At 42.4% G+C, this 124,209-nt stretch overlaps 5 protein-coding genes and 1 pseudogene across 7 annotated transcripts; 3 read left to right on the forward strand and 3 right to left on the reverse strand.

Moving 5' to 3' along the window:
- Window positions 1-4,183: 4,183 nt before the first annotated feature.
- evx1 (even-skipped homeobox 1) lies at window positions 4,184-7,883 on the forward strand. Its single transcript, XM_030741528.1, has 3 exons — window positions 4,184-4,795; window positions 5,658-5,893; window positions 6,368-7,883. The coding sequence occupies exons 1-3, from the start codon at window positions 4,432-4,434 to the stop codon at window positions 6,893-6,895; spliced, it is 1,128 nt and encodes a 375-aa protein (XP_030597388.1). The 5' UTR covers window positions 4,184-4,431; the 3' UTR covers window positions 6,896-7,883.
- Window positions 7,884-24,761: 16,878 nt separating this feature from the next.
- On the reverse strand, window positions 24,762-48,138 carry hibadha (3-hydroxyisobutyrate dehydrogenase a). Of its 3 annotated transcripts, none has more exons than XM_030740587.1 (8): window positions 47,968-48,138; window positions 45,627-45,787; window positions 45,357-45,466; window positions 45,110-45,231; window positions 33,174-33,307; window positions 31,157-31,233; window positions 26,447-26,603; window positions 24,762-26,122 (listed from the first exon to the last, which is right to left on the reverse strand). In XM_030740587.1, exons 2-8 carry the CDS (start codon window positions 45,780-45,782, stop codon window positions 25,964-25,966), a joined length of 915 nt encoding a protein of 304 aa, XP_030596447.1. In that variant the 5' UTR covers window positions 45,783-45,787; window positions 47,968-48,138; the 3' UTR covers window positions 24,762-25,963. The 3 variants fall into 3 exon arrangements, with proteins under 3 accessions (XP_030596447.1, XP_030596448.1, XP_030596446.1); XM_030740588.1 differs by lacking the exon at window positions 47,968-48,138 and adding an exon at window positions 47,502-47,647 and having other exon boundaries at window positions 24,762-25,990; XM_030740586.1 differs by lacking the exon at window positions 47,968-48,138 and adding an exon at window positions 47,502-47,647.
- Window positions 48,038-73,690, forward strand: tax1bp1a (Tax1 (human T-cell leukemia virus type I) binding protein 1a). The gene is made up of 17 exons (XM_030740585.1): window positions 48,038-48,193; window positions 50,837-51,051; window positions 54,438-54,540; window positions 55,380-55,570; window positions 55,879-56,034; window positions 60,466-60,614; window positions 61,031-61,121; window positions 61,235-61,420; window positions 61,549-61,800; window positions 62,149-62,340; window positions 62,451-62,523; window positions 63,911-64,431; window positions 66,666-66,752; window positions 68,630-68,816; window positions 69,049-69,257; window positions 69,963-70,045; window positions 72,278-73,690. Exons 2-17 carry the CDS (start codon window positions 50,863-50,865, stop codon window positions 72,486-72,488), a joined length of 2,880 nt encoding a protein of 959 aa, XP_030596445.1. The 5' UTR covers window positions 48,038-48,193; window positions 50,837-50,862; the 3' UTR covers window positions 72,489-73,690.
- Window positions 73,691-75,881: 2,191 nt separating this feature from the next.
- On the reverse strand, window positions 75,882-89,961 carry jazf1a (JAZF zinc finger 1a). The gene is given in 6 exon segments (XM_030741286.1): window positions 75,882-76,443; window positions 77,845-78,014; window positions 79,245-79,441; window positions 82,213-82,285; window positions 89,674-89,740; window positions 89,742-89,961. Coding segments are annotated over 6 exon segments (732 nt in total). The 5' UTR covers window positions 89,790-89,961; the 3' UTR covers window positions 75,882-76,266.
- Window positions 89,962-95,306: 5,345 nt separating this feature from the next.
- LOC115787571 (cyclic AMP-responsive element-binding protein 5-like) lies at window positions 95,307-111,752 on the forward strand (annotated as a pseudogene).
- A 710-nt stretch (window positions 111,753-112,462) lies between these two features.
- Window positions 112,463-116,048, reverse strand: tril (TLR4 interactor with leucine-rich repeats). Its single transcript, XM_030741326.1, is given in 6 exon segments — window positions 112,463-113,500; window positions 113,503-113,539; window positions 113,541-113,830; window positions 113,833-114,151; window positions 114,153-114,434; window positions 114,436-116,048. Coding segments are annotated over 6 exon segments (2,478 nt in total). The 5' UTR covers window positions 115,729-116,048; the 3' UTR covers window positions 112,463-113,243.
- Between the last annotated feature and the right edge of the window lie 8,161 nt (window positions 116,049-124,209).

Consider the following 124,209-nt stretch of genomic DNA (forward strand, 5'->3'; position numbering starts at 1 on the left):
GAAACTGCAGCCGTCCATCCTTTAAAGCGTTTCTGTTTTCTTTTTGGAACTTGAAGGCGTTTTTAAAAGAAAAAAAAAAAAGGAATGAAGCAGGTCATCTGTTTTAAAATGTTGCCTGAATGTAGAGCTGCTGCAATTGAATTGTTCCATTTCGTTACTTCAGAAATCAAATAAATCTCATGCTTTTAAACGCACCTAATAATTCTCTGTTGTGATTTTCTACCTGATAATAAAGGTTTAAAAAAAATGATTATTATTAAATTTCCGTTTATTGAAGGCATTAGCAGGAAACTGGTCTGTAAAATGTGACGTTCATGATTTAGATGTGCAGTTGCAATAATTTTATTGTTATTATTATTATTATTATTATTTGTTAAAGACCCTTAGACGTGTAATTTATTGGGCAAACACTTTTATAATAGAAATTAAAAACATTACTTCACAGGATGAAGCCAAACAACTACACAAAAAAGTACAATCGTTGATTCAAACTACTAGCGCCCGCTAGTTATGTACGCCTATTTTTATTAGTTAACTGAGGTGCGGTAAAGGCCGCAACTTAACCATACAAGTCTATACTGACATTGGAAAAACTACAATTCTAAAACACTGAGCTTAGTCACTGTGGAAGCTGTCACACGCCTTCAATTACATGTAAATCAACGGGATGCCTGTTTGAATATTACTTTGCATCCACACATCATTACGTTGAACGGCAGTTGTTGTAAAACCCCTGAAAATTGGGGGTAGAAATGAGAATAGAATTATCTGGCCAGCAGCAGCTCATGGTTCTCATTACTACTGGCTAAAATTAGTGGAGAACACAAAGAGAACAGAGGTGCATGAGCATGCAGTGGAACTGATGACAGCAGCACGCTCTAAAAATAAAAAAATAAAACATTTGCAACCAGGCAGACTTGTAAATATCACCTTTCTCAAAGATGTCAGGGACCCACATACCAGACTAAAGAATCGCATGCACTCTTGTGAAATATCGGGGCTTTGCACCTGGTGCGTCGCCCTGCTGCTACTGCTGCTGCTGCTAAACTGAAGGATAAGCCATAGCCCATCATGTTTTCCCTTTTAATTGGGTAATACAGGCCTGATCTCAGTGGCTCGCTAAGCCCTTCTTGTAATAGCGGAGGGTGTGCAGGATGGAGCAGGGAAGTGCGATAAAAGAGATTCTTACAGCGTAGAGATTTCCAGCTGTATAGTCATCAGGACTCGTTTCGCTCCGAGGTCAACGAGTTAACTCTCTGGTAGCTGCGTCATCCCGTTTCAAGGCCAAGTTGAAGCAACGGAGACGGGAGGGGCCACCATAGTGAGGAGAAGCTACATTGTTATTTTTCTTCCAGGTTCCTTGTGTGAAACTCAGTACACCTAAGCGAGCGGCATGCTGAACACCCACCAAACTAATCCCGAATTTCGATCGCACACCGAAGCACATTTTGTACTAAAAGCAAACATTCTGACAGATCTGCACTGCCAGGCCCGAGGATTGGATTACATGCATACTGCGCAGGCTCCATGGTCAAGTTCAAGTTGGGCTGGCTAGTAAAACCAAGGGGCGCATTCTGCAGTGTCTGCCGTGGGGGGCGCTCCCCACTCTTTGATCTTCCCCTGCAAAACTAGACACTCCAGTCCAGTTTTCTGCACTTCTGTTACAAGAATGTGGACCAAATGTTCATTTAAAATAAAATAACTGCATTCCATACTAAGGTAATTTCTTTATGTAAATGAGGAAACCGCGGTCCACAGTCAACAAGCTCTCCAAACCCATCCGGTGTCCTTCACTATCTCAACTACACACAATATAAGTGACACTACTGTAAACGCACAAGGTCGTTCCTGTGTTGCGCAAAAGTATATTCGAAGCGTTATCTCTGTGTGATCACAAGATCCTATCTGCCCTGGCCACGACCCATTACATAATACCCAGCAAGTAGCAGAGCAATGGGACATTTAACATCTTTTGGCGCTTAACCAACATGATGACCGGCGTTTGTGATTTCAAAAACAAAAGTAAAACTCCAAAAACTGCCTTTGCATTCTCTGTTGAACCAAAATACTATCCTCCTGTACACTTTATCTTGCAAACACATACGGGATAAACTACACGAAAAACAAAACAAAACTGCATAATAAGTACAAAAAAATAAATAAATAAGTACATAATCTTACACGCTCTAAACAAAATGAAATAATGAAATCCAATAAGTTCCTTCTGTCCTTCCCTCTATGACTCAGATTTATATTTTCACATTTTTCGGCCGACAAGTTCCTTCAGCACTCCAGTGCAATTTTGTCATTCTGTGGTTAACAACTTCAAGTTGATCTTTAACTCCGCAGCGTGATTGTACGTTTTAGGTCAGCTAAACTCGATAGATAGATAGATAGATAGATAGATAGATAGATAGATAGATAGATAGATAGATAGATAGATAGATAGATAGATAGATAGATAGATAGATAGATAGATAGATAGATAGATAGATAGATAGATAGATAGATAGATAGATAGATAGATAGATAGATAGATAGATAGATAGTCTCCCATCTCCCCCCTTTGCTACTCTTTGAAAGGGGAGGGAGGTTTCTTTTTTTTTTTTTTTCAGATGAAAGAGTCGGGCAAGAAAGCCAAAGGAATTTCCCTCACTTCTCAGACGCCGCTCTGGGGGAGGGGTGACTGCTGCTCGGGGCCTTTTCTCTCTTTCGGACAGGCGAGGGCGCACAAGGACAGCAGAGGGTGTTGGAACCCCACAGTTTGCCACTCTCCTCTGTATGAGACCACATGACACCGCCTATCTGTGACACATGATATACATCCACATATTTTCTTGGCCCTTGCAATTTAAAATTGTGAATTTCGATGTGGGCAGGTGCCTCTGTTATCACCTACCTGGACAAAGTGGAGTAAGATGTTTAACAGGAACGTGATTAAGGAAGTTACGAGCCTCGGCTCTTTAAAACATTACCTAAACAGTATGTTGACGTTTGAACGCTGTCCCCAGGTTGTATGGTTGTTTTCAGTTAAAGCACCAGAACGGAATATTTTGATAGAGCCTCGGTCAGCCTCATAAGGCTGGAGAGGCGTGGAGTTCAGAAATAATCACATTAACTTTAAAAAAACTTAATTTGGCGGAGCTGTGTAAATACTTTGGCCACGATCAGTGTCGGGAACATGTCTTTACGCCTTGGAGGCACGGAAAGATAAACTGTGACCTCTTCTAAACAGGAACTACAAGCCCTGTTTAAAGCAGGCTAGTTCTTCTTTTACCACCATTCGCTGATTTTTTACTGAAAGACTCCACGTCTTGGGACTGGGAAAAAAAAAACGGCCATTGCCTGTATAAGAGCACAAAGCATCACATCATGATATTTTTTCCTTGTTCAAATGATAGAACATTTAATTTCAATTTAATATTGATTAGAAACCAACTATACACACATGTTCATACAAATGAGCTATGGAAATCATAATGTCTGGATTTCTAACTTGTTTAGGTACAAATAAAGTGTTGAGAATGGTTTTGGTTCAACCTTTGCTGATGTTTTTCATGTCTAATTGCCTTTTTATCTAAACTCTGACCACAAGACTTGACCTTTGAAGACTTGACTTGATTTCAGTTAAGATGAGGATAGCAGTCACAAGATAGCGATAGACGAGCGAGAAGGGTGGATTAAATGAAAGTACATATTGTAACTTGGTAGTATTGGTATTAAATGACCTTGTGGTAATTAGTTATATGTGCGTAAAAACAATTTTGATGTTTATTTAAAAATTGAAAAAAACTGTATTTTAATTGGTGATTGATTTTATGGGGGGGGGGGGGGGGGGGGCACTTTAGTAAGCCTTATCAGTAATTCAAATATGCTGATATACTATGAAAAACCAAGTATTTTGCAAATGTCATATATACAAATAATAATAATAATAATAATAATAATAATAATAATGATCGATTAAAGCATATTTCAACACCACAGATAGATAAATATTTAAATTCTATATATCCTGTGTAGATAACCCTTTTTATTTCTGCTGTCTCTCGTGCCCTCTGACACCTCCCACCCCCCTCTCGCCGCTGCCGTCGCTCTTTCTGTTTACCAGTCAATGCGTGTCGTCATCAGGGGGGACCATCATGAGGACTGGGCCATTAAGAATGACAGCTCTGAAGAAAGAGAGAGAGAGAGGGTAAATGGTGATCCCTCCCAGAGCTCCCTCTCCGCACTCTGAAGCGGTCTTCTCTCAGGTTCAGACCGGATTGCATCCCCTCTTTTCCAGAAGCCTCTCCTTCTCTTTAGGACGCAATCTCCCACCCACCGCCATCCCCGCTGCACACACGCACGCACACACCCCTCCAACCTGAGAGTCATCTCCTTGGCTTTGACGGCTTGCCGCGAAGTGGAGGTTTTTAAGTCGTGCTTGTGATGGAAAGCAGAGAGGAGATGGTGATGCTGGCAGAGGGAGGCCAGCTTGGCAAGAACGGCTCTAATTTGTCGGAAGCCATAGGAAGCCCTGCGCGAGAACCGCAAGGGAAGCCGGGCCACAGGGGTTGTCTGAGCACAGGCGGTGCGCCCTACTCCCGGGACAGGAGCGACCCGGTGGTGGAGGAGAGCGCACGGAGGAATTTGTGCGCCGACGTGAGGCCAGTTGGCACGTCTTCCTCCGGAGAGAGGCACCAGACTGACCATCACCACAAAGACGGCAGCAGCTCAGACACAGAGTCGGACTTTTATGAGGAAATTGATGTCAGCTGCACGCCTGAAAGCATGGACTACCCAACAGCTAAAGGTAGGCTGTGTTTGGGTGCTGCACGATTGCAGGTTTGTGCTAAAGACGACAAAGGCAATAAATATGTCAGCACTGTAGAATGAAACAGAAAATGTAAGATTTCTGTTCCGTGAAATGCGTCCAGTGTCTGCTTCAGGTTTAAATAGTGTAGCTGCAGTCGGTGCTGCACAGCTGTTCTGTCAAGTGACCACAGTGGCTGCAAACGTTGAGGTGACACCCACAACGTAAGCAGGCATTTTCCTCAGTGACTTTGACAATAAGATGCTCGTACTGCAAATGCGCCTATAGGCTACTGCGCAAGGAAGAATGTGGGGCTTTAAGCAAAAATCTGAAGGGAACGTGATATAGGGATCTTTTATAGTGTCTTTGAAGGTGCAAACACCCACTGCTCACTTTACTGTAGAAATGAATCATCCTATATGAAATTTATATGAATAAATATTAAGATGTGAAAAATTTGGAATCGCCGTCTCAAAATAAAAAGATGACAAAATTGTAAACTAATAACAACAATACAGCTTAACGATTGATATTTTTTTAACCAACTGAAATTATTGTTCACATCAAATCAATAGAGCCAAGAAAATGCCTGCAGAAAAAAAATAGTAGCAAGTGCATAAAACTCCACGAAATGAAGAACTAAGCGAGTTGTCAGGGTGGCTCTTATTTTTCACAAGTGAAACAAATAATAGAGTTAGCCTGCTAGTCTTCAAATGCCAACTCTTGGGATAATGTCCTATTTAATATTAAACGAATGAAATAAATAAAACGCTTCAGTCTCTTTCTGCTCCGTTTATATTGTAAATGTATGTATTTTACTACTGAATCTAATTAAATATGATTATTCTCTATTTTGGTTCAGGTCGAAATGGGGATTCTCCAAGCCACCCAAATGAGAATGGTACCGAGCAGAGTAAGACTGTCCCGGGTCAGGGCTCTCTGTCTTACGCAGCAGACCAGATTCGCCGGTACCGAACAGCTTTCACGCGGGAGCAGATCGCACGCCTGGAGAAGGAATTTTACCGGGAAAACTATGTGTCCAGGCCGCGAAGATGCGAACTTGCGGCCGCCTTAAATCTACCCGAAACCACCATAAAAGTAAGATTTCATCTCAGGGAAGCAGAGCTGAATTAGGCCTCTCGACCATAATCGCACATTTTGTAAGCTTGTGTCGATGTACACCAAAGCTACGGCAGTGTAAAACGGTCAGGCTCACGTAAATAAAATAGATAGAAATATAGAAATCGTAGGGAAAATAATCGCATAAGGTAAGATCAAAATATTAAAAAAAAAAAAAAAAGCGGGAGCAGCGTTACATAAACACAGATCATATGTATTTATTTATTTATTTAAGGTTGGTATTTTTGGTTTGATTAGAGTCAAATCCCATGCAATCAACAAGAAAAATTAATTAAAGTATTTTAACGTTTCTACAACCCAAATCCAAATGTTGGCGTGCATAAAAATAAATAAATAAATAAAGTCAGACGCTATCTATGCACTTGCTTGTGTCAGTTCAGCTCACTGGAGGCTGTGGTGGTTAATGTTTGACCCAGTGTGTCTCATTCACAGGTGTGGTTTCAGAACCGCAGGATGAAAGACAAACGCCAGCGGCTGGCCATGACTTGGCCTCACCCTGCCGACCCGGCCTTCTACACCTACATGATGAGCCACGCGGCGGCCACGGGGAACCTGCCTTACCCCTTTCCATCACACCTGCCCCTGCCCTACTACTCCCACCTGGGTGTCGGGGCTGGCTCAACTCCTGCTGCCACCCCTTTTTCAAATCCCCTGCGCTCTCTCGATAGTTTCCGGGTGCTGTCGCATCCCTATCAGAGGCCGGAGCTCCTGTGCGCCTTCAGACACCCTTCGTTGTACCCAGGTCCGACTCACGGCCTAGGTCCCGGAGGAAGCCCGTGCTCCTGCTTGGCATGTCACTCCAGTCAGCCCAACGGTATCTCCTCCAGGCCCTCCGGCTCGGACTTCGCTTGCTCCCCAACAAGCAGGACTGACGCTTTTGTCACTTTCACGCCTTCAGTGCTCAGCAAATCCTCATCTGTGACATTGGACCAGAGGGAAGAAGTGCCTCTGACCAGATAAAAACAACTCTTGTTCTACATAAACCTTTACCCCAAGCTTTTTAACCCTAACATATTATATGATCAGGACTGAAACAGCATGAGGGGGCAGTCAGTATATAAACAGTGAAAGCCAGTTTAAACTTGAGGAGAATAGAAAAATCTTCAGCCATAAGACGCACGAAAGATCTCCTGTTATTGAAATATAATAATCCCATTACAGAGCCAAGAGAGTAGGCTGAAATATGACCGCATGGACACAAAATCAGATTTGATTTCTATATGGGTTGTGGACACACACACATTCACACAAACACATGTACACACACCAAGAGAAACGTTTAAATCTCCGTGACTGATGACGTTAAGGTTTTGATCATTACTTGTCGTCGCTTTACGCGTCCAAATCAGCCTACACGTATTGTTAGTTACGCGAGAATGATGCTTTCCATCTCTCTTTTTAACAAGGGGATTTGTTAACAGACCGCGGCCGTCTCATTATAGTCAACTCTCCACACCGGGGCCCTCTCGACGGCCCGGGCCGAAATGTGCAGATGCTAGTAAAATTATTATTATTAAGTGATGTATATGTAAGACCCGGTGAATTTTGAGTGTTGAATTAATGATAATACCAGGAAGGTTTCTGCCAAAAGGTAACAAGGCGCCAAGGGAACGGATTACTACAGCACGCACGGTTTGAAGAAGGGAGGGGAGAAAGGGATCAGGAAGAGGATGGAGAGAGGACAATCAAAATGAGCGAAAAAAAAGTCTGAGCATTTTTAAGGCCATCGAACACTCTTCTTTTTCTGTTTTCACCCATGACTATATAAGAGACAGTGTGATTAAATTATGCCTATGGGCCTTCTTTCAAACCTTTTTCTCGCTTTGCACTGTTACAGTGGCGCCAGTTTAGCATTTTGTGTGGGAATACGGAATAATGTGTGACTGATTTTGTTTTGTTTGTTTATTATTAATCTTTTTATTTGGTTGGTTGTTTTTGTGTTATGGTTGGGTTGTCCTTAACGTTTAATTTGCAATAAATCCTGTCAAAGCATCGAAGGAGTGATCCATACGCGTTTCTGATTTATTTAAATAGCCAAGGTCCCGAATGAAGATGTTACTTTAATTCATGGTAACCGAATAAAACTGATTCAAGCAAGTTTTGTTCTCCTCCCGGTCATTTTGCTTCGTTCGGCTCAAGCGTATTAAGAATCCTCTCTACTCACAATTGGTTCAGGTCCAGCACTCCTACCGCCTCCCCTCAATAATAACACTAATTTTGTTCTCAAGTGGTAGCTGTCAAAACACCAGAGTGAGCCCCCCTATTTCCTCCTGATGGGACCGTTAGATTGACCGTGACAGTTAAGTGGTCCCCGGGCTCCGTTAACGCCACTCATATTTTCTCTGCGACCACTTAATAGACGCGACAGAATTAGTTGTCTGCAGATATTGGAAATGCAAAAAGATCGATCATTCGGAGAGGAGCGCCAACAATCAGCGGGGTCTTAATTGGCCGCGTTTGACCGGGGCTGCGCAAATTAAAAGAGTTTTCAGAGCGTAATAGGATTGGCGAAGTGCTGCGGCCCGCGGAGAGACACACAAATCACCCTTTAAAAGGAGTTTTAGGTCGTAGATTAGAAGTTATTGCAGTGATGTGCAAGAAAATGTGTGGTATTTAGCTTGGGCCTTGAAGTAAAAAAAAAACAAAACAAAAGAAAACAAACAAAGAAAACAAAACAAAAAACACTGGCCAGTTGCGCGTTTATAGTTATAATCGAACATCAGGATTTTATTTTCAAAAATGCTTCAGTTTTAGGTGACATATCCTTCAGGCTTTATTCTAACGAATTATTCCGAAACATAGCGATCTCCGCCAGTGAACCCAGACGCTAAGAATAACAAATTAGTTACCAAATATGACTTTTGACTATAGTTTTTCTTTTCTTTTTTTTTTTCTTTTTTTTTAATCCTCTGGTGCTTCCTGAGTTAAAAGGCACATCCTAATCAGACTCTACTGCACCCACAAAAACCGCACCGTTGAGCCCTCCCTCTCCCCCTACTCCCTCCCGCACACGCGTTTGATTGATGGCCATATTAACTGGAGTTCTTGTAAGTGTGACCGAGCTGATTAAAATGCATATGTTTGGAATAATACACCGTTTAAGCCTCCCGGGTCGGGGCGAAACCACAAGGCAGATTTATGTAAACTATCAGCCGGTGTCTTTAAGCCTGATGGGGACACGGGTCACGCAGGAAAATTGCTTTAGTTGGTGCATAATAAAATCGTACCATAAACTAAAGATGAACGGGTCGGACTAACGGAACATTCAAAAGGTGCAGTCTCATAAAAAAATTAAAAAAAAGAGGGATTCTGTTTTTAACTGTCTGAGAAATTTGGAGCTGACTTTCAACAGGAGCAGCAGCACTACACGACCATCTAAACCCGAGTCACACTGTGCCAAAATGACGCATTAAAGTGAGGCAAATTACAACCACATTTACCCAACCACACATATGGACTTCCATCTCTTCGCCGCATAAACTATACGACTGAATCCTCAGTGGCCTAATCCAGCACCAACATGCCATTTAATCGCTGGAAGATTGCGTGTGACTGAGCTTAAAGATATGATGGGCTCATAGATTGTGCACATAACAGCGATTACATCAGCCTTATAAGATCCTATTAGTGCGAATTGGCCCAGGTCTCCCCAGCTCCCACAACCAGCACAGAGCATTTTGATGGGGGCGGTGCAGTGCAGCTGTCCACCAACAGCAAATTCAAAAAAAAAAAAAGATATGTGGCTGCTGTTACCGCTGTTTAAATTGGATTACATCCTAATTTACAGACCCTTGCCGTAACACAAGAGGCTGGCGGAGGCGTGGACGGACCAATCACCAAGTAATGATGATGAATGGGAGATTAATGCGCATACAAGCAAGACAATTTGAGCCTTCATCTGTTTAAATAGGCTTCCAATATCATTTGGAAACCGAGGTCACGTTAAATCAATCGGGGGACGCGGGAAAGTCGTTTTCGTCGGCGTCTTTATCAACATTATTTACGGTGCACCGGAGACAGCTATGTGCAGCAAGAAAATGGAACGGCTGCTGCGTGCTCATGTGACATAGAAGAGCAAGTAAAACAGAGCAGGACGCATCCAGTGCTATCAAAAGATCCCCTTAAATCCTCGTCGTTAGTTGGTCAAATTAAGTGGCAAAACCATTTCTCAGGTTGTCTGTGCAGATTCAAACCAGAATCGGTCCCCTGTGTAATAAACTCAGTGGTTTTTGTAGCAGCGGTTCTTTGCAGCGTCACAGCGCTCACTGTCACAAGAGAGATACCAGAACATCCACTGTAAAGGATATTAATCGGTCAAATGATATCCTTTCCTTAACATCAGATAACTGAAACTTTTTTGTTTGACCCAAAAAACATCGCGAGCGCAAAGCAGGTCTTGGCGCCTATAGTCCAACTTGTTCGGAATTCATTCATTCATATTCTTTACGGGAGGTAGCAACTTTGTTACTGAAACAACCAACAGACGCATCTATCCCTTCACAGAGGAGGTTAGAAAATCTAAAACTGTATGGGTGGAATAAAGACAATTATAGGTGTTAATAGAGGCTTAAACACAGTAGGTTTGGGCTATGGTTCAAAAGGAATAAAAAAAAAATTAGACATGAAAGTGATGCACTACACATCATCCAAACAGAATTATGATTACTGCAAAATTGCAGCACAGAAGAAATAGTGAAACCAAGCTTTGCAGGACATTTATAAAATATTACAGAGTATTATCATTCCAGGGTTTTATCCATTTATTTCAGTCAAGTACTCAAGACTTACAAAAACGTACGGTTAGGTCTATAATTTGTTGGACAAAGATACATTTTTTTTTTTTGTAGTTTTGCCTCTGTACACCACCACAGTGGATTTTAAACCAAACAATCAAGTGATTGAAGTGCAGATTTATTCATTCATGCGGTTTAACAAAAGAAAAATAAATACAAAACTGAACTGTTTAGGAATTACAGCCATTTTTATACACAGTCCTCCATTTTCAGAGGTTCAAAAATAATTGGACAGTTGACTGACAGCAGTTTCACAGCCACACGAGGCCTTTCCCAGACACAGTATCCAAAGTTGATTCAAAGTGTTGAATTTGTATTTTATAGCTTATCACTGTCATTTTGAGGTGTTACTGCAAGTGTGTTATGTTAGCAAAATGTTGAATGGATTATAGTCTTATCCATTGGGAGAACCCTCTGGAAAGCCCTACTCTTCAAGAAAAGCACAGTTTCTGCTGCAACAATCTATCCCCTGAGGCTGAAGTACTGGTAAGGTGAGGCTGATGACAAAGTTTGCTGAGGCAAATTGTAAATATGTTATTGAAAGGTTTTATTATCCACTAATTAAACTGTAATGAAAGGTTTAGAGTTGCTAAAGGATTTTAGTGTCATCTCATATCAAACAGCTGTTGTGGTGGACGAGGTGATCTTGGGATCAGTGTTTCATTTTTAATGTTTATTGGTGTTGGTGGTGGGGTTGAAGTCATTGCATTTTCCAAATGTAGAGAAGCTAAAGTTGATTACACATGGCAGAACTGTGTGGAAAACACGCATAAAGTACTGCAGTCTATGCAAGAAAACACACCTAGCAGTAACCAAGAACGTGCAGCCCTTGTACAGCATGCTCAATGAGTTAGCGTGCTTATGCTTCACAGTCTGGTTGTGTTAGCTCTAACTGAATTGTTTTCCCAGTTTTTATGTTTTTTTTTTTCTGATGCATACAAACTACGTATATTCTTAAGTCACGTCACAGGTAGTCCAGTCCAATCTTATCCAGGTACAAAAGGAATTGTGCTTTCTCCAACTGGAGCAATTTCCTCTGCATCAATTGAGCAGAAACATTCACGACTGTTGGTACTGCTGCAATCAATTTTACAAAGAAAAGAGATTTACCCTTATTTGCGGACACGAGTGGGCACGGTTACCAATTTTGATGGAGGAACAGAAAAGCCGTTATATGAGAAGAACTGAAGAAAGAAGATATTTGACTTCAAAGGCTAGAGGTTGACCAGAGCACAAAGAGTAAATGTGAGGACAGAGAGAGAACATGCACAAAAGCAGGAAATTTAAATAAATAAATGCAAATTCAAACAAACAAAAAAAAAATACAATTTTGAATTGAGCAGCTATGATTAAGACAGCAGCAGCATAACAGCCATCCTAAAATAATCTGAATATCTATCTGACTTTATTGGGCTTACCTTTCTGTCAGTGGTGATCCACTCCTTTTATAAATCATCCTTCTAGGGAAAACTGAAGTACTATAACCTGTAGATCAGGGCTCTTCAACTCCAGGCCTCGAGAGCCCCTGTCCTGCAGGTTTTAGATGTGTCTCTGCTTCAACACACCTGAGTCAAATATAGAAGTCTTTAGCAGGATTATGGAGAACTTGACTGCATACTGAGGAGGTAATTCAGCCATTTGATTCAGGTGTTTTGGATCAGGGACACATCTAAAACCTGCAGGACACTGGACCTCGAGGCCTGGAGTTGAAGAGCCCTGCTGTAGATCATTAGCTCTTATTCCTGTATTGTAGTGATTTGGATCCTTAGGGGGAACGACTGAATCTGTTTATTTTGCAGAATAGCTGCCAACCATATAAACTGAGACATTTATGTACTTTATAATAATGTAAAATGAGAGATTTTTATTTAAAAGTCTTTGCATTTGGCAAGCACAACAAATTGTTTGATATAGTTGTGCAATAATTTTTTTTAAAAAGGAAGGAAAAGACAGAAAAAGTATTTTTCCTTGAAATAATTCTGTTACAAATGTGCCCTCTCATCTTGATAAGCATATGCAACCTGGTTTGTTTTCCTGAGCTGCACCAGTTCACATCCTATCATTAGTATGCTGCACTGATCCATAAGAAAATTCTCTTTCACTGACAGAAATCACGACCCCTTTATTGTTTTTATAAGCCCTCCTCTGCACTGATGGTGGAAAAAAAAATGTTGCATTTGTCTGTTTATGGGTCACCAGTGTAGAGAAAAGTGCATTTTCTTCAGACGTGAAAATCAAATATACAACCTGCTGATTTTTGTATGTGTAAGTCTGTCACCACAGGCCTAGTCAGAAATGTAGAAAAGGCTGAAGACCTGCATCACTACTCCTCTGATGTAGGTTACAACTGTCATTTCAAGTCCAAATAATGGCCACATAATGGCCAAGTGTCATTTTATTGATGGTGCTGGTAGAAGTTGGGCTCATCGGGGGCTCCCAGAAGCCTCAGTGTGACGATGATTATCAGCCTGTTAAATTTCTTTTGATTGTTCAGCTTCTTTCCCCATGAGAGCTTTTTGTTTTGTGGAGCCGCTCACAGAGCGCACCGCATTGTGCAATATTATTTAAAATGATTTAATAAGCACTTTGTTTTACGATGGAGTGTTATTATTTTATGACCCACTCGGCAGCCAATAGCTTTGCACATCGGTCCAACTCTCTCCGCACCTCGCATTATTTTACTGCACGCTGGCTGCTTTACTGCTCGACAGTGGCGGTGACTAAAGGCGACAGGAAAAGTTGTTCCCCTTCTTTCCCAGAGAAACAACCAACTCCAGTGACAAGTATGAGGGAAAAGTGCGTTCCCACACTCGTACTGGGCTTACATCACTCAAAATGCTGAACTTTGTCCCTTATGGTGGGAATGTGCTGCAACTGAGGACTAATTGATGTCTTGTGCATAATAAGAACAATAGATATCAGTGTGATGTTGGCCTTTGTTGAGGCTTGTGCTCAGTAAGTATACAGTGTACCTGCTTGCGTGTGCCTGTCTCTTGTTGTGTGTGCCTGTGATAGAGTACCTCATTGCTGCAGTGATGTATCCTCATTATGCCCCCATCCCTTGACCGTCACACCCAGTCTACTGGTTCTCTCATGGGGGACTAGGGGAATCTGGGCTTCCCCTTCTGTCCATGTCTCCATCTCCCAATTCTCTGACCTTGTGACTCAACACACCACAACCCCCAACCTACGCTGACTGTGAAGTGCTGAGTCGTGCTGTCCTCTTACTGCTGCTGACCTGTGGTTTGGTGATTTTAACTCAACTTAAAAAGGTTAGCTTTTGAAAGTGCTGCAGGCTATGAGACCCAGTGTAATGACATCATAATAAATATGTGGATAACATGCAAAATTCCAGTCAGGCCATGAGCTTTACCTGGCAGACCTCACTCCCTTAGCATATAGTCATTAAATGGATATTTAGGATCCATTATTAGAAATATTTCTGTCTATATTTGTTGTAAAATAAGAAAGGTTTAGTTGCTGTCTAGCTACACTGTATGGACAAAAGTATTGGGCCACACCTCTCAATCCATGAATTCAGGCATTATCAGTCTGTTTGCCACAGGTGTATAAAATCAAGCACCTAGCCATGCAGTCTGCCTTTACAAACATTTGAGAAAGAGTGGATCGTTCTAAAGGGTTCACTAAACAAATGTGGTACTATAACAGGATGCCACCAGTGCAACAAGTCAGTTCCTGAAATTTCTTTTCTCCCAGATTTTCAACGCTCCCCTGTGAGTGGTATAATTGCAAAGTGGAAGCATTTGAAGCCACAGCAATTCAGCCACGATGTGGCAGACCACGTAAATTTACAGAGTGGGCTCCCTGAGTACTGAGACACACAATTCAATTCAAATCAATTCAGTTTCATTTATATAGTACCAAATCACAACAAACAGTCACCTCAAGGTGGTTTATATTTTAAGGTAAAGACCCTATAATAATTACAGAGAAAACTCAACAATCAAATGACCCCCGATGAACAAGCACTTGGTAACAGTGGGAAGGAAAAACTCCCTTTTAACAGGAGGAAACCTCCAGCAGAACCAGGCTCAGGGAGGGGCAGTCATGCCACAACCGGTTGGGGGTGAGGAGAGGGAGACAGGACAAAAGACACACTGTGGAAGAGAGACAGAGATTAACAATGATTTATGATTAAATGCAGAGTCATGTATAAAGAGAGTGAAAGAGGTGAATGAAGAAGAAATATTCAGTGCATCATGGGAACCTCCCCAGCAGAGCCCCATTGCAGCGCAACTAAGGGAACGTTCAGGGTCACCTGATCCAGCCCTAACTATAAGCTTGATCAAAAAGGAAAGTTTTAAGCCAAATCTTAAAAGCAGAGAGGGTGTCCCAAATCCAAACTGGGAGCTGGCTTCCACAGAACAGGGGCCTGAAAGCTGAAGGCTCTGCTTCCCATTCTACTCTTAAGTATCCTAGGAACCACAAGTAAGCCAGCAGTCTGAGAGCAGAGTGCTCTATTGGAGTGATATGGTACTATGAGGTCTTTCAGATAAGGTTGGGCCTGATTATTCAAGACCTTGTTTGTAAGAAGAAGGATTTTAAGGATTTAAACTTTTAAATAAGGGTTTAAAAGTTTGCATGTTCTCCCCGTGTCTGCATGGGTTTCCTCCGGGTACTCCGGTTTCCTCCCACAGTCCAAAGACATGCACTTACTGAGGTTAGGTTAACTGGAAACTCTAAATTGTCCATAGGTGTGAATGAGAGCATGAATGTGAGTGTGGATGTTGTCTGCCTCTCTGTGTTGGCCCTGCAACAGGCTGGGGACCTGTATAGGGTGTACCCTGCCTCTCGCCCTACGTCAGCTGGGACAATGAAGAGAAGCCAATATTATGTACATTACATAAAAGTCTCAAATGCTCTGCTGAGTTCCAGACCTCCTCTGGCATTAACATGAGCACAAAAACTGTGTGCTGGGAGCTTCATGGTATGGGTTTCCATGGTTGAGCAGCTCCTGTAAGTGTACTGTGTAGGTGGCCAGGTACCTTCATCCATATATAGTGTAGTTGCCACTGACTGTGAAACTTAACCCGTCTACTACCACAGCCCTGTGGTAGTGAAAGGGTTAATCAAAACATAAACTGGATGTCTGTTTGTTTTTTTTCTGAAATCTGTCTGAAAACAGTGGTTTGATTCAGTAACTAAGATGTAAGTCTTTTTTTAAAAAAAAAATATGAAGCGCTTACTGTGTCATGCAGGAAAAGAAAGCTTGACAAGTCTATCAGCAGTGGCTAGCTAAGAGCGGCTAATTCCTTTTGAATCTGGTCATAGCCTACTAAAGAAGCAGGAGAAACAGGTTGTAATCATGTTGTATGTGTGCATTAAAGCAAGTTAAGTTTGGGAGGTAAGGTTACACCATGGGAAAGGGAGCAGGGGAGATGGTGGTACCAGATAGTGAGGGTATCAGAAGAGGAGCTAAGAGCCTGTGCTTAGTGCCTTAATGGATCATTTCAAAGAACACTCACACTGTTTGGCAGGGAGCAGACCTCCTTAAAACTATAAAACTCTGGTGATTGACAGTGTAGATGTGGGGTTAGCTGTCTGACTACATTCAGTGCTTTAAATGTCCCCACCAAAAAGCTTGGTGGGCATTTATCGCCTGGATTAAAATAGGCCTGTGCAATGAAGACGGTAAAGAACTTGTTGGCTTTAACTCTACGGCTGCAGAATTAGGGCTGAAATTATCATCTTGACTGGTTGCACACAATATCATCAATCTTAATGATAGCCAATTATCTAATTTATTATGATTGCGTTTTACTAGCTCTGTTAGGCAGGTTTAAGTAAATCGTATTATATTACAACAGTAGTAAAGTGCAAATTATGTTTAAAAAAATCATGGAAAAAATGGGCAATCTGTTGCCCAAAAATACTGTTGCATTTATGTATAGGTCTTTATTCTATTCACGCAGTCACTAAAATGAACAATAACTGTTAGAATGACTAAATTAAACTGATGCACTGCAGCTAAAGTGATCCCTTTACAATCATTACTTCCATATATCGTTATATAACAGTGGATTCCTGATTAATCTGCTCATCCTTATCAATTAAATTTTTACATTGGCTACATTGTTCTGAAAAGTCAGTGTGACTTGGTTTGGTTAGAATCAACAAAGAGCTGCTTATTTAGCATTGGAATTAAGGAAAGACTGCAAAGGGAGGAGTATTTTTACAGTAATCCCTTTGGAAGATGCAAAACTGAACTCAGTACCAAAGAGACTTGAAACAGTGCAATCTGAGATTACTATTTAATTCATCAGAATGTGTTCTGTGTGGCATTTTTTAAAATAAATCAACAGCATGCATGGTTAATTTCCTGTTAAGCAAATTTTGAAGGGAACGTCTCTTTGAAGCGGTCAAAATGAAAGCCGTTAATGAATGAATAGCGAAGTGGTTTAATAAGACAGACAGACTGACGCTGACAGATAGACCTGTGGCGTCTTCAGGTTGTGACTCACAGACCAGGAACCCAGATTAAGCAGGGAACGGACTTAACAAGGGAATCTTGTTTTGGTCATCTGTGTGGGAGGAAGGGAGGTGAAAATGCACTGGGAATCCTCGCTTTAAAGAGTTTTTTTTTTCCTGTTTTTCTTTCTTTCTTTTTTTGTCTTTTATATCAGTGCACATTCACTGTGAAGGAGGAAGAACAAATGGGTAAAATATAAAAACAGGACAGGAAGAATGGAAGAGAATGAGGCAAAGTGTGTGTACAAGCTCTGGAGATCAAGAAAAAGATGAAGGTAAGGAGGGAAGGTTTATGGTGATGCTCTGTTTGTGACGGCTGTCTGCTGAATGAAAACAGGTCCTCTTTAACTCCTCACGGGTTAATGGAACTTTTATGAGTTTGTTCTGCAATCATGTAACCCCTGGCGTCTCCGTTCTTCTGTTTCTCTCTCTCTGCATCCTTGTCTCTCATTCTGTCTCTTTTTCCACCCCCTTATTGCAGGGCAGATCAGAGGTGAGCCGCTCCTATGTTTCTGTAAACACTGCTCTCTCTCTCTCTCTCTGCATTGGGTTTATGAGAACAGAACTGGTTTGGAGGAGGTCTCCAGTGTATGACTCACAGCTCTGGCTTAGCTAACATTAGGTGAAGACTTGTTTAGGTAGTGGTTACCATTGTCAGTTGGGCAGTATGGACAGCAGCCGTCTAATAGCTGAGAAGTATGTAAAGGTCCAGGGGTTTCTCTTGTCCAACCATTACTTCTGTAGTGTGGGAAATAATTGGTCCCACTTTCCAGAGGGTGGCAATGGGTCTTTAATTGTACATAAAAAGTAGAACTAGAAGCTCATTTGTTTTATTATAGCGAACCACATTTGCAAACCCCGACACCAATCCTTCTGACACCTCTCACAAAAACGCTCCCCACCAGGGCAAAAAGAGTAGATGCCTGGCAATACAAGGTGCATTAAATATGAAGAAAGAGATATGGGTTACAGCATGTGTGGTGGATTGATGGAGATTGGCGCAGAAAGGCGACGGGAACCCGACCAGGTCTCCTATCATAAAGCACAGCTGAGGAATGGATGACTGCGGGCCAGACGCAACTTTTAATGGTCACCCATGACTCATGCTGACTGTCAGTAATGAGTTTTATTCACTTCCATCATTTGAGTGTCGATTGTAATCATGGGGCTATCTGAGAGGGATGATTGACGGGATGAAAGCAAAGATGTGGGGTGGGAGGTGTGGGCTAAAGGACAGCAGAAAGGAGATGGACTGTGATCCAGATGCTTGTATGTACCTGTCTTTAGTGGCAAATCAGAGGCAGTCAGCTACTGACTAGTTCAGAGCTATGTGGAGAGAAAATGCACGTGTGATTAAAGCCTCATTTTACATACAAAAAGACTAAATTTGCATCTCATGTCCAAATCTTGCTATCGCTCTTTGATTCTTTGTTTGTCTTTCACATCCTCTGTTTCCCACTTCCCCATTTAAGTCACAAAATCTAAAATGACACCCCCACCCCCCCAAAAAGAGTCACTCCCGCCTCTTTTTTTTTTTTGTTTCCTCAAACATCCACAAACTCTTTTGGCTATATTGGAGCAGCTCTACATAGAAGCACATGGTCAAAAACAGGCAGTTTAAGGATGATAATCAATATTGATCCTAGTTACAGAGTGAGTGCAGAGTGATGCAAAAGGGAGAGGGCTCCTTACTCTGTCTAGATGTTGATGGGATCAATGAGCTTTGGAGGCTCAAGAATGAATAGATCCTTGTGGGCACGCTCTGTTAGTGGTGACAGGACCAGCAAATTTTATACAGTCTCCACATCTCTCCCATCACCTTTCTATTCCTACTTTTTCCTCCCTTTAACAATACATTCTAACAGCAAACGAACCTGTGTGTGCAAATGCATACTGTGTCTGTGAGTGTGTTCATGGTGGTGACATGAGATGAAACATCAGCCTTGTTTTTCACCCCTGAGGCTATTGATTTGAAGGCAATGCGGTAATTCTACTGGGCAGTTACATTAGAGAGACATGTCACACGTGCTCTTGTTCTTATTTTTTATGAACCAAGATTGCAGTCGATCACAGAGGATGCACAATAAAAAAGAACTAAATAAAAAACAAAAGGAAATATAATCTACAAAAAAGGCCCAACCCAGATCTGTAGAAATTCTTTAGAATAAAGTAGGTTGACTGTTGAGGTGGACATTGAGGTAAGATCCGTCCCAATTGGTCATGTTCACGCTGACAGTAACAGAGCCTTTTCTATTCTAATAAAACCTGTCCTCGCTATATTTACCTGCTTAGCACAGTCCAGTGCTCTGGGGCCACTGTGACCTGCCCGCCCGGGTGTGTCCGTGCAGGCTTGGAGGGAGACATAATGGTGACTTAGCACCTGGATGTGTCAACGATATGTAGATTCAGCGATGTTGATGCAGAATTCTGAACTGGCAGCGAATGCAAATTTATTTGTGGCCCTACCTTGTGTGGAGATGGAGAACCAGGGTTGAGTGTGTATGTGTGCAGGTGCACAACATAAGGGTGAGAGAGAGAGAGAGACGATTCAGCTGTGTGGGTGAGAGCGGTGGATTAGAGATGACAGGCAAGACTGAGGAATCCCATCATTCCACATCCAGGGAGCACTCCATTCACCCACTGACATGGCCCTCTGGGGTGGGGATAGGAGGGTGCTAGTTACACCCTGTCAGGGGGTCTTATGACCTGATGGATGCGGTGCTACGGGACTCAGAGAACACCCTGAATATTGCCTCTCATACACACTGTTAACTCATAAGCTCACTGATTTCAGTGATGCAGGATGCACACATGCACTTGCTTTTGGATCTAATTTCTTAGTGTCCTTTCACTTTTCTACAAATTTTATTTTACTTCACATTTGAGCTGCACAAAATAAGTTGATGAGCATAGATGAGTACATATACTCCCAGGGTCTCATATGAACAGTCCTAAACAGCCTACCACAACTATCATTGAACTGAAAAGCCCCTAAGTTGCATCTTCTTTTATTAGAATGACATAATAACTATCCATCAACTCAGCCAGCCAACCGTATCTCTCCCTCCTGACGGCCACAGCCAATCGGCTACCTCAATATTTGAGAGCTAATTTGTCACAGTCAGCAGCGTCCCTCCCATTTCTTCCTCTCCCTGAAGTGAGTGCTATTGTCATCCCAAAGTCTCTGAGGATGGTTTATCATTCCTGCTTTGTACAGCACAGGGACTTATGAGACACACACAAATATTTTCAGGCCATCTTTCCACCCATACCAACCACACAGCACCTTTTTGTTTATGAGCATTTAATTTTGCTCCTCTTTTCTCTCTGTATTCCTCACACACATATGCAGACAGTGATGGCTGTGTTTGTGTGTGTGTGCTGTTTTCCCTCCACTCTGCTCTAAACGAACCAATTATGGGTGTTTATGTAGCTTTAATGCGTGTAAGTGTCAGGAGAGAAACATTGCACCGCTCACCACCTAATCAATGAGGCCTTGCATGCTACACCACCACTTGCTTTTCTCCCTTCTTCCTTGTCCTCTATCACATCACTCCTTCCTCCTCAGTCCCCCTGATTTTCTTTTCTCCTTTCTCTCTTTCTCTGCTTCTCTCTCCCATTCTTTCTCTGTTCAATTAGCAAGAGGATGAGAATGAGGTTTCTGGCCAATTGGCCATGAAGAGAGCTTTAAATGGAGCAAGATGAGGCCATCAGAAAGTTGCTATGCTCAGGACAATGAGTGTAAGTCTTTCACAAAGATTGGTTATGGTATATTTAGAGTTAGTTCCAACCATAAATTTGGTGGGGGTCCATATTTTCTTTGTCTCTTCAGAGCGTTATTACCCCTCAGAATGTGTTTTTCCACTCTGATTGCTGAGTCTGGATCAGCCTGCATTTACATTGCTCTCAGCCACCCTTACCCAATAACGGGTCTGAAGTAGCACTTCTGGATCAGGTGTTGGAGATACTTTCTCCCCTAGTTGGTGGCAGAGATGAATGTAGCTCAGTGGGAGCTGTATCCCCCCTGAGGTTTGGGGGCCCACCATGGTGGGTCCGACGGGAATGGCAGGGCCAGAGCCCTTTTACCGACACTAGTGATTATTTACCGGGCCCGGGCCTCTGTGGGAACCGGCGTGATGGATTCTGACGGGGTTGATGATCACTCTTCCAATGAGAGTAATTAATATAATGAAGAGCTACTGAGCATTGCAGTAGCATGTGATGAATAGCACAACGCTGCTGTCGTTACTCACAGGTGACAGAGGGTGTGTGGGAGGTAATGTGAAGAGGGAAGTATACAGTATAAGAGGAGGAAAGGATAGAAAAAGAAAGCCAGGACAGATAGAGAAGCATGAATCTATATGCTGAAGAAAGCCAGGGAAACTGATTAAATTATTAGAAGGCCTAAATTCCAATGGCAGAAATAGTGGAGGAAAAGACAGAAAACAAGTTAGCATGACAGGGCAGGCAGGGACAATTTTTTAAGGGGCCCACTTTCCCTCACGTATTTACTCATATTGTTGAGATGCAACCTTTTAACCAGGTAGTGGCTCTATGTTTCATTCCAACCCATTACACCCCCATAAATATTCTAATGAGGACTTCACAGTTATAATTAGTTGTTGTTATGGCGCCTTGCTTTCCACAAGACGTGTAATGTGCTGACCTGCTGTCTGAAATGGAATTATCTTCACTAATGAACCTAAACGGAGTCAGTGACTCAAAATGGAGGAATGATGTCTACAAAACAGGAAAAAGACGTGTGGGTGTTGAGCTGATGTGCAGACACTGTGGGTGTGGATATGAACTAGGGCTAATGGCCTGAATATTATTGGTGGGTTCATGTAAAAGATATCAAGACCACATTACTACGCAGCGAGACAGTGGCTGGCTTGTTACACACCACTGGGCGAGCAGTAATACCTGCTAGATTTCAGCTACTAATTTAGCCACATGCCACTTAACGTGCGTTTGATATGAATCACAGGGTGCTTAGAGGAGCCTTGCAGCCCCCCCCTCGGCCCTTTCCCTCCCTGCCCCGTGACCCCACCACTCTTACTTCCTTAAAGAGCAAGTCATTAAACAGCAGAGAGGATCCACCAGCAGTTATAATGGGGAAATAATGAATGCTGTTGCCTCAGGTATTTATCACAAGCAGCAACTCTCAGAGCTGAGGCTGTTTTAATCTCTAAATGGCAGGGGGTGTGTGTGTTCTGTGGGGGGGGGGGGGGGGTAACCAGGTGGGAAATTAACCAGAAGCAGATACTAGAGTGAGGCAAACAAATTAATCATCTGCGTATAACATGCACAAATTTAATTTCAAGATTAGATTAGCTCAGGTTGATTTAGGTTTCCTGGTAGAATAGAAAAATAAAATGACTCAAGTTCAGTGTTATAAGACTGAGATGTCTGAATCCCTCAGTGCAGTCGCAACCCATGCATCAAACACTGAACTCTTGTTGACACTTTAGTGTTGTATGCTGGTGTCGACACAGTCTGTGTGGTGTGTCTGGTGTCCCACCACTGGCTGCCCAGCCGAGAGGGTGAGGCCCTCCGGCTCAGACCGGCTGGCTCGAGACTTTGTCGTCCCTCAGTCGCTCGCGTCCCCTTCAGACGTCAGCACAGGCCGGTCTCCACCACGGCTCCTTTACCTGCCTGCTTTCATGTGTCCTTTAATGAGGAAACCGCCGGCTCCGCAGCCTTCCTATAAAACACAGGCAAATTAAAACACCAATATGAATCAGCTACACTGCCTAATTCAGCAGGCCAAGCCAGAGGCGTAGCTCTACTTTAGGAAGAACTCAGGAAGACCAGATCCTATTGTCTGCAAAGGCCAAAGTGCCAAATCCTGCCTGAGAAAAGACCTGGAAAAAAAAAAGAATATTACAATAGAAGAGATAACAATGGATTCTTAATCTAAGCCTCAGAGTACGTCCACTCTATTACAATCAGATGAAGATCAGCTTCAAAGCACACAGCTGAGGCAAGTGCATAACTTCCCAAGGAACAATAACAGAGTAGTCACAAGCCCACCACAACTCCTGCCACCAAGGGCTCGCCACAGTCTGCTAGAACTGCGGCTGCCACTTAGACAACAGCACTCCATAAAATGTCGAAGAAACATCAGCCCTCAGAAAAAAAAGGGAGAAATAAAACAAAACCACACTTGTTTTTTTCCCTCTCATTTCATTGTAATGATGGAAATAAGGGCATCATTCTGAGATTAGTGCTGCTATTTCTCCCCGAGAGGCAATACGCATTATACAAGAGCCTGCTGAAGAGTTTTGAAGGAACAATGGAACAACAGCCCACTGAGGAGAAGGATGGCAGGATCATATGCTGATTTTCCAACATTAAGAGGCATAAAACCAGTGTAACAGCATCTAAGACATGAAACCAGAAGGCTGATGATGCATGTTATTGTCTATGACCTTTCCTGTTACATAATCTTCGGCTGATCTGGGATGTTTTTTTTTAATAATAAATGCTTGAATTACAAGTGTGGCCCAGAAGGCTTTAGGATATATACAACATATGACACCAAAAGCAACCTAGAAGCACAAATGAACACTTTCGTTGAAACACTGAGAGGCTGTGTATGATGTCATAAGTAACAGCGGCATATATAAGCAAACGTGAGCCAACAAGTTCTCAGACCTGGCTCATTTTCAAATGCTGTGATTTTCACGTCAGCATCATACAGTACCTGCAAAGTTTTGTGACAGACATGTGCTGACAGACATACAGACATTTTTTAAGTGCTCAAAATTGCCACTATGGTACTTCCTGCTGCAGTAGGTGTCTCCAGGGCCACATATCAGCATGATGACACAAACACACTTGGAAGGATTTCACAAGGTGATAACTTTAATGATAATGCTGCCCAGGCTGGTAAATTATTTCTCAATTTATTAATATTATCGCAGCAATTTTAGGACAGACGGTCATTAAATAATGTACCAAACATTGGTGTGACCGTCGGGATAAACTACAGTAACCTTTGTGTTAATTATTGAATAACTACATATATTTACATTATCCTCAGGAAATTGTAGTCAATTAAGTTTAGAACTATTTAGAAAATGCTACTAAGATAATATACTCCATGCATACTGTCTGTACTGTCAACATTCTGGTCAGCCTCACTGTGTCAGCATTATCACACACCTGGGTTCATTTTAAGCATTTGGCCAACATGAATTGACGATATGCACATTAATATGTTTTATGTTAGTGGGACACTTAAGAATTTTCTGAGCAATTTCTGATTAGTTATCAGATAAGATTACCACTGAGCCCCTCTCTTACTGCAGGAAACTATATATTCACTAAAATGATACTAATTATACTTTTATTAATATCTGGAATGTCTATTTTCATAGGTTTGTACATATGCCAGTCATTTAAAAATGGAGCTGAGAGTTAAAGTTTGATAAGTTGCAAATATTCTATAAAATACAGCAAAGTTAACTTACAAGAAAATACAAACACTGAATACATGGAACATCTTTTATTTTAGGCTACACTGTGACTGAGGCAAAGACAAACTGCAGACTATTCATGAACTTTACTACCCAAAAAAAAAAAAAAAAAAGTGAGAGTAAATTTAGATTCCTCTTCATTGCTACATAATAATATGAAACATACATACAGCAGGGAGGAACCATTCCTCTCTGACTTTACACAGATTGTCATACACGCATAGAAGGAGCGACAGAGGAGAAACATGAACTTAAGAAGGTGCTTGACAGCATATTTTGTAGTGATTAGAAAACGTTTAAACAGCATTGGTCACAAAATAATACTTCAGTGGCTCAATAAGCAGATAGACAGTAGAGAAAAGAAGTTCAAAGAGGTTCTGTAACTATCAAAACGGCCCAGCACGTCGCACTGCGATGCACATGGTGCAAAAATATCCAGATATTTATTTCACAGTACAGTAGAGCAGAACCTGTCAATAAACTGAGTAAATACTTAAATGGTGTAGCACAGAAGCAAAATTACTGTACCTTTAAAGTACTCATGAGGTAAAAACAAAAAAAAATTATTAATTAACTACTGAGTAATGAAATGAGGAAATGAAAGTATGTGTGCTGACAGGAAGACCGAATGGTACCAACTTCCAGTCAAAAAACAAACAAAAAAAATGTAACAAACTCAGCAAATAGTGAGCCAAAAAGGTGGGTACATTTTGTAACCTTAGGTGTAGTACTGGTATGTGGGCACTGTAAGTATGAAGCAACCTCTGCATTCTCTGAGAATTACATTTCCATCATTATGTGAATCCTTACTGTTTCTTCTGACCTCTGTAGTTTAATATAAACAGGCTGAGGTAATCTGGGTAACAGGGTAACACGCAAACAGCACAAATCCCCCTGCAAAAGAAAAAAGGAACTAACCAAACATAAAAACAGAATTAAACTTCTACATAATGTAGTTATCACTTATCACCCTGAAAACCACATATTGTTTTCAATGTTACATGTAAACCTGATCAGAGTCAGTTTTATGATTTCCTCCATGTAGACAGAGGAGCATAAATTGAAAATATGGTTCAGCTAATGTAATGAGGGGACATGGGTTGAAATGTTATGCAAACTGGGCCGCAAATCTGTGATTGAGTGCAAGGCCCTAGTATCTCCTGAGCATAGTGGGATAAGGGGCACAGGGGTGTGTGTGTGTGTGTGTGTGCATCTTATGTGTGTTTGTGTGCATTGTAACAGCAGAGTCAGCTGTGCTCTTCCATTCATTGTCCTTCCTCCTCACGGAGAAACTGGAACACAGATGAGAAATCCTTATTAGCGTAGCCACGAGAGCACATGACTCGGTAGATCTGGTGGGCGAGGGAACCCAGAGGGATGGGTGTCTTAGTGTTGGTGGCAGTGTTTTGTGCCAAACCAAGATCCTTTAAGCAGAGACATGAAAAAAGAGGGAGATAGTCACAAAAGAGAGAGACAGGCACAAATGGATCCTGTGAGTAGCTCTAGGAAAACTGGTTTTCAGAAACCTCTTCATTTTAGTGTTTAGGATGTGTGGAGCACACACCAGATTTACAGAGAAAATAATTACGGAGGTCGCTTCCTGTTAAAAGGGAGTTCTTCATCCACACTGTCACCAACAACCTAAGAATCCTCACAGGGAATTCTTGGATTTTAGACTGATTAGTTTCAGATGAACTGATTATGATAAAACCAAAACATGACACAAAACCAGAAAACAGGTTTAGTACCTTAGCCATTAATGTGGTTCCAAAGCCACCCTGGTAGTTGTTGGCAGAGGGGACTCCGTCCATTACTCCAGGGACGGGGTTGTACTTGTCGCTGGACCAGCAACACCCTGAGGACATATTTAGGATTTTTGCCAACAGCTTGGGATCTAAACCCAGTCTGAGAAAAGAAAGAAAAGATAGAGCTCAGTAAGTCCTTTGGACTTTGATCTTTTGACACATGAAATGGTTTTCCTTGTCTGAAGCTGGCAACTACAACATTTTTTTTTTTAGAAAATTCAAGAACACTAAATATGAATGTAATTTTAAAGAAAAATACTGTAATAGGGCTATTGGAATATGTTTCAGAAAAAAACAGTGTGAGAAAATGACTTTTCTTTTTTGCTTTTAAATTTTTACCATCTTAGTATGAGGTGAAAACTTTAAAAGAGGAGAGGAGTTATGCAAGAGACAGGGAGGAAATGGGGCAGAAGGCTGGGATGAAGAGGACCACCGGGATATAAGAAATGTGGCAAAAGCTGGGTGTGGGGGTGTCTGATGATTGTAGTGACCCCCAATGAACCTTATGCCTCACTGTGACCATTCCTCAGTGTTAATGGCCGAAGGCTTTGTAATGCTGGGTAATGCAGTATTGATGTTTACCACTACATCTATCCTTCATCATCCCTCTTTCAAGAAAGTGGAGGAGGAGAAGTGGTTAAGCAGCACAGGGGAGCCATAAACCTCCCTGTCACACACACAGGCACATTCTTAGTTCTGCTGCCCCATTTTGCAGCAACCTACTTTCATATGCAAGAGGACAAACCTCCAGGCTATGATAAGAAGTAACCAAAGGCAAATGAGACAAAGAAAGAGACAGAGGGTAGACAGACAGAAGCAAGGAGTGAAACCGAGTAGGGAGGGTGTAACGACAGAGTCTGTGTCGGCCATTCAACATGCCATATTAATGGTTTTAAGGCCAGTATAAAGCTGACCACATCAAGTCCTGGCTGCCTCAGTTTACTGTTACTTACAGGCCTGTAACTCTATTCTGCTCTCAATATGACTATTAAACTATCATAGGTCCTTAAGGCCAGCACCCTCCCTTCTTCCCTCTCTCCACCTGGCTCTCATTCTGCCATTACTGCTGCAGTTTTATTAGGTGTCTACTAACTAATTAAGAAAAGGAATTGCATTTACACTCTCTCCATGTCTCTCCCTCCCTCTTCCCCCTTCCCTTCATCTCTTATGTGTCCGCTCAGACTCCCTAATTTTTTAACAAACAGTTTTGGAAGTGTGGTATAAGTGGTTCTGCACGCGCGGGGTTTTTTTTTAATGGCAGTCTTGCTCATGATGGCTTTTTTAGTTTATGTCTGCAAGCATCCCTCGCCATCCTGTTTCCTCTCTACCCTTCCTCCCTCTTACATGCTGCCACCTCCCTGTCTAAGGACTCATGGGGACATATGTTTGACATCGCACAAGCTGCCCCCCCCAAACTCTCTCCACACATACACAAGCAAGCAGCCCCTCCCTGCGTTCTGGGTCAGCAGCTGAAAAGGTTACTGGCTGAGCTACAATAAAGCGCGTCCGAGCGCGCAGATCGTTTGTTACAGCGACCATAGACGCTGACGGGGAGCTGTTGTCCTCTGTTAACGATAAATCAATGAAGTTCCCCTCTTGCTCCCATCACACAGACACACATGACAAACCGCTCACACGCACACATGCACTCAGCTGTGGTTATTAGCTGACGCAGTGATGTTGTTCATCGCCTGCGGTAATTTGCGTGGAGAAGAGGACATGTCACGCTTTAACAAGATTGACATGGATAAACAGACACAAACGGTGAAATGCTGCTGTGTAATGCTGCTGCAGATTAAAAAGAAAAAAAGAAAAATGGTATGAGAGACGGAGCTGGAGATGAAAACAAGAGGGGAGGGTGTTTATGTGCGGGGAGCTCTAGCAGGTGGAGTTCATTTGGAGCGCTGATATTAACTGTCTCTTTCATTATGATTAGCTTTTCGATCTCATCTGACGCCACAAGAGAGGAAGCCCGGCCCGTTCCCCTTTAATATGTCATTAAAGAACTAACGAGCACATATACACACACAGCAGTTACTATCCATTTATAGAGGCACAAGCGCGTTTATCACCCGAGTTTAATCTTCATCTGAACATATGCTCACAATTCATCTGACTACTACGGAGAAGGAGGGGAGAGATGTGTGTTGTGTTCATATATGTTGTGGTGACCTATTTCTGTCTCTCTGTTCTAAGGGTCTTGTTATAAACTCTGATTTGCCTGTTATTCTCCCCATAAAAAGAACAAAGGAGCAAATACGCGTTCCTACTTGTGCATCGGTGACTGCATGTTTGCACGCATGAATGGGTGCGGGCATACAGGTTTGCAAGGTGAACTGTAAAAGCGTCATATGAGGGTCCTATGGGCCAGTCTCCTCTCTCCTCTTAGCTTCACATGTATCATTAAAATCATTGCTGCTCCACCACTATTCTATGCTGTTCTTTGCAGCTTCTCATCCCTCTTTACTGACTGCTTGGCTGCTTTCAGAAATTACAGCTGGCAACAAAAAAAAAAAATAAAAAACCCACAGAAAAAAAATTAAAGGATTAGAATAATAAATAAAGAATATAAAGCAAATATGGATGGGAAAGAAAAGCCAAAAGCAGGGAATGAAAATACACAGAAGCACTGTCTGCATGTGTAGATGGGAGTGTGTGTGTGTATGCTGATAATTGTCATGCGTGGCCATTCCTTGCACTAAGAGAACGTCACGCTCTGCTGGAGACGGCCCGAGACTCCATCTGAGATCAACAAATTAGCTCCATGAAAAGAATTCTGTGTGTGTGCGCGTGTGTGTGTGTGCGTGTGTTTGTGTGTTGTGTGTGTGGTGTGTGTGTGTGTGGCGCGCACGTGTGTATGTGAGTCTGTCTCCGTGTACAGGTAAGGAAACACACGCACACACACCATATTAAAGAAAGAGGGCAGCTCTATCAGGCCGAAGTCCAACATGATAAAATGTTATTGCCGTTTTCCTGTAAATTGCCTGTGAGTGCTTAGTCTCCTTTGTCTTGGACTGTATCAGTGTGTGTGTGTCTGCACACGTGCGCCAAAGAGAGCGCTCTTTCTGCATAAGAGGCTGGGCCGCAATGCAGCATGGGAGATTTACGGGTGTGGGCTCCCTCTAAACGATGACAGTCTTTGTCAAGCCCTCTAATAAAAGCCCCAGAGATTGGCTAGTAGAAGAGGGGGAAACATTGGAACACACACACACACACACACACATACACACCATGCAATCAAGTCTGAATATGGGTCAGTCCTTGCAAAGATATGAAAATAATTCACAGTCAAAGTGAGGAGATGCAGTAGTTAGTATTCCTGTTTTTTATAGGAATACATTATGATGATGTGAATTGTGAGAAGTTCTAGTGGTAGAAAACTGCTGCCTTCAGTGGATCTGGATGTAAATCTGTGCGTCTGTGCATGCGCTTCGGAGAAGTGTGGCAATGTGTAAATCTGTGTTGCTCCCTTAATGCCTCCATATTTCAGGGGCCTAGTGAGGGGATTTATGTTCGACTGCTCATGCCAATTTTCCTCCTCTGTCTCAGCACAGATAAATCAGTCGCACTAACACAGCTGCACTGTGCGAAGAGCAATTCATGGACACTCATGTACACCCGTACACAAAACAACGATGCAAATACCATTTTACACTGTAAAAGCCATAAAATCCCATTATAGCCAGACAGTAAACAGAAGAAACAGTCTATTATTGACAAGGAATATGCATAAACAGTACAGAATATAAATTCCCATATCACTCATCTGATAAACATACAGGCTTCCTGTATGCAAGCTACACTCAAATGCACCAAGGCAAACCAGACTTTGGTTTGGTCTGGGATGATCATAGTTCAGCATTGTAGAATTTTTAAGTCCTCAGATGATTTCCAGTCCTATGAGGCTGCAGTGCAATTTAGAAGTCTTCAAATCCCATCATCCGCAGCTTCCTGGCCAAAAAATTAGCTTTGTGCCATGAGGAGGAATGATGAATGATGGGTATTCTAGGTGGTGCTCAGTGACAGGGGTGTGGCAGGATTCTGATGAGAGCTCAATCAGCAAATGTAAATCAGGCACTGTGGCTCCACCCCCTCATCCATCTCGCTTCAGAAGAGGCGGCTCTGACTTGGGGCAGGGCTGACCCCTTTGCACTCCCATAAACTACACACACACATGCACACGCATGCACGCGCACACACTTCCAAACCTGTATTGTAGTAGTAAATTACAGTTACAGCCATATCGCTGGTGTAGTAATTGCTATTATTGTGACAGCTATATCTAAGGGCTATGTGTGGCTAAAAGGTAGTAGCTTCAAAATATGCTGCCTGTAATTCCTTCGTACTTGTTCTTTGACTTTCTCAAATCCTTCAACAATAAAAAGAAAACCTGGATCTGGACATACTGAATCCCTGTTTATTTACACATATATTTGACCTCACAGAGGATTCAGCTGCATGAAAACAACTAAATCCAGCTCTAGCTGGGCTAAATTATTTATATCTACTTTTGATAGTGCACTCTTATGCATCCCCGTGTTAGTGCAAACCACAGATATTTACCTCTACTCTAACCTCTCCCATGTAAATGAAGCCATTGATTGCACTGTTCCTTCTTATTTTATCTTTTAGCACAGAAGTTGCTTACAATACCTGATACCAAGGTTCATGGTCTCTGCGGTCCCAATCATCCCAATTGCCAGCAGCATATTGTTGCAGATTTTAGCTGCCTAGAAGGGTGTTAAAAGAAAGACTTATTAAAAACAAGCAATTCTTGTGTAAATGGTAAGGTCTGCAAAAACAACACACAGCAGTAAATCTCAAGACTAGTGAAGACACCTCTATGGCCACTGATCTTTAAATGTTACATTTTTAATGGTCATTCTTGGATTAATTATATATATATATTCTTTTCAAGAGCATGCAACATCTTCCATCATTTCAGATAGTTTTGTTTTTTTTTTTTGGCTAGATCTAACGTAGCCTTTCTATTGTTAAGGCCGATGAGCCCGCTGAATTTGCTCCGGTAACGTCTTGTCTTTTGTATACTTGGATAATAATAATGCAGTCTTCTTCACTTGGATGGATATTGTGAAGGCAATCAACCACCACTGTTGCCCTCAGTGGATGTCCAGACTGTTTTATGCTGCTGAGGTCACTAGTGTGTTCTTTTTTTTTCCCCTCAGAATGTACCAAGCTGTTGATCTGACCACTCCTATTGTTCTTGCTATCTCTCTAGAGGATTTCTTTTTGCAGCTTAAAGATGCCTATTTCACTTGCAGTGAGAGCTCCTAAAACCACATGTTTTGGATTGAACAGCTTTCAAATGCAAACGCCACATTTAGAATCATCTCAATCCTCCAAATAGCCCACCTCTATCCACAAAACAGCTTTAAAGTTAAAATCGATGACTATATACGGAACGCCTGTAATTCCACAATAGTTAATGTAAGAGTTCTGATCAATCCACCGATTAAAGAATCAAAGAGTCAAAAGTTGTATGAGAGTCCAAAAATATATTTAAGGCCAACAAATGACACGTGCATGTGATCTTCTTGGAGATGTCCTCTTAAAGTTTTTCTGCACTCTGCACTTCCAATCCAACATATCAATTACCTTTTAAAATGTAAATAATAATGTCTATCCACAATAGATGGGCTTAGTATCTTCAGACTCCATTCTGACATTTTTTTAATTTAATTTTAAGTTTTAGTAAAGTTCTTTATTTTTCATGAACTCCTCTGGATAAATCATTATTAAAAATAAATCAATAGCGATTTGGTAGTAGCTTTGGGTTGCAATCAGTTGGAAGAGGTTATGTGCTTGTTTAACAAATGTTTTATTAATGCTGTAACATTTACGGGGCCAGATTTACTAAACAGGGCAAATCAGTGTTAGGATACACTCAGTAAAAAAAAAAAAAAAGTGAAAAGTTCTGGCAAAAATAATGTAATTGTAGCTTCTGCATTTACATTATGGAAATGTAAGAAGGAATGTAAGAATTTCAGCAAAATATTTGAAAATTATTTATTCTACTTATAAGGTTGATAGGATTTGTTCTTTTGTTTTTCTTTACGTCAGAAATCTGGATTAAACGTTGTTTGCTGTCCATGGTCCTGAAATGTGAAACAATTGGAAAAATGAATGTTGTTAAGGTGTTCAGGTAAGGTTTTGTGGGAGCTTGTGACACTTATGTGAAATTAAGTTTAGTAAAGTCTTGTTTGACTTATGGAAAAGAACCCAAAGCCAAAGGGTTGCAAAACGTTTTGGTTCAGCTATTATGTAATGAGTTCTAGTCAGAGGTTCTAAGCAGTCTTTGATTTCCTCCAGCAATTATGATATGTACTGATAACTACGTATTTTGGCAAAGATCACAACAGGACACACACACACACGCACACACACGCACACACGCACACCACACGCCAAATTTGAGTAAATCTCAATATATAGGTCTTACCTCAAATTTTGGAAGATAATGTAAACACAAATGTCTACGCATTTCTGTTGCTAATTCTTTGCCTTGCTGTCTTGTAACCTTGGCCATTGCATTGTATTGGGCATCAAACTTAAAAAAAAAAAAAAAACCTAGCAAACTGAAAACAATTTGTCATCCCCATGCCTATGTTGTCCCTGTGGGAAATGTTTGTGTTTATGCATCCCTCTTTACCTGTCCAGTGCCGACCTGTCCACAGTAGATAACATTGGCTCCCATGCAGGTGAGCAGCTCCTTCGCTGCATTGTACTCCTCAACCACTCCGCCTACCATGAAAGTCAGTTTGGCCATGCTGGCAGCCCCAACACCTAAACACACCACATGTTCAAATTAAGATTACCTGAGGTAGTGAACACATAATTGATAAGGCACACACACAACATGTTGATCTCTGGTCTTTAAAACAGTACAATGCAAATGTGCAGACATGCACAAAACATGAAATACTTAATATAAAGTGGAATAGAAATTCTAACTTTAGGTATGGATACATGTTGAACTAAAATATGTGAATCTGCCACACATGAGACATAATATATCAGCCACATGACTCTTTCAACACTACCAACTGTGTCTGAAAGGTCAGCTGTGCACTGTTTGGTGCGTGTGTATGCGAAACCCTTAGTGGGACAGACGTGTTAAGTAGCTGTGCACCAGAGGGACGGAGGTATCTTTAAAAGCCGATTGTTGCCATCATCCACTGCACAACCCTCATGGGATCCCTTGCCTTTGTCTTGTCACCCCTTCTCTTTCATGTACACACATACATACACACACAGACACACATGCACACCAGCAGCTGTGCCTGAGGCTAGCCTCCCTCATGGGGGTATCACTGACAGGCGTGAGGGGTAATTAACTTTACACTTTATCATGTTCAATTAGGCGTCCCTCCCTGTGCCTGATGGCTTAAGGAGCGTGCCATGTTGTAGGAGGCAACCTCACCCCCCCCTGAGTCACACCCACCCTCTACACAGGGTCCTTAATGCTGAAATAACCTCTTTTCAGAGTAGGCTGAACCCAGTCGGTCTGAGTCTCTTATGCAATGGCACCATTCCCTGTATATTTCAGTGACTAGCATGGGTCACACTGAGTGGCGGGATAACATATACACAAACACACACACAAAGCAGAAAAAAAAAAAAAAATCAGGTAGCACTATAACAACCATTCTTAATATATGCAAATAGATAGTCAATTCAAATTTAGTCAAGAGGCTTTCACTTTTAACAAAAATTAAATGAAAAATAATAATGTTAACTCACTGGCTAGGGCCTGAGCACTGAGTGCAAAGGCCCTATTATATCTGCTCATCTTATTTTTTTGCACAAATGAATCACCTTTTTGAGGGCCCGAACATGCCCAAAAACTCTTACTATTTTAATGGTGTCAGACATGGCCCTTCAAAAATGGCTCTATATATTCGAGCCCCTCCACTGTGTTTCACATGCATGTATGAAATTTGGTACATATATGTAACATGTCAAGATGCACAAAAGAAATCCTCTCGGAGCGATGCCCTACACCCAACATGAAGTCCGACATTTTGTATTCATTAGGCGATTATTGCAATTTCCAGCCCTCATACTTTTATAACTACTCCTAGGTTTTTGACGGGCTCAACTTCATATTTGGTCAGCGTAAACTACAGACATGGTAGTGGCGAATAGCAGTGGCGGTGGCAGTATGGCGAATTTCGATCATTCACCATGAAAGTTTGATTTCCATAATGTATGTGTCATTCACACATACATTAGGGAAACTGGCCCAAACTTCTCACATGTGATAATCATCCGCCCCTGAAAACATCCATATGGCATTATTTAGTGATAGTTGCAGCGCCACCTAGTGGGAATAGGAAATGTCATGTTTTACACTTTGAGGCACAGCTCCAAGTTGGTTGAGCAGAATCATCTCAAATTTAGCCAGGAAAGCCTTAAAGAGTTGGTGTTACATTGTGTTCAAAACTGAGTTTTTGTCAAAGGGCATGGCGAATTTCGATGTTTCATCACATTTCGTCAGGCAGTAACTTAAAGCCACATTGTCCATTCTGCACCAAACTTCAGTGGTTTGATAAGACTCCTGCCCTGAACACACTGATTTGCATATAGTCTGTAATAGTTAGAGTGCTACCTAGTGGGAACTGGAAATATTATGAAATATCATGTTTTATACTTTGATGTACTGCTCCTCCCGACTTTACCCAATCTCAAAAGTGGTCTGAATGAATGTGAGACCTTGATGATGATTCAGTGCAAAAATTGTGAATGAAATTTTACACACACTGTTGTCATGATGGAGGCATTCAGGTTTGATTGCTCTGATCACTGAATATGGTGCCACAGCATCACCTAGAACATTTATTTAAAAAAAATAAATAAAAATCAGCACCGGAACAACATTTCATCTGTGTGCCTGAAATTTTGCAGACTCATGTGATATCCTCCTCATGTGCAAAAAAGTCTCTTGGAGCCACACCCGAAACCCAACAGGAAATCAGCCATTTTGAATTGAAGTGGGATTTTTGCAACATTTTCAACATTTTCAGGCCTCACATTTGAACAAACTCATCCTAGTGTTCAATCCACTGTGACCAAAATCACTCATCATCTAGACCAGTGGGCCGTCAAAAGTTGTTCAAGGTTTTATAGAAATTAAATGGTGTTGCCTTAGCAACACACCAATTTTGGCCTTTATTCAATGGAAAACCACAGAAAATTTCAACACATCAGCCCCGGGGCTACGTTTCATCTGTGTGTCTGAAATTTTGCAGGCTTGTGTAACATGAGATGAGCAAAAAAGTCTCTTGTACTCATACCCAAACCCAACAGGCAGTCAGCCATTTTGAATTTAAGTTGTCATTTTCAGGCCTCGTATTTTAACAACTCGTTCTAGACAAGTGGGCCCTCAAAATTGTCAAAATTTTTGTAGAATATTGCTGTAGCAATGCTCTGATTTGGGGTTTCTTTTCAGTGAGGCAGTTATCTCAATTTTCAGGCCTTATACTTTAAATAACTCCTACAGATTTGGATTCAATCTAAAGAACCTGACAAAGTTAAATTGTGAAGCTTTTGGTTTTCCGTCAAAAGGCGCGTTTGTGGCGGCATGACGAATTTCAATCATTCATCACAGGACACCAAATTGTTACATCTCAAATATACACTGTCCAATCCCAAAGTTGGATGTGAGACCCACTTCGTTGTGACGTCGTCAATGGACCGATGCTAAAGGACATCTTGGGTGTATATCTGAGATAACAGTGACTTTAACAACCCAGACAGTTTAAATTATGAAACCTGTACCATAAAAAGAAAACAAGCTCTAGCAGTATAGATTAAAAAAAAAAAAAAAAGATGAGAATGGTGCAGCATGAAAAAAAATCTTTTTTTTTTTTCTGTAAGAAGGAAAGAAGCTAAGCCGAAAGAGAAGAGTGGGGATATGTAGTTCAAATCTCTTTATGGGTGCCATCCACCTTTAATGAAAGGCCACTTAACAGTGAAAGCCTAATAATGTCGGTGTTAATAATTAAAAGGGAATTACTGGGGACAAAACAGCTGAAATCTCATTGTAAGATATCATTGCAGAGGCAAGGAAAGGAAAGGAGAGGAGATTTATTGTAAATTTCCATTGCCCAAATAGCTTTTCCCTTCTCCTTCTTCTTTAATTGGCTGTGCTGTTGTCACATATATGATCATGCCACTACATTGTATGTGTGTGTCTGTGCATGTGTATGTCAGTGATGAGCTGTCAGAAGGTCATTAGGGCCACATAATGAAGCCCAAAGCCCACGCTGCAGCAGCTGCATAAGGACCACGGCTAACATGCGCTCAACATACGGCCGCCACACACACCAATCATACACACATATGGTCCACAGACATGATAGATTTATTTTCCGTCTTGCTATTTTATGTCACCTTATTTATTTCAGTTATTTTCAGGATAGTTGACTGAAGTTGATGTAACTAAGTGTATATATATTTAATGGCAGAACAGCTCCGTTTTTTTAGTCTCAAAGAGCAAATCGAATTTTACTCCAGTGCCACACCGTGAACAGTGTGGAGTGCAGTCTAGTACAGAACACATAACTTACTTCACATTTTCATTAAACTGATGAAAAAAAACAAAAACAAAACACAAGTATAATTATAGTTGTGAAAATTCAAATGATTTTCTCTTTTAATATTTTTTCATTCCATTTTACAGTTTTTAAGTTGCAGGTTGAGTCTAATAAATACACACATGTGCGCACACACACACACACACACACGCACACGCACACACACACAAACACGAAGAGAAAGAGCAGCATGACAACTGTGCTGGTTCATTAGTGGAGATCACTGTTTGCAGACGACTAAAGAGGACATTATTGATAACACAGTCAACGCGCTGATCAATATATCTCACTAAGGAAAGAAAGAAAGCAAGTGAACCAAAAGAGTGCAAGAGAGAGGGATAAAGAGAAAAGCAGGAGCAGAGAGTGATGTAGAAATGACAGCAAAGAAGGAAAATGATCTTTCTCTTTTTACCTCCCAGCATCCCTCCCTCAAATTAACTAATCACCCATAATAAGCTCTTATGATGTGTAGTGGATTTCTATAAGGAGTGACACCAGGATGATCGAAGATCCTTGTTGGTGGAAGAATAACACATCATTAGCATAATAGTGTGTGTGCGTGCGTGTTACTGTGTGTATAAATTGTGTAGATATCAGTGCGTCTTTTCTTTGTGCATGGGCTGAAGTGTGTGTGTGTGTGTGTGTGTGTGTGTGTGTTTCCAATATTGTGTCTATGTGTTGAATATACTTTCATAGGGTATTTATTGTGTGTGGGTGTGTATGTGTGAGAGGACGTCCCGTTCTCGGGCCGGTCCTGTCAGAGACGGATTAAAGAAGAATCCTAATGAGGCTTCCTGAGCGCCGGGTATGCCGGCTCATCCATCCCAGCGGGAGTGACAGTCCTGGATCATTAGCACTGCACAACTACACAACGCCCCCTAGGGGGAGGGAGAGAAGGTGTGTGTATGTGTGGGGGTGTGTGGGGGGCACCTATGATAGAAGATACAGGGTAGAGGCAGTAAAAGGAAGGATGAGGATGCTAGGAAGATATCCACAAGGAAGAGTTTATTATGATACACTATAATAAATATATATTGAATAATAAATGAAGGAAAGTATAATTACACCAGAGTGCTACAAACAGTACAGACTGCCAACTCTTCACATACTCCAAAGATTGAGAATAAAGACAAACATGCCACTCTGCAAACTAGTAAGTAATCCTTTCCTGGGAAATAATTCCCTTGGAGCAGAACCACCTCCTTCCTCGGTCACTTTCTCTTATCCGCATCCAGGGGACATGTTTTGGTTGACAGAGCAGTGAGTGCCTGCCACCACTCCCCAATTTCAACCAAAGTAAATATTCTCAGACTACGCTGAAGCTTGCTGGACTATTCACTTTGAGTTTAACATAAAAGGGTGAATGAAATGAGAATGAAAGTGTCTCTTAAAGCATTGTGGAAAGGATGGAAGAGCAAGACATTTAATGTGCTTTTTTGAGTGTGTGTGGGGGGCCTATGCAAGCCCCTTTATCTCAAATCCTCCATTACCAAAATCCAACTTAATAAGCAAGCAATCAAACGCCATTAGGGCAGATGCTCAACAGCAGGCTTCGACGACAGCATTAACCATCAACATGAGAGACTGCAACTGGTTGTGTGAGGGCAAAAGGGAGATCAGAGAAGCAGCTCTGGTTTGGGCTGTTTGTAGTGAACACTAAGTTCATTAGCACTTCTTTCATTTCACACGAAAGAATCAACCAAAGCAATTCATGGCAGCCATATAACCTTTTAAAACTGAGCTCTTTTTGAAGTGGTGCGTGTATGTACAAAGCAAGTGAGAAGAAGCGTGCACATGTGCACGCTGTATCTGCGCGCGTATGCGTGTATCAGAGGCAGGTGCAGATCTCAGAGTTGGCCGCCAATAAGATGTCAGTTGGAGCTTCTGAGGCTCCATCTCGAAGTTACGAGCCCCATGTAAACCAGTAGCCACTTTTTATTGGCGGTGGGTTTAAATTAAACTACATTTGTGAATATGAGGCTACACAAACAACACAAAATGGCAGACACACATGCACACACAAGACGGGATGTTCCCAGTGTTTGGTAATGAATGACGCATTTGACTACGTTCCACAAGCTTTTTTTTTTTTTGGGGGGTTTTTTTTTTAACCCCAAAGAGATTAAATGGAAAAACACTTGGAGCAAAAGCAACACCTATAATATCATTAGAGCTCCACCAAACACCCAGTTTCCTCAAATGATAATGTAATTGCTCTTACTGTAAGAATGCCAGAAAAGCTTTAAGGATACGCCAGACTTCATATCACACTTCGATGTTTGAATGTAATTGGTGTAAACAAACTCTGGCAATAGACTTTTTCTTGTTTTTAACTGTATGCACATGCAGAGTTACTCTGGCTCAGCTGCAGTCATCTATAATTCAGAATGAAAAGAGATTTTACACTTAATAATGTAACAGCCTGAAGTCAATGGGAGCTGACTGCTTAGAGTTAAAGTCAGTTGGGTAGGTTGTTTACAGGCCAACAGCTCAGCCTCATGTGATCCACCGTTATAATTACACCCAAGGGCAGATCTTTTTCTCAAACAAATTAAAACCCTAAACAGGCCCCGTAAAAAAGCACAACGGACATCGAGTAAATAAGTGAAACGGGACGAGGGCGTGCGTTATCCCACATCGCTCGCACACACTGGCATCAAAAATCAGCCGTTTCAACAGTTTTCTGCTGCCAACTTTACTAATGCCACTCTGCTGCGTTAAAAACAGACTCTTTATCAGCTCCACTTAACGAGCGCAATGCCATGAGAACTCACTTCTGCACACAAATACTCCATGAGAACCTCGTGCGAGCAGGCGACTGCAGCGAGTTCGGGTTTTGGAAAGGAAAAAAAAGAAAAAAGAAAAAGAGGGAACAAACTTACTGCGGCCTTAAGAGTTTGGTTTGCAACGTCTGTCCACTGACCACCAGGTCAGCCTTCGTTATCATCATCATCATTATTATCATCATCATCAGTAACTGCTCTTTTCCAGAGGGGAGCACCTGGTCAATGGTAAGTGGCAGAATGAAGCGAGCAAGAGAGAGCCACAATCAATCCTTTCCCTGGCCCAATGAGACTCATCTAGGACAGAGCAAGTTAATAATGATCCTCAATTAGGCTGTTAGCAGGCAGAAACAAATACACACAGAGTTTAATACAGACACAACAGTGATTCACTTTAAGATGAGTGACATGCAGTGTGGGGTTTGGGCTACATTTGAGGGACAAAGACTTTTTGTATGACGTATTCACCAGCTGACTATTTGTCTGCACGCTCGCATCCACAGCAGATGACACAGGGGCAGAGCTGTGAGAACCAGTCCCCCAGCTGCTGTGGGTCTATCTCCATCTGGAGCATGGGCTAGAACCCCCACATCACCACCCCTCCATCATCGTCATCATCACCCTGCCTGGCCACTTTACTACCCTACACACACCCCTCACTCCCCCTCCATGTCACAAGGACCTGTCAGCAAGACGCTTGTTATGCTAATCTAGTCTTTGGACAATGGCCACTCTCTAGTACTGGTTAGCCATGACAGACTGCAACAGCACAACCCCATGCCTGTCCAACCTGATTCCTCAACTCAGTGTCAGAGTCGTCACTAACCTTCAGGTTCATCTTCTTAAATAATTCTATTCACAGACTGGATTAGGTTTCACGAAAACATTTAGATTGGTCTAATGAGAGACGCAAGTCTTAATCTGTGTCCACGACAAAAAAGAATTTGCTACATAGCACACCATGTCACACTACTTCACTTTTGTCAGTTTGTCCAAATGTATGCAAAAATACAACACTAAATATATACACAAATAAATATATAGTGTACAAAGCTGAAAAAAAGCCACACATGGACACACAAGTGTAAGCCTTTCAAAGATGTACTGTAATGAATCAACACACCAGTCAATAGTGCAATATAACAATTCCAGTGTGTTCCAGATCTAAATTAGACTGGGCAATTGCAATGAAAACTGGTAATTTTATTTGAAAAGTTGCCTTTGCAATCAATTTTCAAAACTGTTTTTGGTGATTGCACTAGTCAATTAATAACTTCGTTAGTGAGTGATTTCCAGCAAAGCTTTAGTGACAAGAAACAATACGGTCCATACTTTATGATAAGCATGTGGCAAAAAAAATTAATGTTTGTAAGTACCACATATCTACTCTTGCTACAACAAACACAATGTGACTGGTAAAGTCTTTCAAAATGAAGGTCTTGAATAGATGGAATAAGAGGAAATAAAAAAATTAGTGTTACAATTTGACAAAACAATTACAACAAAGGTCCATTTGCCAGCTTTTCCCGAGTTTTCAGCTGTATCAGTCTTCATCAGGCACTTGAGTTTGCTCACTTGTTACTGAACTGTTGACACAACGAAAGGTGAGTCAGCTAGGATTTCATTTGTAACTGTTCTGGTCTATGTTTGCTTCAAAGATGCACAGTGAAATATTGTGCTAATTTGATATACAGTACTAGTCAAATGTTTGGACACACTGACTATTTGTCTGCATGCTCGCATCCACAGCTTGAAAAAGTTTTCAACAAAAGGTAAACCAATAAATGCTAATAATCATAATTATCCTACTTTCTCTGTTTTATTATTTGTGGAAACCATAGTTTAACCCACGGTTAAAGCTGATCTTTTGGAAGAAGCCCTTGTGGATTGGAAGTGTTGACTGATGAACAAACTAGCTCCAGCCTTGGCTTGAACAAGCTCCTACAGGCTGCAGGATGACGTTCAAACTGTCAGCAAATGACACATTGCAAAGCTAAAGTTGAGTTGATGTGGTATGGATATGATTAGAGTGGTGTTGAGACTCAGCCTAAATAGGTAGTTAGCTGAAAATTATAAGACCTCGCAAACAAGCAACATTAGCCTGAATTCCTAAGGTCCCACAGCAGCTAGGCTGCCTCTTGCTTTCATTTGCACCGACAGCTGACTTTCCCAGTACTGGGAAAAACACAATGAAAGGTTTTTAGGGCCTTTTTAAAACCATCGTCCGTTAGCAATGTGGCAGCCCACCATGGGCACACAGACACAAACACAGGCATTCTGGGTAATTACTGCTAACGACCTGCCGCTTGTCAGCCAGACCTCCTATTTTTGCCATCGCTCTGCCAACACCCTTGGCCTGTGACATCAGAGCTTGTTTTGTTGTGGGTCAACTTTGCAGGCGGATGCTTTTAATGACTGCAGACAGTGATAGAAGTGTGTTGTGTGTGCACAAGCAAACATCAGAATGCCTGAAAAACCAGCGTCTAAGTTAATATAAGTGCATCTATACAAAAAAAACTGTTCAGATATTGCAGGGAAGACATTTAGACATTGCAATACTGTGTGTGTGTGTGTGTGTGTGTGTGTGTGTGTGTGTGTGTGTGTGTACCAGGACACAGCTGGCTAGTGCAGGGCTAAAGCCAAGATGTTGGTCAATGTGTTAGATTGGAAGCCAGCAGGATGCCCATGAGAAGAAAGTGAAAGTTTTTTGACTGTGCTTTTTAAGAAGGGTTATGACTGTGCAATTCAGATCCCACGCTTGCCTGCCAAACCTCTAGTGACGCACACAACATACAAACACACATTTCTGTGTTTAAAAAAAAAAAAAAAAAAAAAAAAAAAGCCACCTCGCACAGCACACAAAGGGATTTATTTTATATCAAAAGAAATTCTACATTAAAAATAAAAACAATGCTGAAACCACAAAAAGAGCAGGCTATGTCTGCAAAAGTTTAAGAGTGCAGCAGATCACGGCAAGTCTGTGCTCAGAGAAAAACTGAACCGGTTCTGACTGGATAATACTTTGCCCTTAAGTCAGTGTGATCAAACACATTCAAATGACAGCACGATATTAGTGATATTCAATGATAAATAGCAGCGAAAGATGTGCTTTACTTTAATTATACTGATACCTTCTATCAAGTTGTAACAAGACGTATTTTTTTTAAATGAGATGACATATTTTCACCATATTACTTTCACTTATACTAACACTCAGTACTAATACTGCATTAATATAACTAATTTTAACTAATTAGTCATAGAACAAAGCTGATGCAATCCACAAGTTTCCCAAACACACACACACACACACACACACGCACACACACGCACACACACTCCCCTCAAGAGTATGACAGTGCCCTGTTTGGGTAGGGTGCCATCTCCTGGTTGTAACAGAGCATGTAGCTGCCCAGAGATGTGTAAAACAGGGCTTTTGGGGGGCGGGGGCGGGGAAGGGGGGGGGGGGGGGGGGGGGGGGGGGGGGGGGGGGGGGGGGGGGGGGGGGGGGGGGGGGGGGGGGGGGGGGGGGGGGGGGGGGGGGGGGGGGGTTTAAGCTCTCTGAAATTTGTTACCATGTTGTCACCGGGACACTCTTTCACAACCTGCCTTTACAAAAATTGACTTGGCCACACCACCAAGCATCACACATTAGTTCAAGGAGGACATGAATGTCTCAGACCGAAGATATGCCATTTACAATATGAGAGGAAACCAGAAATCCTTACATTGCAGGAGTTGGATGCAGTAAATTTTCTGTCAAAGCAAAGGTGCAGTTTGTCATTACAGTTATTCAAAAACTACCCAACTGAGTTTCATGAAACTTTGTGGGAAGGTAAAGAGTGAGTAAAGGAAGGACATTCATTTTGTAGTGGATCTGGATTACTTTCTTAAAGCTGCAAGATAAGGCATTCGCCTTGGCAGAGGACTATCCTCTGCAAATGCATGAATAAAATGGATCAGAATTATAATTTATTATCAAAAATGTATTTTTTATTACTTTTCTACTGGCACTGTGCACTAAATTAACTATCTGCATTTATGGATATGACTTATGAATGTCTTACGTGACATTGGACAGACAGGTGCAAGTGAGCAAAGAGTGTCTAGCTGCAGAGACCAACTAGGTAGCAGGTAAATCATTGGTCATCTAAGGCTAGTTAAAGAGGCCTAGGAAGGAGACGGGAGAGGCAGAACCTTAACAGAGGACTGCACACAAATACTGTGCAGTGTCTATAGTATTTAAACAGTGTATGCGTTAAGGCAGAGTAACAGGCTTAAGGCTCTGATCTCACTGACTGCAGTCGTTCTGTTCTGCAGACGCCAGCTGGCAAACATGCCGAAATGGGCTAAGTCTATGTTTGCATGGGAGAGAGCGCGGGAGTTTCAGTGTCTACGAATTAAAGATTGTGTAATAAAAAGGCAAGAGACCATGATCAGAGTTTGCAGTCTAATGTGCAGGAGTGTCAGCATGTTGAAAACCTTAACTGCATACCTGAATCAAAAGAACTGCGTGGTTGTGTATGTGAAAAACGGAAAGAGACAAAGATATAGCGACTGAGAAAGATGGACAGTTTTACTGCAATGTATCTCCTTCATGTCTTATCTTCCTCTCCCCCGCTTCTCCTGCCCTCCATGTGAGGGCAGTTTCTCTCTTCTTTATGACTCTTTATCTGACATGAAAGGCACTAACATGGGATACCCGCCATTACGGCTCCATCAACATGAAAAGCCCTGACATGGGATTCTCCACTGCGGCTCAGCCCATTAAGGACGACTGGCGATCCTGTGCTCTGTCAAGAAACTGTCACAAGCAGACAGCGCCAACATAATGAGGACTTAAAACCTTAACCTTGCCTTTAAGACCCCCGGTCAAAAGCAGCAATAAAAACCTCAAGAGGGCACCTACTGGCTGGCCCGCTCAGTAATTACAACCCGTGTCTGAGCATTAACCCAAAAGGTCCAATAGTTTAGATATACAAAAGAGACAGTTCAGAACTAAAGTTGAAGGGTCACAGGCCTAATACCATGGTTGGTGCAGTTGAATTCTGAATTTCACAATGCCAACTAATTTCTCTCATTTTCTTTATGTAATTCAAAGCAAAAATGAGCAAATCACAAACACATATATCAAGGAAAAGACTTTGCAGAATTAAAAAAAAAACAGCTGAGGTGTCCTTGCTTACTAATACTTTGTTAGACAATACCTCCTGACACTGGGGCATCCATGAACACAGCACCCTTCTTCTCTGCAGCAACTGCCATTTCTCTGGAGACAGCAGGATCAATTGTGGAGGAGTCAATTAACAACGTCCCCTTCTTCACTTTCCTACACAGAGAAAGAGAGAAAGCATTAACACAATGAGTACAGTGGGCAGATTTCTAGATTTTAAAAATACAGGGAGAAGCTACATGAGCGTCACAGAAATCGCAGAGACTGATAAAGTTTCTTACTTGAGGATGCCATTTGGACCTGTGTAGACTTCTATGACGTTGGGACTAGAAGGTAACATTGTGATGATGCGGTCTGCTTTCTCTGCAACCTCTGCCGGAGAGTCCACGACCTGAATACCATCAGACTCATCATTAACACAGAATATCAAACTTGATTTAATGACAGCCTGTCGACTGTCACGCAGTTTGTTCTTTAAAGAGAAGCTCTAAATTACTCTACAAGTAAGGGTTCACATGCATAAATGCAATGTGTTAATGACAGTGGGTTACCTGGGCACCAATGTCCTGCAGCTCCTTGCAAGATTGAGGGAAGACATCGGTAGCAATGACAGGATAACCATTTTTTAACAGGTTTTTGGCCATGGGACTGCCCATGTTTCCCAGACCAATAAACCCAACTGGTGTCTTTGAGGCCATTGATCGCATTGACACTGATGGAAGAGAACAACACTTAGCTGAAATCCAGAGCAATTCAAATAAATCTGAATGAAGACAAGACTGCTTCCTACTGTAAGTAGTGCTGTAGAAACTTCCCCATGACTAACAGCTGTCAGTTCAAACTGAAGTGTAAAATAACTGTGGCCAAAAAAAATAAAATAAAAACATTTTTCCAGGAACAAATTAACTAATTAGACTGGACAAAAACATCTCAGATCTTAGTAAGTCTAGCCAGGCTATTAACCACTTCTAGCTTAGCCAAGCTCCAGACAGGTTAAGAGATGTTAAACACAATGGAAACTGGCAGCAAACCAAACAGACCGCAACAACAGGATTAGGCCAGGATGGAGAAGCACAAACAAAAGACCTTAGCTTAAATTCACCACATTCAAGAGACCAAACTTCTCTTATCTCTCAGTAAAGCTTTTACTTTATGATTACGTAGTATTCTCCAACACTGGACTAAAACGACAGGTGCAATGAATAAGTTTTGTGCTAATGACACACTGACATCTAAAAAAAGGAGGAGTATTGTAACGAATCTGAGCAGTAAAAAAAAAAAAAAAAAATGGTTTATGCAGCTTTAGCACTCTGTCTTGAAAAACACCATTTCCCACTGCACCAAAAGCCCCAGATAGGAATTAAGTTTGTCTAAATCACCACATATTTTTTAAATACATCAAACTATTACAATAGATGTTTAAAGGGCAAAAAGAGGATCTTATATTTGGTTATTTCTGCAGTATATTTATTTTTATTCTATTATTTTGTATTGCTTCATGAATTCTTAGTATAATACCTGAATTTTAATAAGACGAGAATACTTACACTTAATGCACTTTTTTATAAGTGTGTTCTTAGGTATTCCTTTTTTTTTTTTTTTTTTTTTTTTTAATCAAACTAAATGGCACCCTGCTTTCTCAGGTAGCATACTCAGCTGATATAATACAACAAAACACATGACAAATTTCTAAACCTGTATTTAATTTAGAAACATATAACATGAGAGAGGGTGAAATCAGGAAATGTTTTGCACAAAGTGATTAAATGACTTATTGTTTGTTTTTTGTACACTTATTAGTCCATTAATCGGAGCATGCCAGTACACCTATCGATTTATCAACGTGAATAACTTTTAACTTCATTTCTAGAAACTTAATATGCTTACAAAGATGTCAGGTCACTTGAAGCGGCTGTTGGGTTAACTTCTAAACTTAAGAGTAAACCTACACTGAACTCATTCAAATGAATATTCACTGTACTTAATTCACAAATAAATACAACCTAGTCTTGTCCTGCACTGTGGGAGACACTGGGTGTGTGTGTTGGCGACAGCGATGCAATCAATGCCAAGTCCGATAGTTTTTGTGTTGTGCAGATTTGTGTTTGGAAAATAAAGCCGGGTACTATGAACCATCTAAATCTACCATATCGCGTATTCATTCTGAGGTCTGAAATTAGCTTTTCGTGCCATTGCTGTTTCAGGATGTTCGTCTTCGTTGCGCACAGTGATGTCCAACTTGGTGACACTGCCCAGATTGCAAATCCTAACTCGCACGGGTAAGTATTCACACTTTCTTCAGAGCGCTAACGAGCTAGCTAACAAGTAGAGGAATATTCCACTTGAATTTACCTGCGCACACACATTCTTAAATGAATGAAACAGCGCGGGGGGGAAAAAACCATCAACATAAGCGAATACGTTACCGAAGGCAAAGTCGACATGTTTATTCCACCTTAACCATACATATCGAGACCCTCTGAACAGCGAAGCCATACTTCGTTCCCCGTGACCTCAGCGTACGGTGACAGCTGTCAGCGCATGAAAGCTACGCCGAAGGCTTATGATTGACTACATTTTCCACCAATCGCAACAGTGGGTAAGTTTGCAAAGCCAATGAGAACGAGGCAAAGGAGGGATATCCTGTGCTTTTGCTGATAAATGCCCCCCTTTAGCCTTTACTATCATTTACTGCCTTCACTCTAACCTAACAAAACGTAAAATCGTTAAGTTAAACAACGAGATTTAAATGGGCAGTCTGTCTTCTGTTTGGAAACGAATGTCACGTTGTTTGAGATGGTAAAAGATCTCAACAGTTATTGTGTTAAGTCAGATTAGATTTTTCTTTACAGTGAGATAAACGAAGATAATAATTAAAGTGATTTAAGTCACCCGAGTAAATAAAAAAAATTGCTCAGAGCCCTCTGGTCCTCCCCCCTCATATTTACAGCATCACTGGTACTGCTCAGCATCCCGGAAGTCCAGCATCATTTTCTCTTTCAGGAAGCGAGAGACGCATCATCGCCAGAGCTTTGTCAACAACGAGGAGACTGGCGAAAACATCGGCCCGGCCGGCTGAAATTTACTCTCTTTTGCAAGTGGAAATCCAATGAAAAGGGTACCCTTTTAAATTAAGGCTAAATTAACGTGTGTAAAAAAATTTTTTGGTCTGCTTTCTCAGCCAGTCAGCCAACCAGCTAGCTGTCCGACTAGTAATGTTTAGCTAGCTGGTGACTTGACAGGACATGGCCTGTTCACGAGCTAATATTAGCTCCTTAGCCGCCTCAAATAAGATTAACACCAGGCTAGCTAAGCTCGTTTCACACGGCTCTGCTCTACCTTTGCCACCTTCACCGTGTTTTGGTCGGAAGTAGATCAGTAATCAGACGTTGTACGTTAGCTGTTTAGCTGAATCGAGCATCAGCTGTGATTACTTAGATATTTGCACACTCATTTCTCTTTACCAGTCCAGGGTTGGATGTTGAGGAAATGCGGGGATTTAGGGTTTGTCGTTTTAGCTTCCTTCGCAGTCACGGAGAGATGATTGGTGACCGTGATGGAAAGCAGCTGCATCATTGTTGAACCCCAACAATAGCTCTGATTGTGCAGTGTAAAGTCAGCTGCCTTGCTCTAAGGTACTTTATCACAGTGGAGGGGCGGTTTCTTGGTAATCGGTGACACTGTGAGTTACACACTCTTTAACTGTGTCAACGAGGTGTAAGACATTATATTTACATTATATTCAGCAGCCTAGTTATTCAGCAGTGCAGTGCTGCATTGAATGTCTTTAAATAGTTGCCTCATAGATATTTAATACAGATATACACTCACAGCCACTTTATTAATTATATCTTTTCAACAGTTGGCTTACACAAATATCTAGTCAGCCTTTCATATGGCAGCAACTCATTGGATTTATGTATGTAGATGTGGACAAGGCGACCCGCTGAAGTTGAAACTGAGCATCAGAATGGAGACCAAAGATGATTTAAGTGACTCTTTTTATTGTTTGTGCCAGACAAGCTGGTCTGAGTTTTCCTGTTGATCTACTAGGATTTTCCTCCACAGCCTTCTCCAGGGTTTACGGAAAAAAGGAGAAAATATCCAGTGAGTGGAGGTTCTCTGGGTGAAAATGCCTTGTAGATGATATATGTCAGAGAAGAGTGGCTAGACTGCTTTAAGGTGATATAAAGACAACAGTAACGCATATAACCACTTATTACAATCAAGGTATACAGAAGAGCATATTTGTGCACAGCACTTCAAACCTTGATGCAGATGGATTACAGCAGCAGAAGACCACACCAGGTGCCATTCACACAGTATCAGTAAAATTGGACAATAGAAGATCAGAATCTGTTCTAATGACCATACTTCCTCTGCAACAATCACATGCTAGGGTCAGAATTTGGGGTAAAAAACATGAAAGCAGGGCTCCATCCTGCCTTGTATGAACAGTTCAGGCTGCTGGTGGTGGAATGGTGTGGGGAATATTTTCTCAGCACACTTTTGGCTCATTAGCACCAACTGAGCATTATATAAATACCACAGCCTACCTGAGTATTGTTGCTGGCCATGTTCGTCCCTTTATGACCACAGCATACCCATCTTCTGATGATTGCTTCCAGCCATGTTCCAGCTGAACATGACAATGAGTTCAGTGTAGTCAAATGGCCTCCACAGTCACCAGATCTCAGTCCAAGAGAGCACCTTTGGGATGTGGTGGAATGGGAGATTTACATCATGGATGTGCATCCAACAAATGTGCAGCAACTGTGTGATGTCATGTCCGTATGGACTAAAATCTGTGAGAAATGTTTCCAGTAAAAGGGGGTCCAACCCAGTGCTAGCTAATAACTAATAAAGTGGCCAGTGAATGTGTATTCTAACATGTTTAAGGCACTGAAAAGCAAATGTTAATGCACTCACTATTATAGACTAAAAATAATTACCTTTCTTTAGACTGTCACTGCTATGGTCTCACCATGTCATCAGCAAACCTGAAATTACAGAATTCCTCCAGAGCTGCAGAAGAAAGATTACAAAGTGATTTTTCACAGCTGGCATAATATTTTTTTATTAGTGAATTGACTGACAAGTAAACTCAAGCATGCCACACTGTAGCAGTGCAGTGACAGAATCCATTAGGCACAGGCTTGGATCTATATTAGCATAGTACACTTAGTGCCTGAGCAGCTTAAAGTTGTAGAACAGAATTCTCCAGTTTGCTGTAGATATCACAAATGGCATAAATCATTTAACACGACTGCCTGCTGCTTTGCTCTGTTGGAGATACACTTGTGTATACTTTGACCTGTTTTAGGTACAGAGGGTAAACATGGTATATTTGTCATCAGGTTTATGAGCGGGCGAAAAAAAATTAGGTCTACACAGATCTTTAGTGTCAGTGCAACTGCTTTATCAATCATCAATGCATCATCAAGTCTGAACACAGTGTCAACAAAAGGCTTACGTGTAACTCTGGAGTGCAAAAGCTACACAGGCATGTAGCTTTATGGCACGCCATTCTTTTGCAATGTGCAGCTGTCAGAAAAATATGCCAGCAGTGAATAAAGATACTTAGAAGCATATGATTAATAGACTTCATCATTTTGTACCAGTTTTTGAGTCACATCCCTATTTATTACTGTAATTAAAAAAAAAACATGTCCTTTATCTGTATGTCTGAAATGAGTGTTTTGATCCTTTTTTTTTACTCAATATTTATTTCTGTCCAACACTTTTTTTTTCTCATTTCTAGACAAATGAAGTGACCAACAGGAAACAATGTCATCATTCCAGGTGGTGGACTCATCGCCAGGCAGCAGTGTTAGCATGATGGAAACGTCCAACTTTGCCCATGTTATTTTCCAGAATGTGGGAAAGAGTTTCCTGCCCCAGGCACCCTTGGAGTGTCGATACACCCTGACCCCTTACATAACTCCCCACCCCAAAGACTGGGTGGGCATTTTCAAGGTACAACACGCACACACACACACACACACACACACACACACACTCACTCTGCAGCTGCTGTTACTCAGAAAATGCTTCAAAGACAGAGTCAGGCATAATCAGTTAAAACCAGACGTTCAAATAATAGGAATCATTTGTGTTACAGAGACATACTTAGTAAATAAAACAATTTCCCGCCCATTATACGAGTGTTTTTGAGATGGATTATGTGTTAGCGTTTTATTAATTGGCCATAGGTTTGCACTTGGCACATTAACGTGTACATCTGCCTTGATGCTAATGGCTCGGCTCTTCACTACATGCCTAAAACCTCACCGCAAGCTTTGGTGTGGTTGCCCTACGTGCAGAAGGAGGAAGAGTGTACATGGTGGGCTGGTTACAGTAGGTCTCACTGGAGGGTTCGAGGCAATCATTTGGTGCTCTTTATGAACCATTCTGATTCCTATTAGGACCCCCACCCCCCGCCCTCACATGTTCGCTCACCATCTCTTTCCATCAGCCTTTTCTCTACTTCCTGCTGAGCAGCATCCCCCTGTGCTCCGTCCTTTTATCAGGGCCATCAAATCTCACACGTAATTAACAGGAAATGTGAACGAGGAAACTTAATGTCTCGTAAAGTCACAAGACAAACATTTTATCGTTGTTTAAGAACTGACTTCAAATCCACCAGCTCAATTAAAAAGGAATAAAGACGCCGGGTTTATTTGGAAAAAAGTCGATTGGAAAATGTAATTATTGTAATCCGTGCTAATGAAACCTGTTTGATGGTTAGAGCTTCATGCCAGGGAGCAAGCAGACCATGCTTCTTTAATCCCTCTGACGTATACGTCTGTCTTTTGTGTGTGTTCACAGAGATCTTTGGAGTATCACTGTGCACTGTCTATTACAAGAATATTTAACCCTTTCAGATAATGATAATTTATTCTTATTCTCATTATTTTAATGTGCTTTTATAAACGGTCATTTTAGTCACAGAGGGAAATAATCGTATGCCATTGGTAATCACCTGAATGAGTTTTACCTCCTGCATGAAAATCTTTACCAGAGGTGGGGCTTGGACCAACATAGAGGTAATTAACTTTTGGAGTCAATCAAGAGCTGGATCCAGAAATTTTTTATCAAAGGATTCTGTATCGTTGTGAGCAGAATTGGACATTTCATATAATATCTTCACAAATACATATCAAATACGGAGACATTGTCTTGATGTTCTAAAGAAAATATCAGAAACTAGTCTCGATCTAAATATTTTTCTTGATCCAGAAACTTAAGTCATGCATGGCACAGAGGGAGCGTTGAACCTCTGGCAGAGGTATGCCTTATCAGACTTCCCCTGCATGTTTTTCTTTGGGTATTCAGAAGATGTAAGGCAGAAACTTGACAGGCTGGTGAATTCTTAAAATGACTGTTTACATTTGACTTTTTTCTTGAACATCTTGATCTCACTGTTGAACACACACACAAAAAAAGTGCTGGCCTGTGCTGTGAGTCCTAGAGGCAAAACTGTTGCAGATGACTCAGGAAGAGAATATTTCCTTCCTCTTACCTTTCACATCTATAGGCGTTACCTGAAAGCCAGAGAGACTGAGCAATAAAGCTGACTTGCTAGGAGGATGACTCAGGTGGTGCAGGCAGGCTCGGTTGAGTTGTGTACAGACACCCCCTAGTGGCCGGAAATATTCATAGTCCATAATAAGGACGCTGGTATAACAAATGGGTTTGTAGATGGTGCTGCATTGAAATAGTTATCACAAGGAGCAAACTGTATACACAGTAAAGACCAACAGTGTCCATTAACATCGAGCTTGCTCCGTTATTTGTCTTTCTTTTCTCTGCATCACTGAAAAACATTTGAACATATTTGTTCTCTTTGGCTACTGACAGCCTGGTTTAGTTTGATGTTTGACTCAGACGCAGACACACACACACACACACACACACACACACACACACACAGCTCTCTGAAAAGCCCCGTGGAGGTTTTCGGTTGTGGCATGTTCGTTGGGTCGGCAGGGAGAAACCCGTTGTGTGAGCGTATAATTAAAGTGTCATCATGCTGTTCCCTCACACCTTGGCTGAATGATTGATAGCTGCTTTGCCTGTGATTATTTTATAACAACATTCATGTGTTGGAATGCCACACCATACCTAACCAAGTGTCAGTCAACTTCACTCTGCAATTAGCAAAATTATTTATGTCTTTTCTCTCTTAAGCAAATACACATGACCACATGAACAAACCTGGCGGGAGTCCCATCGCAGCCCCACTGTGTGGAGGTGGAAGGAATGTTCTTGGCAGCAAGTTTTCACGTTGACAATTACCATTTGTTTGGAGCAGCATTATATGCTGCGTAATGGATTGATGCAGCACACACCGCAATTATGTATCAGGCAACAACATTATCAAATCTGAAAGTGACAAATGTTTTGAGTAGCTCGGTTGATTTACTGTTCTCACCTAAAGCTTCTGTGCTTTGTTTTTTGTATTTAAAAGTCATTTAATGATTTAATAATTTAAAAGTTATTTATCTGAATATTTAACTACTGAAATAGTTTCAAAAACTGGCTCATTAAAAAAAAAAATCATCACGCATTGCTTAATTAACCATCTACTGTAAGTGTAATATATTCTTTGGTTACTATGCGGCTCTCACGCCGCTTTTTCTCCTTTGTTTTTGTTCTAAAACGTCCCCCCAGCTCCATAAGTGGTTGAGATCTCAGCAGCTGAAGCGTAGTTATATAATGTTACAAACACGCATCACGTGTGTAAGGTACAGCGAGGTATGTGTGTGCACGAGCGGCCAAGATGGTGTGCGTGCGCAGCTGTGTGCAACAGATTTACGGCGCAGTACCTGAGTTATGATGGGCACGATGCCCTTTCATCATCTGTCACCTAACAACACATGAAATCCAGAGAATTACATTTCCCTTGCCATTTTCTGTAAAATTTTCACCTTATTCTTACCCACCCCCCACACCACTACCCCCTTTTTTTTTTGCCTCATTTCCATGTGGGCCAGCCCCAGGAGCCCACGCATGTGTGCAGGCCACCCATGCCCTCCCGCCCTTTTCTCACACCTTTGCTGCCCCTCTTTTTGTGGGTCCAAAAGGGGCAGGAACTGAGGGGAAGGAGAGAAGGGGGAGGAGGTGTGTGGAGAAATGAGGGGGGGTTTAAATGTTTCCATTCTTGCTTTGAACATTGGATGTAGTCTTCCAAAATGCTTCATCAAGCATCTTTTCAAATCAGATCTAATGATTAACATGTGTTTGTTGGAAATCTGTGCTTTTTCAGCATGATTTTAAATGTAACACACCATCCACTCGTGCACTTCTATTCTTTTTTTTTAAAACTGGGATTTTAATTTTTGTTTGCAATGTTTCCTCAGGTGGGTTGGAGCACAGCCAGAGATTACTACACTTTTGTTTGGTCTCCTATGCCTGAAAACTATGAACCGGGAAGTACTGTGCACAGGGCTGTGGTGTTTCAAGGTACACACACACACACACACACACACACACATACTTATGCACTATTTAAACCGCTATACAAACCCAGGATACTCCAAAGTTACTCCTCCATTTTACGGTGCATATAAAAAACCAGCACTTTTATTTAATAAGGGAACACGACCGCAAACGGAGGCCTGGGACCTGAGCACCTCTCAAACCACACACAGACACAGACAGTTGAGGGCCTGCAAACTGGTTTTACTGGGCCTGGAACGGTCAGATATTACACAGTGAAAATATGAGAGCGTGCTGTGGTGTGTCAGGAGTCAGTAAAACCGGTTGGCTGCTGGATATTCTGCACTTACTCCCCTACTGCCCTAGAGGACCAGGGCTCACACTTCAATAACTTACTTCAGTTAGTGTTGAGTGTAACTTTGGGCTGCTTCAAACTAGAATATATAATGTTTTCTACATAAATCTTCTCACCACTGTTCTAAGTGAAAGGACTGTCTTCTCTTCACTTTGAAGGGGAACAGATAGATGGATATTTGGGTTGATAAAAATACAGATAATCTGGAGTTGTTTTGAGCAAGTTCACTCTATAAAAAGACTCGTGTTCATTTCCAGCTATATATTTTATTCTTGGTCTATACAGGAGTAGCTTTGCGTGATTCATGCAGCTCCTAATGTTTTTTGGCGCAGAAGAATATAACAATGTACGTATGAAAGATAATAAGGAAAAACACAACGTCCCTCCCCTTACATGCCATTCGATTAGCTCAATTTTGTTCCTACTTCATATTCATATTTAAGTCAATTAAAAACAAAGTGAGAATTTATTCTCCCCCCCCCTCCACTCTGATTTCTTTCCTGTGTAGGTTATTACGTTCCTAAATCTGATGGGGAGTTTTACCAGTTCTGTTATGTCACTCACGCTGGTGATATCAGAGGAGCCAGCACGCCCTTCCAGTTCAGATCAGCCACGCCCACCGAGGAGCTGCTGGCCGTCACTGAGGATGACAGCAACTCAGACATACTGGTCGTCACCACCAAGACTGGCCTGCTAGAGGTAGAACACACAAAATAAAGGCGTTTGCTTTATTTTTTTTTCCCTTAATTTTTTTTTTTTTTTTGAGTCACAATACAGCGGCCTGTGAGTGGAAAATGTAATAAAATGTGTATCCATCATGCAATATATTACATATTAATGACACAACTCACAAACATTTTCTTGTGTCTTGATGCTGACTGGCCCAAGACCAGAGGATAAAAGTGACCAAATACTTTGACTTAAAAACCAAAAGCTTTAATGAGTTCATCACATTTAAATCAAGGCAATTTGAATTTTTTTTTTCTGCTTCTCCTTCTGCCTGGTAGCGTGTGGAGGAAGCACAGCAGGAACGCAGGGAACTACTCAAGGCCATGCGTCTCCTGCAGGAGGAGAAGCAACAGCTGCAGGAGGAGCAGAAGCGACTGGCCAGGGAAAGGGAGCAGGAGAGGGAGACATGCTGCCTGCTGCGGACACATAACCAGGTTAGAGAGAGCGGGCAAAGTTCTGAAATAGTGCAGGTTCCCACGGAGGGTAGGGGGAGGGACCTGTATGGGGGGCTGTGGCTCAGGAGGTCGAGCGGGTCGTGTACTAATTGGAAGGTGGGCGGTACGATCCCCAGCTCCTCCAGTGTGTATGTCAAGATATTGAACTCCGAGTTGCCCCCAATGCATAGTGTGAGTGTGTCTATGAATGTTAGACAAGGTGGTTTGGTATATAATAAATTGTGAATGGGGTTTGTAGTAAGTATCACTCCATCCCAATTAATGAATCTAAAAATAAATAATAGTTTTATTTCTTTTGTTTTGACATTGCAGTTAAATTTGGAACACTGAGCAATGTTCCCTGATTTAAAATAGCCCATGGGTTTTTATCTAGTTCTGACATGACAGGCCTACGTCAGCAAGTTTGGATTAGCCTGCATCTCTCATTTACTCGTTGTGAATGCTGACAAGGATGCACTTGTTTTAATGCTCGATGGTGACCAACCCACAAACCAAGCAATTAATATTCCTAACATTAAGTAACAGAGGTCTTTTTGTCTTCACTTTAAAAGTCAAAACTTTTATTTAGAATGGCATTTAGAAAATCCAAAGTCTAACTCACCCTAAGCCCTGTAGTAACAACAATATTTAGGAAGACTCGATAGAGTTCAAATGTTCATACATGGATTAAATAAATAAAAATGATAAGGGTATTTGTGCAACAATGGTTCCTAGGATACTTAAGAGTAGAATGGGAGGCAGAGCCTTCAGCTTTCAGGCTCCTTTTCTGTGGAATCAGCTCCTAGTTTGGATTCGGGAGACAGACACCCTCTCTGTTTTTAAGATTAAGCCTAAAACTCTCCTTTTTGCTCAAGCTTATAGTTAGAGCTGGATCAGGTGACCCTGAACCTTCCCTTAGTTATGCTGCTATAGACCTAGGCTGCTGCGGGGGTTCCCATAACGCACCGAGTATTTATTTTCATTCACCTCTTTTTACTCTGTTTATGCCCCACTTCTCATTTAATCACTAGTTCTTATTAATTTAATCATTAGTTATTAGTAATCTCTGTCTCTCCTCCACAGTGTGTCTTTTGTCCTGTCTCTCTCCCCTCAGCCCCGACCAGTCGTGGCAGATGACTGCCCCTCCCTGAGCCTGGTTCTCCCTGTTAAAAGGGAGTTTTTCCTTCCCTCTGTCACCAAGTGCTTGCTCATAGGGGGTCATTTTGACTCTTGGGTGTTCTTTGTAATTGTTACAGGGTCTTTACCTTACAATATAAAGCACCTTGAGATGACTGTTGTGATTTGGCTCTATATAAATTAAAATTGAATTGAACTTTGAGACTGAAGAGAGTTAAGACAGTTTGAGTGTGTTTGTTCTTGTGTGTAGTTGTATTTAAGTGCATGGTTGTATACAGGTGAGTGTGTACATGGATGGACAGCCACTGTTTGCACGTGTGCATGGAGCCAGTTCCTCACCAGTGATCATAGGTCTGAAAACTTCAAAGGGCTGAATTCGTGTATAATCTGTTTCCATGTTTGAGGGACACACAAAGAGCTGTTCTGTGTGTGTGTGTGTGTGTGTGTGTGTGTGTGTGTGTGTGTGTGTGTGTGTGTGTGTGTGTGTGTGTGTCTCCTGCTTTAACGACCTGACTCAGTGGGCCAGAACGGAATTGGGACACAGTTTTTCTTGGGCATCTGGCGTCAGGGACGATGCCATCGCAACCACAGAATGAACAAACATGACGTCAAACACACACACGCAAACACACACACACACGTGCATGCGCATGCACAATCTGCCCCCCACCCCCTCTTCTCTTTCACGGTCACATTCGCATTTAGATCCTACACGACAGGGCCCCTCTAATGTGCATTCACACATGCACGAGCACGCACGCACACAAACACAAACACGCTCATTATGCCACCCGCTTGCAAACCCTTTTAGTCTGTGTGTGGAATGAGAGGAGGGTAGTCCACAAAACCGCCTGTCTGAAAAAAAGAGCCCTGCCCAGCCTCAGGGACAAACACCACTCAGTCACGCGATTCAGTGGCCACTGCTTTCTCACTTGCTTATTTTCTTCCCCCTCCCTTTTTTTATTTTTCCCTTTTTTTTTTCCCCTCCTCTTAGAGTTGCTTAATTGGCATGACAAGAAAATACAATTTTAATCCCAGTTTTAAAAAAAAAGTTTAGAAACATCTGTCAGAATGAATAAAGGAAAGAAAAAAAATCGGTAACCCTCCACACTCATTCAATCTGCTTTGTCCCTCACACCTTCTTCGTTCACTCACTCACCAAGATGAGTCACATTTTAGTATTTTACGAGATGCTCATTTGATAAGCAGTAGCTTGGCACACACGCCCAAAAGCATTCACTTCAAGCAAGTTCAATAAAAGTAGGAGAGGGGAGTTGGCAGAGAGAAGTGAAACCTAGAAACTTGCCAAGTTTTGTGAGCTTGAAGCCAGTCTCTTATCGCCCCCTAGTGCAGCTTCCTGATGTAGGTCCACAGTGAGGGCAGGCTGTTTTGAGTTAGTCTGTTTCACTACTTCTTTTTTTCCCTTTTTCCTTTTTTCCTTTTTTTTTTTTTTTTTTTTTTTATGAAGGACAAAATCGCCATAAATTATACACACACGCTCTGTTATTACCATGTTGCTTTTCATTCAACAGGCATGTCCATCTGCAGATATACGACCTGTGTGAGTAGGGGTGTGTGTGTCATTTGTAAAGCATTTACAGTAGGTGCGTTAGCTCGTGGCTCGCTGATGAAAATATCCTTTGAGTTCTTTAACGTGAAAGCATAAGTACATATTTTGTGGCTGCTAATTTTACGACTGCGCTTTTTATAAGGTCTTTATGCGCTGCTAAAGTGCTTCCCAAACGCCAGCCGTAAAAATCATACAGTAATCTATGCAGAGCCAAGCCCAGAGGGAGACAGGCCTGAGTATGAGTGTGCATGTGCACTCTGTATTCTGTGCTGTCTCTATATGTCCTTGACTATGTACTGTAGCTGTGCGTCTGTGCTTTCTAACCGTTGTGAGAGAGAGAGAGAGAATGAGTGTGTGCTCATGCAACAAAATAAAATAAGGGTGTGTGCACAGGCATGTTGTCCTGTCACAATCAATATTAGCTCTGCATGATTTAATGTCGTTCACTGCTGATTCACAGCAAGTTCAAACAGGGCATTTCCTCTGCAGCCACACCACATGGAGAAGACGAACCTTATATGATCTGCTGTTTGATAGCAGTAAATTGTTTTGTGCTTTTACCACAGAGTGCTACTGAGCATTTTTGATAACTCCAGACTGACTCCGTGCTTTGTGTCCAACAAAAGATTTAATGAGTCATAACTTGTAACCGGTTATTTATGAGTGATAAGATAAAGCTTTATAGATCCCCAGAGGGGAATTCACAAGTTACAGCTGTACGAGAAATATGCTAAAGAAGTAGAGAACAGAAATAAATAATTAAATACAGTTGTGGTCCGAAGTTTACATATGCTCATGGGCATGAATGTCATGGTAATTTTAGGCTTTAATTATTTCTTTAAACTCTTCTTTTTCCAGGGTGGAACGATTGCACAGCATAATGAATGAGTTAAAAAAAAAACAAGAATCAGGTGCAGAAGTTTGAGTTTATTTTTGATTTTCTCTAATCCACACAAGGTCAAAAGTATACATACACCCCCACTAATATTTGGTTAACTTCCCATCTGAAGGACAGTTAGCAGTACCTCGCCCTCAGGTTCCCATCTGAGGGTGAGGTACTGCATCTCTCATTTACTTACTGTGAATGCTGACAAGGATGCGCTTGATTTAATGTTTGATGGTAACCAACCCACAAACCAAGCAATTAATATTCCTAACATTAAGTAACAGAGGGTTTTTTTGTCTTCACTTTAAAAGTCAAAACTTTTATTTAGAATGGCATTTAAAAAATCCAAAGGCTAACTCACTCTAAGCCCTGGAGTAGCAAAAATATTTAGTAGGGGAGTTTTTCTTTCTCACTGTTGCCATGTGGGTGAGTGTGTGCATGGATGGACAGCTGCGGTTGACAGTTTGGGTCTTCTTCCAGACCTTGGCAAAGTGGTGACACATTCAAAATAAATTCAAACTGCTCAACCAGTTCTCAAAGAAATAATTGAAAGCTCAAAATGACCATGACATTCATGTCCATGATGATTGTATGTAAATTTCTGACCACACTATACATAAAAAAGCTATCTATGAAATATAAATGATAACCTCTTTTTTTTGTACAAATATAGTATGTAAAGAAAATGTACAGCAATGTAGGCACATGTCTGTTCAGCCTTAAATGAAATCTTATCATGTTATTAATCATGAGGATCTTATAAACTTCAGCTCTTCAGCCACTGAGAGTGACTGAAGTGCCTGCCAGTGTGATGTACAGCTGCCTCTCTGGCCCACAGGAGCTGCTGCGCTCTTCGCAGGGCCTTTCAGAAGAGAGGGAGGAGGTAAGGCGAAGGCTGACAGAAGCTACAGACCGGGTACGCCAGCTAGAGGAGGACCTGCTGGGAGTCACCCAGAGGGGGCTGCAAAAGGAGACGGAGCTGGACTGGTGAGTGAAGAATGGCAACATGTAACCGTCAATCATCTAATTAAAGACATACTGTTGACATAAATCTAAGTGAGCCTAGCATCAGCCTCGCAGATGTGGAATATGTGTAGAATAGTTTTGCATGCATGTTTACTTCCCAGGTTTAAACATGCATACAAAATTGTGCCAGATGTTGCATGGAAATATGTCAGCCTAGCTTTAACATATTTCGCTGGCATATGATGGCTCCCATTTGATAATTTCAAATACACACACACATTGTACCCATAAGTAGTATCCTCATTAAGGCCTGTTTAGGGTGTCCGCTTAATTATTAAACAGTTATTAAAGAGCTTTTTGTAGGAAAAACTTGAGATTTGTAATATGACACACAAGCTGGAAATCACTAAAGCAGTTATTTTTAATAAATGTTTCAGTCTGCGTGATCGCTTAAAGAAGCTGACAGCAGAGAGAGACAGTCTGGAGAGCCAGCTGAAGAATGAGAAGGATGAGAGAGATCTTTATAAGGTGAGGAAGTGTCTCACATCAACTGTTTTTTTTTTTTAAACCAACCAAGTGTGTGTTTCTGTCTGCATTCTGACTTGACCCATTCTGTTCCACATGTTTTGCCACATGTGTAGGCCCACCTGCGCAGCACAGAGCTGGAGAACACTAAGCTGAGTGCAGAGCTTCAGATGTTGAAGGCGGTGGAGCTAAACCGGGAGGTGACCATCGCTCAGTTCCAGGAGGAACTGGACAGGCTCAGGGCCTGCGTTGCCCAGCGAGATAGCCTGGAGAAAGAGCTGCTGGCGCACAAAGCTGACAAAGTAACAGTGCTTGTTCATATTATTGCTGCCAGCACTTAAATAGTGGTCAAAATGTAAACACAGGTGTCCACTAATCACAGGGTTAGACCCTGTTGCACTATATTTAAGATTCTTCTTTGTGTCTTTAGGCAGAGCTGGCCCGTGTGCGTGAGCAGCTCCGTCAGGCTGAGGAGCAGCTCCAGGCGTCCCGTCAGCAGGCCTCTCTGCTAGCCTCGGAGCTGCGTGACTCAGCCAGCACTCGCGACCACACGATGACTGAGCTTTACCGCGCCCGCTTAGAGGCCGACAAGCTCCGTGCCAGTCTAGCTGATGCCCAGGCCGAGTGCCAACGCATGGAGAGCCAGCTAGACCGCATGAGGAGCACTGCACAGAAGGAAGTGGTCAGTGGTCAGCTTCCTTAATATCTGTCTCTGTGTTTAAGCCCAAACTGAGGGAATTCGCCAACTAAACATGGAAAGGAATTTTCACACTTTTCAGTTTTATTTAGGTGGAAATCTTTTATATAAGAGTGGGGAGGAAAACCAGTTTAAGCAGGAGAAATTTGAGCTGTTTACCATTGTAAACTTTTTTCCTGTTCATTTAAAATTTATCAGTGAACAGTTTTAACTGTATTAGATTACAAATCTCTCGTGGCTCAGCATATGCTGCTCTAAAGTCTGTTTTTTGTTTACAAAACAGAGTTAAAAATTCACAAATACTGTTTTGTTTTTTTCACTTGACATGTTCAGGGTGTTGGGACTAATGGGGATGTGACACCCAGCATGATTGTGGTGTCAGAGGCAGAGGCCGAGCTGCAGAGGGAAGTGGAGGAACTGAAGCTGCGTCTGCACATGGCTGCTGAGCACTATAAGGAGAAGTACCGGGAGTGTCAGCGCCTCCGCAGGCAGGTGGCCAAACTGAACACAGCAGAGTCCCAAGGGGTCAGTAATGTTTAGCAATACTCATCAGGCTGAAAAGAAATATTACATTCAGTTCAACAAATGTCTAAAGCAATGAAAATTGTTTTTTGTTGCTGTTTGTATCTTTGCAGGAGCCAAAGAGAAATGCATCTACTGAGACGACACAGGAGCCACTGACCCCTAGTCCCGAGTCGCCTACAGGAGGTACATGCATTCAATTAAAGGATATATTCCATCCATCTGTCTTTGCCACTTATCCAGGTCTAGGTTGTGGAAGCAGCCCGCCCGTACCTTCCTGTCCTCGACCACCTACTACAGCTCTTCCAGATGGACCCTGATGTGTTCCCAAGTCAGCCAAGAGAAGCAATCTCTCTAGCATGTCCTCGGTCTGCCCACGGTCCTCCTCCTGGTGGGACATGTCCTAAACACCTCACCAAGGTGGTACCCAGGAGGTGTCCTAGTCGGATGCCTGATCCTCTTCAGCTGGCTCCGTTCGATGTGGAGGAGCAGCAGCTCTACTCTGAGACCCTCCTGAATGACTGAGCTCCTTACCCTGTCTCTAGGGGAGAGCCCAGCCACCCTTCAGAGGAAACTCAATGTGCCACCTGTATTTGCAATCTCATTGATTTGGTCACTATCCTAAGCTCATGACCATAAGTGAGGGTAGGAACATAGATCACCCAGTAAGTTGACAGCTTTCACACTCAGCTGTCTCTTTACCACAAAAGATCGATACAGCATCCACATCACTGCTGATAATGCACCAGTCTGTCTGTCTGTCAGTCTCCCGTTCCACCCCCACTCATAGACAAGACTCCGATATCTCCCTGATAACAACTCATTCCCAACCCAGAGTGAGCACGCCACACTTTTCCAGCTGAGAACAGTGGCCTCAGACTTGGAGGTGCTAATTATTATACCATCCACTTCACATTCGGCTGCAAACTGCCCCATTGCAAGCCAGAGGCCATGGCTGGATAAAGTCTACAGAACTACATCATCTGCAAAAAGCAGACACATGCATGTTATTATTGTTTAAATACATATATTTACAATTGTTTTTTTACAGTTTTACACATCTCTGCAAATGAACCCTGTATTTTTTTTTTGGCCACAGCGGCTTTATTAGCAGTAGAGAGTGACAGGAAATCAGGAGGAGAGATACAGGGGAAGACACAAGAAATCGGCAACAGGTCGGGACTCGAACCTGCGCCGCCCGCACCGCTACGCGGTATATGAATATGGTTGCCCCCTCAACCACTGAGCCACCCCGGCGCACAACCCTGTCCTATTTATATAAATAAGTGCAATAACATAGCTTGGTTCCTAAAAATCCCAATTGTACCTTTGCACTTGTGCTGCTGCAGTTTTTTCTACAGGGTCTCAGTGAAAGAGCCCACAGTTTTCAGCCCAACACCAGTGACCTGAACTGCAGTACATGCCATCATTTGACATTTCCCTGTTCACAGCATATTGAAAAGGCTTTCAGCTTTACAGAAAATTAAAACTGATTACACTGAAATAGGCATAATTAACTTGTACCTGAAGCAAAGCAGGGGATGTCCAATTGGCTAATTTTGTATTTTTACAGGAAATATAGCTGCTGCAGTCCTACAAGAAGCTGCTGAGATGACAATCACCCCAGAAGTCAGCAACAGGGAAGCCACATATGCTGATGCCCATGTGTACACAGAAAAGGAGGAACAGAAGATGGAGAACGTGCTGAAGGAGAAAGCTGAGGCGAAGGCTGAAAGAGAATCGAAACAAAAGGATGATAGGGAAGAAGACAACGAGAATGAAAAAGAGGAGAGGACGGAGAGCCTGCCGGAGGAGAGCCTGAGGATGGCAAGCTGGGGGGAGGTGGAGAACGAGAGGCTGGGCACTGAGGAGAACGGCGAGGTGGAAAGGGCACTGAATGTAGAAGAAGAGAGGGATGATGTGGAGGAGCAGGGGCCGCTGGATGTGGAAGGGAGTCGCTTGGGAGAAGCAGAGAAGGAGCAGACTCGCTCAGTGGAGGAAGAGCTGGCAATGATGGAGGAGAAATGGAGGGAGCAGTGCGCAATCAACGAGACACTCAAACAACGACTGGCCGACGAGGAGGGGCGATTCAGAGTAAGACACAAGCAGACGTAACCCTAAGATGGCTTAAAGCTCAGGGAGAATGTGGTTGTGAGGATGTTGTCCTGACAGACAGATATGACAACCTTTTCACAGTTTGACAGGGTTCAAACTAGTGTTTCCGAAAAATTGGTTTTATACAACATCAATAAAACAAAACTGTCCTAAAATTTGCTTTAAAAGAAACGCATCAGGCAAGAAATTACTGAAAATGAAGGCTTCAATTCACAGTCATTTTTTGTCATAATTGTGTCAGATTTTTTTTTTTTTTTTATCTTCTTCACTTGCATGGCCACCACTGTACTCCTTTGATTGTCAAATTAGATAATGCTCTTTTGTGCGTCATCTATCATTAAAATAAAACACAGCTGCCCAAGAAGCATGTAGCAGCAGAGTGTTCCCTTTCAGTTTGGACACAGTCTGTTAAAAGGGCTGTACCACGCACAAATACTTTAATTAAATTCATTCAAGTAAAATTTTCTGAACTACAGAGCCTGAAGCACAACAAAGGTCTAAATGCCCCAGTACTTACAGTATGGACCATATCTTCCAACAGATGAGCCAGCGTGTGTGGTGTGTGTGTGTGTGTGTGTGTGTGTGTGATTCAATAGACCATTTTGAATGTGAACCTCCACTAAAGTACAAACTAGCATTTAATCTCCATGAGTGAGTGTGTGTTTATCGGTGCTGTAAATACGGTTTTCCCTCGACTTTGATAGAGCCTCCTGTCTGGGGCGAGCGCCCTAGGTCCCGAGCTGCTCTTAATGGCCCCGGAGACTGACAGGCGAGGCAGCCGCAGAACGCCATGCTTTACGGCTGTTTACATCAGCCACCCAGAGGAAGGAGAGAGGGAGAGGAATAGACTGAAGTGGGAGGGGGGGTGCACACTGCTGCAGACTCCTTTCACCTGAACTTAACCCTCTAATGCCGTGCCGTAAATTTATGATAGAAAGAACGAGCAGGAGAGGACAAAAGGAGATGAAAGAGAACAAGGGGGGAAGCATAAGAAGAGAGCACAATTTAAGAGTGAAGAAATTGGCACAGACAGATGGACATGAAGCAGAAAGAGAAACCATGGGAAGGGAGGGAATCTGGAACCTTTGAAATGGGGTGAAATTAGAGAAGACAGGCAACGGGCCATGTAAACTATCCCACAGGGTCGGTTCTGTTAGAGGGTAAGAGATTTACTACGATCCCCTGGTCCGCTTCAGCTTTACATTATGTTACGTGTTTTATAGTAAGACCCACACATCTGACGCTGCACCAGGTAAAATTAAAACCAAATATTTTCACTTGCTTACCTGTATGTCTGAAGACTTTTTGGTCTACATCAGTTGGCACAAAATAAAAGCAACAAAAAGAGGTTATTCTATACCAAACACGGTGAGATGTGTCCGTCTATCAACTGAGTGAATCTAATCATTTCATTTATTATTTTCAAACTGAAACAGTTAGTTTGATTGCTACTCTGATTAGTTAATTGGTTATATTGGAACAGAAAATCCTGATTGATCATGGTCATCTTGTGTAGTTTTCTACTACTGCAGTAATAGAAATGGCTCACAATTAAAGAAATCAGAGGTTTGAGCAGGAAAGTTTACATTAAACAAAAACTGATGTTTAAGCAGTAGAAATGGGAAGAAATGCATGCAGTAGATGATGAAAAAAAGAACAAAAAATTGCTAATTGAAAATGTAACTTAGCAAAAGATAGTCGAACAACTGTTGCCTAAAATGTCAGTGCTACGCAAAAGTCTTGATCCAAGGAAAATGGGAAATAGATGCAACAATTTATTGAACCACATGCAAAGATAAATCGAAACAGAGTTTGTACAAATCTAATGAGCTTACTTTTACTGCATTGGCAGTGTGTTTGGGATCACTGTCATGCTGAAGAATGAAGCCGTTGCCAGTCAGAAGCATGGTGGATCAAAATCTGATGCTATTTTTCTGCATTCATAATTCCATCAGTTTTGACAAGATCCCCAACACCTCTGGCTGAAATGCAGCCCTAAACCATGACAGAGCCTCCACTGTGTTTTATAGATGACACTCACTATTGTACCTCTCACCTGACCTCCTCTCTACATGCTGACAACAATTTAAACCCAAATTTTTAAATGTAAGAGTAAATGGTGAGCAAAGAGTAGTCCAGATCCTGGTTTAAAGTGAGAAAAAGTGTTGGGATGCACTGTGCTGTGAATTGATTTTCTATATCTATCTCATTAGGTCCAAATGGCAGAAAGAGCCAGTGAGGTCACCGAACTGAAACGCAACCTCGCCCAGGCGCTCAGAGACAAAGAACAACTACAGGAGGTAAAGAAACACCACCATTGCTCTCTCATTGATTTCAATGCAACGTTGTTGCTTTTTTTTTTTTATTAACTTAAAATTTTTTATTAATTTTTAACAGAGCGGTTACACAGCAGCATCAGCAACAATTCACATACATGTTAATAATGTAGAATCTTTCAACAATTAAACATCTTAGCATAACATTTAACAGTTTTATGTGGGTTTAGCATCATACAATACTAGAAAGAAGGGGAAGGAGAGAGGAAGAAAAAAAATAGGCAACGTAAACCAAAATTCCATCTCACTGGACCTTTACATGAGTAGGGCTTCTGCTGACCCCCACCGTAGGCTAAAAACAGATTTTTGAAGTCTTAATAAATATGTTATCTTTTCCATTTGGTACAATTCCCTTACTTTTTGAACCCAGACATTATAGGAGGGTGGTTCTAATTGCCTCCACCTAATTGTGATACATTTCAGGGCAGCTGTAAAAAGGATATTTAAAAGATATGATTTAGCTCGTCCTTGCACACCTGCAGGTATAATACCAAGTACTGCGACTGTTACATCCTTTGGTATGACCTCCTGAAAAATCTGGTTTATGGCCTTATATACCTCATCCCAAAAGTTTCACAGTCAAAAATGTGCGTATGATTGGGCACCGTAGAGCCACAATTTCTCCAGCACAAACTTGGTGTGTTGACCCCAGATACATCTGGGGTCAACATTGTTGCTTTAACAGCATCTCAGCAGTTTCATTCATGTTTTCCTCTGCTGTGCAGAGAAACTATTGACCTGCATTAAACTGCTAGTCCGTGTCAAGGGACTAGACAACTTTATGTTTAAATATTGTTTCTGCATTCATAGCCTTCATATTGCTAAGCTGGCAACGGGGTTTTTTTTCTGTTTATAGTGAGTCTTTCAGTGTTATTGATATGCACTGACAGTGTTTGGCCAGCCCAGGAATTTGTGAAAACTGCTGTAACGTGTTTTACAGCCAAAGGAGCAAATGCATTTGTGACAAGCAGGGAGGAAAAAAACAGCTTTCACAGCTAATATTTGTCTCAGAAACATTGAAAATTATAATGTACTCCTTCGATACGTAGTTCCTAAGCCCTCCAGAAACTTGTGCACAATCTGATTTCTAAGCAGGCATCAGTTGTACATAAATGTATCTATGAATCTGCAGATTTCAACAATGAATGCAACTTAAGGTTATAGAAATTTCACTCTTAACATAGTTCTTACTTACAGTCAAAACCACTTACTTAGACAATGTAGACTTTGAGCTGAAGTCCATACCAGTATCGTGTATGAACCATTTCTATAGCTTTTTCTTCCCTACTCAACACTCCCCATTCCCCTCTAATTAATACATCTATACTTGCTTCTTTCGCTCACTGGTACAGTGCCATTAGATGGTGCAAATGCCACACAACGTGTCTGTTTCACCTTCCCAACCCTGGTTTAAATGTTAAACCTGATAGCAACGCGCTAATGAAGTCATCAAGAGAGGAGATCAGGGAGGAATAGAGAGAGTAAGGAAGGAGGTACAAAAAGGGAGAGGGTGAGTGCTTCTCTCAGCAAAGCCAGAGCAGAGGGAGCCAGAGTCTGACACCCATTACAGTAATGAGTAGGGTACTAATGCGCTTGCTTCAGATATAATCACAAAGGGCAGAAACAATGTAGAGGGAAACTTAACTCTTAAGCTGAAAGCACTTACTCATCTTGTGGCTCCAACTGTGAAAAGGTGCTTTTGAAATGTTAACTGAATTACTTATAAAACTCATAATGACTGTGGTTTTGTGCTTATAGCATCAGGAGCATATCCAGCACTTTTTAAATGGGGTGGGACAGTAAAATGTAAAGTATAAAGCTCTCTCCCATCTCTTCTGTAGCAGTTGCAGCATTTTGTCTCCAGGCAGAGGGAGCAGGAGGTTGCAGTTCAGGGTGCTGAGGTCCGGCAGCCGATGGTGCTGCGCTACCCCCTGCCCTACCCCCAGGATCCCTCCCCTCCGCCACTGGTGCCGCAGAGGCCTGCTGAGCTGCAGTATGGCAATCCCTACTCCACTGACACCACAAGAGGTCAGGTCAAAAAACTATAATCATTTTTTCATACTCTGTGTCCCTGCTGCTACAGTAATGCTTTAATGTGTTTGTAGGCTATTAGGGAAAAACAAACCTTTTTCATGACAGCATCCACATGGTTTGAGGTGTATGGAGGTGAAGTTTTCACGAAATATATATAAAATAATCCATCACCCATGTAATGAAGGATGCTTCTCAGAGTTCCTTCAGTGTTACTTGTTTCTTTTAGATCGGGTGGATGTTGCGCTGTCTCCTGAGCACATGTCCCGCCCCCCACCTGAGGCTCCATCCTGCACCCCTCCCTGCGCACCTCCGATCACACCATCTAGCCCGGGTCCGGCAGCACCGGGCTGGGATCGAGAGGTGGTCTGCATCCAACCTTCCCGCAGCACAAGTCCCCCCGAGAGCCTCGAGCTTCCACCAGAGGAGCCCCAAAATGTAAGTAGCAGGGCGTAGTAATGCATATAATGTCAGTGTTAATGGCTCAAATCTGGAAAACATGATAACGTTAGTTGGAATTTTATATATATAATCGTTATTATATATAAATAATGCATATATGAATTGATACAAAACCATGATTGATCACAGCATTAACTGACCTTACTGCATAACTTTGTAAGGATATTTTAAATCACTGTGACTGTGACTGCAGCTTTTTGTTTTGCAGTCATTGCAGTTATGCCATGATAATCCCGCCTGTATTTCACCTCTCTCTGTCTCTGGAGGGCTTCTCCCTCACTAAACGAAGGCATATACAGCTTGCCCTTAAAAGACGAAGCTTTTAACTCATTTGCATGAAGCTCTAAATAATGTCAGTCCTTCAGAACTCAAGAGAGATGAAACTAACAAGAGCTGGGGGAGATTAATTAGAGGAGGTTTTGCATAGGGACAGACACAAGATGAGTAACCGACTGTCAGATGATGCAGTGTCTTAGTTTACTATCATGTAATAGAAACACAGGTACACACAGTTTACCTACACATGCTTCAGTTGCTTTTAGTCATGCTCCTTTTTTTTGTAATTGTCTTTAGAGGTCGTGTTCATTAATGTATACAGATCTGTGAGAAAATATTCATAATTATTCATCATTGTGTGTGTGTGTGTGTGTGTGTGTGTGTGTGTGTGTGTGTGTGTCAAAGGTGTGTGAGGGGGCTCAGCAGTCCTGTGATCATCAGCCCAACAGACGCAGTGAAACAAGAAGCAGCTTCTGCTTTGATTCCAGGTAGAGCGTTCATTTTCAAACAAAACACAAAAGCATCAATAAAAACATTTGCCAAGACAGCTGGTTTGTTGGGATTCATCATATTGGAAACCAGCAGATGTTTTTGCTTGAAAAATGACTTACTGATTATCTGATGACTCACTGATGATACTGTTGATTCATTTTCTGTCACTTAAACTGCTCCAAATAAGACCGTTTCATTTTGATCCCTGTGCATACCGCCTACTGTATATATAACAACAGAGAGTTACATTGTTGTGAAAAAGTATTTGACCCCTTCCTGATTTCTTAGGGTTTTTTTTTTTTTTTGCATATTTTTCACACTTAAATGTTTCAAATCATCAGACAAATTTTAATATTAGACAAAGATAACCAGAGTAAATACAAAATGCATTTTTAAATGATGATTTTATTTATTACGGGCTATCCAAACCTACCTGGCCATGTGTGAAAAAGTAACTGCCCCTTAAACCTAATAACTGGCTGTGCTGCCCTTGGCAGCAAGAACTGCAGTCAAGCATTTGCAGTAACTGGCAGTGAGCCTTTCACATCACTGTGGAGGAATTTTGGCCCACTCTTCTTTGCAGAATAGTTTTAATTCAGTCATATTGGAGCGTTTTTGAGTATGAACAGCCAGTTTAAGGTCATGCCAAAGCATGTCAGTTGGATTTAACCCAGACTTTGACTAGGCCCCTCCAAATTGTTTTTTTTTGGGGGGGGGGGGGGTTCTGAGACAATCAGAGGTGGACTTGCTGCATAACACAAGCGCGCTGGAGCTTCAGGGCACAAATTCATGGTCGTACTTTCTCCTGCAGAATGTTCTCATAGAGAGAGGAATTCATGGTTCCATTACGGCAAGTCTTCCAGGTCCTGAAATAGCAAGGCAGCTCCAGACCATCTCACTAACACCACCATGTTTGACTCATGCTGTGATGTTCTTTTCATAAAATGCTGTTAGTTTTACTCCAGATGTAACAGGACTCAAACCTTCCAAAAATTTCAACTTTTGTCTCGTCAGTCCACAGAATATTTTCCCAAAAGTCTTGGGGATTGTAAGGATGTTTTTTTTTTGGAAAATGTGAGTCTTTGTGTTCTTTTTGGTCAGCAGTGGTTTTCTCCATGGAACTCTTCCATGGATGCCATTTTTACCCCGTCTCCTTCACATTATTGACTCATGAATGACCTTAACTGAGGCAAATGAGACCTGCAGTTCTTTAGGTGTTGTTCTGAGTTCTTTTGTGAGCTCCTGGATGAGTTGTTGATGAGCTCTTGCAGTAATTTTGGTAGGCCGGCCGCTTCTGGGAAGGTTCACCACTGTTCCAGGTTTTCTCTATTTGTGGATAATGGCTCTCACTGTGGTTCCCTGCAGTCCCAAAGCCTTAGAAATCTTTTACTCTGGTTATCGTTGTCTACAATCCCAATTCCAATGAAGTTGGGACGTTGTGTAAAACATAAATAAAAACAGAATATGATGATTTGCAAATCTTTTTCAACCTATATTCAATTGAATACACTTCAAAGACAAAATATTTAATGTTCAAACAGATAAACTTTATTGGTTTTTTTTTTTTTTTGCAAATATTAACTCAATTTGAATTTGAGGCCTGCGACACATTCCAAAAAAGTTGGGACAGGGGCATGTTTACCACTGTGTTACTTCACCTTTCCTTTTAACAATACTCAATAAGCGTTTGGGAACTGAGGACACTAATTGTTTGATGATCTGAAACATGTAAGTGTGACAAATGTGAAAAAACTAAGACATCAGGAAGGGGAGGGAGGTCCTTTTTACAACACTGTATTCCTCATGAACACAGGATCACTTGAAGACAAAATCATTCATCTTTTTCTACCCTTACGGGAAGAATAGCTCAGCGAGCCAATAATTACCCTGCAGGGGGGGTAACACAGTTGCTTATTGCAAGTGACTCAAGAGCTGCTCTTCAAGAGGCACGCGTTTCTGGCTTTCATTAGTTAGTCACAATCTGGTCTGTTGTGCAACAGAGGCCTGAACCTTTAGGATGTCAGCGCACACTGTATTTCATCTTCAAAACCATAGAGACTCATGTTATAGAGCCACTGATATTGCATGACACATATCTCATGCTCATGACTGTATTCCACTGACGGCTACATCATCACTTCATGATCCACACAAAAACTCAGACTTCTTTTTTATCCCTCTTGTACATCCATCACTCCCCCACCCCACCCCTTGGTCCACTTCCACAGTAGTGACGTTCACAAGCGCTGCCCGCTGTGCGAAGTGATCTTCCCGCCGCACTTTGAGCAGCGCAGCTTCGAGCAGCACGTCGAGAGCCACTGGAAGGTGTGCCCCGTGTGCTCTGAGCAATTCCCCCTCAACTGTCAGCAGCAGCTCTTCGAGAGGCACGTCCTCACGCACTTTGACGGCCACGTGCTCAACTTTGAGCAAATCGAATGAAGGGGTCCCGGCATACTGTATGGGTAAATGTGTGTCGTCAGCTATTAGATCATTTTGACTGGAGTTCAGTTGATTTTTGTTGTTAACATACAATCATTTGCACTTTTTTTTTTTTTTTTTTGCAACCAGAAAGTTTAAGAGAATGTAGTCTACTTCTGAAAGGAAGCAGAGTTTGTATTGAGGCTGCTAGTCCTCCAAGCTATTTCGGTTTTTCTAGGGTAGCTTTCACAATCATTAACATTCAGGAATAGTGCCACAATCCTTTGGTTTTGGATCATCTTTTCTTCCTCCAAGGGATTAAATGCACAAATATATATATTGTGTTCCAAAACAATTCACAGCCGCAAAGCTTGTGGAAGGAGGCTGAACTGGGACTCCGAGGGAAAGCATCTTTAACTTCTCTGAACATGCATACACTAAGTGAGAAATCATCCAAGGCAGTGAATCGTCCTTTATTTGTCCACAGAGTATGACACTTTGTAAAACGCAAGAGATGAGCATAGAAATGCAGAGTGCATAGGAATATGTGACATCTTAAAAGAGTTGCCTGTGTGTGTACATAAAAGTGAAGAACTGTGTGCTGGAGATGAAATATTGTACGTATGAGATGGTTTTAAACAAAAACAGCACTACATTTTCATGTATCTGCACTAAATAAGGCTTTATTCTGAATGTACTGTACATAAATGAAAATAAGTATAAATTGTGGCGATACCTGTGAATTATGTCGTGAACCTGCCTCCCCTCATTGTTACCTCCGTCATATTTAAATGAAGACAGGACCAATGATGTTTTACTTCCTGGCGTGCACTTTCTGATCTTAGGTCGGGCGTACGAAGCTGGGCTTAGGAGATAACGAACCTCGTTTTAGGCAAACAGGTTTCCGGACATGGGGTTATGCTTTTATGTATTTTCATGTTTTAAAGTCACAACTGTGCGGGGGGGGGGGGGGTCACAGTCTGTTAGCCCTCATGACTGAATGTCATTTATGTGTGTCTTCACGGGGCTTCGTTTCTGCTTGTTTATTAAATCATTCTGTGTTGTAATCAGGCTTTTAAAAAATAAATAAATAAATAAACGCACACGCCCACTATTCACAAGACAAGTCTGTGTATGTACATCATGTGTCCGACGCAGCCCTTTTCATGTGAGAATGGTTTCAGTGTGTGCTGCAAAGATCTTTATGAATAAAGTCAGCTTGTCTAAATGCATTCTGATGCTTTGCTCTTCATTTCTGGGCTGAATAAGTAACAAACATGAGTCTGAGATATGGAGCTTTTTACTTTATTTTGCTTTTTTTTCAGTCATTTCCTGTTTACATTTAAGCAGCTTTTTTTTTTTATTTATATAGAAAGACAGTTTGACATCATTTACAAGTCACTCTGCTCAGAACCTGTTGTACCCCCCATACAAAAAGGAAACATCGGTCTCCACGTTACATACGAAAATATAATTTAAAAGCACTTGACAACAGACGCACGTTACGATACATTCACTGTACACAGTATACTGAAGTTCCTCCCTCGTCCCCCTCCAGCACACATCCTCCGCTCCTCCTCTCCCATATGTGCAAGTGGCCCTCCCAAGTTTGAAGCAAGGATGTTTTTTGTTTTTACAAGTGTGACAGCTCAGCTTTCAGGCTGTCCCAGCAGAGAACGTTCTCTCCTGTGCTCGAAGGCTGCACTGAAGCATCTTCTACCATCCTCTCAGGCTAGCAGCTCCACAGATGTCCTAAGAAACTGTTTCGAGGTGGTTTAAAATAGGCATGCATTTGTGCTTGTTTGCGTAGCAGCACACTTACTGAGGGTACATTAGTGTGGTGATCCTGTAATCTGCCTTTTAATAAAAACACTGTCATTAAAAAAAAATCCTCTTTTGCCAAAGTGGAGGACTGGAGGGTGTGTGCATGTCAGCAATCACTGTACCAATCGAACAGAGGGAAAAAAGAAAAAAAAAAACCCTATGCTGCAAGCCTTGAGCGGAATCTAAACTTTTTGTACAATGAGGGAAATGACGTAATAAACAAATGTGTCTTGGCGAGTCAAAGTGCTGCGCCGCTCTACTCTTGCTCAGAATGATGAAATCCCGGTCGGGAGCAATGAGAAACAAGCCAGCCAGCCAACCATCCTGCTCCATAGGAGTTGAACCAGCAGCCAGGCACAGAAACATGACACATCCGAGCAATGAGACACAGATTACAGTAATACTCTCTAGGGTGATGACTTGGATACTGCTGAAAACATACACATCTCTCACTCACACACAAAAAATAGACTGGAATGCTGCTGTCTACAACACACACACACACACACAAAAACGACACGCTGTAGATGGTAATCTCTTTCCAATACAAAATCCACCCTCTTCTTTCACACGTCTCAATACGACATAGAAAGCATGCGTGAAAAACATTCTGCTCATGTACATCCACTCATCCCCGCACTGGTTTTTTTTTTTTTTTTTGGAGGTGCAATGAATAAGAAAATCACTGCCACACGTTTGGTGCGACCTCCAGGGTGGAACCGTTACGACCCTCTTCTCATCCACCTCCCCCCCCCCCCCCCCCCCCCACCCCCCCCCCCCCCCCCCCCCCCCACCCCCCCCTCCCTCATCAGGCACATGGTATGGTCAATGTTTGGCAGTGGAGAGCTGTTGGCAACGATCATGGAAAAACAAAACTACAAAGATCTTGGCAACTGGAATTCAGTATGCCGCTTAACCTACTTTCGCGGCTAAGCGTGTGGAATGCAGCTCTGGCACTGTGAATGAAGGAACGCTGGAGATGATGATGGCTTTCTGCAGGTACGCTGCAGATATGGATTGGGCCGTGTTCTAATACGTCCTCCAGGTGATGAACGATAAAATGACACACAAATTGGTGTCACACTGAAAGGAGTATTAGCTCTTAATCTCTAGAATGTGTTAAGAAAAAAAATTTTGACTCTGAAGTCAGCCAGCTGTTCGACCTTTGACCTCCGAAGTGACAGGACTGGTCGCGTCAGCAAATAAGGAATGAAAGGAACACTTACTGATACATAGAAAATAAACACTGAATCTAAAACACTGACAAAAATATATAAAATAAAGCTTGAAAATAAAGTGTAACTATGTATATGCTCATGAATACTTTTATATATTTTTATGTACACATACATATCTGTCTATTGTTTATATATCAATATATCTATTAAAAGTATAACTTAACTCCAGCGCTTTCAGCCCCCCTCCCCCACAAATGACCCTGAAGGCACAGATCTAAGCTCAGCTGGACTCTGCAGCTAACGGAAAAGGAGTGTAACAACCGCTGAGCTTACATCAGGACTAGAGGTCAACTTCATCCCGCTCAAAGCGGAGCGGGAGAAAGGCAGGGCTTGGTTGCACTTCCTGTTTCACACCTCTGTCTTTTCTCCTTTTTTTTTTTTTTTTTTTTTTTTTTTTAACTTTCATATTTGTTTTTTTGTCTTTTCTTTCTGTTGTTTTTTACAGTTAGCACCTTATGTAAGTCAAACGATAGAAAAAAATAATGTGATAGTATATACGAATGTGCAAATGTACATCAATAAAAATACTACAAAGATAGTTTTTGTTTCCCAAAAAATACAAGTGATATAGCATGGATAGAAAAAAAAAATACTAATGTAATGCAAACAAAATCATGATTTAAAAAAAAAGAAAAAAGAAAACTTAAAGCATGCACTTGATCCTTTAGTGTATGTAGGATGGGTAAGGAAAGTCAGGACTTCGTTTAGGGGAAGTTGATTGGTGTGAGCGCTGGCTCTTAGCCTTGAATCTTGCGAAGGATCTCGGTGGAGACGGGCGGGTGGAAGTTGATGGTGTGGTGCCTCAGGCCCTGTGAGGTCTTGTAGCTTTTGCCACAGCGACACTTGAAGGGTTTCCTCACACGAATCTGTGTGCGGTGGCCGTTCTTGGCGTGGTATTTGATACCGTTCACATTCTGAAGAAAGAGGGTGCATGCAGAAATGAGGAAGAAAAATGGAGAAGGGCTACAATTACCACTTTTGATTACACACAGCATGCATCTATAAAACACCACAGCATTATTCCAGATTTTACAGACAGAATTCCAATGAAAATACATTTTACTATGCATATGCTTCAGCCACCTTTGTTTTGTTTTTTTAAATACATGTCACAACATAAGAGAGGCCGCAGTGAGTCGACTTCAACCCACCGCCGCTTTTGCAACATTCGGGATGATTAAACATTGGGAGATGTCAAGATATTTTTAACCAATAACCGATTGGTAGCAGTTCAGTTATATCATCAGGTATACAGCTGAAAAACCCATGTGCACCACCTGTTTCTTTAATTTTTGTTCTTGTTGGATGTATTGCATAAACTAATCAGAATTAAAATTCACTAGAGTACTTTCATGTCCTCCCTTATTTTCCAAGGAGCTAAAGTTTTGACACTGGATGCCCTTCCTCACGCAACCCTCCCATTTATCCGGGCTTCGGATCAGCACTGGGAGCACACTTGAGACCCCCTGAGGCTGGGTTTGTGTCTCCTCTCGCTCTCAAAATGGAGATCTTTTGCAGGGAAGGCCAACATGTTAACTACTACACCACCAGAGCCACCACCTTAAACACAATTTGGGTGGAGACCCATTGTGTACAAGTTTCACTAAAGTCTGAGCAATATTATAGGATGAGTAGCGATTCTTGTGAATAGTAGACAGACAGATGGACAGATGGACGAATGGATGCTTCGCTATGACACGCGCTCATCGGTCCTTCTGCCAGATGAGCTGAAAACCAAATGCAACATGTGACCTTCTACTTTAAATATCACTGGTTAGAGGTGCTGGTTTAGCTCACTGGGTTGAGCAGGCAACCCAATACCTGCAACAGGCCTGCATTCAAATCTCCCCCTCAGGCCACTTACTGCATGTCTTCCCCTGGTCTCTCTCCCTAGCTTTCTTGTCTTCTCTCCACTGTCCTAACCAAAGTTGAATTTCACTGACATCCTGTGGGGTCTGGTTGTTATATCACTGTTAGTCTCATCCTCTGTGAATGCCCCTCAACACCAAAGGTCGCTTTTCCCACACTGCTGTTTTTGTCTTAAGGGTATTAGAGAGAAATGTTCCCACACTGTCTATTAGTTAAGCAGCTCAGACAGTGAGAATGTTGAATGAGGTTTTTGTTACCAGCTGTAAAAAGAAAAAAAATCAAGTGAAGCAGAAAATATTAATCACCCTCAGAATTTATAATGTGCTTTTTCAAACACATGTGATACCCGCACAAAAGCTCTAGTGTGGATATATTCTGAAGTAAAAGCTCATGTCCTTCGGCTGCTTTCCTCGAACTGACTGTTCCACCCTCAGGTTCAGCCTTACCTTGTATCTCTTTTTACACCCAGGGACAGGGCAGGCGAACGGCTTTTCCTCGCCACCATTCATGCACATGGAGCTCAGGATGGACTCAGAGCTGATGGCGCTTTCTGTGGTCCACGACTCATCGCTGTCAGACTCCTCGTAGTCTACCTCCTCCTCATCATACTCACTGCCTAAAGGCATAATGGAGCCACACAGAACAAAAAAACACTTGTCAACCCAGCTGAAAAATGGACAGGGACATCCCCAAGAGAACGCAACGCCTTGGGAATTTGTGAAACAGAAAACGATAAGTGACTTTTTATTAATACATTTCTCTGCATGCTGTCCCTGCTCAGATGCATGAGCGGCCCACATGTCACTGAAAGCACACAAGCCAGAAATGGTGTGAATGTGCTTCCGTGAGTCAAAATGTGGGGATTGGCACTGAGAAAGAGATCATTAAGTGGGAGTGATCCCCATTGCTCAGCCTGGAAAAAGTGCTTTGCTAAGTGCAGAACATTTTCCACTCACATGCATGCACGCACAAACACACACAACATTAGTGAAACACACACACACACACACACACACACATAAAGGCCCACTGACCCCCCACCATCTCACAGGAAATGCTGCACCTCAGCATGAGGAAATGGATGGCACCCTGGCACATGTTGAAAGGGGGGGGTGTGTGCATGTGTGTGTGTGTGTAGCCATGCTGATGTGTAAGGCCAGACCTAACACTACGTTTGGAACCATTTGGGCTGGAATTGGACATCTGCTTCTGAGCTGTGCAACACACGGCCCCATGTGAACACACAGCGTGACAGCTGCTATGTAATTAGCAGAGTGTTGACTGGTCTGCTCACTGCAGGAGCCACCATACCCAAGACACAAACAGCACACACACACACACACACACACACACACACACACACACACACACACACACACACACACACTGCAGCATATAGTGGTTGAGTTCAAGCTAATCCACTTTCTACTCTGGCAGCAGATTTTCCTTACGATTTACAAATCTGAGCAATTATTACAATGAAAATGTCCAAACATATCCAATAATAATGGTTAATGTTTACAGAGACATTGCAGGATATAAGATGAGCAGGCTTGTGCACTCCTAGAAGGTATTCTGTAGTTTTCACTTTGTTATGCAATCATTGGACAGCTATGAAATCAGCTGCATTCCATTTGCGTTACAAATATCTTCACTTGCTCTTCAGCGCGCTGTCTGAATTTGATGAATATGCTTCCGATGTTTTTTCTCTCAGTGTCAGCAGGGTTAAATTGCCTTAGTCAGTTTCAACATCTCCGTTCCCATCACACATAAATGCAATTAATCTTTCTGCCTTTCAATCATACATTTGAACACACACACAGACACACACACACACACGTCATACCTGTAGGTGTGCTGCTGCGGAATGAGGAGGAAGGGGTGATGGGGGGCGTGACGGGAGGCGTCAGGTTACCGCTGGTGTGGCGGGGTGGCGTGGCCGTGCTGTTCCTGGACACTCCGCCGGTGATGGACAGGGATAACTTGGGTGTTGCCTTCTTCTTCATGGTCTCCTGCTCCCGGCGTGCTGCATCCGTCATGAACCTGATGTTGCACAAGATCAATAAATCATTTTATTAGGTTATTGTTCAGAATTCACTTAAAAGCTGTTTTGGTCTCTCCATTAATCCAATTTCTTGTTAAAATCAGTGAAAACATCTCCTCCCTGCATCTAATGCAAAACCTCCTTGTGACACCTATGCTCTCATCAGCTTGAACAGCTTATAAATATAAACAATGCTGGTTAAACAAATGTTACCATGTATCCATTTATCGATTTTCTTCCACTTATCCAATTCAGGATGGCCGAGGGGCTGGAGCCTATCCCAACTGCCAATAGTGCAAAACAAACAAACAAAAAAAAAAAAAAAAAAAAAAAAAAAAAAAAATATATATATATATATATATATATATATATATATATATATATATATATATATATATATATATATATATATATATATATAAAATAATAACTTTTTATCATTTTTAACATCTTAATTTGAAAGATATTTTAAGTTTATTACAACTTTGGTAATTGTAGTTTTGTCCTCTCTCTGATACATCTCAGTCACACAGGCCTAGAGACTGGTGACTGTGGCATATCCTGATTTGAGCTTTCTAACATGTGGTGCCTTTGTATTGCTTATTGAGCCTCCAAAAACAGGAGCAAGTGTGCATGAAAACACTGCGGTGGGTTACATATGTAACCACAGGATATGTAATTCCCAGGAGGATTTTTCCCATCCGCTTGGGAAAAATGAGTATTCCCCATCTGGTTATGAGTGGTTGCTGGCAGTCACTGTGAAAATGGTTGGAAAGAGGTATACAGCACAGCACCAAAAACCTCCTAATGATTGCTTTAGCCATTTGCCACCGTTCCCTGTAGTTTGCATGGTAGACGTAAACCTTAGCAACCAGAATTTGCCAAAGGGTCTCCGAATGGTCTCTAGGCCTGTGCGACTGAGGCCTAACAACTCACAATTTGCTTGTGCTTAGGTGAAATTATACCTCAAAACAATAGTTCACACACTTTTTAAGCTGATGTATAGCCACAGATGGAGGCACGTCATATGTTACAGCGTAGGGTTCAGAGGGGATTTCTAGTTACATATGTAGGACTGATGCAGAACTCTAACTGAGGCCTTATTAGATAGAGTGATAATTCTTTTTGCATATAAACAAGAACAGTTACACTTACATATCACGCATTCAGCGTGTCCCTGAGTGCCATTTCCTTCCACTAATGGGTTTGCAGAATTCACGTAAAAAGCGTACACAACAAAAACATTATAATCCAGATGTTATATTTTTCCGATCAGCTGCTAAAAGCACTCCCTTCATTCAAATATCCATCATCACTTTGTCAGCATGACAAGGCCTCTCACAGCTCTGGGGATTTTATGTTTAATAGGAGGCCCGAAATTGTCCTTTGAGCTCCCTTTTTCCTTTTCTTCCCCCTCGCGTTCACGCTGGTCGCCATTTTGCCTTCTGTAGCCTCCGCAAAATCAAATGTGAACAGGGCCGTTGTGAGCTCGCGCGTGCACATTGTGAACAAAACTGGCCGTGCCCGGTGGCAGATTGCAAATTGCAGTGATAGAAGAGTTCCAATAGTGAAATTCTCGACCCGGCGCAAGATGACCTCAGCATGGTGCAGTGCCGGGCGATCAACTGCTGGCTAGAACCCTGCACAAAATAAACTTTTGCAGTGTTTTCAGCGGGCCTATTTAGGCCGGGCCCTTCGAAGGATGCAGCACCTGAATTTGAAGACGCCCACTGAACAGTTTATCCTGCCATTAGCCAGTTATTGCAATCGTTAATCTATGCTTTTCGCTATCAGTTTCAATGAATCATTTCCAACTTTTAATTCCTGACTTTAACTTCTTTTTGCAACTGCTTACTTTAATTGTTTATCCATACTATTAGCACACAAATTAAAAAGCTTATTTATACTTATGGCAGTTTCAGAAGTGTTAAACAAATTCAACTATTAGCTAGTCATATTAACCATTATTCCCTTGTTACTAATTTTTCATTTAACAGTGTATACATTCTTCTGCCTGCCTTTGTACTGCTTATTCAGCTTTTAAATGAAATTTAATTAAATTTATTTATATTTTTATTCTTTGCCTGTAAGTTTCTATCCTTGTTACCTCTGTCGACTGCAAAAGTACCCCCTGGGGATACTCGTAACCTCGGCTGGGAATCGCTGCCTTAATAAAACCCTATTTAATTTATTATTATTTATAATTCTTTTTTTAAATACTGCTTCATATCCTGATTTGAGCTTTCTAACATGCGGTGTTATGATAATATAACTGTTACTATGGGAAGGTCCGTGGTGTGACAAGACACAGCCGAGCTGCTGAATGAACTCGCCCCTTAAATATTCTGTCAAAACATGTACAGTAAATACAAATGACATTTACAGCCTCGCCACTTGAACAATTATCACAGAAAACAAAACCTCTCTCTTTCATTCCACCATTATCTCTCTCAGTGTTACATCTTGTAGGGATTTAACGAGGCATTTAGTGGGACGTGACATATCGGTTCACCACACACAAACACACACATGCCGTAATCCTCTGGCTGCACAGGGAGTCAGAAGTGATTGTCTTGTGTGGTTTTCTGTGCTGGTCTGGGGATGAGTCACTGCTGTGGGTATGGGAAAAGTCAGTCATTGGAGATGTTCTCCGCAAGCCACATATACACACACTCACACGCACATAAACTTTCACTGGTGGAACAATGGTGCCCTCTGTAGACAGACGCTTTTGAGTGTGTGTGAATGAGTGCGATTGTGTGCGCATTACCTGTTGATGTAGCTTAGGGCCAGGTAAGTGGGCTGCTGTTGCTCCTGCTTCTCCAGAACCCTCGGATCAGTGTCTAAGAGAGAAGGAGACATTCAGATTAATCACCGCTCCCTGTGGAGGGAAAATGTTCTGTGAATACTCCAAGTATGTAGCTGACTCACACATGTATTCTTTCTGCCAGACAGGCTGATAGATTACTAGATGTGTCTCACACTGCGTTCACTGTATTAGTCTTAATGTGTGGCACCCTGCAGATAAATTTCAGATACTTTCATAAACGGCACGTTATTACACCAGAACCAAGCCCGATCTAATTTACAACCAATGCCTTTGCTGAAGTGACCCAAGACTGCTTAATCGTTGCCGGAGGGGGGATGTGGTAAAGAAAAAAATTACTTGAGAGTAAAGGATGTGATGAATGTACACAGTGTATGAGTCGAGGAGTACACACAGGCTTTTTCCAGATGACTTGCTAAGTCAGTAACGCTACAGTTGGCAACTTCCACTGCCCCAGGCAAGCCGTGTGTACTTCAAAGTCCCATCTCCCACCCCCAGGAAAACAGGAGCAAGTGTCCATGAAAACACTACGGGTGGGTTACATCTGTGAACTACCAGTGCCATCAAGTGTTCAACGCAGGAATGTTCAGAAAGAGCTTAAAAAACAAAAAACAAAACAAACAAAAAAAAACAGTAGACTTAAGCCAAGCCATCTATGTCTGCGTGAGTGTACGCACAAGCAGGCATAATTGCAGCAGCATATTTAATAGCTAGCAGATGTATTTCAATTTAGATCCAAGGACTGGATCATCTCTGTGTAAAAATTAACAACACACTCCTGGATGCTTCCAACTGATCCCAAGTTTGTGTGTGTGTGTGTGTGTGCGTGTGTGTGTGTGTGTGTGTGTGTGTGTGTGTGTGTGTGTGTGTGTGTGTGTGTGTGTGTGTGTGTGTGTGTGTTGGCCTTCTCGGCTCTTCGGTTTTCAGGCTTTCACACCTCATAATTAAACAAAGAATGCAGACTTCCCACCGTGCAGGAGGAACACTAAGGAGACCAGCAAACAAGAAAACAACCCAGAAAGAAAAAAAAATGCTCACTTCATCTGCTGCTGCTATACAAAACTAAGTCCTGTACATGTGACTTTCAGAATAAAAGTACTAGGCAAAAGGGAACAAGGGTAGCAAGAGTATGTACCCAGGTGGTCTGCAGAGGTGGTCTCTGACAGTCTTTTATAGCTGAGCCTTAATAATCCTACCTGCTGCTCAGATGTAGAGACCACAGCTCTCCGTGCACGCATAAGCATGCACAAACATACACAAGCACACAGCTAAACCTACATCACTAAGTTGCAAGGCATGTTTTCAGTGAGAGATAGCAGCATCTTTAAGTCTGACCTTTTTGAAACCACTAAGTAGGCTAAACAACACTGGAGGAAATCTAGTAAAACAAAATCTATATGTGCACTGAGATAAAACAAAGCAGGAATGACTAATGAGTTTGGCTTAGGATATTTAGATGGAAAATAAAATTAGAACGTTATAGTGTGAATGTGGATTTTACCAAAAGAGTTAAAAAAAAATTTAAAAAAATCGAAGAGCCCACAGTGGCATCTTCACATTACTTGTTTTGTCCATGTCCAGCCAATATTCAATATGCAACACACTTCTGAGAAGCAGTGGCCGTGACAAGTTTTTAATGATCAACTAATTCATGCTATCTTTTTAAAATATTGAATCTGAGTCAAACTTCTATAGTTGCAAGGAAAACTTTGTGAACCTTTTGGAATTACCAGAAATTCAATGATCCTTATAAATCATAAAATATCCCAATTTAAAACAAACAAAAATCAAACTAAACTAATAACTAGAGTCTAACTGGTTTATTGGCAGGCCGATATTACTGGCCACTAATAGCAGAAGAAGAGACAGGAAAAACACTTCAACCATATCATGAGTTGTTGATGCTGCATAGTAAATAAATAGCTACACATAATAAACATTATGGAAATCTGTCCAGCCAATACATCGGATTAGCAGATTTTTAGATCACCAAATATCAGTCTTAAAAATCCTGAACTGGTCAGACTGTACTAATAATGAGCAAACACTTGCACTTTTTGTGCCTTTATTGAACACACTGAGTAATTATTCACAGTCCAAACTAGAAAAACAGTAAGAGTACCAACTTTTCCGACAGCTACTGGAAGTCAGGTGTTCCAACTAAAGAGATAGGATTGGAAGTCTGGGAAGCAGATGGAGATTTCCCCCAAATTAAGCCTGTTCTAATGTAGTCTGCTCATCTCAAGAATGACTGGCTTGTCTGAACTAGGGGTGGGCAATTAATTTTCCCACCTCTAGTCTGGAGACCTCACAAGAAAAAGCGCTACAGAGCTCCTCAAACCTGAGAGTGGGTGTCTTGCAAATGTCACACCTACATCAAAGACGTGAAAACACAACCCAGGGGTGACAGCAAAACACCTGCAGAAATCTCTACAACTACAATCTTGATTTATGTCTACCAGAAAAATGACTTAATAGCAGGACACCCACCACTGCCTCTCTCCCCCTTCAAAAAAGTGTCACATTTGCAGAAGAAAAGTTGGCAATATCTTGTAGGCAGATGTGTGCACACCAACACCAAAAAACTGTAACAGTCCAGCATGGTGGAGGAAGCATCATGGTTTCCAGCTGATTTGCCACATCACAGCCTTGATGTCAATCATTAAACGAATGATGAATTCAAAACTGTATCGAAACATTTTACAGCAGAGTGTCAGAACTGAAGCTTAGGAGAGGGGCAACAACACAATGACCCGAAGGACACGAGTAAACCAACAATGGTTAAAAAAAAAAAAAAGGAACTCTAAGTGTTTTAACGGCCAAGTCAGTGACCTTATCAAGACCAAGACCTTATCTGACCAATCAAGAGTTATATAGTGAGGAGTGGTCTAAAATTCCCCCTCTTCACTGTGTCACTTAATTTTAAAGTTACTTAACATTTTAAAGTTAATTTACTTTAATCAGCCTATACTGTGAGTGATCAGTGTGTTCAATACAGACAGGAAAAACACCTGTTTGTGTTTTTAACTGAGTCTGACTATCTTTGTCTATAATTGTCACTCAAATACAGATCAGGCCACATTTTATAAGTAATCAATGCAGAAATTCTGCCAATTCCACAATTTTCTTACAGTATATAGCAGCAGGTGAGGACAGACTCAGATGCGGATAGAAACATCAGCTGAAGGCAGTTAAATGTCAGAATGGTACAAATGTGAGAGGAAAAAAATGCCAGAGTTAATAACTTGGGATGTTCAAGGAGCCGAGGACTGTGGATGAGGTAAGTGTGTGTAGAGAAGGGGGAGGGGTGTTGGTGGAAATGGAGTAAGCCAGGTGCAGAGAGCGAGAACTGCAGTAAATATTAGCCGGTTTTACAACTTCCACTCGCCAAGCTAGACAAAAAGCGAACATGCTGCTGATCCTGCTGCTACAGCCGGAGGAAGACCTGCACAAGCACATCCAGTAAGCTACATACATATATATTAATTTTTGCTTACTGAATCCCAAAGCTTCCAATTTTAAACTTGCAGTATTTTAGCTGCTAATGTGTATGTATATAATTCAATGCATGTCTGCCACATGTCTGATTTGTTTCAATCTATCACCAGCGTGTAAATACCCTTGTTATTAAAAGCTGTGACCAAACAACAGCCACTCATTTCACAACACACACACACACACGTCCCTCTCTTGCAAAAAGCACACTGCTGCCACCTGCTGAACACACTCTGTTTGCATGTGCTCACATGCACAAGCCCACTGTGTACAGGTCTGTCTCTTTACGTGTGTATGTGCTGAAACCAGGCCAAGAATGCATAGCTTGTTATGCAGCCTGCTAATTAAGCCTCGGAGAGCATTTTTAACGTGTTTCTAAAGCAGCAGGCAACCGGATGGAGGGAAAGGAGAGGAGAAGAGAGGAGGAGGAATGGGAGCAGAGAGAGGGGGATGTGGGTGGAGAGAAAGGCAAACTTCTCTGTAATTATGCTTCCCAGTGCTTGGTGGAGCACTCAGACCGTGCGACTTCCGAAAGACAGAGTGTGTGACTGTGCGTGTGCGTGTGTGTGTGTGTGTGTACAGCTAAAAGAGAGGGTCTGCAGTTTCCAGTTTGGGATGCCAATCCAGTAACTACTTCGCTACACTCCGACAGGTCATACAGGAAGTACAGTGAACACAGTCTCTCACATGCACAAACATGCACCCCTTCCCTTCTCACACCTCTGTGAGGAGTGGGATGGGAAACAACCTGACAACTAAAAAAAATGAACAAACAGCTAAAATCCTTCAATGCAAAAAAAAAAAAAAAAAAAAAGGATAAAAATCACACACATAGCTGAAATGATCAGTCTAACATAGAAACAATGTCCCCAAAAAATAATTACAATGTCAAATAAAAATGCAAAGAAAAAAATACTGTCTACTGATCAATTACCTTCTCAGCACATGACTTATTGGCAAATATTGTGTTATATCTGAGATATTCATCTTACTCTCACATACAACTAAAAGAGAATAATCTACACATCCTCAAAGATGCTGAAACACAGTAAGTTTGCATTTTGTTGAAAAAAAAAACTACTCAAACAATTTTCAATGTTTGCCTGCCTGCAAGATCAAAGAAACAAACGCAACAAAATTATATCTGTATTCAATAAGGAACATTGTTAAAATTCACTGCAAACTAATTATCAGCATTCTTCAACTTGAAGCTCAAACTTTAACTCCAAATGCTGACAAAAAAAAAAGGGATTCATGTAGTCTGTCCAAAGAACGCTGGTCTATTTGGGATTTCCCTGTACTGAGCTCACACCCATATTTTGACTTTCATAACCTTCTCTTTCAAATCTCTTTCCCCACTTTTAATCTCTATTCCCCCCCCCCCTCCCTGTTCCTTTTTGCTGAGGTAAGGGGCAGGTACGTGCTTGTGCAGGTGAGAATGCCTCCGCCGTGCACGCAGGCAGAGAAGCATGACATCATGACATTCCTCAGACCTTACCTACACTCCCAGCACAACAAAACTACCACACTAAACCCAATCCACCTAACCCCACTTCCTTATGGCATTCAGCTGTAATCTAAACAGTGTGGGCATGTCATTGGTAGAATGCTACCCTTTATTCTAGGATGAGATCAGCGTTGAAGACCCACACATTAGCCAGGTTTCTCACGGATAGGATCACGACACGCTCATCTGGTCTGCTTGCTGCCAGTTATTGTGTGTCAGACGAGGCAGAGATCCAAAAAAAAGATGCACAAGATAATGGGAGTTGAACAGTGGTCCAAACCTGAGGCAGAAAATTGGAGTGCTCTGGCCATGTAGCACACGAGTGGCACAACCACAAGAGGGCAGCACAGCCTGCAGCAAAAACTAAATGTTTCCAGCAGAGGCCTACAAGGATTTTCCACGCCTGACTTGAGTCCCACTGACTCACTTTTTACCATTACTAACATCACGTATCACAAGCTTTTTGATACACTGGAAGAACGAGCATGATTATGGCAATGTGTCATCTCTGAACCCTGAAAAGACTTGTCTGAAGTTAGGAGGATCAAATTGGCTCATCCTTTGATTGATTATTGATCACATCCCCCTGCATTAATTCAAAACCAAAAGGGAAGTCAAAGCCAAATGCCACTCGCCTCCCTACCCCCCACACTCTCCCAGCAATCCCCTCTATGTGTCACTCTAATCCCTGTGGTAACTGATCTGAAAGCACTATTGATTAGACTCTTTATATCTGTGGTACCCCTGATAACCAGCCGTGGTATAAAGCGACACGGGGGCAATTCATTAATCCAGGATATCTGACTGGTAAACTGCCATTCTGCTCATCTGACAGTTAGGGTCAAAGGTCAGGCTAAGAGCCAGATGGGGCATACATCACTCAGTGTCTGTGGTGTCTGGGTTGTTGGACTGGGAAAGCTAAATTAATCCCCTGCATTTCTGTAGGGATACAGTCTTTGATTTCTCCCACTCTTGAGTTTATTTGGAAGTGATCCACAGAGCATACGGGTAAGATAAAGAGCAACCCACCCTGCTCCTAAGTCACCACACCAGCTACATCACTCCTGTTCACGTTGGGTGTCCTCTACACAGCTGGTTGCTCGACACCGCTCTTTGTCAGAGAGACAGCAGGTGTGCAATAACTCAGCCAGTATACTGCCCCTGACCCCTTTAGGGACCGCCAGTTGCCATGGAGACTGGCTCAGTGAAGCATCTATGTAACCCCATCGCTCCCTCCCTTCACACAGCCTCATGAGGATGGATACACGCCACAAATAATGATTAGCCAACATCAGATTACTGAGTGATTCAGAGGTGCCTAAATGCATCTATAGTCTATCTCTTATGGTGGATTATAGTTTAATCTACCAGGAAGCATTATGCTGTGTTTAGGTAGAAATGACAGTTTATTCTGTTCTTTAAATCCGTCTCCAGGCAATAGGAGGAAGGCACTCCCTTATCAAAAATGCTAATGACTTTATTTATATTTTAGTTAATGTGCATGCAAAGACAGGCATTTCTGCATTTTATTAGCTCAACAATGCACTTAACACATCAATTTTTCTTTCATTTTGAGAATCCACATGCATTGCTGCTAAAATATAAGTTACTGACTGTTCCAATTACCACTTAATTAAAAAGAAAATACATATTTCGGTCTAAACCAGAGTGTTCCTCTGCAACTGTTTTTGTGCTTATGTTAAATGGTGGGTAAACTGATTACTACTCTATTTATACGTGGCAGGGGACAGTCATCAGTGTTTACTGTCAGATCAAAATCTAATAATGGGTGCAACAAGTCGAAGCTTGTACTTGTGGAAGAAAATCTGATTATGTCGCTGCACGTCTGCCACAACTTCAGCTGATGGAGTGCCGGTTGGGAATTAGATACCAAAAATATGGAGGAGGAGAGGAAAATGTGATGCCTTCAGAAACGTGACAGTCAAGACTTTCTGCAGCTCAAATACACAAGACGTGCGAAGGGGAGCCACGGCTGCACTGCGACAGGCCTGGAAATGTAAACACTCCTCAGCAACGCTAGCTGTAAAACCGCTGTCTGGTCGGGATGCTAGTTCCACCTATGAGACCTACGCGGCCCTCCTTATCGAGTTACCGCTGCAAAGGTAACTACCTTAGCTGATTCAAAATAAACAAGCCGGCCGCGAATATCACAGAAAGTGCAGTCCCCCCCAAAGAAAAATATAAAAGTCCAAGTTGATAATAACTCCCACTCCGACGAGCCTCGACGGAGAGCGAGAAGCAGGAATAGCGGAATGCAGAGCTGAGCCTATCTGCGTTTAGCTAGCTAGCTAGAGGGGAGAGGGGGGAGGTGGTGGTGGTGGGGGGGCTAGCTAGTACCAGCTAGCTGTCTAGTTCCCTCTCCCCCTCTGGCCCCCACTCACCGATGTGATTGTCCTCGATGTGGACGATGAGCTCGGCGAGAGACTCAAACTGGAGACCGCAGCCCCCCGAACCTGCAGGAATTGGAGAAGAACGAAGCAGCGGCGATGCCCGTCATGTTTACGGCGCTGGTGCATTCACCGGGCGGAGAGGGGGGTGGGGAGGTCCGGGAGCCGGGGGTGGTGAACGAGGAGGTAGAGGCTTCGGGTCCGGGGTAGGAGCGGGGGTAGAGCAGCGGAGCAGCGGAGCAGACACCGGGCAGCCAGACAGGACAGCGGCGAACGCAGCTGGGAGGCAGGCGCGACGGAGGGGGCGGTGAGAGGAGGAGGGAGGAGGAGGAGGAGGAAGGGTGGTTGGTGGCATACGTCACGACCTGCCTACCTGTTGGTATCATGTGTGAGCCCCGCACTGACTGCGGAATGATGCCACAAATCACAAGTCAAATCTGGGCATATATGCATGCGTTACATACACATTATGCCAACCACACAGGTAGAGCAAAAGAAAACAGTCTGATTTCGCTCTCTTTTACGGTAGATTTTTATAAGACCTTATAGTAGCTGGAAATTTACTGTTTGCCCCAAATGTATATAGAAGAATACAATCCCAATTCCAAAAAAACTGTGTAAAATGTAAATAAAAACAGGATGCAATGATTTGTAAATTTCATAAACCCATATTTTATTCATAGTTGAACACATAAAACATATTATATATACATTGAGAAAATATACAATTTTAAGAAAACGTAATAGCTCATTTGAATTTGATGGTAGCAACACCTCTCGAAAAAGTCTGGACTATTGAGGTGAGCGGTTGCTGTACTTTGGGGAGAGGAATGTTGTAATAGATGCAGTATGCAGTTCTGCATTATCTTGGTGAAATATGAAGTCACATATGTTGCTCTAAAACCATTCAGCACTGATGGTGTCTTTCCAGATGTGCAAGCTGCAAATTCCATAGTCACTGATGCACCACCCCACCCCACCCCCCCTACCCCAATACCATCAGAGATGCAGGCTTTGGAACTAAGCGCTGATTTCATGCAGTGATTCCATGACAGAATTATCCCTGTTTTTGGACAGTCAGTATTTTCAGCCTTGTTCCTTGCGCAAAGAGATTTCTCCAGATTTTCTAATCTTTTGATGCTATTATGTACTGTTAGATGATGAGATATTTAAAGTCTTAACGATTTTACACTGGGAACATTATTGTGACATTTTTTCCATAATTTGTAGACACAGTTTTTTGCAGATTGGTGAACCTCTGCCCATCTGGACCATTCTGAGAAACTCTGCCTCTCTAAGGTGTTTTTTTTAATACCCACTCATGTCACTGACCTGTTGCCAGTTAACCTAATTAGTTGCAAATTGTTTCCCCAGCTACTTCTTTTTAGTACCACGACTTTCCTTGTCTTTCGTTGCCTCCTTCTCAACTTTTTTGTGCTGACCAGTGCAATCCCTACTGTGAAACACAAAGAGAGAGCGACATCTGAAATATCACAGTTATGGTTTTAAGAGTTTTTTATGAGTCTACAAGTCTGCAAGTCAACAAAGACAATAACGCAAGATCATAAAAACAAACTTCAGTTTCTATTTATACTTGTGAGAAGTTTATGCTTCACACGATCAGTGCCAAACTTTTTAAATGGCACAGTTTGTGTGTATTTATTTTGTAAGTCAGATATTCAAATTTCAGACTGCCTCTAAGCATCATGTGTCCAAATTATCCCATACAAATATATTTGTATTTTGTAACATATTGATATAGAGCAGCAAAACTCTTTGACATACAGTTTGCCTATTAGAGCTGCAAAAAAAAATGTAATGGTGCACACACAGACACTCAGGAGATCTTTTTAACCATTACTTTGTCTTGCAGTATTTTGAAAAACATAAAAGGTTATAGAAGCTATTATATTTGCTTCTGGTGAACAGAATCATCTGGAATCAGACGGAACCTGAATAAATTATAATGAGAATATATTCTGACTTTTTTATGTCTTCATAATGGTAAATACCTGTCTCCAAGTATTTACTTTAGCAGTGTGCTCAGTGTGCATGACTGCTGTATTTCTTTTTTTAATGTATTTTATGCTATACGTAATCCCTTTAAAATGTGTATAAAATGTGCTTTAAAAATACCTCCCTTGCCTTGTTATTTAGCTTTAACAGAACTGATTCACTTAAAGTCACATCATGGACTGAAGCCAGCACCTTATATGTTTCAATACCATGTCAGCGCTTTGGTTTGAAGGTGCTTCAAAAGACGACAACATGCAAGGTGTGTGTATGTATAATGATATGCATAAGCCTTTGACAACAGAATCTATGACATCCATAAAGTTTAGTGATTAATGTTACCCTATAATGGGCTCAGTGATGAGAGGAGTACCATGTAGCTTTGTGTATGTGTGCAGCTCCCAGAGAGAGGAGAATGTCCTTAAATCACTGGGGTTGGCTAACCAGAGCCGGCTGGCCTGTGTTGGACCTGTTAATCGAGCGTTAAATGGACTGTCATAAACCTGGCCAGTGACTTCAGCAAACAACCTTAAGACCCGGGAACGCGCTTTTTCTTTTCCTGACTGCTCTCTGTCTACCCAACCATATGAGACGCAGTAGTAACTCACACACAAAATATGAAATACACTTCGATTCTCCCCTACAACCACCCTTTGGATACAAACACGCCAAAGACAGTGGCGTCACCAGTGCGGACGCATACACACATGTACAGTACATGAATTTGGTGACCTCATCATCCTAACACAGATGTTCTCTCTTACACACAAGAACGCAGAAACACACTCGGCATAAAACACATCATTACACACACATGGTGTATCAGAACTGCGACAGTGACGCAGTTCCCAACACCATTACGCAAATGAGAAGTGGTAGCATGTGTTGTGAAAATGGCGAGGGAGAAAGGGAGATACACGGGGAGAGTTTATGGTGCATGACATCACCTGATGTGAGGTCTGAGGGTGGTGGCAGAATCTTAAGTTACAGTTTGGGATTTGGAATTATCAACTCCTCTTTTTATTCTTTTTTTTTTCTGGAAATGAACAGCGCAACAAGTGTGGCGATTAACACACAACAGAGTTTGTAAACCAAATATGCACATAACACACACACAACACACACACACCACACACACACACTAGGGGTCTGTTCCTACGGTATGTTGACCTACATGTGAGGGGCTGGGTTACATGTAAATTTAACTCACTTCATTACATAATCAGATCTCTGCAACTTGCATACTTGGATGCACTTTAAAGTATCTGTTACCGGTTAGCTATTTTTTTAAGTGTACCAAATAGGAATAGCCTGGAATCACATGCATCACAATCAATAGATTTTGCCAGCAAAGCCAGATGTGCAATGTAGCCAAAGTGAGGATTAAGCAAGGTGGAGATGGAGGTCAGTAAGACTGTTTTACCTTTAACCTGAAACATCGTATTTTTTTCAGACAGGGTGACATCAGGCTCTGAGCAGGCAGCTCTCTAAAGCTCCCAGACTGGTTGTTAAAAGCCAAGCCGGGGTGAAGATGCCAGATGGTAATGGCCGGTAGAGCCCCTGAGTTATGGAGGTAGCTGTAATCTCACTGGCATTGTCTGCTCCGGGGCACCAGCCAGAGACTTCCTGGCTGCCGTCATACAGTTTTAGTCTGACCGTGCACTCTTCACGAGCACGTACATCTGCTGTAAAACATCCCTTATCTTCACTGAAAAACAAAACTCCGTGACTCATGTTCACATGGGGGAGAGGAGCTCAAAACACAGAGTAGGACATCATCACAACTTCCTATTTCTACTTGTTGCCGGGGGTGATGAGAATTTGCATACTGTAAGTGATTGGTGGATGATGAGTCAGTAGGGTTTGGTCCTATTTTGCAATTTGACTATAACAAGAATCCCCCTGTTCAATTCCAGCCTGGCTGGAGCACCGGAAAAGCTGACCAAACATGGTTTAGCTGATGTTAATGATCTGTTGTGTTTTTGTTTTGATGCTGTTTTGATGGGATCTTTTTTTTTTTTTTTAAATAAAAATGAGGAATTTTTTTTGTTGGTAATTTCACTAATAAGTGTTTAAAATGCATCACCCTAAAATACTAAAACCTTGACAAATGATTCATATACTCCTGCAGAATAACTTTTGAAACAGTTCTATGGATAGATCGAGTACGACTCTTTGCCCTGATAATCACCTATGACATCATATCACCAACACAATGGCTTCCAGTGTGCAGTGGATGATTTTTACACTAAGCTTTATCTATAGCAGTGTTTTAGATTCAACATTACAGTGCTGAATAATTATTAAGAAATCGTTTGCATTTTTATTCACATCTATATTTATGTTCATATTTATGAACATGTTTTCTCATGTTCAGTCCTTTATTTCTATTTATTTTATTTCTATTTATCATATTTTAGGGACATGAGTTATTTATTTATATATATATATATATATATATATATATATATATATATATAATATATATATATATATATATTATAATATATATATATATATATATATAGATATATATATATATATATAAAATTTATTTATTATAGGATGTTATATTGTGGGAGACATGAACTGGACAGGAAACTCGTATTTTCAAAATAAAAGCTTTAAAGGGCGTTATCAAGGTGCTTTAACGCAGTGAATTTTCAAAATAAAAGTCCTCAACCAGTTATAGCAGTTTATCAGCGTGTCTAAAGCTCCCGAGATTTTCAAAATAAAGCATACTATTGACTTATTTTGAACTTTTACTGATAAGTGTGGGGGTTTGCACATTCGCCTAACAGCGAAAGATACACGCCTGGATCTTGGGAGGAGGACACAAATCCCTTTGGGGGTGCGTCCGGAGGGAATCCGGCGTAAAAACGCTGTCAAATCAGACATGGAGAGCTACCGGTGTGGCGACCCCTTGTGAATAAGAGAGCAGCTGAAGTAGCTTGGTACTTACCAACTGCTATTTGCCGTGAGCTTTTTAAGCCAGTCACTATTCACCTTTTTAACACCAAGCAACAGCCGAGTCCGGCAGACCACAGTACAAAGACCCTAAGAGGTGACCAATAAGGGTCCTGTTCCTTAATGGGCGTTTTAAAAACCCACTCTGCACCAGACACTGCAAAAGGCAGCTGCAACAATCTCAGAGCAATTCTCCAGAAACTAGTCTAGTTGGTTTTCTATTCTGACGTTAGTGGAGTCACAAATGTCATTTATTATTATTATTATTTTCATTATTATGCTACTTTGGGTGGGTAACAGCAGTATGTACTTAAAGTTTGAGATCACTTTAATATTCTCAGTTTTATTTCAGGGAAATAGTCTAATATCGTTAGCTGTCTAAAGTTTTGAACTAAACCCGGAGGCTCTTGCTCATTTACACACAAACTTGATACAGACGCTGGAACGTCCCGTTTCAGACACACACCAAAGTGGGGACAGAAAAAAAAACACCCACTTAACTGGGTCTCATCCGCCCACCCGGTCTGCCCCGTGTCCGTCACGTTGCTGTTAGTGCGTCCGCTCGGTGGGTCTGTCAGTGAGCTGGTCCAGCACCACGCTGCCGCTGTTCCGTCCCGTCCCCCTTACCGGTCGTAGCCCCGCCCCCTCAATCCCTCTCTCCGTACGGGACCGCAATGATTTAGAAGTTCAGGAATCCCACGTGACGTCACCGGGAGGGTGATGTAATGCTTCTGTAAATAAACGTATTGTAATCTCGCTCCAGTCCAACGTGGTTCTCTCTGGAGCGCCGCTCGTCCCTCTCTACTTGTAGGTAAGTCTTTTACTTCATTCACAAAACTTTTTAGCAACCGCTCTCCTGACGCCGACCGCGCTCTTCCCGTGTATTTCCCGTGTACCTTTATTTATTTAATATTTACTCTGTTTTAATTTTTAACGGTTTAAAGAAAAAAAAAGTTGACGGCGGAACTTTTTAGCGAGGTGTCCCGATGAAGTCTCCTCACCAAGTGGAAAGGTGAGCGCTCCTGTCTATTTGGGGGTGTGTGACAGCACTCTCTGTACAGCTGTGCCGGGGTTGGTTTATGAGTTGAACAGGTTCCTTAACGGAAGCGGTACGAGGAGGAAAAAGACGACACACACACACCACACACACACGCACCCTCGCACAAATACCGGTCATGTTCTGAGACACAGGCAGTGACCGTCCGGAGGATTTTCTGGTCAGAACCGCAATTTAATTTGCGCAGAATGAAACTCCATGCCTTCTGCTGTCATGATTCATCCATCAGATACGGGGACTTGAAGAATAGTGAGTGACTGCAGCTGGCACCTTTTGTTATTTTATTAATGCTTACTGAGCACATATGATATCAAAAGCTGTGTGTTTCCCGGGGCTCATAGCCATGAGCGGAGTGTGAGCAAGCATAGTTAAAGAATGAGGCGGGAAAACTTTTTTTTTTTTTGTCAGCATAAATCTGTCTTAAACTGACAGTATGTCTGGTCTGCTGTTGGTTATCCGTTAAGATGACGTCATGGCGCATTGATGTAGCCGCTCTGACAGAAGGTTTTGCTGGAAATGTGCTGCGTCTGCTAATCTTGTACAAGTGCTGAGGAGAGGGGCAGAGAGGGTAAACTAGATGCTTAATCTGACATTTGTTTATAAAATATCAGGTTATGAAACACTTGCCAGAAACGCTTATACGTAATGTATGCTGTTGATTTGCGGCACACTGTTACCACTGTTACATACTGTTGAACCTAACACTCCGCCACTAAGAAACCTGCTTTCTTTATTGTGATATGCTGAATATTATGAATACTTGGCTCAATCTCCGATCTATCTGTAATTTTGCTGGTGATCACCTAGTTACCGGTTTATTTTCAAACACACAAGTACACACCCACACACACACACACACCTATGAAGTCACCTCCCTACTTGCCCGGGTTGGAAAATGGGGGCTGAGGCAGGTTCAAAACCTGTCATGAGTAGGCCTGAAGTGCAGCCCTCCCCTTTGCAGCCTACCACCCTCATTCCTTTTTCTCTTCCATTCATTGTGTCCTCCTCCTCCTCCTTCCTTGCTCTCCCTCTCTCAATCACTCCACTTGCCCTTTCCATTTTCCTTGCCATCACCCTAATGTCACTCTTCACCTCCCCTCCCATCCTCTCGCTCTCGCTCTCGCTCTCACACACACACACACACACACAAACACACACAAAAACTCTTTCCGCTTCTTATGGAAGCATGTACTTTTGCCCTCTCTTTGCTCTCAGTCTTTCCCAGCACATCGGACCCCATTTACTGTCGTCTCGTGGTCTCAGCTCACATATACACAAAGAGTTAGTGCATAACCATCATATCTACCCGGAGCGACAACGTAAACATTTGCTGACCTGTAGGTCTTCTCACCTGGCCGGGATGGGGTTGATGACTCTTTCTTACATTGAGCTCATCAGCCAGCAGCACTTTCGATAATTTGTAATTGCTCACACCGTGGCTTCATGTCCTCACAGTAGAGTTGACTGAGTCGTGGCTGGGTTAGAACGCAAGCTGGTTATTACTGTACTCTCTTCTGCATTTGTGTTGATAATTTTATCCCAGTGACTGATGAAGACATGGCAAGCACTTATTCCTTTCATCACACTAGTATTATTAACTGATACTCCGATGAAAGCCTAATTGTAGCCTGAAACAATTGCACACACTTAGCACTTCACTACATAGCCACGAAGAGGTAAAGCTCATTAGCTGGAAGGCTTTGATGCCCGTCTTGTGTTTACGTGTAATTACTAATGAGTAATGAAAGGCTGGAAAAACACGGATGTATACTAGTGCTTGTCCTAATAAAAATGAATACCTAGCGTATGGCTCTCACAACCTAAGACTGTTGCACCCCCGTTGGCACCAAAGGGATCATTTCCTCAAGTTAATATTGTGTCTCAGGGTGAAACATCCATCTCTTCGGCAACTATCTCATTTACACATAGCTTCCACAATTAAAGACATGATAATAGGCGAACAGTATGTGTATTATCCGTGTAAATACAAAACATAAAACAGGGACCTACAGGCTGCCTGCTTGAGCTCATCTGAATTGTGATGCAAGAGAACCAGCCCCCCCCCCCCCCCCCCCCCCCACCCCCCCCCCCCCCCCCCCCCCCCCCCCCCCCCCCCCCCCCCCCCCCCCCCCCCCCCCCCCCCCCCCCCCCCCCCCCCCCCCCCCCCCCCCCCCCCCCCCCCCCCCCCCCCCCCCCCCCCCCCCCCCCCCCCCCCCCCCCCCCCCCACCCCCCCCCCCCCCCCCCCCCCCCCCCCCCCCCCCCCCCCCCCCCCCCCCCCCCCCCCCCCCCCCCCCCAAAAAAAAAAAGACTGCAGGTAAATAAATTGTTCTCACTTCTTCTGTTTGTGCAGGCTTGTGTATGACATGAATGACAAACAGGACAGGCCTTATGTGTGCGGCGCCCCAGGCTGCTCTCAGGTCAGTTGGTTGTATATGTGTTGCACTATAAGAGCTGTGGTCATACTAATATTAACAAAAAAGGAATATCAGACTTGATCATTAATTAAATAAGTAACCATAGATGAATCAATCTGCAAAATATAGGACGAGTTGCTGATAAATGTAAATGTTTCATTCATTTATCACCTGAAGTGATAAATACCCTAAAATACTTAAGAGACTAAGAGCATCATGATTGATTAGTCAGCTGAAGAGGGATCAGCTGATTTAACTGAGAAACTCATTCCGCGTGTCACACAGCTGCACGCATCCCTTCACATCTTTCTCCCTGTGGTGGTGTGCTGCAGCGTTTCCAGTTAGAGGAACATCTGATCATCCACAGGCACAAGCATGAGATGACCCTCAAGTTTCCCTCCATAAAGACGGATGTAGCGTTTACAGGTGAGGAAGAAATTGTCTTCTCTGAGCTCCCAATAACTGTATCTTTTGCATCATGCTTTATGTCACTCAGTTCCGGTGTTGCCTGGCTGCACGTGTCTGCGGTGAGCCTCCTTTTCAAGATTGGTGCTTGATTAAAAAAAAAAAAAAAGATGACGATATGCTATACAGTAGGAAATCAGATAACCTCCGATACAGGTTTCCTTCCCTCAGATAGTCTGAAACAGCAGCTCATGTTGCAGCATGTACAGCATACTCCATCAGATTAGAGTCAAAATACAGATAACGGCACATTGATTTAAAAACATGGAGAGGAGGTGCACAGGACTCTGCACAGTCCATGTAAAATATAGTATTTCATTGTTTATATAGGTCATAGTGTGCTGATTAATTTAGCCAAACTTAACCATCATTTACACATATATTAGTCATTACTGTGCTCTGTACTTACAACACAAAATGTTAAAAAGAATAGAAAATAAAAAGCCAAAGCAGTGCTAAATTTTCTACTTAAAAAAAGACTGATGTTGTGAATTCATTCTCTTCTTAATCTTTTAAGGCTGTTTCTACAAGAGGAAAGATGTTTCAAGATCTGCTAACTCAGACATTTTTTTTAGTTTCGTGTGTGTGTGTGTGGTGTGTGTGTGTGTGTGTGTGTGTGTGTGTGTGTGTGTGTGTGTGTGTATGTCCATTGACGCTTTTCAATGGCAAAAAGTAGAAATTAGGAGAGATTTGTCCTTAAAAAAGTCTGCATGCAACAACAAATGATTACTGCTGTGCTTCTTATTTCACTGAGACAATGAATGAAAAACATTTGCAGTGAATGCAAATGCCCTATTAAGGTTGTGATTGTGAAGGGCTGTAAAATTCTGATTATTGCATCATAATTAACTTTGCCAGGCTCACATTTCTGCGTTATCCACTAACTACTGAGGCTACATCCACCCTGTAGCAGTAGTAGTGCTTTTAAAGTCAAAATAACCTTCAGATGATCATTAAAACACAGCTTTAAAATAATTTGTATTAACGTGCCTGTGAATGCACGCTGACCATGCAAACAGGAACCAGAGGCGTGGCTGCTTGTAGAAAATATGAGTAAGTAAGAGCCACAACGGCTGAGCTGAAGCAACACATGAGTACAAGGTGGCCTTGGCAGTGGCACAGGAATCACTGCAAAGCAAATACAACACTGGAGAGGTACCAAAGCATTACCCTATCGCCAGAGGAAGCCATGGTGCTGAGAAAAGTGTAACTACACAAGAAAGGTGAAATCAAAAGTCACACAAGCCACGCTGTGATGTTTTGGCTTCATTTTTGCGACCATGTAGGAAGCAAACGTGGCTGTCGGTGCCAGCGGTTCCCCAAACATCAGCACAAGATCTGGCCTCTGCAGGCTCTCCCTCTGCACCTCCATTCTGCAGCCTGTCACGCCTCCTGCAGGAACTCCCCTGTCAAAACAAAACAAAACAAAAAAAAAAAAACCCCATCTGACCTCTGACCTCTACATGTTTAGACGGCTCAGAGAGAGACAGACTGATGTTATCAGACAGAGACAGAGAGCTCAGCTGAGAGGAGACTTGTTTCTCTTCTTTACATTTTGACCTGCACCGCAGTTGATTCAGAGGGCACATAAGCTCAACACGCTCTGCTGCAGCAAATGTTTCAATCTTTTTAAAAAAACCAAAACATTTCTTCTCTCTTTTGTTTCTATTCGCGATGACTTTAGACCAGACTCCGACGCCGACACGATTTCTGCAGAACTGCGAAGAGGTCGTCTGTTCAAGGAAATCGAGGAAGAATTTCTTCAAGCACAAGAAGAGGAAAACAAGAAGCAGGTAAGTCTGACGCTGTTTCTCCATTATTTCCTTTCTGATGTCAGCCCAAAAGGAACAGAAAGCAAGAATAAAGTCACAATGCAGATCCGTGCCTTGTTGCTGTCGGGAGTTGTGTTTTGAGTGACACTTGTTTGCGAGAGAGTCAGGCCCAGTTAGACAGCTGCAGATATCTGACCTGCTACAGGAAAGGCACACCAAGCGATCACATTCTACCCTGTAAATTAAACAGCTAGTTGTCACACTCAGAGACAACTAAACAAATACACACACACACACACCACCCACACACACACACACACACCCACACACACACACACACACACACACTACTGTCGCCATAGACGTTATAAGAGAGACACATAGCACTTAAAGCAATTGAGTAAATTAAATATGGAAGCAGAAGTACGGCTTTTTAAAGACTTATTTTGGGGGCAAAGACAGCAAACATTTTAAGTGATTTGACACATTTGGCAGGTGATTGTATACAAATAATATTAATCTGCCTTATGAGCACTGAAATGAAAGCCAATTTGGATCATGCTCCAAAATAATTCCCCCCAAAATTGCTCTGAGGCATCTCAAGATGGCTGCCTCAGTGTTGGCCTTTTCTTCTAAAAGAACTTTGACCGGCACTGTAATCTCAGATCGTAAAAGACTTCAATCATTTACTGCCCTACAAGTTTACAATGGTCCCAGCTGTTTTCTTTTTTTGCTCCACAGTCACTTTCTCATAATGGGCCCTCCTGTATGAGCCAGCACCAGCTCAAACCCCAGCTTCAGCTCCAGCACCCCCTCCAGCCTCAGCACCCACATCCCCAGCCACCGCTGCATCATCCCCAGACCCATGCTCTGCATCACCCCCAGACACATGGCCCCATGATGGCCCCTAGCTGCAGCCTGGCCGCCCAGCAAACCCTGTCCTCCTCCCAGTCCGGATCAGTCATCACCCAGGCTACCTCCACCCTAGCACACTCAGAGTGAGTACACACACACACACACACACGCGCCGCACACACACCCACACACACCACACACACCCACACACACACACACACACACACACATCTACAGGCATTCAAACACGTATATGTGTATCTTACATTTTCCTTCACGCATACAAACACATTTCCTTTTCTCATTCTTTCTTTTTCCCTCCTGTTATGGACGTATTATAAATCATTCCATCGCTCACAAGCTGGCATTTCCCCTGCATAATTCATCACTTCATTAATGAAGGGAGAGGTAGGAGGGAAAGAAAAAAAAAATCAAATATCAATTTAGTGAAAGAATAAAGTAATTGCAAAAGAGATGGAGAACCACTGCATAAAAGCCACTCAGTCCTTCAGACACTACCCACCCTACCGTGCAACTACTGTCTCTGGTGTATGTCTGCAAAGACTCAGAACCAGACCGGAGTCTCTCAGCGCCTGAGCAGCTTCCTTGGCTCCCTGGTTATCACCCAGTTCAACAGACAGATTAGAGGAGTTCCTGTCTTTCATCTGACCAGCTCCCTACAGCTGCTCCCACTCCTCCTGACAGTTCAGCTATGGATTTGTGAAACTCAGCAAACAGTCAGCCTCCCAATTTCTCATTATATGCACGTATAGGGTGCATTATCTATAGGGTCAGTTCAGGTAATAAAAGTAGCAACAATGTAATTAAAAAGTACAAGCATCCTTTCATTCAGTGTATACTAGGCTTCATTGCTAACAGAAACAGTGTATTTTCCTCACAGCGAGTTGAACTTTAACAGCAGCATTTCTTCGCAGAGCACCTCATATTGTGGACAACAAGCACAACATGCAGGCCACAGTTTTATTGGGACTATTTCTGTCATGGAAAGCAGTTAACAGTTAAGCCGGTGATTATCCAGATTAACCTGAACAACATTTCTAGACAAAGAAAATGCTGATAATTTTTGTTTTTCAGTGTAAATTGCTTTAACCCCTTAAGTTCATTTGAAAGGTATCATTTCTAGTTTTGACTTTTGCCTAGTTACAGTGCTTTTAATCTGGAAGAGCCTCCCTCTTATTGTCAGGCAGTTAAAAACCTGGTAACTCTGGTATAGACTGGTTTTTTTGGGTCCTTTTTTTTTTTTTTGTAGTTTTCTGGTTGTAATCCCTGTGGATTTTATTGGTCTTTTAATTTGTTTGGTTGGTTATGCTGCTTCTTCTGCTGCTCTTTGTCTCTTTTAATAAGTGCTATAGAAAAAAAGGTTTAGTCACTTTCTAAGCTGGCAACAACCTGACAAAACTACCAATCTGTAAATACATCTGTGCAGGCCTATAATATAATAATCAAATCTTCAATATTTTGAACCAATTTACGTTTGCTTGAGAAAATTTAGACTGTTATGTTTTTTTTTTTCTAACCAGTCCTAGCTATCACAGTGATGTCATTTTAGCATTTATGACTCTTTTTATGGGTCTAGTGGTTTTATTGGCGAGCAGATGGTAAAGAAAAAATAAAAAATGACAGAAATCGAGACGTGTAATATTTGAGATCAAACTGATACATTGTGATTAAAGAAGAAATGTTTTGTGTTTGTGGGTTTAATTATGCTAAATACAGTAATTGGCACCCCAGAAATTAATCTATCTCAAGTGTCAATCTTAAATGAAGTGCCTCCTGTGAACTGGCCCTCCAATGATTTCTGCTTGCAACGCATACTGTAGATAACAAAGGCTCTGTTGCATCTCTGTAGTTGATTAGATGAGTCAAGGTGCCACAAGTGAGTCAGTGACATAATAGCTCCAACATCTGTCCAAGCCCACACAGGGCATGACAGGACGGTGGGGACGGGCTGGACAGTCTCAGTTTATGTATCGTAATCAGTGCCAGCTGAATCCAGACAGCATGTTAGTCAGTGAAACCCGCTAAGAGTTACTACAGTGAACCCTGGATCGGGTGTCTTGACTGTTTCCCCAAGTGTTTACCAGCGGTTTTCCATAGCAACCTGCTCTGAGTGTCTGGCTGCTGGCCTGGTAGAACTGTTGCGGGTTTATTTAGGAAATGTGTTTGGTTTGTCTGTGCTTTGTTGTACGCTAAAAGGGTCGCATACCCCCAGATTCAATGATGACATCATTGGCGATGACCTCAGTGTGGGCACTGCGTGGCCACGCTGTCTCGACTGCCGGGAGCCAGAGCGGTTAGGTCGCACCCGGGTCTCTGATCCCCCCACTGTTGATCCATGTGCTTCATTCTCCCTCTTAAATGCCCCCCCCCCCCCCCCCCCCCCCCCCCCCCCCCCCCCCCCCCCCCCCCCCCCCCCCCCCCACACACACACACACACACACACACACACACAATCATCGTTTCTTTCTGCTGTCAGCGCTTCATTTCAAACCTCTGTTTCCAGCTTTTTACCAGCAAACAACAACACTTCACCACTGTGTCATTCAACGTGTGCTTTTAATCACATTCGAGTGTTTAACGGCTGTCTGAGAATACTCAATAACGTTTACTTCTAGTGGTTCGCGGCTTTGTTTTGCCAGTGTGCCAATGTTTTGACACATCTGCCTCTGAGATTTCTCCTCCATCCCAAAACAACGAGGCTCAGTGGAATTTAGGTTGCGGTACTCCCTGTGTCAAAAAAACTCACACAGCAACATTTTTGCCCAGAGATCTTAATTTTCTAGACAATAAGCAGCACACCCTATCAACAGTTTAAAAGGGAATATTTCCTCTGTTGAAAGTAGTTCCAGTAAAATCTGTTGAAATAAACAGAGTGACCTAAACGTTGCTTCTAGAAAGACAGACTGCTGCTGCCTTGACTTTAGAGAACTGTGCCAACTTGTTGGTCAGACAAAGGTGAGCTGGCCAGTTAAAATCGCTTTTCTTTTCCTTTTGATTACATAATTAAACATAGTGTTAATTTAGGCAAAGTTAAGCTCACCTGGAGTCATAGCAGATCAGCTGGCCCACATCAGCTGATGGCTCAGCTGATACTCTTGTAAACATCCAGTTGATAAGTCTCATATAGGGAGTGCTGCTTAAGCTGCTGTAGCCTGCCTACAGTTGCTGCACATCTGCAAGCCACTTTGCAAGCCACCTCCTCCCCAGCTCAGTGGTATATCAGTTGCTATTGATACCCGCTCTGTTTTGTGCCGAGGACCGGCACATGAAAGTGCAAGGAGGTCCCAGAACAGAGCCATTCTGCCAGATATAAATTACTGCAGATATAGTTTTTGTTCTTAGATTTGGTTAAGCATCTCTTAAAGATAACAGATTATATCAATCAGCTTTAGCAGTTTATGACCACTTCTATTTCAGCTCCATCTGCCATTAAGACCCAGCTATAAATGTTTCAACTTGCACCTCTCTCTGAACTTGGTTTAGTGAAACTTTAGCTGTGGATCGCTCCCTAGCATGACCTGTCTCTATTCTCCCTCTTTGGTTCACCACAGGCCGGTTCCTGGGCCGCTGTCCTGCCTCCTTCACATGCGGAACAGACACAGACAGCCTCTGCCAGCTTCCTTACCTGGCACCCTGCAAGACCCCGCCATGCAAGGGGCATCTGCTCAGCACATGACTGTAAGTATGGACGGGGACGAAGTTTGGCATGCTCAGGCTCCCGCACATTCAACCATGCATGCCTGGTGATTTATAGATGCAGGTATAGTGGCTCCAAGACAGGAAAATTCACTTTTGTGGATAAATTAATCAAAATGGCAAACTCCAGATGGATGTGACCTTTTGGGGAACTCTTCATACTTGGGGTTTATGTGCATACAAGCTGCTGCTTTCTTTTGTCGTAGCTGAAAGATTATTTTTGTGTCGACTGTTTCTTCTTCAGATAGAGAAGCAGATGTCTTGTGCAATGGGTATACCGGCTCCTGTACACAACCCCTCCTGTTCTTCACCTCAGGTAGGTAACCATCACAGCACACTATTTCCAGTGTTAATAAACTGCTCGCTGCGTTTTTGTATCTACCTTACATTTGCACAACTCCGAACATCTTCTATTATTTGGGATGGCTGTGGTTCAGGAGGTAGAGCAGGTCATCTACGAGTCAGAAGGTCAGTGGTTCAATCCTCACTGCACTCTGTGGAGTGTGTGTGTGAATGCTTGACAAGGCGCTCAGGTGTGGACTAAAGTACTATATGAAGGTCTGTGATTGGGTGAATGAGGCTTGTCGTGAGCTCAGTTAGAATAGAAATGTGCTACATAAGCACCAGTCCACTTGCTATCATCTAGGAAACATTATCAATATGTAGGTGATCTTTCCAGTAAAGACAAATTCATATTGTTACATAACACTAAAAATCACCCAGCCTCACCTTCTGCCTTTGCTGTATTCCTTTCTAATCAGGACAGACAGGAAATAGAGTGTAACTCTACCCCAAGCACACACAGGTCTGGACCACAGGAAGTCACAGTCTACATGCCCCCCCTTTATTCCCTTGTGTCAAAAGTGCTCGATCTTTTCTCATGTAAATTTTACACTTCCTCTTTCCAGGTGCATCAGAAATTAACATTTACATATATTTTGCTACCAAAAGAAACTTTAGTAATAGTCTTACACCCACACAAACACACAGGCGTTGACACGCGGGTTACGGCTTCTTGCGGAGGAGCGGGCAACTGAAAAGTGGTTTCAAATTGCAGGGACAAGCAGGTGGCAGGTTCACTTCTGACCCTCTTTTTCTTACACTCTCTCACTCACACACACATGCACAAGGGTACTCACTGACCTAACACATTATCTTACCTAAACCATCACAACTAAACCTCACTCCTTACTCTAAACCTTAACCCCTCAAAGAGCCCTTTGAAATTTTGTCAGGCATGTAACCGTTCACCAAAATGTAACACATTTGTTCCACAATGAGTGAGTCATCTACACATTGGTTTGTCAGTGGTTCAGAATCCCCACCCACCCACCCCCCATACACCCATTGGTGTTGTTAGTGTATGTGTGATACATAAAGTGCCTAAAGTACACAGAATGAATTCCTGTATGAATGTGTGTGTGTGTGAACAGGAGAATGTAGGTTGTCTTATAAAAAGAGCTTTCAGCATTGGACTCGAAAGGCACGATATAAAGCTAAGGTCTAAGACTTACGTCAGTCCTCGGGAAGATTTTTGTAAAACGGGACCCTGCTTCTTTAAAACCTCAGAAAGTGTATTAACATGCCTCAGTTGTACAGTAACGCTACACTCGACTCAAGTGGAAAAGTAAACATTTGACAAGTGGATCAGTGTTTCATGTACAGTTTTGTGTCTTCATTCACTGATCCCTTCAGACAGAAATATCAACGTGGTGTGTCATCCAAGCCAAGGAGATCCATGATGTAATCACCGGCCTCAGTGTCAGGGTGTTTCTATCTAGTAAACACAACTGAAGGACCCGTGTCCCGCTCCATTTAGTGTGTGCGTTTGTGGCTGTGCGTGTATGTATGACTGGCAGCCTGGCTGGCTGGTAAAGCTGGCACAGACAGCTCAATGACCTCATCCTTGGCACCAGTTAAATGTGCTCCTTTTTTTCTCCACTGAATTGCGGCGAGAGAGGAAAAGAGGGAGAGAGAGAGAGAGTGAAAAAAAAAATCTGCCTCTTCTCTTAAAGAAATATTGTGTAACAGGGAACAGATAACAGTATTGCCAGGGAGGGATGGGGGGTGATGTCATGCTCCAAACATGACCTCTCCCTCTCTCGCTTTTCTCTGCTGAGTGTTGGAGAAAGGTGAGATGAGGTTTAATTTAGCTCGTACAGTCTGTTTAGTCAGATGATACACGGGAATGATAAAGTGTGAAGGTATCATGCTGCAGATGGCAGCATTTATTGGAACACGTTATCCCTCTCATCAACAGTTGTCTTCACAGTTGCGGGCACTAAGCAGAAGTGGCACGGATGGAAAAGAAGGCGGGTTTGACTAACAGATATAATTTACATTTATAAACATTACAGAGGTGCAGTACTGTGAGAAGTGACTTGAAGTGGCCTGCTGGTTCAGAGATAACCTGCTGTTACTAATTTAGCAGGTATTAAGGACAAACCATAGACTGTATTCTATGACTCCTTAGTTTAAGTATTTTGACTGTCATCACTTTTTTTTCTCTATGAGTTAGAAGTTACCATATTTGGAAAAAGATTGGAGTACTAAGTTAAGAGTTAAGGCTAGTAATCTTGGTTAGTGGGCTGTATCCATAAACTGTATGGGTGCACTGCACAGACACAGATAGCCACTAATTACTCCTAAGTAATTTCTCACTATAATACACAAAATCTCTGCCATGATTAGGAGCTGAGCAACCAAAATTGACACAATAGGTACATCTTAGGCCCCTGAAGGTTCTTATAGACAGTATAAAACATGGACGCAGCTTCCGGGTCGGAAAATTAGGCCAATGTGAAGGTGCCTTAAACCTTAAATTTGTATTGTATCTGAAGGCCACCAGATGGCGATAGCTGTGGTTGCCTAAAAAGCCTTCCGGACCTAAAGAAGCCTACTGGAAAACAGCTTTCTGATTTGACCTCTTTAAACACTTTCCTGATGAGTTTACGGGCTCAGTCACTCATTTTGGGTCATACTGAATAAAACACTAGGTCTGCTTTGTAAGTCTTGGTCATACTTTGTTTCAAAATAGAGTATTATCTGTGGTATAAAACCACATGCTCATTGGTTAACAAGTTGTCAATCACAAGTCATAAGCCAATGAGTGGGGGGGTTTCGCAGTCAGACCCACACCTCCTTGTCACATCCCCTTTTTTCACAACCAAAATCGGCTTCAGAACAGGACCTCAGAAACCCTGGGTGATGTCAGGGTAGCAAAGTCCATCTTTTGTAATGTCTATGGTTATTATCTATATCAGATATTATGATGTCATTTTCTGATCACAGTTCTACAGGTTGATACCAGAGGGCTTAACAGGATCTCTGCAGAGATCATTGTCTTCTAAATCATTGCCTGTAGAAATGATAATAAATTAGCTTTTTTAATAAGATAAGATTTAATTAACTTCGTGCCTTTTATTTATTATCTATTCTGCTCAGAGATCCAAGCAGACAATGGGCCACCATTACCAACAGCACCACCCAGGAATGATCACCATCAACAACAATGTGCCTCCCATGGGTCACATGATAGAGATGATGCCACAGCGCCACCAGACACCTCCATTACAACAACAACAACAACAACAACAGCAACACCACCACCATCCTCATCATCATCCTCCTCAGCCTCAACATCCACAGCTTCCACCTGTGCCTCTTACCTATCAACAGCGATGCCATGCTCCCCACCCACAGCACCTTGGAAGCACTCAGAGCCACCAGCTGCACCAGGCAGGGAATTTACCACATGCACAGGCTCACCAGTCACCACCTTCACGCTTACACCCGGGCTCACCGCCTGCACCTCCACTGTCTGCTTCTGCACAGGTATAATGCTTTATATTCAGTGATGACTGGGGGTTTTTTTTTGTGCATTCAAACAGTTTCCTTAAATTTATTATTTATTTATTTATTTTGGTGTAGTTATCACCAGTTGCACAGCAGATGCAGCCTTCCCAACCACCTCACACTCAGCATGCACTGCAGGTAGGCGGTAGCTGCAGCGGAGGCGGAGGAGGTGCGGGAGGAGGTGGCAACCGTCGAAGGAGGACAGTGGAGCAGGACCCTGACGAGCGGAGGCAGAAGTTTCTGGAACGTAACCGGGCCGCAGCCACCCGCTGCCGACAGAAGAGGAAACTGTGGGTGTCGTCGCTGGAGAAGAAAGCTGAAGAGCTGACGCACACAAACCTTCAGCTACAGGTGGGATGTGCTCTGTACACAGACACATGTGAACACAACAACACAGCATACACTCCAAGAGTGCTTACCATTTCCCTGTGTGTTCCCAGAACGAGGTGACGTCGTTAAGGTCGGAGGTGGGTCAACTTAAGCAGATTCTGCTCACCCACAAGGACTGTCCTGTCACTGCTCGGCAGAGGGAGGCACAGGGGTACCCCAGTGAGTAAAACCCCCTACCCTGCACACCTGTGTAGAAATCTCACCAGCTTTTCCAGATGCATGACACTAGTCATCTCCATCCACCACTGAGGGTGTGATCCACACATTAGAACTTATGCTGCAGGGAATGCCCCGTGGTTACACGTCCACTTGCTATGACAAAGCAGTCCTCTACACCAGGGGTTAGCGGGAAGTAACCCCTCGTATCTGTGATTTAACTGTAGCAATACCTGAGGACTTAATAAAGATAATAAAAAATAAGACTCCATGCTTACTAGCTAGCCAGCTTGCTAAAAAGTCAAGCAGCACCACCACAGCAGGCGTGGTTAATTACACCCAAAGAAAGGTGCATAACAGCTGATGACAGATTGGCGTGATGTGTCACAATCATATCTGATGGCAAATTTCTGTTGGCCCAAAGATTAAGTGGGAAGGAATAAATTTCCCAATCTGTATATATGCACTTTTTATGATACATTTTTTAGCAAATTATTTGCCCCTTGCTTTTGGATGCAGACACCTCGTGGTCCCACTTTGAGAACCACTGCTCTGCACACAGGAACCATAAAGTGGACCTATTATGCTTTTCATTATTTTTTGTCATATATAGACACATACAGTGGTGGATGCTCACATAAAACATGGTCACAGTTTTCATGTATGTGCGCGTAGCCCACATGAGCACAAAGCCCCGCCTAACCTGCTTACCAAATCTTCTGTTTACAAGAAGGGAGAACAGTTGTTTCAGAAAGTTGCCTAAAAGGGAGGGAGCTAAAACGGCTTGATGGTGGATGAACCGAGGGGCTGAGCTAAGGCCCAGGATGAGATAAATAAGGATTATCATGCAAAGCTACTTTAGTAGAGTCCAAGATTAAAAAGAAGAAGTTGTAAATGAGCACAATGGGTCCACTTTAAAGTGTGTCTTGCAGTGCTGAAAAGCACTTAAGAGTAAAAACTCTGCTTTAAACTCCACTGTGTCCAAAAAAAAAACAGCATTGCACTTTTATTCCTGAAGACATCCAATCAGGGGAAAGCACTGCACTCTTGATTTAATTTAAAGGAATATCAAGTTTGTCATACTATTTTAATGAACCATACCATGATGGTATTTGAGATCACCTGTAACACAGTGCTAGTAGCACTGATTATTTTGCCTTGCATGAAGCTAGCAGGGAACAAGTTGCCCATCTTGCACTCCAGGCAGGTTAAAGTTTATGTTAAACAGTGACTAAAACTGACCTGTAATGAAAGATATTTAAAAAGAAAATGCTGCACCCAGTGGCCTAAACAAACAAAGATATATGTGTTAAGAGTTTCAGAGAACAAAAATGGATGCAATATTGGCACGTTATATTTGTATATTTCTACTGTTCTTTTTACATGTATGTACAGTATTCAATTGTTAAAATAAAGGAGCTATTTTCATTTAATCTCAATTGCAATTGGGTTTTTATTTAAAGATAATGCAAAATGAAATGCACACGCCTGCAAACCCCGCACCAAAAACGGACAGCCAGGACTTTATAAGTGACTTTGACAGCTATCTCTATGTCCAGCTGCAGGGGTGAGCCCAGGAGGAAGTCCCCCCCCTGCAGGTCCTGGGTCTCATCTGCAAGCCATCCAACATAACAGCATCTCCACTTCCTCGGCAGCTGGAGGCGACTCAGGGCACGACCTCCAGCCCGGACACTAGCCTTCAACATATAGATGAAAAACCAAACTGGATAGGATGAATATACAATCCACGTGAACACTGAGGTATTTTTCAACAAGATCACCAGATTTTCTGGGTGGAGAGAAGATCAGAAACCACATACTGAGTGAAAACTTTCACTTCATTTCTCAAAACAAGCGCATGAAATGCCCTTTCTGAAAGCCTTATTAAAACTGTGACGGTTACATGGCAACTGGATCCTGTGTTTATTCAGATAATGTCTGTTTTCTTTTGACATCAGCCAAACCAGTGCCTCCTACGGACTGACTATGCACGTACACAGTCATGACACATCTTTTTAGGATCATTTTCTGGCATATCTTGCAGTAATTTAGAAAAAAAAAAGCCTATAATGATTTTTCTTTTTTTGATTGAGCAGGCTGCAAGTGCAGACATTTGTTGTTTTATTTTGTTTTAAAGCAGAGGCAGCTTATCTTAAATGACACAACAGTGTTTTTGTTGTTTTGTTTTTCTACGATAAGAAAATGATAAGATAAACATTTTATTCTAAGATTTCAAATTTCATAGACTTGTAAATAACAGTCAATTTAAACCACAACTGTGTTGGAAAGCCACTTAAAACAGTATTTAATTTAAGGCATTTAAAAAAAAAAGATACAACAACCCTGAGTCACTATAATCTATACTTCATCTCTCACTCCCTGCTAGTTTAAGTTACACCTTTTGTACTGTAAAGATGTTGACAATCGCTGTAAATCTGATGCTAAAATAAAAGCACTTATTCTGGTATCTCCTTGTGAATCTTTGAAATATATTTTTGAGGCATCAGATCTGTCAGATTAATATTTCTGTGTATTTAATTTTGATCCACCAGATTGTGGCTCTGTACTTACAGTGTGGTCTAACCTGCCATCTAGTGGCTGTTTTTACTAGTGGCAGCTGAGTACAATAACAAGAGCTGCCAGCAAAATATGACCAGGCCTGTTTCTGTTTCGACCCATACACAGCCATAATACAGACAGAAAGATTTAACAAGCTCTTTCCCCTTTCACGTAAACATATAATTACTAAGGTACTGTGCCGGTTTGCACTGTCAGCAACAATATTTTTGGTCTAAACCTGTTGGTCAGCTGGTTTGTGTAATCTGCACGTTCACCCTGTGGTGATGTGAAGTTCAGCAGATATAGACAGTAAAAAGACCATAGCTCTTACATGAAACTGGACACAACAAGGTTTGCGGCTACTTCTGAATAGCTCGGTCAAGATTTCTGGAAGAAAGTTTTGCTGCTGACTCTGTCCAATTTCCAATGCATTTGCTACCATTATGTTCAGGGGGAAGGAAGATATCTTTACAAAACTGGCAACTCACAGCAAAACAACCTAGGTGGATTCTTTTTAAAAAAAAATAAAAAAAAAAAAAGAAGCAAGCCAGTGGAAAAATATGCAATTTTGATTTTGGGGGCAAACTGTCCCTTTAAGGTCAGCTGGCACTAATCAGGAAGGTTTAAAGTCTAACATCTCGACCGTCAGATGATGTGAAAACAGTATGTGTGCAGACAATTGTGAATATGTGTGTGTGTGTCTGTGTGTGATTTGCACTAAATGTAGGAGGCACTCCACCCTGTAGACTCAAACAAAGGGACTGCTTAACTATTACCAGACCTCATCTTGACACGCATGCAGCTCACTCACTTATTTAAAGTTCTATTGTTACTATCTTCTCCAGTCTTGTATACAGTCTGGGTCTTAGTAACCACAGATATAACATGCAGAATCAAATGACATCAGTCACATTGTTGGGGATTTTACTTTGTCATGTAATGCAAAATGATACAAAGTTCCATATAAAAGTATAAAACACGATAAATGTGGTACAAACAGGAGTTTTTTTTTCTGCCACCCAGCAGCCATCATTGCATACTGTACAAATATGAGACAATATGATGTCTATAAACTGAATATTAGCACCATAGTTGAAATCAGTGGTACATCACTTGTGTACACTCAGAACAATTGACACATGTAGAAACAGTCACAGATACAAGGAAATTAAAAGGAAGGGCTCAAAGTGGGATGGGGAAAGTCAGAGGGATTGGACTTCCTCTGGTGTCTCATGAGATCAGATGAGAGGACTTTGTATTCACAAGGCTAAATCACAGGAAGAAACATGAAGTAATTCACATGTTTTCAGTGTCAACATTCTAATTTGGAGTTTTTTATGGTTCTAGTCAGAGAATCTCTGCATTTCACTGTCTCTGCGAACACTACTGCTGTCCAGAAAGCGGTCGCAAGGGAACTCGATGAGGTCCCCCTCCTCTAGCGGTGCAAGTCGCGCTGGCCGACTGCTTTGGTAGCTGGTGAAGTCAGTGGAGACGGAGGCTGTGGCCATCGTGGTACGAAACGGTCGCCTGGTGGAGTACATGTGGCGCACGTGCACGGCTGACTTCCTCCTCTGCAGCCTTCTCCTCAGACTTCTCCCAGCCAGACCACGCCGATGACCAGCAGCAGCGCGGCGTTCCCAAGCCAGCGTCGCCACCGTCACCAGCTGAAGGTCAGAGGTCAGCACGGCTCCGCCGCCGTTTCCTTCAGGGAGGGTGACCAGCCCCGCGCAGTGGTCACGGGGAGCGACCTGACACACGGATCCTCCAACTACTCCCTCCACACAGACCATGTAGGTCACGTCCGAGCTGAGCTCTCGAAGGGTTACAGAGCGAGCCGCGCCACGGGCGTAAACGTAGCGGGGAAAACGATCTTGGGTGCCAAACCTGTCAAACAGAACCCGGTAGTGGACTTCGTCAAGGCCTGGCCCGGCCCTGGTGTGTAGCGGTGATGATCCCTGGTGGTCCAAAACACAGTGACAGTACTAGATGTGACTTGATCCACTGACACATTAGTGATGAAATGGCGGTTGAATACACAAGGGTCTGTGATTACAGGTAGGGCATCATCCTGATCTGACCTGAGAAGATCTAACTGTTCTCCTGAGCGATTGGAAACAGTGGTAGTGAGCCTGGTGCTTGCTTGACTCGGTGTGGCTGATGGATTAGGTTTGAGAATAACTTTTGACCTCGGCCTGCCCTTAACACGTTTCCCAGCGGCCTCTGCAGCAGGCCGTGGCTGCTTCTTTGGTTTTCCTTCTTTCCAGGAAGGAAGGAGGTTCTGCCACCTCTGGACCTCCTTGATCTCCTTGGATTCCCATCTCTTCCTGTCCCTCTTTTTTCCTTTTCTCTCCATTTTTCCCTGTCATCACTCCACCCCTGTTTCCTGGTCTTAAACTTCCTGTTTCTTCCACTTCTCCTGTCTCTCTCACACCTTTCTCCACCTGACCATCTTCACCTGACCTCTCTCCACCTTCTGGCTTCTCTGCAGCTCCCATTCCTCTCTCAGGGCCCCCCACTTTCACTAGTACTGCCCCCTCCTCTACTCTCCTCAGGCCCAATTTGACTCCTACACAAATGGGTCCAGTTCCCTAGGGGCTGCAGCTGGGAGCTGTTCACATAGTCCAGATATTTGCCCCTCAGAGTTGCTGGGTAGTGACACTGCACAAACACGGTCAACAATTTGCCCTGAGAATGTGCAGCAGCAATCCATTTTCTCAAATCCTCCAGACGACAGTCACAAGTCCAGTTGTTGCCTTGGAGATCCAAGTTGTAAAGCGCGTTGTTGAGGGCAAACATGTCCCCAGACAGACTGGTGAGAAAGTTATTCTTCAGCTTCAACACCCTAAGGTATTTAAGTCTTGAAAAAGCCAGAGAGTCCACGTTGGATATCCGGTTGCGGCTGAAGTCCATCTCTTCGATGCGCTCCAGGGGGTCGAGGAGGCCGGCGGGGATTTCCACCAGCTCGTTGCCGTCAATCAGAAGCTCTGTGAGGCTCGACAGGCCCCTCAGAGCGCCGCTGTCCATACGGGAGATTTTGTTGTTGCTGAGGGAAAGCTTAGATAGCTTTTTCAGGTTTTGGAAGACGTGGTTCCCGATATATCGAATTTCATTTTCAGACAGCAGCAACGTTGTCAAAGCTCTGAGTTGAGAAAAAGTGAAGACATTGCGCACGGCTGACTGCATGTTGTGGGCCAAGTTTAGAAAGCGCAGGTTGGTTAGTTTAGAGAAAGCGTTTCTGTGAATATGCTGCACTTTGTTGGATTCCAGATGAAGATAATGTAGATTGATCAAACTTTTAAAAACAGAGTCGTCCAGAACTTCTATTGAATTGCCATCCAGGCGCAATTTAATAAGATGATCCAGGTTGGAAAAGAGCTCCGGTGTAATTTTCTTAATTGCATTGTTATTTCCATAGAGAATAGTTAATTTATTCAGGGGCTGTAAACTTCCTGCGGGTATAGCTGTTAAAAGATTATGTCCCAAGTAGAGCTCTTCTAACGTGGAGAGTTTCTCAAAAGCTTTAGGGTGAATAATTCTTATTTGATTATACTGTAAATTTAACCTTTCAAGGTTACTGTACCGTGTGAAGTCGAAGGCAGAGATGTTTGAGATGAAGTTGCCCCCAAGGCTGAAAATCCGCACATCCTCGGGGATCAGCGCGGCGAGCTTGGGCACAGTGCGCAACCCGCGGTTGGTGCACATGAGGTGCTGCGAATGCTGACAGTCGCAGCGGGTGGGACAAAAGCCCATCGCCAGAGAGGAAGATATAAACCCATTAAGCGAGAGCAAGAAAAAGCATATCCCCGCCAGGAAATTGCTGGTATCCATTCCCACAGCGCGGCTGGCACAGCCGAAGCGGCATTCGCTTTTTGTTGTTCAGGTGCAGTCGCCCCTCTCCTCTGTCACGCTGGACTCTTCCATATTTCACTTGTTGCTCTATAAAGTGTACATTTCAAGCGCACAGCGCCATCACTGAGCAGCATCATCTACAGAGGAGATGAATTTGTCCAATGCGCTCTGATGCTGTCCGAGGAAACAGCCACCTCCCCAGTAAAGCCTACATCCCCCAAGTGGTCATCTGCTGCGAATTAAAGTTCAGACGCTGAGCATGATCACACACTCATACATACACACACGCCGAAGTAGTCCCTCCCCCGCAACTCTGCGACCCCGCCAAAACCAGATGTGCACAAATCTCGACGCACGAGATCCAGAGATCTGCGCGTGCACGCAGGTAATCAGACACACACAGGATACAGTGACAGAGCGGGAGAGTGAGAGAGAGAGAGAGTGAGAAACCCTTTGACCGAGTTTTTGCGCGCCCCCTTGTTCACCGGGGGTCTGAGATCTGGACTGGATCCCTGGTATGGACAAAGCAGACAGCAAGATTTCCTTCCCACGGAATCCCAAGGGAACCCCGAAATTTTCGGCTCTCTTGCAGCACGGCTCAGGCAGAGCTAAGCAGTCACTCATGAAACAAGTTAAGTTAAAAAAAAAAAGGTTTAATGAACACATCTGCATGCCTAGTCTGCATGCACTCTCCATTACAGTAGGAACACCACCAGCTTGCAGCTTAACTGATTACCATTTTCTCATTAACGCGCCTTTTGTTGCTTCGTGGGAGCACAGATGGTTCACATTTGCCGACGAGGAATTCTAAGCGTGTGTTAAGACTAGTGAGGAGAGGTGCCAGATCTTAGTTAAAGATCTCCATCTCGCAGAGTGAATGAAGCGTGCGAATATTTAGCGCATAATTTTGCAGACCGAAGAATGATTAGCTGCACTGTATGCGGAGGTTTGCGTTCAGGGCCAGCCTCAAAGCATGCAGCGTTACTGCCAAGACATCTGCACATTTATGGCAAACATGAGGTAGAAAGCTTAAATCCAGGGGCGATGCTAGGATTTTTCAATTAGGTGGCGCTAAGGGCATTTTACATTAAATTATCAAGGCTAAGTTGATCTTGAAAAGTAAATTATTAGAATTACTGTTGCTATCTAAAAATGAAGTATTTTGGCAATAAAACATGCGTCAAAACCTGTCACAGTTGCATGGAACTATGATACACCAAATCACTCAAACATCACAATCTTAATTAAAATATATTGTAAGTCCCTTTAATCAGCACTAGTGTTTTCAGTTAATGTATTTTTAGGCTATCTAGTTATATTTAAATGTCACAATGAAGAGGGACAACACACAGTTTCCCAGTAATGAGTGTCTGACCATCCAAGGTTCACTCATTTAGCATGCTTAAATCCTGTATTGAGGCTTCCCCAAATCTCTGCTGATCTACTGGGTTTTTCCCATGCAGCCATCTCTAGGGTTTACAGAGAATGGCCCAGAAAAGAGTAAATATCCAGTTGTTGATGCCAGAGGTCAGAGGAGAATGGCCAGACTGCTTTGAGCTGATAGGAAGGCAACAGTAACTCTGACGCATCTCTGAATTCACAACATGTCAAACCTTGAAGCACATGGCTGCAGAAGGAGAATACCACACCAGGTGCCACTCCATCAGGTAATAACAGGAAACTGCTGATGGTATGCTCAAAATTTGACAGCATGAACGCATGGCTCCATCCTGGCTTGTGTCAGCGGTTCAGGCTGCTGTTGGTGTAACAATGTGGGGAATAGTTTCTTGGGACACTTTGGGCCCCTTATTACCAACTGCGCACCATTTAAACACCACAGTCTACCTGAGTGTTGTTGCTGACCACGTCCATCCCTTTATGACCAGTGTACCCAGCTGGATAACGCACCACGTCACCACCCTCAAATCATCTAAAACTGGTTTCTTGAACACGACAATGAGTTCATTGTACTCAAATGGCCTCCACAGTCACCAGATCCCCATCCAATAGACCACCTTCGGGATGTGGTGGAACAGGAGATTTACATCGTGGATGTGCAGTCAACAGATCTGCAGTAACTGTGTGACGCCGTCGTCACAGTTTTCCTCAATAGTTGGGCAGGGCTAGTTTAATAAGTGATGTGACTATGACTAAAGATTCATGAGCCACTGTAACAATGTACCTGCTCAAATCTGTCAAGGACAAAACGTCAGTCTTAAGATACAGCTAATGGAATGATTTCTCAACTGAGCAGCACAGACCAAAAGCACCCCCTGACTGGGCTCATTCTCACACATAACTGTTGGTGCACATCATCAGACGTTATAGGTCTGTGTGTGAGTGAGTGTCTGTGTGTTTTTGTGAGAGAGAGGGAGAGAAATACAACCCATGGGGAAGCCCCCTCTCTCTCTCTGGGAGGTCATTTCCTGTCTGGCTATCTCTCCATAGCATTTCTGCATCTCTGCTTACCCTGTATCCATGTCTTTTTGGTGTTCCTTTCCCTCCTCCGAGGAACACACACATTGAGAAAACACTCAGTGATCTGGCCCCCAGACATCCTGGGACCAGCTGGTTGGTTTATAGCGGTCGGCTGGGCTGTCTCAAAGTCAAAAGGAATATACAAGATTTCATCAGTACACGTGATGAAATGAGAGTAACTCAAGCTAAGCTTTAATGTTACTACATTTGGCTTCAGGGGGTGGTGGTGAAAGATTTCCAACAGAGTTCAGTTGTACAAATGAGGTAGATGGCCACAGATAATGAGGGATGAACAAGGGAGAAAAAGCCAAACAGCATGATGAAAGCATGAAAGTTAGAGCAGGGAAGGATAAAAGTGTTTTAGAGTTGACCCAGATTTACTAAGAGTGGCAACACAGGTTCCACTGAGGAGCTCGTACAGAGCTGTCTGCCACCAGGGCGACAGACTGGTTTCACCAGCCAGCCCTTTCATCACCTCTCTCTCCCAACAACGGGGCCTCTCGCTGTTCAATCAACCTGCCGGATGACATTTCAGTCACACAGCAGTGAAGAGAGAGAAAATCCTACTTCCACTAAAACGGAGAGAGAGAGCGAGAGAGAGGAGGTCGTATATCTGTCTGCACAAGTTTGTGTGTGTGTGTGTGTGTGTGTGTGTGTGTGTGTGTGTGTGTGTGTGTGTGTGTGTGTGTGTGTATGGGTGCACAACATAAAGAATATCCAGGTCACTGCTAGTAAGTCTGTGAGCTAATGCTGCAGCGTACTGTATTTAGGTCATCCAGGAGTATTATATTACTCTTTTGCAGTCTTCAGGTGTTGAATCAGTTTCTTATGAATGAGAGAAAGAGACTGAGAGGGAGAGTGTGTGTGTGTGTGTGTGTGTGTGTGTGTGTGTGTGTGTGTGTGTGTGTGTGTGTGTGTGTGTGTGTGTGTGTGTGTGTGTGTGTGTGTTTGGGCGTGTTGGGGAAGGAGTGGCATTCATGCAAAATCAGGGTTTTTATATTTCTGCTGTATTTTAAGGATACGTTGTGCTTTATAATCCCTTACTCCTGTCAAATTTAAGATTACCTTTTAGATGTACTTGATTACTCATGTTATTAATTTAAAAACAGCTCAGATGTTTTATTATGGTAGATAATCAGGTAAGACTTGTCCTGAGTGGCTCATGCTCAGCTCTTTTGAAAGGCTGTGGCTTTAATGCTGCACTATTCAGCTGATTTGCAAGCTAATTTATGGATACAAATTTTAGGTGAATTGGTTTCCAGTGTATTCTCACGTTTAGGATACAACCACAGTTCTTGTCCTGCAGAACAAATTCAAAATAATGTGCATATCTCCATGCTACAAAGGTTGCAGACTGCTCTGCCACTTTTGTCTTATTTCCTGCACAAATGTGGTGAGATAACTAGCTGTCTTGCTGAAAGTAAACAGTGCAACAGCAGGATATTTTCAGGGAGTTGCTTCCTTAATTTCTTGAAAATCTTTGTCAAATTCTTGGAAAGACTGGTAGCATCTGGAGGATTTAAAAATGCCATACGTACATTTTTTTTTCTCATATTTGCTCTCTCTGCTTCAAAATTATTTTACATTTTTAACTTACATTTGTACACAAAATGTGCCATAAAAAAGGTTTGCAAAAAGGGCATCTTTACACCTACAGAGATCCTAAATGATTTATGATAAATTATTTAATTATGATTTAACATATTTGTTCTAATTTAGCCAAGCATAATTGCTTGGCTAAATTAGAGCAAATATATTTTATGTTCAAAACAAGGACATTTCCAAGTGGCTGCAGACTTTTAATGGTATGCACAAATGCTCCAAACTCAGCAGGACTCTCCGCATAGGGACTAACGAGCCTCACACAAAGCTGCAAACTTGCAGGCACAACTTGAAACATGTGCATCTTATTGTATCTCAGCATCTCACTTTTCCCTGCAGGCCTGCAATCAGAGAGAGAGAGAGACAATCCATATGAGCCATATCTTTTTAATACCACATGACACAGAACTTGCTCCTATCTAGGCCTTATCTTAGTAAGCAGTGTATAGGCTAGGGCTGTAGGTAACTCCAGCAGTGCTCAGAATAACAAATAACAGATTGTCTGTGTGTGCGGCGAGACCAGAAAGCATGTCAGTCAATTTGTGTGCTTTTGCACGATGACAAGCAGAAGTACTGTGTTTATGAGAGAAATCTTTATTGATTTTTTTAGATGCTTAGAGATGTCAAAATAAACCCAGATATAAATGCAGGAGTGCAAATCAAATGGTGGGAAAGAATCGGTGAGGAAGTGGGATTGTGTGTGTGTGTGTGTGTGTGTGTGTGTGTGTGTGTGTGTGTGTGTGTCATCGTGTGTGAAGACAGTTTACATGAGCAGCAGCTGCTGTGATCATTATGAGCTGGGAATCTAGTCCATGCTGTGTATGTGTGCGTGCCTGTATGTTTGTGAGTGGATGAATGAGTGTGTTAATGCACTTAGAGGGAGATGGGGAAAAAGCATGTGTCTGCAACTGCGTTAACATGTCGTTGCGATTGAAGACTTTCAGTATACTAAGGGATGAAGGTAAAACACCTGGGGCCCATGCACTCCTGCAACATTTTACATCCCCAGTAACCCCCCCACCCCCACCCCCACCCCAACCCCAACTCTTCCAGCTGGTTCCCATCACTAGCAGAGAAGGAGGGCAAGATGGAGAGATGCAGCGAAAGAAACAAGTGATAAACACTTTCAAAATATTAATTTGTCAAAACAAAGCAATTTTAAAAAATACATATCACACACCACTGCAGAAACAGCTGATTACAACAACAATGGCACATTGTGCTCATGCATTTTCATGGCATGCATTTCTGCTTTGGAAGAGCTCCAGCTTCTCATGTCTGACCTCCTGGGGTCATGTTTCATTTTTCAGATATGTTGAAATAGCTGGGGAAGCTGTAACGCAGGAAGGGAAAGAAAGGGGGGATGGCAGAACCCTTAGGTTTTCAGTCGACCCGTTAAGAACAGAGCAGGGAAAGGGAGGAAGGGAGGTACTCAACATCTGGAAAAAATTAGAGACCATGCTATGGTCCTGTTGAAAGTCTGGAGAGAGTGGATGGGGAGATAGAGAAATAAGGAGGGCAGTGTAAAGGATAGTGTGCGTATTGAGAGGGAAACCCTTTGATCTACAGAGTTTGAAAGCAGCTGTCTGCACGCCTGGTCACATAATGACACTGAGAAAGCATAATGACTTCAGATTTTAAGATCACTGAGCAGCACGGAAGATAACACTCAGGAACTTAAGTAGCCTAAAAACTGTGGCAGAGATGCATGAGTGCACAAAAACATGAAAGAAAGCACAAAAAGCACCCATATGGACATGATCTCTGGATTAGCATCGCTCAATCCAATGCAATGCAGTACAAGTCACAAACAAGACTACAGAAAAATGTGGGCTTTATGAGTCATTAAAACAAAGTCGTCACTCAGTAATTTAGAAAGTGGAGACATCTGATCCGCAGCTGTCCCAGTCCCCACACTGCACTGCTTGTGTGAAACATCGCCCTCTGCTGACACAGATTATAGGATAATGTAGGCCACAGTGCTGTAATAATGTCACAGAGTGACGATGACTCCTGAGAAATGTTATTTTTGTAAACGTCCTCCTTCAGAGAGAGGTCAAAGTAGGCCAAGGCTAACTTACCCTGGGCTCCAGAACCTCAGGGATCTCAGATACCCCCTTTCCATAGAGGCAAAGCCCATGCACAATCTAGGACTACATCTGTGCACTTTCTCCAGAAAATGACTGGTGAAGCTGCCCAAAAGCTAGCAAGAGCACAGAATTGTGTTCTCAATGTTTGTACACAAACTGGAGACTTGATCCAGCAACTGGAGACTCCAGGTTGGTGGAGCAACCTGGAGTCATCATCAGCTGGTGGATATTCACCAGTTACTGGCAGATTTGTACCACCATTTTCTTCCCATGGAAATTATGCCAATTTTTGCCAGCAATCCTACGCAATAATAATTTCTCAAACATGTCGGCTGGATCTCAAAAAAGCACTAGGGCACTAGGGCAGAATGAGATCTGTACCAGCAATGACACCAGCAGTGGCACTGGATCGGATGGAAAAAGAGGACTCAGATTTCCTGATAACACTGTGCAAGGCAATGCAAGTTGGCTGATTAGCTGTACCAACATTTTGATCTATACCAAAATTCTCTCAACTATTTGTCATAAGATGGTAAAATTATACAGTACTGTCCAAAAGTCTTGAGCCACCCCTCAATTTTTATATTTTGCTAGGAAAATAGGAAATAGGTGTAATGATTTATTGAAACGTGTAAACACGAATGGAAATACAGTATGTAAGGCAAAAACAGAGTTTGGGCAATTCTAATGAGCCCTAAAGTCAATATTTGCTATGACCAACTTTTTGTGTTTTCATATTCAAGTATCTGCTTTTACTGCATTGGCAATGTGTTTGTGATTGCTGTCATGCTGAAAAATGAAGCTTCTGCCAATCAGACACTTTCCAGATGGTACTGATTGCATGGTGGATCAAAATCTGAAGGTACTTTTCTGTGTTCATAATTACCTCAATTTTGACAAGATCTCCAACACCACTGTTTGGAATGTAACTCCAAACCATGACAGAGCCTCCACTGTGTTTGCAGATGGCTGTGGATACTCACTGTTGTACCTTTCTGCTGACCTAAATGCTTTGATCACACACCTGCAAAACTACTGATTCCCCACCCACCAACCTCAGTTGTACTTTTTATTCATGGGGCCTTGGGGCAATGTCTATAATATTATGAAATCACCTTGTGTCTATTTTAGAAGCCCATATTATTTGTGTCTCCACGGTGTGTTATATGCAGTTGTTTTATCCCAAACAAATTCCTGGTCTCTAAGAGATACAAACAGTGGGAAAACAGAGGAGCATCCTAGTAGATCCAGAATCGGAGATGAGTCTCAGCTACAAAACAGAGAAGTGCAGTTGAAGTATGTTATTATTTTCCCCTTACACTTAACATTAAATTGCACATTGCAAAAATCTTCTGTTCAATATAAAACAGCACCAAAGGCCACCCAGCAGCTTATCCTTGAATATCAAGTTTTCAGTGTGCAGTGACCACAACTGACCTACAGATGGCACTGTCATACACGATCTCTTCACCCAGAATGCCTTTGTGTCTGTAGGTGATACAGGGTATAAATAACTATATTGGCAAGCACTATATATTTTTTTCTGGTAAATTTCACTATTTCTTAGTTAAAATCAATTATCAGTGTATGTTTGGTTCCTTTCTACCCCACTGTTTCCCGTGCGTGTGTGTGTGTGTGTGTGTGTCTGTGGGTGGACAGGCGAGTCTACACACACCCTGACATACCTCACAGTGTACGGTATGTCAGGGTGTGGTCCCCAGTGGCTGCAATTATTCTCTCCTGAGGTAGGTACATGGCAATCCACCGAGATTTGACAATGGCAATCCCTGTGATAAAAGCACCGATAACAATCTTTTCTCATCCTGTCTGTCAAACGTCACGTTCTCTCTGTTCCTTTTAAGCTCCATACATTGCTATGAATTTTGGTGGCTCTGACTTTCTAGACACGCCCAACTCTGACTCTTGCTCGCAAAGACGGTTCCCAGTTTTTCTGTTTTCCCTGCCGTCTGTTGCCATAGAAATAAGCCCGGGCAGGAAGTGAAAGCCTCATGTCCATGCAAAGGAGGATTTGTTGGGTAAACAAATCGAGAGCACGAAGGTGGCACAGTGAGGACAGCAGAGGTGGACTGAGTTTTCAGGGAAATCACAAAAGGCATGAGAAAATGAGTGACATTAAGCAGAGACACATGAACACATGCTCATTTGTTCTTCCACTCCATCTGGGCGCACTCACACAACGTTTCTCACTTACTCATCATTTCAGTAAAGAGTCAGCAGTTGTGGGTAAAGCCGTCTTTTGCAACCAGAGAACAGCCACCGAACAATCTGC

The sequence above is a fragment of the Archocentrus centrarchus genome, chromosome 11 (assembly GCF_007364275.1).
Source record: "Archocentrus centrarchus isolate MPI-CPG fArcCen1 chromosome 11, fArcCen1, whole genome shotgun sequence".
NCBI lineage: Eukaryota > Metazoa > Chordata > Actinopteri > Cichliformes > Cichlidae > Archocentrus > Archocentrus centrarchus.

What these genes read in the sequence shown, in the direction of transcription:
- hibadha (XM_030740586.1), bottom strand. Translation starts at nt 47,571, where the DNA reads ATGGCTTCGCTGTTCAGAGGGTCTCGATATGTATGGTTAAGGTGGAAT. An exon ending in ACATGTCGACTTTGCCTTCG is followed by an intron (nt 45,788 to 47,501) that starts GTAACGTATTCG and finishes CTCTTCCATCAG; the next exon opens with TGTCAATGCGATCAATGGCC. An exon ending in ACCATGAACCTTGGTATCAG is followed by an intron (nt 26,604 to 31,156) that starts GTATTGTAAGCA and finishes TTCTTTTCTCAG; the next exon opens with ACTGGGTTTAGATCCCAAGC.
- tax1bp1a (XM_030740585.1), top strand. Translation starts at nt 50,863, where the DNA reads ATGTCATCATTCCAGGTGGTGGACTCATCGCCAGGCAGCAGTGTTAGC. An exon ending in TGGCGCACAAAGCTGACAAA is followed by an intron (nt 61,421 to 61,548) that starts GTAACAGTGCTT and finishes TTGTGTCTTTAG; the next exon opens with GCAGAGCTGGCCCGTGTGCG. An exon ending in GCACTGCACAGAAGGAAGTG is followed by an intron (nt 61,801 to 62,148) that starts GTCAGTGGTCAG and finishes TGACATGTTCAG; the next exon opens with GGTGTTGGGACTAATGGGGA.
- evx1 (XM_030741528.1), top strand. Translation starts at nt 4,432, where the DNA reads ATGGAAAGCAGAGAGGAGATGGTGATGCTGGCAGAGGGAGGCCAGCTT. An exon ending in GGACTACCCAACAGCTAAAG is followed by an intron (nt 4,796 to 5,657) that starts GTAGGCTGTGTT and finishes ATTTTGGTTCAG; the next exon opens with GTCGAAATGGGGATTCTCCA. An exon ending in TACCCGAAACCACCATAAAA is followed by an intron (nt 5,894 to 6,367) that starts GTAAGATTTCAT and finishes TCTCATTCACAG; the next exon opens with GTGTGGTTTCAGAACCGCAG.